Source organism: Polypterus senegalus, chromosome 9 (genome assembly GCF_016835505.1).
Source record: "Polypterus senegalus isolate Bchr_013 chromosome 9, ASM1683550v1, whole genome shotgun sequence".
Classification (NCBI taxonomy): Eukaryota; Metazoa; Chordata; class Cladistia; order Polypteriformes; family Polypteridae; genus Polypterus; species Polypterus senegalus.
In genome coordinates, this window is record NC_053162.1 from 62280199 (window position 1) to 62424377 (window position 144179).

Here is a 144179-nt window from a genome sequence, read left to right on the forward strand (position 1 = left end):
TTCAACAGAAAAAGAGGACTACATTTCGGATGAAAAAACTAAACAAACCCTGGTTTTAAGGAAATCATACTGAGATCTAAATACATAAATAAATTGCCTATTTATTTCCTAAACAATGCAAGGTAATTCACTTCAAAGAGGAGCAACAATTTTAGAGCTTTTATAATCATACTAAGTTAATCTGCATGAAAAACTTGCTAACATTATTACAGTATTACAGACTTTGTTTATTACGCCAAGTCTATCTGCTCTGACTATGCTGTTATAGACAATACTAAAGGACAGAAGTACACAAAAACTCTACATATATGATCCTTTCATGATCAATTTCCACAGCTTCCATTAAAAAGTAGATACAGCTTGTTCACAATATAGATATTTGAATAGTAACACATTGAATATGCATTAATGACTTTTAAACATGTTGATTGTTGATTGGCTTCTAGAAATTTTAAGCAATCAAAAAAGACAATTTTCTTAATAATACAAACTTTAATTGCTTCCCAGCACGTTATTGTGCTTATATGCTGCACTGCTGGCTCCTCCTTACCATCCTCTTTGACTTCGGCATCACTGGGACTGTTCTTAGATGGTTTGAAACCCTACATCTCACTGAGATCCTAGCAGGTGTCCTAGCATGAAGATATTTTTATGATGCATCAGGCAACCACAGGGTTCACTCAAGGTTCAGTGCTGGGTCCTCTCATTTCTCTGTGCAGCACCTCACTAGGCTCCATTATCCAGTTCAATGGATTCATGGTATGTTTATGATACACAGCTATACTTGTTATTCTCTCAACAGGAACACATGGTCTTAGCTAGAATAATAGCATGTACTGCTAATATCTCAACCTGGATGAAGAAACACCATGTCCAGCTTGACTGGACAAAGTTAGATCTCCTTGTTATTTTAGCCATTCCGTTTGTTCAACACCCCATATCTGTTCAGCTCTCCTCTTTATCACTAACAACAGCCAAGTCAATGCACAGCCTTGGAGTGATAATCAGCTATTCTTCATTGGCGACACTGCCACTAACTGCCTCTTGTTTTTGCAGATTTACTCTTTATAAAAAGGCAGCTTCAGTTATGCACTCTGGACGCCGCTGGTGTTAGTAGCAAATGAGAGCATAAAAACAATACTGTGTCATTTTGAACAATGCTGCATCCTCTGTCTGACACACTAACACTGACAACTTTCAGCCAATGAAATGTTTCAAAAAATGCTTCTTAGCTGCATCAATAATGCCTTTATAATGCCTCTTTGTGATGGTGACAGCTCTTCTTATCTTTAGCCAAGTGTAAAGTTTTGTTTGTTTCTGATTTTGTTTCTTTTTAGTCATTCTGGTCTGTATTTGAGACGATGTTTGCTGTTTGTAATAAAACATTTATACTCACAGATAAGGCCATCCCTAGATAGGCCGACCCTCGAATTATTAACCAAAATACCATAATGAATGCATCACCTGCAGATAAACCAATAGCAAAAAATTTTCAATGTTACAAATAACCAAATTCAATACTTATTTTACAGAAGTAAAACTACTTGTGCTACTTTATAAAAATAGATCAGACATGAATTACTGCATTACTGTGGAAGCGTATGAAAGAATACTACATTTTTTCACACAAGTATTGCCTTTTAATTTGTCTGCTGCAGGGTAAAATCATGCTTCAGCCATTTGGTGACAACTAGAGAGAGAAGTTAAGAAGTTAAGTGCAATTAAGTAAAGAGAACTGAATAAAAGTCATAGGTGTACATTTAATATTGTACTTGCTGAGGAATTAAAATTTACCAGCCTAGGATCCCAGGGAGGCAGTGATTATCGCAGCAGCACTGAGTTTAAAGTAAAAAGCACATGTAGTATGTCGGTTCATTGCTAAGCACAATTTTACAGCTAAGCAGAAAAGAATGCACTGCATGCGATACACTAATGCCGATTTTGGCACAGTTTTAAGTCCAGTTTTCAGCTGCTGACTAATTTTCTGAGTCTGCCCAAATTTCAGCCTAATTTCATGTGCAGTATGAGAGGTGTTGCGACTTCCAGTTGGCTCTTATAATTGGGCTGTCGTACAATCAGAAAAATTTCTGTAATGTCAGAAAATTCATTCAGCAGTCTTATAGTGTGTGCAGTCTCACACCCTGATTTTCTGATGTAACTATAAAATTTAATTGTGCATTGATTACAGTTTATTGTACATTTGGCACTGCCGTTGTCATGCTCAGTTGCACGTTTTTTATTTAAAAAAAATGCAAATATCATATAGCCACACACATACAATTAGATGACCAATGAAAAAAGCATCTTCAGAAACCTTTACTGGAAGAACCCAAAATAAATATGAACAACAGTAAAATACATAGACTGTACATACATCTAATTCTCTCTGCAAAACAGACAGACTGTATTATCTGTGCCTCAACCATCTGCATGTCCAATAATGCCTTTTTCTTTTCTTTGGACTTTCAGAGTGCACTACAGCAAGAGTCAGGATCACAGCTCTTTTCTTTTTTTTCACTTTTTGAATAAGTAAAACTGTTTATTGGGACCATTTACACATATTATCTGAGCACCCATGTCATAGCATGTAAATCTGACCAAATGTATTCATATAGTTCGAGCACATATACCCCTGTGAACACTGTCATCTTTGTGTGAGTAGTTGTCAGCCCACAATTTCTAAAAATCAGACAGTGTATACCTCGCATAAGAGAAAACTTTCCATTAATATATCGGTCTAGCTTTAAACCATTTATTTGTTATAGATGTATTGAAAGAGTGTAATCTGGTGTCACAGTGGCTAATGTTTATACTGTGATATTTCGGGGGCTCACATTTGACGATGGAAGATGTGAGTGGATGAAATTTACTTCACCACACACGTATTTCTAAACATATTTATAAAACACAAGAAACTGCTCAGATTTGGCTAAGTTTCTTGTCAGTTTCATGAAGGATACTACATGAATTTAGGATTCAAAAACAATTGCTGGTCAGTGAAATGTTCAGTTTCTCGTACAAAAGAAGAAAAAGTAACACAAAAGTAATACACTGCTTGAACCGCATTACATTTTGTAATATCTCACTGTATAACATAATGTGGCGCTGGTGCCGAGTGCTAGAACAGATCACCTTGTACAAAGTAATTTAGATGGATATTTAGTTGGCTGTTCCTGCCTGATTCAATTTGTCAGTGCCATTACATAGCTGTCTCTTCGAAGCGACCACTTCCAACTTCTTAAAGGATGTTGAGAGTGTGACAGTTTAGAGCTTTCTCGCACCCTTTGAACCCTCAGACCACTCGTCAGACACCAGGTAAAAGTCCAATAATCATTATTTATTATTATAAATAAGTGCACAAAGCACCACAACTCCACTATACTCAATAACAATACAATAATCCAATAAACAAATCCTCCAATCTCCCAGACGCTTAGCCACCCTGCCTCCCAACTCAGCTCAATTGTCTGGGATCTCCCACATCCTTTATAGTCCTCGACCCGGACGTGTTTCTGAGCCCTCAGTTCATGTGACTTCCGGGTCAGGTAAAAACTTCTCTTTTTCTTCAGCCTGGAACTATATAATTTCTTCCATTCCCGTGACTTGGAAATATTTCCGGGCTATATGGGAAATATAAATCCCTGGGCCTCCCTGCAGCTACTCCTGGCAGTCCCCTTGGTATCCAGCAGAGCTGTACATTATAATTCCACTGTCCATAATTCCCTGCTGGCATTCGGGGCACCTCTATGCTGGACGGAGGGCTCCATCTGGTGGCTTGGGGGTATTGGCCGGGATGAATGGCCAGCCATATCTCACAAGAGCTATACTGTCATGCAGTGCAGCACAGGTGTCAAACACTGTACTTGGTCCTCTTTGCATGTCACTGCACTGGCTTCCTCTAGCAGCATGTATTAAGCTCTTATCCTTATTGCTTGTCTACACCTATTTATATGAAAGCACTCATGAGGTGCTATGCTTTTTGTCTGTGTGGCACCAAATCCAATCTAGACTCAAACACAGTTCTAAGGTCCTCAATTCTCTGAATGAAAGGCATCTTGTGATGTCACGTCTTTGTGGAATCAAATCTCAATCCAGATTTATATCATGTGTAGCTACTAGTTGGTGGAACTAGCTGACCACCTCCATCTAAACTTCTGACTACCTCATTGTTTTTAAGAAATATTTGAAGACTCTTCTGTTCTGTGAATGTTAGCCTAATTTATAATGTCTTTTGTAATTTCTTGTAACTAAAGAAAAATTAACTAATCCTCATATGATGATCAATTTTGCAAACTTGCACTTGTTTTAAAACTGTCCCTAGGATGATGTTTACTCAGTTATGCTGACCTCTCTTTGGTATGTCACTATGGATTAAAAAGTCTGTTAAGTGAATAAATATAAATGTAAATGCTGGCCCCAATCATATGAAAAATACATTATACAAGAGGCACCATGTATGAGTACTTCTGGATTCAGGTTCAGTGTTATACAGCTTATAGTAACTTCCAGATATCTGCAGTCTATGCATACCCATCCAGTGTCAGGTGTAAATAATATGCACAAATAAAGAAAGAGATCAGAGAAACCTAACAGACGTTAGTTTCTTTTTCATTGCATTAACATGAAAAGTAAAAAGATCACAAAACATTTTAGTGCTTTTCATTAGATTTAAGATTTTTTCAGAATCACATGGATTATATTGACAAGCATAAAGCTGTACGTGAAACATAAAAGTGATCTAGCACCTCTAACTCTGTTTTCCACAACTATTTCAACCTGCTCTCAGCCTATATATGTATCCTGCAAATGTTATTTTAACATTTCTAATGTTGCATATTCTGTAAAGATACATTTTTGGTTTAGAACACCACAGTAAATATCTTTCCTGTTTTTGAACTGTTTGCTTCAGTAATGCTCTTTCCACCTACTGGTATATAGCAAGTCTTGCCTCTTAAACTTATGATGACCTTTAAAATCACTCCAAAGCTTGCCTCATTTTTCTTTGTACAACTATCAGGGAAATAATACTCAAGAGACCTCAACAACATAGTAAGCCTCTAATCAGCAGAGTTGTCGACATGAGGGAAATTTCAATTTAACAAATACAAAAGAAAAAGTTATTTTCTACTAAACAGATTTTTCATCCCTGTCTAAACTTTGCATGCTCACCAGCCTCTGAACTAAACATAAGCTATGGGAATGTGGTAATATATAGCTGCTATTGCTGTCTCCTAAATTTCTTCTCTTAAATTTGACTTCAACACTTAGTACATATGTATTTGGCCAGTGCTTTTGTGTCACTGTCTGGACTTACTTCCTCTCTCAGTACACTGCTGAGGCATCAAAAGAAAGAAGACATAACAATCCCCAGCCTATTATTAGTCCTTCATCATACAGTACCTACACTGTACACTAGCTAAATAATTAATCACCGATCATTCCCATATCACTCTTGCAGGCTTCTTGGAGAAATTTAATTAGTAACAATACAGTTAAGCCTGTAAATTAATTTACTGTATTGAATCAAAATTCAAAAAGCAGCATTTTCCTCCTTGTAGCTATCAACCACATACTTTAAAAAATGGACCATGTATAAAGAAGTAAGGCTTTGGGAGTGTTAATGTCATTTCTATTTTTCTCTTCCTTTAGTGCCAACAGGATTCTACTTACACTAATATTTAATCTCCTGAAATAAAAAGGTGCATGGAGCAAAAGTTAGCATTGCTACTGCATGGGTCCAATCTCCTAGGTTTAAATCCTGTACCTGTCTTTGTAAAGTTTACATGTTTTCCCAGTAACCGCTTGGTGTTTATCTCCTGGTGCTCTGATTTCCCTTCCACATTGCAAAGACAGGCGTGTTAATTAGTCCTTCTGAAATGCCCCCCATGGCTGGGTGCATGAGTGAGCCATGAAAAGGATTAGCGTACCACTCAGTCCCTGCCTTAAGCTTGAACCCTATTGAGAAAGGCTACAACTCCTGAAGACCCTGATTTGGAGAAAGCAGTTTTAAGAATACTTTTGTTACGATAGATAGATAGATTCTGTTATGATAGATAGATAGATAGATAGATAGATAGATAGATAGATAGATAGATAGATAGATAGATAGATAGATAGATAGATAGATAGATAGATAGATAGATAGATAGATAGATAGATAGATAGATCTATCATAACATAAGAATAGATGGATAGATAGATTGATTTGTGGGTTAAATTAATAGGCATATTTAAATTGGCCTGGTGTAAGTGAGGACTGGTATGTTTCCTGTGATGGATTAGCATTCCATTCAGAACTGGATCCTGTCTTGCTTCTGGTGACATACTGTAGGTATGCCTTCTGATGTACTGTATATATCGGAATGTAAAACATGCATACAATGCATATATTTGTAAATATAATATAAAGTATTACAAGAGGAATTAAACATAGACTTAAGCAGCAAACGTCTGTCCTATCCATCAAAGGGCTACCTGAGCTGGTGTCAGTTTTACTTTCTGCAAGACTGGTGCAACTTGTAATCACAGCTGGGAGTTTTCTATCCATTTCATTTCTATTATTTACTATTTTTTTCTCAAGCCTTGGAACATGCTACTATGAAAATCCCTAACAAAAAGTAACAAACAAATTCTGACTACAGAACGGAAGAAAACAACTTTGCGGATGAAATTAAGTGCTGGCTCAGAATCAGCTTCATGGATAGGCACTGGGGGAGAACATCAAAGGTGGGGCATGGAAAAGATAACTATGCAGTTATAAGAACATGTCAATTCAATTTTTCAAGTAGCAGGATGATTAGTTTCAGGTCTTTCTACTGTAGCTATATTCTTGAAAGAAGTAACAGGATCATTCAAACTATTAAGACACAGATATGGAGCAAATATAGTGGCACCTGATAACAGATTACATATCTGAGGGAGGACAAATGGGTAAGGACAACAGTAGCTTTGCTCATTTGGAAGTTTAGCTTATTTCTATGAAATGACCACTGAAATAATAAAAAAATGAACTCATTTTCTAAAGATATTACAAGCAGTTGTTGTAGCCAAGAACTGACTGATGCCCTGTCTAGGGCTCTTTCCTGCTTTGTGCCTAGTGCTGCCCCCTTGACCCTCAATTATATTAAGCAGGTTTGAAAACCCTATTTTGTGATGTTATGTTTCAGTCAACATTCAATACAAAAGACTCCAGCTTTTTAAATGGGGTTCCTTCCATAAGATTCAATCCCATGTAATTGGTATTCAGTTGCGAATAGTGTGCTGATTTCAAGGCACTGACATCATTGAGAAAAGCGGCAAGCTTGTCATTGTCATTCTCCTAACAATATGTTTTGCAAGGCCGTTTAACCTTTAGACCAGTGCAGATCAGTGTGTTCTGTTTTCAATTCTGGCAGAAACACACTGCTAACTTACACTACCTGCTCTGATCTGAATATCTGGATATTTCTTCATATTGTCTTAATGAAGTGTTTTGTAACATTTATTTAAATGAACAAATACATAGACTCAAGAACACATAGCAACCCTTTAATGCATAATTTTGGATTTAAAAACTTTAAATTTCATTACATATAATTTTACCACCATATATCAGCTGCCGCAGATGGTACCCATTCCACCTTAATTAAGAAAGAACACCCCAGAGGATATGGAAAAAGGTGTTGCATCCTTAACTTTAGAGTTCAATAATGCTGCAGCTCAGCATCTTTCCATAATGAGTTCCACTGATTCCTGAATTAGTGAGTAGTCATACATAAAGGTGTTAATACAAGGTAATGGTCAACTTTATTATCCAAGAATGAGAAATTCATTTGGTCAAGGGTTAAAAAAATACACAGAAAATCTAAAAGAAAATGCCAACTTACATGCAATATAAAGGGAACTTTTTTCAATTCATGTTAACCTACTTTCTACCATCAGACAACCTAATTGCAGTTTTTCACAAAAATAATTTAAAAAGAGAAAAATGTTGACACTGTTTCTGTGCCTAGAAGATAATATGAAAATATGCAAAATATGAGATATGATTGGTGGATGAGTAACTGGTATCACCTCAACACCTACCCCTGGCAAAGCTTAATTGAATTAAGGTTAAAAAAGCCATTCACAGCTCTAATATGACAGTAATTTTCAAAAAGTGCATCTAATGAAATACATCTAATGTAACCCCAGAGTGTTTGTAGTTGCAAAAGCATTGTAAAACATTACTTAATTAGATCAATTTCAAGCATCGGGGCGATTTGTTCTTCTCACAGATCAAATATTGTAACAACACTGGTATTCATTGAGGATTAATGTAATAACATACAGCCAATATGCTTGCTTAGTACAACATATATAAACCTTGAATACACTTCTCAAAATGTATGTATTTAATCTGTCATGGTATGCCCATCATTTAACAGGGTGTTTCAAAAATATAATCAGAACCCACTGAGAAGAAGACCACCAATGAGTAGGAGACAGGAATATGACTAAAGTAAAGTTATCCCAGCCACTTGACCTGCGTAAACTAGCATCTTCAGCATATACTTCCCATGTCAGCATTTCTCAGGCCAGGGAAAAGGTATGCTGGTTTCATTGTTCAAAGTCAGTTCCCACAAATAATTTTCATATATAGCACTGGAAAATGTTAAGAACCCTGCAGAAGGTTGGAATACTTCATCTGGACTTGTCAATGAAAACATGAAGGTGCTATAAAGGCATATTTACAGACTGCCTTAGATTGAGGAGATCAGGAAACCAGGAAATATGCCTGATAAATGTCCAAGGGTCAGAAAACTAAAGAGATTAAGGGGAAACCAAGCAAATTATCCCTTACTCATGGTGTGTGATCCAGGCATTTGTGATGTCATGCCACCCTTCAGTATAAAGGTTTAGATTGAACGGGGGTGTATCTGTTTAAAAGTCCCATCATTTCATCTTTAAATATTGCATGATAACAGTATTTTAGATGCATGCAAGCAAAATATTTAAGCATCATTCCAAATTAAATTTTATAGAAAAAGGCATTGATCAGTCAGTTTTACTTAACTTTATTATTCCTTTCAAGGTCTTCAGGTTACCAGAGCATATCCTACTAGAGTACACTGCTTGAAAACTGCAGAAATTAATTGCTCATTCACTACAGAGCACATAGAAACACATTTACACAACCTGGGCGGTTCACTGAAGACAAACATCATCAAAAATAGTTTAAAATGTATAAAACAAAAAGTGCAAATAAAGCAAAGAATGCATTCCAGATAAGTTGAAAATATAACAATATGGAAACAGCATTTCAGAACTGTTTGCTTACTGTGTGAGGAAAGGCTGTAGCTATCCAATATACAAGCAAGTGAATTACAAGGAGCAGACTTATGGAGAAAATAATAGGAAACGCGGGTTAAGAGTAAAAGGACTATATATATAATATATATATATATATAGTCTTCTGAAGAAGACGATGTATTTGTCACATTTTGCCAGCGCCGGAGCTAATGCATAACAGCAGTTTTTATGAAACATACAACAGAACTGAAGGCAACACTTGATCCTTTAGGTGTGTGGAAACGGACTGGTGCAGAGAAGGAGTGCAACCGCTTTAAAATGCTACTGATTAATATTGGTTATAAAAATTCGCGAATTTCGGGGGTTGGAAAGACTGCTTCTCTCCATGTGGACGTCAGTTTATGAAATTCCCCTCTCATAGGCCAGGCTGAGTGTTGATTTTGGCGTAGAAATGCTTGATGTTCAGATCCCGTCCTCCTGTCATTGGCGCCGCGTGCGCGAGGGCGCGCGCGCCGCCGCATCCGCGAGACATCCCGCGCACGCTCACCGCCCCGCGCGTGCGACTCCGGAGATGCCCAAAGCGCCTCCCGACTGTTATGCACTTTAATACAAACCAGAGGGATCTGGTAACACAAGCTGCGGGACTATCGATTGATCTCCGGGTTTAGTGCAATCCGAGGGAACTTCGCTCCCTCATTGAGTCTTTTTCTCTTGGATCGGAGACTAGGATGGTTTGGTGATGGGGGTTTTGGAGAGAAGCGCAGGAAATCTTCCCATTCTCTGGAAAGCGACTTTCCTCAGTATTACAGGGAGCAAGTTTTGCGCTGAGTTAAAGCACATCGGGAAATAAAGCTTCAGTGGGCTGAAAGGAATAAACAGAGAAGGGAGCGCAGTGGACACTAACGCACTTGTTCAATACAAGGAGTTCCCCTGGATCTTATTGCTGTTATTAATATTATTGTTATTATCACTGTTTATATGTGCGCGCGTGTTTATTATTGTCATTTGTGTCTGTCTGAGGCTGGGGAGTACACCACTGGATTTTTGGAAGCTCTAAAACTGGAGAGGAAAACAATCCATAGACTTTTTGGGGGTCTGTTTGCAATGGGGATTCAGCTATTGTAAGCAAAAGAGATCAGATGAAAATCGTTGCTTGCTATTTATTATAAAATCTTGTATTTATGAAATGGAAAATCGGGGACTATACGGCGTCCTTTATTACCTGATGCTAAATGCGCCCCTGCTACTGTACGTAAATGGTAAGTAATTGAATTATTGATTTCCTGTGCCTTTTCATTCAAATGTGTGCATTTTTGATCTGAATAATAATCTAGCGTTTTTCCCAAGATAGTGTTTTGTCCGTTTGTGCATATAATTAATTCCATCGTTGCATTGGATCTAAAGCGCACGCCAAAAAAAGAGGATTGTTGGATTATTTGCTGTTGTCAGTAACGTTTCCCTAGAATGTTATCAACAACTCTTCGTAGATTTATTGTTGAAAAGATATGAGGGCATATTATTCAACAAAACAATACCTGTTTATGTCTGCATAACTGTGCAGCGCAGTCTGAGAGATTTGGATTTCGAGAGAGCGATGTGGCGCTAATATTATAAAATAAAATGAGTTAAATTGCCAAGGTAAAGAAATAAATCAATTTATTAAATGCAGTTTCACTGGAAAATGTTTTAAATATAATGAAGTTTATGATTATTTTATACTCTTCATTGTGATTGTTTGTATAAGCTACCCTAACATATAAATCAGTCGTCCTGGCTGGTTTTTTTTTCTGTCATCATTCAGCTTAGTTAAAACTTATTAGAAACGGGACGCATTAATCTGGTCTGTGGATTAAAAAAAATTCTTCCTAACGACGTACCATTAGTCCAGTTGATCTAGTCAAATGAATAGTTTTCTTGTGAATTTTATATAACTGAATAAGCTCCTTCCATCATTATGTGAATATCACGTAGTTTAAAATGACAACACGTACCACAATTAGATCTTTCTCGTCTAAACTCGGTGCATTTTGTTTTATTATTTAAATAATGTAAAGTTTAATGAGGTTTTCTAATTTGAATGGGGCGTTACTACGGGAGACATCAAGATATAAGATAGTTGTCCTGTTCTGATATCTAGTGATTGATTTAGATGATGCATTGTAATAGTTATTAACAATATTACGCAAACGTTATCTTTATAATAACATTTGTTGGATTAATGCTGCGGTTGTGTATGTAATCGTATTATTAATAATATAAATGGTAATAATAAACAGCTCTTTGAGGGAAGCATGATCAGATTATAGAGGGAAAGCAACGACTCATCTTGTCTGTTAATCTCTCCTGTTAACCACTGCCTCACTATTCTCTCTTTTCTGTCAGCGACATTTACTGAAGTCCCCAAAGATGTGACTGTCAGAGAGGGAGATGATATTGAGATGCCTTGCGCTTTTCGGGCCAGCGGATCCACATCTTACTCCTTGGAGATACAGTGGTGGTATCTTAAGGAACCTGCAGCAAGGGAACTTGCGCATGAATTAGCAATTAGTGCCCCCGCAAACAGAGCTAAGGTAATAAATGATCTGTGGAAAGTCAATAATTAAAAAGAGCCAGCAGAAAAAGGGGATGTCATAGAGTCTCAAATAGTTTGTGTTCCATCCTTAATTAAGATCTAGAAATGAGAGATAACCATAGAATATGACCAAAAGGGAAAAAATGCAAAAACTGTTTACCAATAAGCTGGCACATACAGCATTCTGAGCAAAGCGCCAGCGAAAAATTCTGACAGATGGTAGTAAAGTGCAGTTTCTCTGAGGTGAAAAGGGACCATGTGTGACCCGTCTAGATTTATTAAAGGATTTATTTTGGAAGCTATTCTAGGTATTTATAAGCAAAATGTTTAAATGCATGCATTAAGTCAAATTCGACATTTCTGATGAATGTGCAGTTGATAAAAAGAACAAATGACGAAATATTTGTACTGGGAATATGTTGCTTGATGTCTTTTCAAAATAAAAAACAACCTGAATATTTGTGCATAGATTTCACTCCGCTTGTTTTTGTATTCCAAAAGCAAACACTAAATTTGAGACTGAATTATGCCATATACATCACTTTACTATTTATGTCTAAATAATTTAATACTCTAAAAATGTGACACAATATGGATTAGTGTGGGGGTGGGGGGCGGTGGCTTAGTAGAATGAATGTGTTAGGGTGCAAAAGCTTGCATTGCTCAGAAAGCATTTGAAAGAGAACTCCCCAATTTCATGACCATAAAACGGGAGGGGCTAAATTCCATTGGGACAAGACGATTTAAAATAAATGAGAAAGGAAGAAAGGAAATAAAATATATATTTATTGGAATACAAAGTAATACAAAATGTTGTGAGCTATTGTGTCTGTGGGTTTTTTTTAAGACTTTGTTTTCTAGCTGAAGGCTGGTCAAAGCACACGATAGCTTACAAGTGTTGTTATATCCGATTTTAGGATAGACTAATACAAATACATAGGAATGCATTGAACTCACTGCATTTTTTCTACTTCTTGCAATTTCAGGTCACTCCCAGAGACGCAACTAAAATAAGTGTAAGTATAAAATACATTTACACTAAACCGAAAATACTAAAGACTTAAAATATCTAAATGAATAATTTAGGAATTCTGAGTATGAAATTAACAAATCTGCAGTTTGGAAAAAAGTAAATATGCAATTATTGTTTATGACTTTTACGTTTTAGATCCTATGTGCATTTAATTAATTAATGTCTTATATTTATTTATCTAGATCGATATATATATATATATATATATATATATATATATATATATATATATATATATATATATATATAGATAGATAGATAGATAGATAGATAGATTCCTAAAGAACATAAATTACTGACACTAATAGCATGCTTTCTTATACAGTAAGTTAACACGCAATTCAGCTTTTAATGGTCTATTGTTTACACATTTTATACAATGCTGTTAATATAGTGCTAAGGCAGACATTAGTGGCCAGACCTGCTTACTCCACTTCGGTTTCTTCGGGGTCCGGAGTACGTCTACTCTACGCAATACTGGAGCCAATGAAAGAACCAACCCTGGACGGAATTCCGGTTCTTTCGCAGGACGCTTGCACACGCAAACACTCACTAACGTCTGGTTAACTCAGAGTCCCAGATTAACGTTCTGTAGCATACACTGCTTTGGGATGACCGAAAAAATGAACATGAGATTTAAAAATGAACTTTTTTTGATTGACTTAGATGAAAGGGTGGGAATCCGTATACAGATAGATAAGGCAGATTCAAGTCATACTTACACGAGCATACATATTGTCAGTAGTCTCCTATTTTAAAATCTCAAGAGACAAGTATTGACAAATGAAAAGTTGAATCTTTGGAGTCATATAGGGGGCACGCCTGAGGGCAAGCAAAGAATGCTGCTTTCTGAAAATACATATCTTCATATGATGTTCACAAATAATACCCTATAAATGAGTCTAGCCAGTGTATCCAGATTTACATTCCAGTGCCTGAGAAGTAACAGCGTTATTATACACATTTTAACATAAAATACACTCGCACGCAGGCAAAGGTTGTGCTATTAACAAGAAAAACGAAAAGCAATGAAGGAGAAGCTTTCGGCAAGGCTGCCGTCCTGTCATTTATGCACACTAGCTTGACTGCAATGAAACACAATAGTCATGTCCATTAAGTAAGTTTGTGCAAATGCCCCATGGGACATCTTCACAATGCCATTCAACTCCCAGTACTGCCACTCCACAAAGATAAGGGACATTTTCCTGGGGGGTAAGCTTTCCCTTATTTATTGCATTTCTTTTCACAGTACACTGCATTAGAGACAGGAGAAAAAGAATTTCAAACAATAACCATCTCCTTATTTCATTTTCAGACTGTGAGAGTGCAAGGCAATGACATCTCCCACAGGCTCCGGCTTTCCAACGTAAGAAAGCTGGACGAAGGTGTCTACGAGTGCAGGGTGTCCGACTACAATGGCGACGAGACTCAGGAACACAAAGCCCAGGCGACGTTACGAGTCACCTCCCGCTTCTCTCCTGACATGCAGGCGGCTGAAGCCGTGTCCCACATCAAGAGCAACGGTCCCCTCAGGAACAATCCCGCCGGGAGAGCCACTTCTGAGCCGGGACAAGATAAACGCCGAGTTCCGCTCCCGGCAGGCGCGGGGCCAGTCGCTATCTCCACGACAGCGGCAGGGGCAGCTGCATCTTCCTCAGCATCTCCTCGACCGGGTAACGCGGCCATCCGTCAGCAGCACGGCGCCGGTAAGTGATAGAACAACAGCGCCTCCAAGCGCCACTAGGGAGAAGGGCAGGGGAGATTTCTTACTGCGTGTCTCTGAAAATGATTAGAACAGAGAATTGAGATCTTCTTATGTGTGCGTGTGTTTGTATTTGCGTTTCCCTGCTCTAAGTATACATTAGTGTTTTTATTTTCACTTTTTAGTTATCCAGAACAACACATCAACAAACTGAGTTATGTTGTACTGCACCGATTGACAAAAATCGGTTTCTCATGAATTGCTTTCCCATCCGTGGTGGTTCTCGCTCGGTGAGCTGCCTTGATAAGTTGTCATTTAGAATTTTACACATTGGTGCTTTTTGCAATGCAGAAAACTAGGCGGCTCCGCTGGAAGGCACTGCTTTTGCCGCTGCCTTGTAAATTCTGTAATGCCGGATTTATTGACGGGATTGAGTCGATTGTTTGCCACGGTATACTGTATATTCAGTCGTCGAGGTGTCTTACTGACCGAAAAAATAGAACATATCAAACGCATTTCATTTTATGGCGAGTGCTCATGCCAAAGACATCAAACGATATTATAAACTGTAGACGGCTCCGCATTTTAATATGGTCACCTATAAATGCCTCCTGTACTTCTGTCTAGTAAAAAAAAAAAAAAAAACGCGCAGCTGTGCAGCATTTCTTTAACGTTAACCGAGGCGTAGTGTTATTTTCGATTTCGTGTTCTCTTTCTGCTTTGCTTTCTTTTTTTATGCTGGCTGCGTAACTTTTGCATTGCTTGCCTGGATGAACAAATTGCCTCCTTTTAAGTATCAGATTGCACTGAAGGACTTTACCTATTTGAAATGCACGGGGAACAGCAGAATTTGATTACTCATTGTGAAGAGTGAGATCATAGTAGTCTGTCAGAAATGTACTGTACAGTACAGTGTGTTCTGGGAGCCCCAAACTTGGACTTCTCAATGTCATCTTCAGGATACTCATTACCATTGGGTATCTGAAGCTGATTACACCAGAAACAGTGGCTTCACGTTCAGCTTTTTATAAAATATAGGGTCAAACATTCTTAGAATTTGGTTCATCAGCCATTATAGATAATGCATGGTAGCATTAAGCAGTAGCATGTTTAAAAAATCCCATCATCATTTACTAAATTTAAAATGATTATCCATCTTCTTGAACTGTGGAAAGGTTTATCATGCATAGCACATTACTAGTTAACAAAGTCTCTGGATCAATATCCATTAGCAGAAGCAATGTCGGAAAAACAAGGATTCACTTCAAAATATGTTTATGCTGGAAAATACAAATGGGAGGAGTGAGTGATTGCACTTAGGCCACATAATGATTCAGTGCGAGCTATACTTTAATGTGCTATACATGTTTGAATTCTGGTTGGATTCTCATGTAGCCTTTTCCAAGCCTTCAGTACATTTTAAGACAAGATGCAGAGTTATTTTTAAAGACTATTTGATAATTTGTTGGACTCTCAATAATTTTTCATTATATACCTTCTTCCACTTTTTCTTATTTTTATAACTGCATTCATTTCATGTTAAAAGAATCAGTCAGTCAGTCAGTCAGTCAGTCAGTCATTGTCCAACCTGCTATATCCTATTCTTTGAAAAATCCAGAGCATGATAGCACAGTGAATGACCTCACTGCAGTTTCCCAGTGTCTGAAATCCAGTTCTGTTCTAGACTGTAGTGCCCTTGGCCATAAAGTGGCATGCTTTAACACAATGTTGGTGTGAATTGCTTCTGAGGTCTCTGGCATCATCGTATAGTCCACTGATATGCTATTGGAATTATTAGCGACATTTGTACTGGCGTGACATGTGGAATTGAGCTTGAATATACTTCAGAGCAGACTGGTGCTCTGGGGTTGGCTCTGGCTCCATCCAACCCTATCATGGAAAAAGTATGGTTCTGAAAATGGGTGGTTGGATATTCAGAAAAGCAAAAAAGAATTACTAGCATTGCTAGCATATTTTTGAAGTTGATTGTGAATGGTGAATAGCTGTGTACTCCTAATATATTTGTGTAATCTGATATTTTTCAGTTTTTAGCCATTAAGTGTGGGTTAAAAAGTAAAGGCCTTGTGGCTTACATTAATTATGCTCTTTTAGAAACATTTAAAGTACTCTGTATATCATATTGGTTTATTTAAGATGTTTTATTATTACCAAAGTAGTAAATCAAGCATCTTTATATATTTTAAAGTAATTGGTATTGTAAATTCTTTTAGCACTTTGAGCTGCATTTAGTGTATGAAATGTTTTGTATTAACACAATTATTATTATTATTATTTTGACTACTAAGTGCTTTTGGAAATATTCTGTATGGCTGCAATCTGTAATTTATTGTAAAACCTTTTGATTTTAAAATAGTGCCATTTCCAAATGGTCCTCTATAAATAAACATCTGTGCCTAGATCTCAGTGTGATTGAAGCATTCATTCTGAAGTAGCAAGCCTCAGCCCGGTAAAACTGTACCAGGCTCTTGGCAGATGCTGAAATTCCATTAAATTCTTTTTGAGGCAGTCATTTTGGAAAATACAGTATCTACACAATTGCATCTAGTCTTGGGGGAGTTAAAATGTACCTCCACCCCGAAGCAATTGGCGTTATTTACTTTGCCTCACTATCTCTGTATTCTGAATTAACAAATATTCCTTACCTTGCAGTCTTTTGTGTAAGTGAAGCTGTGTCCATTTTTTGAAAATGAATAAAGATACCATTCCCTTTGGAGTGTGTGGCCTATAGTTGCTCTATTAAAAAGTATGAGTTGCAGCTCCAAAACCTATGGTTGAGGTAGAGTTTAGAACTTGAAATTGAATAGAAGGAGAGACAAAAGTGTTCATATACTACACTGAAGATGGGAGTATCAGACTGATGTCATTTTTGGATGTGTTAATAGAAATCCACAACCTCTAATCTAATACAATTTAAAAGAAAAGTTGACATCCCATTTTAATATTATTTTTTGGCCCCGTTTATTTTTAATTTTCCAGATTTATATGCAGTTCCATGAATTAGTGCCACATGTAGTGTGTCCCTAAAGTAAATTAGGCTTCTCTACACAACTACTGTGGGTAATTAGAGGTTAAGCTTTGCTAGACAGGCCTAGAAGCCAGCCCATAGGATTTGGAAACCAACAAATTTTGTGAAATTATTATCACTAACAGTGGTTACATTTAATTTGATTTTTTTTTATTGCTTGTTTTCTTGCCTACAGCACCATGTAATGCATATTTAAAAATGATGGTTATGAGGCTATACAGAACACCATCGCTTTGATCTTCATAATTTTAGTATCAAGATAAACAACTGTTAGAACATTCCTTGTATGCTACAACTTTCAAAGAAATCACATTTCTAAATACTCTTCACTTGTATTTCATTCAGCACAGTTCATCTTCTAATTACTTTTAATTGAAGTCATTATTTGTTAACCTGGCAGATAATGTTTTATCTTTGTGTTACTGTATTAAACTTGATTTCTTTAATTGCCTTTTCTACATCTGAAGCAGTGTCTACTTGCCTGTTGCTATTTTTAATTCATAATTATACAAGGATATTTTATGTACTGCAGATATCCAGTGACTGTTTGTGTGGAGCTTGCACGCTGCCCCTCTACAATCTGGTGTTACCCCTCCTCTCATCAACATGTGGTTTGGGTTTGTCATTAATTCCAAACTGGCCTAATACTGTAAGGGTGTGGGAGAGGAGTAAGAGACAATTTGCATCTCTGAGTGTGTGTGTGTGTGTGTGTGTCAGTTCATGCTGAGATGAAAAGGTTTCCTTGTCCTGGGTTGGCTCCAGCTTTGTGCCTGATGCTCCTTGTGACCCAAATAATTATTTGAAAAAAAGGATAGATGAATGGATGGAAATATAATGCCACCTAGCAAATTATGTTTGATTGATTATAATAACAGTACATAATATGACAATTTTTTTTATTAAAGAAATTTGATTGTATAGAATGTGTAAAAGCCTCTAGTTATATATTATCAGTAACTCTAAACAAACAAATTGGGAAGGATTTGCTTTTTTGATGAACATACTTCATTCTATATAGGATGATGAGGAATCTGTGCTGCTGTTTATAATACTCAGTTTACAGGCATTTGTACTGCTTTAGTATTTCATTGTGGCACATTGGGAAACCCTGCTAATTGCTTAGGGAAAGTTTCGCTATTTTAGAAAGCTATATTTAAATGACGCCATTGGATGCTTTATTGGATGCTTTTTGTGAATCAGCTCATTAATGTCATCGGAAGTAGTAACCAACATGGTGGTATTTTCCTCACTTTTTCTTAGCTTACATACATGAATAAATCATCAAACTTTAAGAAAGGTCCCATTTATCAATATATTGTCAACACATATTTTGGAAAATATTCAGCTGTAAAATTAGGCAAGTTAATGCAAATTAGATATACCTTTTAAAATGCTGATATGTCTGCTAGCATTTACAGAGAATCCAGTTTGACTAATATTTGATATTTTGTATCAATAGCTCACATAATTGGCATAGCTTGAGTTGAGCCAAATACATTGATTATTGCATTAGCTATTAATTTATGTCTGATAAAGTATAGTATGTGCAGAGTTTAATTCAGTCAAGGAAGAAAAATGTTGAAATTGTGAAGTACCAGTGACATGAATGACATGTGGGACAGCACAGTGAAATTGTTGACTCACTGGATAGCGGTGTAAATCACGGCTCAGCAAGACAAATGTCACATCTGAAAAATGTTGATATATGAAAAGTGTCAATGCTTTTTTTCTATGGACTGTGCAGGTGCAGATGCTTGTTACTTTTTACTTTAGTTGCAGTTTTTTGAAATGTGTGAAATCAACTCGGGGTGCATTCTGATTTAGCACAGAATTAGAAATTCAATCCGATGCTGCAGCGACCCATTTTGTTAGCGATCTGTTCACCTAGTATGAAAGCAGAAAAATGCTTTTAGCATATATTATGTACAGTACATATGAAAAAAATACTAGACAAAGATGAGAAAGCTAAGTGAAGCTTTCCTGTTATATCTTTTTAAGTTTGTTTAATGTTATATTTTTAACACTCAATCTCTTAGCTGTATTTAGCATTTTATAGCTATTTTGTTATTTATGTCAATAGGAATATTTTTTCCATTGTGTTGTTCTTCAGTATTTGAACAATTTAAGAAAGAATTGTTTCTTATGTAGTATCATCACTATGATATAGAAAAGCTTAACTATTACACAAAATATAATTTAATTATTTTTTTGAAATACTTCATACTGTATCATATTCAAGCAAATTGAATTCCGTTATACTATTCACTATTAGACTCATACTTTAAAACCCCTTTGGAGGTTTGCCTTTACATAGTTGATTAGAAACATTTTTGTTTTTTCCATTTATTGTTCTATCAATGTCAAGAATTAGAATGTATTCAGTATATAGTAAGACAGAAAAAACCTTGCCGGTTCCACTAAGGCAACTGTTCACCATGTATTATTTAAGGAACAATGTCCACCCAGCTGTGTAAAATAATGCCCTGATTTTGATGAGGGGGGCTGCTGACAAATAAATCAAGACAACAATGGCACTGGTGATTTATCAATGTCACCTAATGCTTTACACTGAATTACAGGTTTGTACAAATAGTTGAGGTATACAGATTGCTTGTTGTAATAGATGGTGATATTACTAAAGCAAACAAGTTTAACAAGTTATTTTTCACATTGGAATATATGTTAAAAAAAAACTTTTAACAGTTTAGTTTTAAATTATTTAAAGAATTATGTGTCATTACAGTGGTGTGAAAAACTATTTGCCCCCTTCCTGATTTCTTATTCTTTTGCATGTTTGTCACACAAAATGTTTCTGATCATCAAACACATTTAACCATTAGTCAAATATAACACAAGTAAACACAAAATGCAGTTTTTAAATGATGTTTTTTATTATTTAGGGAGAAAAAATCCAAACCTACATGGCCCTGTGTGAAAAGTAATTGCCCCTTGTTAAAAATAACCTAACTGTGGTGTATCACACCCGAGTTCAATTTCCGTAGCCACCCCCAGGCCTGATTACTGCCACACCTGTTTCAATCAAGAAATCACTTAAATAGGAGCTGCCTGACACAGAGATGTAGACCAAAAGCACCTCAAAAGCTAGACATCATGCCAAGATCCAAAGAAATTCAGGAACAAATGAGAACAGAAGTAATTGAGATCTATCAGTCTGGTAAAGGTTATAAAGCCATTTCTAAAGCTTTGGTACTCCAGCGAACCACAGTGAGAGCCATTATCTACAAATGGCAAAAACATGGAACAGTGGTGAATCTTCCCAGGAGTGGCTGGCCGACCAAAATTACCCCAAGAGCGCAGAGACGACTCATCCGAGAGGTCACAAAAAACCCCAGGACAATGTCTAAAGAACTGCAGGCCTCACTTGCCTCAATTAAGGTCAGTGTTCACGACTCCACCATAAGAAAGAGACTGGGCAAAAACAGCCTGCATGGCAGATTTCCAAGACGCAAACCACTGTTAAGCAAAAAGAACATTAGGGCTCGTCTCAATTTTGCTAAGAAACATCTCAATGATTGCCAAGACTTTTGGGAAAATATCTTGTGGACTAATGAGACAAAATTTGAACTTTTTGGAAGGCAAATGTCCCGTTACATCTGGCGTAAAAGGAACACAGCATTTCAGAAAAAGAACATCATACCAACAGTAAAATATGGTGGTGGTAGTGTGATGGTCTGGGGTTGTTTTGCTGCTTCAGGACCTGGAAGACTTGCTGTGATAGATGGAACCATGAATTCTACTGTCTACCAAAAAATCCTGAAGGAGAATGTCCGGCCATCTGTTCGTCAACTCAAGCTGAAGCGATCTTGGGTGCTGCAGCAGGACAATGACCCAAAACACACCAGCAAATCCACCTTTGAATGGCTGAAGAAAAACAAAATGAAGACTTTGGAGTGGCCTAGTCAAAGTCCTGACCTGAATCCAATTGAGATGCTATGGCATGACCTTAAAAAGGCGGTTCATGCTAGAAAACCCTCAAATAAAGCTGAATTACAACAATTCTGCAAAGATGAGTGGGCAAAAATTTCCTCCAGAGCGCTGTAAAAGACTCATTGCAAGTTATCGCAAACGCTTGATTGCAGTTATTGCTGCTAAGGGTGGCCCAACCAGTTATTAGGTTCAGGGGGCAATTACTTTTTCACACAGGGCCACACAGGGTTTGGATTTTTTTTTCTCCCTAAATAATAAAAACAATCATTTAAAAACTGCATTTTGTGTTTACTTGTGTTATATTTGACTAATGGTTAAATGTGTTTGATGATCAGAAACATTTTGTGTGACAAACATGCAAAAGAATAAGAAATCAGGAAGGGGGCAAATGGTTTTTCACACCACTGTATATTGATAAGCAGGTTAGAAAATGGATGGATTAGTGTAGATTTCATTATATACACACAGTGTTGTATATTGTACATAGTGTACATACAGTATATAAATGCAATTATTTAAGGAAAAGGCTAAAGGTAATTCCCACAATAAAGAAAAAAGAGAAAGTTAGAGGCACTACATTTTATCTGTGTAGCCCTCATCAGTTGTGTGGCTGAAAATGAGAAATCAGGTGACATAAATAAGATGGAAAGGTGGTGGCAAAGTTGGTGTGAATGAAAAGAATGAATACAAAGAGTAGGTGCAGAAAGCAGCCATTAGAGATAGTGAATCAGGAGATATTATTGTCAATCATTTAATCCTGGAGAAACGTGTGAACCAAGTCTGAGAATGATCTTAACTTCTGTTTTTCCTTAAACCTTGTGTTTGAAAGTCCGTTAAAGTATACAAAGAGAAGATTAGTGTTGCTGGGATCAAGTTTTGTGAAATGTTCTACATGAAGCCTTGTAAGATATTTGATCTTAACAGCTCAAATGTGCTCTCTTGTAATGATCTGCAGGCCTTCTCCTTGTTTCACTTTAATGGATTCTTTCTGAAAGAAATGTAGTAAATAAGATTTTTAGATTGGTTATAGATCTGTGATCAGGCATTATGAAAGTTAGATGTGAATCAAAGATTCATGTCTGAGGTAATTTCAACGTATGTGGAAGCAAGAATAATGGTCAGGAGAGCAGATGGAGATAGTTAAAAGGTCTGAGTGAAGTTTGGCTTCAACAGGGATTCATTCTAAGACATTTTCATAATTTTCATAATTGTCATGAAGGTAGTGACCAGAGAAGTATGTGAAGTACTACCATGGTAGCTCTAGTATGCTGATAATCTTTTTTTTTTTTTCGAAAACCTCAAGCAGACATGAAGGAGAAGATTTTAAAATTGAAAGCTAGTTTGGAAGTGAAAGGCCTGAAGATAAATGCAGGAAAGACCAAGGTGATGGTTGCAGGCGAAGGCATAGGAGTTGTCAAGAGTTGGGTGCATGGCTGCATGGCTGCATGGCATGGGTGGTAAAGGTGTTGGTTGAAACTTAGTTCAGTGCACCATATGTGGAAAGTGCATGCATAAAATATGTGATGGTGTAAAAGATAGTCTACAGGTGGCATGGGTGATATTTAATAGTAAAAAGTTGGTGAGGGGTGTAGAGTGCTGACATAAATTTTGAGGTCAGCGATAGAGCTGTTTTTGGAGAGAGTAGGGAGGTTCTGCTGCTTAGATGGCATGTAGAGCGCAGCCATTCTGAGAGGTTGGTGGACGAAATTCCATGTGCGTTCCCTCATTTTGACTTTTAACGAATCCTGTCTGGCATTTAAATATAAAATAATAAAATTTTTTGTACGAATTAGCATGCTCCATGGGAGAAAGTCATGGCTAATGAAAGTGAAACACAAAGCAAATTGGGAATGACAGAGATGAGAATGATCAGATGGATGTGTGGAATGTCAAGGAGTAAGAAGAAGAAGACGCATGCAGAGTTAGGGAAATGACTTGGCATGAGGCAGTAGAAGCTTGGTTTGGGCATATGGAGTGAAAGGTGGAAATGATTGGGTGAACTGGTGCACTAAGATGGAAATGGATAAGGCTAATAGGGAGGACAAAAAGTCATGGTTGAAGGTGGTGTAACATAATGCCAAAATAATGGTTTTAACCTCAAAGGATCCCAGAGGAGAAACACGTTTTAGTAGCGGAAAACATTTTAGGGAGAAACCAGATAGCTTGACTAAACCCAGAGAAATTTCTCTTAAACAAGTAATGGTAATGAAAAGATGGATGGAATATAATTGTATTGTCTGTGATATTTTTGAAGGTGATAAAGCGTCTCCTGTTGCAATAGAAAATGACCAGTACAAAATGTGCGTTTGCTTTGTCTAAGTAAATCAGAAGTAAAGGTCAATATGGACTTCTGTTTAGAAAATAGGGACATTTTGTTTTCTTACATTTGGCACATATACATAATTTGAGTCAATGGGAGAACAGATTATCACATTCCAAACCCACTTGCATAAATAGAAAACCTATATTATATACTGAATATGGATTTAAATGTTACATTCTCAATTAAACATTTAAAGTGTCAATTAACATATTAAATTGATTGTGATGATTTAGCAGGTATATTTAACTAAAATCTAAAAATTTTATATAAATATGCTAAATGTTATTTTTATTTGTGTGATTCAGTGCCTGACATGACCTGGAATTGGTGAGTACATAAGTGGAGATATTTATAGGCAAAGAACTTTCTATACATTGGCATGTTTGCAGCTACAGTGCAAATGGGGTAATGATGCTTCTTATTTTTGATGTTTGAGTGGCTCTACTTATGCCTGCATTTTGTCAGGATACTGCATTAGGAAAGGAAGATGTGTCCGATTTCTTCCAGTCACGCTTGAAGTAACTGATCTTTGTTCTACAGAAGAACTTTCCTTTGGACTAGATTTCCTGCTGTGTTACTAAACTTCTGTTTTAAAGCCATCACAATTTGATGGATGTTTTTACCAGACTATTTTTTTAAATTTTATGATTTATTAAGAGGGCAGAGTTTATAATGGTTAATAAATCCAATTAGAACAGTAAAATTTTGATATTAAAAGCTTGTATTTCAAATATTTCTACATATCATGTTTAAATGCAAAACACTTTTGCTTTTCTTCTGTGATCAGCAGGTAGAAAGATTCGTTTTCTGCACCATTAATAATGATTAGGTAAAGGAAAACATGGAGTTTATTGTTTGGAGATCACATTCTAAACAACTGCAATCTTTTAACTCTGTGGTGGTCATGGTTCATTGGTCTCTCAGTAGTAAATGTTTTCAAAGCATTTTAAAGGTGCAGTGCACACATGTGAATTTTATTATATACTGAATGGTTAAGATTTATGAAGAAAGGATGACAAAGTGACAAAAGCATATTTTCAGTTATAGATCTACAATGGTAATAAGCTGTCAATGATGCTGTATACTGTATCCTCTTTATAGATTATGTATTTGGTGTTAGGTACTTATAAAGTTATTAAAAAGCTTCTCAGTTACGATGGTCTGTCTCATTTCTTATACTTTTGTAGACTCTATTAATATAGCACATATTATTTAAGTGGAGAATTTAATATTATTTATCTTGACTTTTGGAAAGTATTTCATAAGGTGCCACATAAGAGGTTGGGCATCAAACTAAAAAAAGTGGGAGTTCAGGGTGTTTGTATTGATGGGTGCAGAATTGGCCCAGACACAGGAAGCAGAGGGTTGGCTGATGTTAAGAGTGGTGTTCCACAGGGGTCAGTGCTAGGGCTACTGCTATTTTTAATATATAGAAATGATTTGCATAGAAATTTAAGTAACAAGCTCATTAAGTCTGCAGATGGTACCAAGCAAGGTGGATTGGCATATAATCTAAAATCCATTGAATAACTACAGTAGGACTTGGACATCATACAGGCTTGGACAGATTTGTGACAGATGAAATGTAATGTAAGTAAAGGTAAAGTATTACACATTAGGTAATAAAATGTTAGAATTAAATACACAAATGGGTCTGAAAATCAAGAGTACACCTTATGAAAAGGATTTTTTGGTTTGTAGTGGACTCTGCATTATCAACTTCCAGTCAGCATTCAGAAGTCATTAAGGCTATCAGAATGTTAAGTTATGTAGCACAATGTGTAGAGTACAAATCCAAGGAGTTTTTGCTCAAGCTTTATAACGTACTGGTGAGACCTCATCTGGAGTACTGTGTGCAGTTTTGGTCTTCGGGCTACAAAATGGACATAGCAGCACTAGAAAATGTCCAGAGAACAGTGACTGGGATGCAGGGCTACAGGGGATAAATTATGAGGAAAGATTAAAAGCCTTTTTAGTTTAAACAAAAGATTAAGAGGAGATATGACTGAAGTAATTAACATTATGAATGGATTTAGTACAGTGGATTGAGACTGATACTTTAAAAGGAGTTCAACTAGAACAAAGGGACACAGTTGGAAACTTGTTAAAGGTAAATTTCACACAAATATTAGGAAGTTTTTCTTTACACGGAGAACCATAGGCATACGTAATCAGTTACCAAGTAGTGTGGTTAGGCACTAGGACTTTAGGGACTTGCAAAATTTGACATGATGCTTTTTTAGAAGAATTAAGAGGATAAGAATGGTGAGCTTCGTTGGGCTGAATGGCCTTTGCTTATGTAGATTGTTCTAATGTTTTAATATTACATAAATAAATACTGTTGTATTTTTTGCCTTTGATTCTTATTACCATATCAGTTGTAAAGAGCAAATTTGTGCAGAACAATAGAAAGAATGCAATTTTTTCCCAACAATATTGGCTCAAGCCTCAGCATTAATTATTTTTAAATTATTATTATTAAATATATTATTATTATTATTATTAATGCCTATACCAGGCCTAGACCATGATATAGGGCAGTTTTATGTGGTGTGTATATGTGCATATATTTTAGGGGATTGTGTTTGTGTTAAGGAATTTCCTCACTATGTAAAATGATTTTAAAAATAGCAGCTTTCAGTACTTTTATGTATGTGTATTGGTTTATATGTAAAGTAGTATATATGGGATGACAGCAGTGGTGGATACAACAATCGGTACAATGACCACCTTGTCCATTCTCCACAAGCGACATATTTCTTCTTTCAATTCTGTGCACTTATGCATTTTATTTGTGTATGTATTTTGTAAGTTGTGTGTCATGGATATATGTAGTTTTAATTTGTATGTCTGTCTTGTCTATTATGGTGGATAGTTTTGTCTGACAGTATAGTTCTGTCACAGTATAGTTTGCGTGTAGAATTTTCTGGTACTGTGGTGTAGGTGTACTTAAAATATGGTTTTCATGTGTCTTTGAGTTTGCGTTGTCATGTCAGTTATTGATGTATAATGTTTGTCTTCTGATTGTAGCTGTGCATGTATTATTATTATTATTATTATTATTATTATTATTATTATTATTATTATTATTTTTATCTTTTAAATGCATCTAGAAAGGAGAAGCCTTACAAAACCATTACATACCAAAGTTGATTTCTCCTTCTACATTTTTGGGAGGTTTTCTGGTTAAACTATAAATAAAAAGATCATGAAGAAAATTATACAAGCTGATGCAAATAATACACTACAGTTATTATTAAGTTACAATCTATTCCTTGTCACTACATGGTCAGTTCACTGCTTTTAGCAGAAGGTACATCTTATTCATCTGATACCTTCTTTATTAATTATATACCCTTGATTCTTTGACAAGCACTACAGTATTTTCTTGCTTTTAACTTCCATCCTAGAATGTGATGATGGATGGAGTAAATGCATCAAACTACAGCTTGGCTTAGCTATTTTATAACTTCTTTTAGCCTTTAATTTCTCTTTTCATTTGTGGCCTCTTAGCTCCATATTTGGCTTTTCTATTTTTGTTTCATCCTTGTTTCACTAATATATCTGTTTTATTGTTAGCCATCAATAACTTCTTGACCTTCAGCCGACTTTAATGATTATATTCAGATAAACTCACAAGAATCTCTTGCACCATTTCCTATCATGCTCTTTTGATTTGTAGTTGAGCTGCTTTAAGTAGTAGCTCTCCCAGAAAATGTGGCCACATACTTTGGTATATATAATGGTTTTGTAAAGCGTTTCCTTTCTACACAATCACATTCCCTTCTCACAAGCCAAGTCATATTTCGCAGTTCATCCATGTTTTCACTGTAAGCTATATGAAATCATAAAACCATTGTTTGTTCATCAACCACTCAAAAATGTCTGAGCCAATCTTCAAAAAACTTTGGCCAACTTAAGATATAAGCGTATGAATAGAGCAGTTGTAAAGGAGAAGGCAACCCAAAAACTAGTACTGATACATGGACTACAACTGCCATAAAGCAGCAGTAGTGTGCTGGGGCTGATAGTAGGACACCTTTACCAGCACACACAAAGTTTTGTGTAGGCTAAAGTAGAATCTTGTCTAAGAACACAAGTTCAGTGTTTTCTTCACAATAATAACAACTGTTAGATAAAAATGTAACTGCCTTGCTGGATTACAGCTTTTGTCTATAGGTATATTTTCTTATTTCACTTACCACCACCAATAATTTTGTGATGTTCAATTATACATAACCAACAACTGTTTGGGCCGCCAGTCAAGGACAGTGGCAGTTTGTTGGTTAAATTTGCGGATATAAATTTTATGGCATTGTGCACATGTCACAATAACTCTGAAATGAATTAATGGCACTACATTTTTATCAAAGCAAAACCTTTCATTTTTGAAAAAGACAACACTATTGTACAACTGTATATCATTATTACCTGAGATAGAGATAGGCCACAATGAAACAGAGTGAAACATGATTTTTTTAGTGCATGCCAAGTCACTGCTCAGAATATGGTAGAAAGAAAACTGCTGATGTTTGCAACTTTTACTGTTTTATGATTAGGAAGTTGCAATTGTAGGCTTTGATAACAAAACACCATTATGATTTGTAGCAATTTTAAATTAATGTTGAAAGAATCAACTTTGCATCATCTTTATAACATTATTAAATACCACCACTGGTACTATCTCCTGTAAGAATACAGACTCTTGAAGCAATGTCTCTGAATATCAGTTTCCCAGGCCCCTTTTATTGTAGATGCTTTCTGAGGTCTGAATCCAGTTATTCAACAAGCCATCAACATTATTAATGTAGGATTAAATATATATTTGTTAAACCACACTGAACCAAGGAAGAAAAGTAGTAACATTCATGGTTCACACCCAGCAAGGAGTTACCACAATTATGAATTCCAATCATAAGCAAAAAGTACAAATTCTTGACTTACGAGAGCAGGGAAATGGATAAAGTGGTAGTGTGGATAGGACACTTGCATTTCAGCTTCCCTTCATCTAATGTCAAGCATAAATTCCAGATGTTTCATCTTATCTTTCCCACCTCTTCATTTCCTGTGGTTTAGCTGTGAATCTTGTCATCTGTCATAGAGCTTGCGTCATTGCATACACTTTTAACATATTTATTTTCCATGTTAGGCCATGAATCATCACATTATCTAGACAGTTTCCTAATTTTGATGAAGGGTTCAGCACTTAACAGAAGCTAAGTGAAATCCAAACATATGTATTCATATAGCCTGTATGTGGGTGGAAAAGTCCGTTTTCTACCTTGTTTGTCATTAATGGCATCTGCCAGAATTACTGAGTCAATTTAACATTTTGCAGCATAAAATTTTCAAGCCCACTGAAATTTAGATTTAGAATTTAGAAATTTAAGGGGGTCTGTAGCCTATCCTGGGGTATCAAGCAATCATATGTACACACACTTAAGAACTGTTAATTAGCTTATCCTGCCTATTTTTAGGATGTTGAAGGACATCTGGAATACCTGCAGGGTAATCCACACAGATTCTAGGAGAATATGAAAACAATACACCTACAATGGTTTAAACTTGGCACAGGATTTGCACTCAGGACTCTGGATCTATTTACTGGTTAGCAACCAATCCACCATTCTGTCCTGAATAATACCATACTTTTGACCACTAAATACAGATAATAATGAGCACAATTTACCAAATGAACTCAAGTGTCACCTGAAAATTCACCAAATGAACTCAAGTGCTATGTGAAAATTTACGTTTTTTTGTCCAAAGGATCATCTGTTTTCTATGTATTATACGATATATCCTCTGAAACCAGGAGATTGGACCAAGATTCTGTTTCTCCCATGGGGTTTGGCTTATGTGTACATTTTGGTGCATGGAATTGTGTATACAAAATGTACCTTCTGGAGAATGCACCATCTTTTCCATTTTAGTATTCATCTTTACATTTCCTAGCCTGTCCCTTCTTTGTCTAACTTGCCATCCCTATTAGCACCTGACACTTCAGTTTTTACTATCTTTTATAGCTTATTAAAGGAATTCAGGTCCTTAAGCCTTTTACATTTTTGATAAATGTGGAGCTTAGCTCAGTGTTAATATTAATGAAGTATACTGTTAGGATCCATTTATGTTAATCAGTTTGGGACTGCTTTGTTTTCCAATGTGTTTAAATACTTTTGGGTCTTCATTTGTACACATTATAAAATTCATTATTTGTAAAGTTGTAATTGCATTTTACTTTTTAAGTTATTACAGCATCCTAAGCCTGAGACTGAAGCATTATACTCCAAGAAAAAAAAAAAAATTTTTTTAAATTGTATTGATTTGATCTCAAAATAGTCAAGGATAAAAATTATTTTGCTGGTTATGGGAAGAAGTTTTTAAAAAGTAGTAAATGCAATATGCTAATACCTCAGAAATACAGCAAGATGTGCTCAGATTAGTTGATAATTTATACATAATCCGGGTAAACACAGGGAAGAAAAGAAAGGTCAAAGACAAGGTTAAGAAAGCTACGTATGGCGTCAACTTCATCAGAAAAAAAAAGGACAAGAAAATTGGTATAACATCAAAATCTTCAAAGAATTCAACAACCAAAAAAAAAGCTGAGTTGTTTTAATATCATTTTGTATGTTAAAACATGAGAGAGAGGGAGCGTTTATTAAACATTGCAGCCAGACAAAATAGAAAATGGGTATGGCCAAGGAATTTCAGAGGAGGAAGATGTATCATCATAAAAATAATGCAAAAATTTCACTAACTATTTCAGTGGGGTCCTAACACTTTTTAAACACCCGTACAGAATTTTTAATAGGCACGTCCCTTTCTTCCCTTCTTAATTTAGGTACATCTTTTTTACCCTTGTTATAGTGTCCTGGTGCTAAAGCAAGTGTCACAGTTTCTCTCTTACAGTATATTTTTGCTTCCTTTGAAATGTCTAATCACATAGTGAAATAGAAAATCTAGTTTTAAAAATATTTTTCTTCTGACGTTTTTTTTTTTGTTATATATTTATTATTCCTGAATGTTAGTGTGGCCACCTTTATTTCATTTCAACGTAGACTATATAATATTTTTCTTTGACCCTTGGGCTGCCATGCAATAATGCTTGTGACATTCAATACTTCAGCACTTAATCAAATAGCTGCTCAGATGTAGAGCAACTGCCATTTTTAACTTTTTTTAGGTAGGTGTCTTGCTATAAATAGAGGCTCATCTCTGTGCTACAGTATATCTGAACATAAAAAGCCTTCTGTTTCTAGAAAAAATCTGTGATAATAGTGGGAAGTGTTGAGCTCGGACTGCGGTTGTTACCCCTTAATTAAATCAGTTCTTTTTTCAGATGCTAATCTTTCACAGTCTGTGGCATTTTTATTTTACATCCAACAATACATTTTCAAGTGTTCTTTCTCTATTACAGGGTCATTGGGAGCCAGTACCTATCTCAGAAGCATTGCATGTCCTACTCATGCACACACCCACACACACTTATAAAGCGATAATTGAAGATTGTCAGTAAAGCTAACACAGTGTAGGATGTATGAGGGGTCCTTGTTTCATCTTTCAGACTGGATGCCAGAACTATGAAGAGATCTGTACAATTTATGAACAAAGTTCATAAATCGGTGAAAGTCTACATTAAACAACTTTCACTTTCATTTATTGTGGTTCATATGTGGTGGTAGACTTTTTTTTTCCAGAAAAGCTAAACACATTTGCTGCAATTAAAAAAATAAAACAATTTGTTCATATCATAATGGTAATAGAAGATGGATATATGCAAATATATTTAGATATATAACAAACAAAATTAAACATAAATATTTGCTAGGTTAATTGAGCTTTTCCTCTCCTATAGAAAAAGGCACATGACGTATTGTTAATTCTTTTGACCAACATGGATAATTTCTTTAGCTAGCTATAAACAAGTGCCTGCACCATGACTTTGCTCTTTGCTAGTCTGCACTGGTTTATCCACACGCACACACGCACACACACATTATTGAGATGCTGCTCTGAACTTTCTACTGAATTAGGAAGAGAAAAATGTAACAGCTAAAAATGTATCCTTCACAAATCCTTAATTTTGAGTTACAGTGATTTCAATAGCATAATGCATTAAAGATAGATAGATAGATAGATAGATACTTTATAAATCCCAAGGGGAAATTCACATAATCCAGCAGCAGTATACTGATACAAAGAAACAATATTAAATTAAATAGTAATAAAAATGAAAAGAATTAAAATAAAACTAATGTTCACATTTACTCCCCCGGGTGGAATTGAAGAGTCGCATAGTGTGGGGGAGGAACGATCTCTTTAGTCTGTCAGTGGAACAGTACAGTGACAAAAGTCTGTCACTGAAGCTACTCCTCTGTCTGGAGATGACACTGTTAAGTGGATGCAGTGGATTCTTCATGATTGACAGGAGTTTGCTTAATGCCCGTCGCTCTGCCACAGATGTTAAACTGTCCAACTTTAATCCTACAATGGAGCCTGCCTTCTTAACAAGTTTGTCCAGGCGTGAGGTGTCTTTCATCTTTATGCTGCCACTCCAGCACACCACCGCGTAGAAGAGGGCACACGCCACAACCGTCTGGTAGAACATCTGCAGCATCTTACTGCAGATGTTGAAGGATGCCAACCTTCTCAGAAAGTATATTCTGCTCTGAGCTTTCTTACATAGAGGCTTTATTGTAACTGTTAAGTTACAAATAATATAGTCAGTGGAATCAAAGTAGTGTACATATGGTTTGGTGTAAGCGATGCTTTGTTCTTTGCCTGGTTGGCTTTCTCCAAGATGTGGAAAGATCTTCAGTGCACTTTTCTTTATTTTCTTTGGAGCTCTTTTTGTTCTTGACTTTGGTCGCACCTTTAGGTTGTAGGCGTTACTACAGTTTTCTCTTTGAGATTATATACACACAGTGCCTCTTCTGCCGGCAAAGTTTATGTCTGTTGGGCAGTTGGTGATCAATCAGCTCCTGACTTTAGCAAGATGAATGTGCTACCCAAGCTTTTTGCTATTCCTTATCAAGGTTTGGAATAAAGGCACACTGGTCTAACTACAATACAGACAAGTCTTCCACTCTTCCAGTCCAGCACCAAGTTGTACTTTGGAGTAAAAATGATTGCTCCTACCTTTGTTACGGCCACACCCTCAGCAGCAAGTCCTTGTATATGGAGGAGAGTTATGGCCAGGTTGACCGCAGTGAGTATTTAGAGAACGCACAGATCTAATGTTGGCAATGGTTTTTAAAGGAAGGAGCAGATATTTTGTCATTGGCTTCTTGGGTGTACATGAGCCCAACGTTTTGTTTTACAAATGGTGCAAAGTGTTGTACATCAATGTTGCTCATTATTGAGTTTAGATGGTGAATTGAAGAGACATCTCTGGGTGTCACTTTGGGATTAATCACTTTTCCAGGTAAGGCCCATAGGTTGCATTCTAAAGAGGACCTGTGGAGAGAGCTTGCACTGAGATTAGCAGTGGCTAGCAGTTGCTTTTGAAGAAAAGAACTTGTGTACCAAAGCATAGCAAAACAGGTAATGTCAGTCTGTCCTACAGTTGACATATTTTGGAAATGGAAGGAAACCCCAGTATGTGTGCATTGAAAAAACATGCAGATCCTACATACAGAGTCACCTGGCAGTGAATAACACCCTTAGCTTTGAAGCTAAGAGGCAGCAATGCTAACCACTGTGTTACTATGCCAATTATTGTCATTTTCCAGGTCATTTTTATTCATTATCAGTATAACAAGTAACAAAAAACCCAGTCTACTTATTTTGAAGCCAACTTTCCTTTTCAGTTGTTCTCTGAAATATTTTAAGTATGTTTTCCAAACTTAAGAGTGGTGGCTCTGAGGCTAGGGATTTGCACTGGCAATTGGAAGGTTGCCGGTTCGAATCCCATAAACGCCAAAAGTGACTCTACTTCATTGGGCCCTTGAGCGAGGCCCTTAACCTGCAATTGCTCCATCCCGGGTATGATGTTAATCTGCATCCAGCCCTGCATGTAGGGCCTCCAACCTACAGGGAAAGCCTGGGGGTTGGTGGCAGAATTGGCACTCCAGCCACCGTAAAAAACTCACATTGGTTCCATCCCATCTGAACTAGTGTGGTGCTGAGGTGTTGCCCATTGCATGGCTTCACTCAGGTTCTAATCTGGGATACTGAGTTGGTTTGTCGTGTGTTGGGTGTGACATTGTGCTGTATCAGCGTGTGCTCCTAACTTCTCTCTCTCTCTCTCCCAATCATAAGAAGCTGTCATTTTCTAGGAGGCTGGCCAGCTATAAATACTGGTGAGCCTGTAGTTTCTCCAGTTTAATTTTTTGTTTCTAAAATAAGTCTTCATATTTTTAAATGCTTGATCATACAGTATGATGATTGCTTTACAGTACAGTAAGTGACTCCTGCTTGAACCAGATATTCCAGCAAGCCTGTTTTCAACTTTTCTGCTTTGTTTTTTAGTATTATTATGTTTTTCTTCTAGGTTCTTTGTGCCATTTTACATTTACAAGTTTTATTGCCTTGTGTCTGATGAGTAGGGTCATCCTACATTCTAGTCACATGACTCTGTGCCCTTGTCAAAACTCGGATTCATTATTCAACTACTGAGAGTTCTTTTCATCTGACAAAATATAAAAGCCAAGCAGCCAAAAAAAATTGCTGCAATATATAACAGTCTGTTCCTTGAATACATTATAAGATTTTAGTGGCAGATGACGTTATTTTATAAGCTATTTTATATTTCTTCTAAACGTGAAAGTGCGTGTTATATTTTTCCAAATGCCTTCTTGGATTTTGTATACTGTTTTTTAAAAAAGACCAGTGACTGGAAACATTTTCCTTTATTGTTGTTAAATGAAGTTTGGACTAAATTTATAGTAATTGTAGTATTTTGTGAGTCAGATTATAATCATGCTGTATTTATTCTTTAACAATGCATAAATCACTACAAGTGTTTTCAAATCTTAAAGTTCCATGCAGTTAGATATAATTTAGCAATCATTTTTTTCCTGATGTATTTATTTGCCAAGTACTTTTTTTATAATAATTACATTTTACAATAATGACTTGCTATACCTGCCAATAATGTGAATTATTTTTTTAGCATTTTATTTAGATATGCCATTAATATATTACATATTACATTGTATAAAAAATCTTCTGTGTACAAAAGAATTGTATAAATACGCCCTCTTTTCTATGTTACTTTCATGACAAAATTACCTTTCTTAAAATATAATATAATCCACCTCCACATACAGTATCAAGCAGGTGCCCTCTATTTCATTTGTTATGTAGACATATGTTGTTCTATTTTAAGTTATTCATAAGTAAACCTCATTAAAACAAGAAACAATAATGTGTTTTAAGTCTATGTTTGTTCTTTTTTAATTTGCTGTTTGAGTGAATAATAATAATTTCTTAAGTCATTACATCTTGCCTGAAGAAGGGGCCTGAGCTGCCTTGAAAGCTTGCATATTGTAATCTTTTTAGCCAATAAAAGGTGTAATTTTGCTTGATCTCTTATTAAGTCATCCACAAACACAGACAGGATGTGATAGTTTTTAGTTAAAATATTTATTTAAAGGGTCTTTTCAACCTATTAATGAGATAAACTGTTTCACAGAATGAAAGGGTTGACATTACAGTTGTCCTCCATCTTAATACTTAACATATAGTCTATAATGTATTTTCTGAATGGATGCTGATTGTTCGCAGCTGCCTCATGCTGCACTATTTAATGTAAAATTTAAACATTTCCAACTACTACAATACAGACATTTTTAGAGTGCTTTGAATATATGAACTCACACTAGTACATAATGTGGCTTTGTGATTATTGTACCAGTATGTCAGATTACTAATATTAAAACTTAAAATTTCTATACAGTACATCCCAAGCCCAGCCCGATGTATTTTTGTACTTTATGTCAAATTGTCCCAAAACCATATTGCTGGATTTTGAAAGCAGTATCATCAGTCATTATAATGAAAAATATAATATACCATGCACTTAATGCAATTTAAGAGATGACTTAATGCAATTTAAGAGATGATAACATGTGGTGTAAAATTCAAACTACATGGAAGATCAGAAATTCCCGTAAAAGCCATACAGATATGGGTAGAATATGTAAACTTCAATTTGACTTTGACTGTGTCAGGATTCAGTTCTACTTTCTGGAAATTGTGAGTCAGTGGAAGTAACCACGGCATCAGTACATCGTCCCCAAAGTGATACATCTGTCATATGTAATTAATTTTAGTAATATTAATAAATTGAAGTAATATGACAGTTTACATGAAGTACAGATCTATGTGATTAAACCCTGTGGTCTATTGCTTTTTGTGGTGTAGTGATTAAGGCATTGGACTTCAAACCCTGAGGCTGTAGTTCAAATCCTGCTATTGACACTGTGTGACCATAAGCAAGTCACTTAACAACAACAACAACATTTATTTATATAGCACATTTTCATACAAAAAGTAGCTCAAAGTGCTTTACATAATGAAGAATAGAAAAATAAAAGACACAGTAAGAAAATAAAATAAGTAAACATTAATTAACATAGAATAAGAAGGTCCAATGGCCAGGGTGGACAGAAAAAACAAAAAAAAAACTCCAGACGGCTGGAGAAAAAAATAAAATCTGTAGAGATTCCAGACCATTAGACTGCCCAGTCCCCTCTGGGCATTCTACCTAACATAAATGAAACAGTCCTCTTTGGATTTAGGGTTCTCACGGAATGACTTGATGATGATGGACACGTAGACTTCTGGCTTTTAATCCATCCATCATTGTTGGAGCATCATGATGCTTTGAGTAGATAGTGGTGGTGCAGGCAACAGAAACAGAAGAGAAAGTAGGGGTCAGTACGGAACCTGCCTAGGCTCCAATTGGTTAAGCAAATGAAAAGAAACCAATTGTATCACAAATGTTGTACGTCAACTTGGATAAAGGCATCAGCCAAATAAGTAAATGTAAACATGAAATACTGCCCAGTTACACATAGTGGACAAGAAACATTATTCAGGTTTACAACATCTATAAATCTATACCAGGCAACAATATCATGAACTCTATACACAGAGGTCTATAAGAATTCTTGTTCACATCCTACTAAGATATCTCACTTAACACATAACAGTGCCTTTTTTGCATCACCGTTGATGAATGATTCATTTGCTGCTGAATTGCATTAAGTGATGGTGTATACATGTGCCTATCAGCTTATTCCTAGCCTTCCCAGACTCCCCTCTCAGGTTGTATTCTCCTCCTTAAAATTACCAAGGACGCTTCTCTCTTCCCAGAACTATTTTTTTAGCTTTGTTTTGGATTTTCACTCTTTTGGATTGTTTTTTATAGACTTTCAAGAAACGTAGGCTAAAGTAATACGACAATATCATGTACATGCAACTTTGTCATATGGGGATAATTGGCGATGAGAGATATTCATACAAAATATTCAATAAAAAGCTTTAAAAAAGTTGCAGCAGCTAGTTTACAGTAAAGATTGGATTATCTTATCTTATCTTTGTTCTGTCACAAATTATGAAAAGAATTGTCAATGATGCCAAGAGTATATTTTTAAAAGAAGAGAAAACAGTTAAAAAAGTATTTCAATTAATAGTGAATATCCACTGGATATGTAGTACCTTACAAGAAATATGACTTTGACCTGAAACTTGACTAATAATGAGCAAAATGTTTTGCTCAAAATTGAGCTTCCAGTGAAACCAGTCGCAACCAGTGAAATTCTCACTATTACCATGCATATTTTCATCTTCTTCTCCATGTACAAAAGCATGGCACAATTTATTCTGCTGTACAGTGTGGAAAGGAGGACGCAGCTAGAAAGCACATACTTGCAAGCACCATGGAGGTGCGTCTTCTTTGCTAATAATGCATTCAGCAGGTGTGTGGCCACCAGTGAATCGTTGGAAGGATCCTGGCTTGGATCAGCTTATGGAGCAGGCTAAAGATAGTGCAGATGTTGTTACCTCTGAGATCAGCATTGTGAGGCAGAATCGGCTGCATGAATGTGCAGGTAAACAGTTCATGAGTCCAATAAGGAAGGAGCTGTGAATGCTTAGGCAGGTGTCAGCAGCATTAGACAGCATCCAAGGAAGGGGACAATGGTCTTGTCCTTTGAATATCTCTTAGGGACTAGCATTCCTTGCTTTATAGTGCAAATAACTTTAACACCTAATTTCTTGGTTTGTGCATTTCACAATTGCAAAATTGCATACAAAACCAATTTCAAGTGCAACTTCACAAAAACTGTACATGAAAAGAAACTAAAACTAAACTTTTTTGCTCATCCTTAATTATGACCATTTGTTCCATTATCTTATCCAGAACCAATTTAGTAGTACAAACCCACCTACAGTAATTTGTTTGTTTTTCCATTTTTATGTGGAAGTGTAAGTGTAATTCTGAATAAGAATATTGCAATTAATGTGTAGTCTACTGTATCCATTACTTTAAATTTGATCTAAATCTATTAAGTGCAATCGTATATGAAAAAATATGACTCGGTTTTTACTAAGTGGAAGCAATTTGGTATTTCGTAGGAATAGTCACTGTATTGTTGAATCTTGGTTATTCTTATGATAACCTGGTATATTTAAAGCTAAATTATCATGCTAATGAAATGATAATCTTTACTTTTTTTGGGTTTTTTTTGTGGCAAGTTAGTTTTTGCAAGCCAGCCATTATGACTTTGTCTATAAGTTTTGTTTGTTGTCCTGTTGAAAGATGAATTTTTCCTCTAATCATTTGTCACTTGTATGCTGCAGCAGATTGACAGTTCTTCAGTACATTCATTTTATCTTCTGTCCTTTAAAGTCTTTCACACTTTGATGCAGAGAATCGCTGACATAAAATGACAATAATGATGGCACCTTACTTCACAAAACGGACACAGTTGTGTTTATTTAACATTGATCTCAGCAAACTAGACTCATCTTCCACTTTATCTCACTGTCTCACACATGTCTATCTGGAAGAATAGCTTTAATTTTCCTAATAATGTTCCTACTGTGCACAGTTTTCTCCATGTATCCTGTGCAAGATCATAGTTCCTTCAGTGATGCCATGATCATGTTGGTGTCATGTTTTGTAATCAGTAATGGTATTTCCAATTTGCTTTGCATTTTTCTTTGTCTTCATTTTGAATACTTTTTTATCATCTGTGTGAACCAGCAGTGGAACATTCCAGAGAGAGCTGTATTTAACGTCATTAAAATGTGTTAAGTTCTACAAACAGGAGGAGTCTGTTAGCTAAATGACTAATTTGTCTCAATGATGGACCACAGCTTTCTACAGATGTACAAATAATGTCACTTTTTAAATACTACCATATTCCTGTTATCAGTGTATTTATGTTGACTAGTGACAGAACATTCCAGATACATTAACATTCAATATTACAATACAGATAACTGTGACCTGGTCTTTGGGAAACAATCCTTCCTGGTGTATACTAAAAAGAAATTTTTTGGGTTCAATAAGCACCAGCATATTTTTTGTTTGTCTCTATCTTCCCACAAGCTTGTTTACATATGCTACAGTCTGGCTAATTAACCCAGAAGCAGGGCCTTCTTAGAACCATCTCATAATTATCAGTTTCCTTATTCTAACTGCGCTTATGACTACATTATGATAGCACCCATATGACTATTCAGTTTGGATGAGTATTTTTTTTTATCATGCTATTGTTATATGTTCTGTCTTATACATGTTGTATGTTTATTGATTTACATGCTTATGGTTAATTTGCAACAGTTACATATTTAATTAACTAAGTGTATTTCACTGGAAAGGGGTGCATGGCGCTCCCAATACATCTATGCAAAAGGAGGAAGGTCCAAGTCTTTAGAGTCCTAGTGCATCCTGTCTTGCTATATTGGTTGCGAGACATGGATTTTATCTAGTAACATGAGATGAAGACTGGACTTCTTTGGTATTGTGTCTCTTCGGAGAATCATTGGGTACCAATGGTTTGCCTTTGTGTTGAATAAGTGGTTGCTCACGGAGTCCTGAATGAGGCACATTACCTGCATTGTGAGGGAGCGTGAATTACAGCACTATGGCCATGTGGTGCGATTCCCCAAGGGTGATCTGAGGGGATGCCTACGTAACACCTGGCTACGACAGATAGAGGTTTCATTTCCAGAGGGTGGGACTGAACCGCGTGTCTGCCTGGGGGATTGCCAACCAGGATCCCGAGCCGTTTCGTTGTGTGGTGGGTGCGGCAATGTTCCCCAACCTATCCTGACCATGTGTATTTGATATTGTTTTGGTTAGTAATTTTTTATGCTCTCTTTGTCCCATGTGTAACATTGTTGCTGCATGTTTCTGCACCAGTGGAAATAGTAACTGATGCTAAATGGAATTGAATCAAAATAGTATTCAATCTATGTTTATAGTAGAAGCTTGTTTTACTGGTCCACACAGTGTGAAAGATTCTTTGGTTGAATTACTGGAAAACATTAATTTTCTGGTAACACTTTAGGTACTACAAGAATACATCTATTACTTATGTACTCTGATGTAACAAGACTATAATAAAGGCTTCTTTTGATCTTCATAACACTTATAAAGCATCAGTAGATCGGTTATTTATCTCTGCGCTGTGTGGCATATTGACATGATGGGAAAATTACTCGTTAATATGAAAGATTCACAAGTCTTATATTAAATATGTACTATTACAAGAAATGTGTCTCAGGAAAGCCACCTCAGATAACTCCAAAGTGAAGTTATTTTAGTAAGTCACATTACAGGGATGAATGAACATTTTACTGATGCTTTGTAAGTTTTATGAAGACCTAAATAAGTGTTTGTTAAGGTCTTGTAACATAAGAGTAAATAAGTAATAGATACTACCTAATACTACTAGACAGTACCTAAACTAAAGTGTTACCTGTTTTCTTTTTACTAAGACAGTATGTGCTTCTTTTAATTTATGTTCATGTTGATTGATCTGCTCCATAGTTTCAAAACCTTTTAATAAGTTCCCTTCATGATATGCCTGCGTGTGATGTCATTTGTATTATATTCTCTCAAGCACTCCTATCCCTGCAAAGTACAGTATGTTCAAGACATAATGTTATCACCACCAAACACTACAATAAAGGAATTGTTAACAGTGAAATATCTGACTTACATCACACATATCACTAAGCATTGAGAATGAGAAGGTCCATTCTGACCTCATCAGACTACACAGCCTTTTTACCATGCTGTATGTGTGATGTGTTCTCATTTGCTTCTCTGCAAGAACTGCAAGGCACAACATATGGGTTTTGTTCAACAGAGGCTCTCATCTTACAGCTTTGTTATTCAACTCATGCTTGTGCAGTAATTCTGAAATAGTTCTCTAGCTGGCATATGGTCACTTTTTTAAGTGACTTCAAAGTGACCTTCAACAGGCTGATAAGCCAGTGTCTTGAAGGTACCAAAACAATTTCTCTGTCCAGAAGCTCAATTACAGTGTTCTTCTAAATGTCCACACCCGTGTTCATAATTTGTTTTTTGAATGTTGCTTCAAATCCTCATCTTACAGCAGAATAAATTATTTTCAGCAACTTTTTATATTTAAATTAGTTGCAGTGCTTGGACTGTACATTTGAGGGTTGCTGAGGAATTTAGTAGCACCTCAGCTAATTTCAAAATACATGAAGCATCAATGTGTAAATAAAACTTATATACTGTAATTAAGTCTATACTTCATCATGTTGAAAGTTTAGACAATTTTTATATACTGATGAAAGAAACCTCTACTTTAATCCACTGTAAAATTCAATTTTAGTTGAAAGAATTATGAAAAATTTCAAAGGTATGGCAATTGTTTCCAAATTATCACATCTGAAAACATTTCCTTAGGCCTGGAAAAAAACTGATATGTAGGCATTGGCTGAAACTGTGAAGCACAAATACTATAGAAAACAAAATGTGTAATTTAAGAGTTTCAACGCAAAATTCTATATAACCATTTTAATCAAACTAAGAACACATAAGTTTTTATTGCGATTAAATCTACTGACAACGTAAGTAAAATAAGTTTCATAAGCTTTTCACATACAAATCTAAAAACTGTCTTTTTCAGAAAACTTTATTTAAGTGTCGTCAAAATGCAACATATGTATTATCTATCTAAATAAATATCTATTTTTTAAATAATCGTTTAAAAAAATGAAACTGAAATTAAGCAACTAAAATAAAAATGAACATAAAATAACTAACAAGGATGAACTTCAAACAAAAACATGGGATAAAAATAAACGAAAAAGACAGCAGGAGCAAAATTACCTTCAGAAACACAAAACAAAGAGCATAGACAGCTTCAATGCGTTCTATAAAAAGATCAGGGAAAAAGATTATCTATAGGACATACTACATCATTCTTTACAAAAATCACCTTATATATTGAGACGTGGCTGCAAAAAACATACAACTCAGTATGTTCAAATTCCCACCTTCCTCCATTGGTTTAGCTACTTCTTAATTGCTAATGCTTTCAAAAATAAGTAATTTTAAGGTCATCATAAGTCTGGCACAGTCAATTCAATAAATGTGCACTATCAAATGCATGCATTTAACAGTATAAGTGACAAAATATCAGCATACAGTGTATGCATTTCAGTAGAGTGTATGTACTATTAAGAATGTGAAGTCTTAAATGGCATAACTTATAACAACTGATAACTTATGGGGATTGTGTGAGTATGACTTATTAATAATGTAATTCTCTAACCTGCTTAATCCAGATCAGGGTTGCGGGGATGTTGTCTGTCCCAGCCAACAGGAACAAACTCTGGACAGGGTGCCAGTCCATCGCAGGACTAATTAATAATGATTATCCATTCATCCATCCATCCATCATCCAACCCGACATATCCTAACTACAGGGTCACGGGGGTCTGCCAGAGCCAATCCCAGCCAACACAGGGCGCAAGGCAGGGCGCCAGCCCACCGCAGGGAATAATGATTAGCAATAAATAAATAACTTGTGAAAAGGTGAAATACAATATGAAAATGGTAACGCTAAACTTTCTCAATTACTTTCACAATCGGGCCATTGATACTGTTATGTTTTCTTGAAAATGTATTTTAGGTTCTATAGGCTACACCATTTAACTAGTTATATTAACTCATTCCTGTACACAGACTCATCTTAATGTGTCATCATCAGTCTTGACTATTCTTACAGAATCCATAGGTGACATGCAGTTGATCATTTTAAATTGTAACAGTGTACATAAAGGCAGTAATTTTAGGTATGTACTGTAAATTTTAAATTAAAGCCAAAGTGATAGTATGCAGAATATTGGAAAAAGTAATGTTAGTAGCTAATAAGGACAATTGTATTTAATTTAAAAATTAGCAGGTTCAGTGGCATAGGCAATGAGTGAAATCAGCCATAGGGAAGGCAGTTTTTGGTCAGTTCAGGAGTTAATTTATGATTACAACGATGTTTTCAAATTTTGTAGATATAAAATAAGAAACAATCTACTGTAACTAGGTGTGCAACACTTCTTGCATGTCTGTCCAAAGGATTTTGCAGCAGCACTCGTAAACCTACCATTTAAGCAGCAAACATTTATTTTTCTGGTGTTTTCTGCTCATATTGACTCAAAGTAGAAAGCAAAGACTGTCTGGTTTTAAGATTTATTTGCAGGAACATCAGCATTTTTATGTTCATTTTTGTGTTTAAGACCAATTGCATTTTATAGCATCTTTCCTGCATGCAGTGCCATAAACCACAAAAGAAAAACCTTAGTGTTTTTTATTTTCCCCATCATACTAAAAGAGTGTCACATTGCTTGATCACATGCATTAGGAAAAGTTTAAGAATTACTTGCCTATGTTTGTTGTAACAGGGATCTAGCTGAGATTTAAATGCAATCATCATGCATTTAGTGATTTAACAAGGCTTATGTTATCAATCTGGAGTTGCCATTCGGCTGAAGCTAAGTTAAAAATACCGCTTATGACATACAGCATGGTATAGGTTGAAATAACTGAACATATGTAGTTATTATATGACAAATTATAAAGACTACTGTGTAAAATTTTTGGATTATATCATCTGCAAAAACAGGGCCTCCACATGCAATTTCCTATTTTTGATCTGGGTGTTTTAATGTATTTCTTCCATAGAGGTAATAAATATCAATGAAATTAAGTGGTTTCCTTGCTTGATTCCTTTATCCATAGGGAAAGGGCTAGAAACTACTCAATTGAGAATCACTGTTCTTTGTGCTCCCTTGTATAAGGTCTTTACTTTAGCTTGAGTTTCATAATAGTGTTGTAACAGTAGCTGGAAAGGACACAGAGGGTAATTAATGTGGGTAAGACTAACATTTTACTAGTAGCCAAGGGAAAGCAGGAAGTAGAGGAGATTAAGTATACATATAGTGTGGGGACAGGGAGCTGGAGTAGGTGACAATGTGGAAATATGTTGGTAATATAAAACTGGTACTGTATATATGAATGTAAGAATATTAAAACTAAATAAGGATTTCAGGGTAGACTAGGAAATCTCAAACAGGGCCAGGTAAGCAAATATAATTTTTATAGTATGAATCAGATGTTGTTAGAAAAGAGGGATGTCTCTGCAAAGCTAAAAAGCTGCTATATTGGAGAAGATCAAAACACTTTCAATTACAGATGTGTAGAAAATGATCATTTCTTCAGGTGATGTTTTTGACTGTCTCAGACAGCTGACTTTTTTGATTGTATCAGATGTGTTTACCACCAGGATAAAGTGCTGTTCATGGTACTGTTGTTGACATGAACTTCACATACTTCATTACTTCCACAATTTGGCCATTAATATTTTTAGTTTTTTTGAGATTTTATAGGCAAAACCATTTGCCAGTTCTATTACCTCATTCCTGCACTCATTCCAGACTCATCTTAATGGTGTCCTCATCAGTCTTGACTATTCTTACAGAATCAGTAGGTGACATGTAGCTGATCATTTTGGACTTTAACAGTGTGCAAAAAAATTAGGTACATAATGTATTTGTAGACATATACATAATAGTATAATTTACAAAGCTGAAAAGTTGTTATATAAGTCTACAGGCCAGTATTCATGTGTGCTATGGAAAGCTGCCTGATTATAGATAGGATTAAGCACAGGATTACAGCCAAGAAAATGTGCTACCTAAGGAAAATGATTCTGAAGACAAGGAGAGACAGATGAGTGAATGAAAGGGTCAGAGCAGAGGTGGAAGAAGTGTCATTGGTGAAGACTGTCAAGGAGCGTTAGATGAATTGGCTTGAACATGTTATGACAATGCAAAAAGACAAGTTAAAAAAGCAGATGATGGTGGAAAGGCCAGAAGGACATGAGGGACAATGAAGACCCAGGATCACCTACTGGAACAACATGATGGGATTGAAAAGAAAAGATAATAAGACTGCTGTACAGATAAGAAGGATGACTTTTGATAGGATGATTTGATGGACATGGGTCAAGTCTCGCATCTGCACAATGCTGCAAGGCTAAAGAGTTGGAGAAAGATGAACGTTTCTGTGAGTCAAAAAAGAAAAAAATTGCTACTTTACAAAATGAAGCAACTAAACAATTTACTGTGCCAAATCTGTGTAGCATCTGAAGTTTTACTATGGATTAAAACTGAATAGAAGTCTTATTTTGTCATCTAAGTTTCTCTTTCTGTGACTTTCAATGCACAGGGAGGGGCCTCCTCAGGCAACACTTTTGTTGGTTACAATTATATGCCCATAATAAAACTATGTATGCTTTCAAATTTTGCATAACAAACTGGTAGACGTCATCAGCTGTATGAATTATTGTGGAATTCTGATTTAATGAATTCATGAAAATAAGCAATGATGGAATGCGTTGTGTTTTATGTATACTTTTATCTATATGCTTTACAGTATATATAACAACAACATTTATTTATATAGCACATTTTCATACAAACTGTAGCTCAAAGTGCTTTACATAATGAAGAATAGAAAAATAAGACACAGTAAGAAAAGAAAATAAGTCAACATTAATTAACATAGAATAAGAGTAAGGTCCAATGGCCAGGGTGGACAGAAAAAACAAAAAAAAAACTCCAGACGGCTGGAGAAAAAAATAAAATCTGTAGGGATTCCAGACCATTAGACTGCCAGTCCCCTATATACTGTATATATATATAGTATATAAAAAACTGCTCAAAAAAATTAAAGGAACACTTTGAAAACACATCAGATCTCAATGGGAAAAAGAAATCCTCCTGGATATCTATACTGATATAGACTGGGTAATGTGTTAGGAATGAAAGGATGCCACATCGTTTGATGGAAATGAAAATGATCAACCTACAGAGCCCTGAATTCAAAGACGCCCCAAAAATCAGAGTGAAAAAATTATGTGGCAGGCTAGTCCATTTTGCCAAAATCTAATTGCAGCAACTCAAAATTGTACGCAGCACTTTGTATGGCCCCTGTGTTCTTGTATACATGCCTGATAACATCGGTGCATGCTTCTAATGAGATGACAGATGGTGTTGTGGGGGATCTCCTCCCAGATCTGGACCAGGGCATCACTGAGCTCCTGGACAGTCTGAGGTGCAACCTGGTGGCATTGGGTGGACCAAAACATAATGTCCCAGAGGTGTTCTATTGGATTTAGGTCAGGAAAGTGTGGTGGCCAGTCAATGGTATCAATTCCTTCATCCTCCAGGAACTGCCTGCATACTCTCACCACATGAGGCCAGGAATTGTTGTGCACCATGAGCCACTGTACCAGCATAGGGTCTGACAATGGGTCCAAGGATTTCATCCTGATACCTAATGGCAGCCAAGGTGCCTTTGTCAAGCCTGTAGCGGTCTGTGTGACCCTCCATGGATATGCCTCCCCAGACAATCATTAACCCACCACCAAACTGCTCATGCTGAATGATGTTACAGGCAGCATAATGTTCTCCATGGCTTCTCCAGACCCTTTCACTTCTGTCACGTGCTCAGGGTGTACCTGCTCTCATCTGTAAAAAGCACAGGGCACCAGTGGTGCATCTGCCAATGCTGGTATTCTATGGCGAATGCCAATCGAGCTGCATGCTGCTGGGCAGTGAGCTCAGGGCCCATTAGAGGACATGGGGCCCTTGGGTCACCCTCATGAAGTCTTTCTGGTTGTTTGGTCAGAGACATTCACACCAGTGGCCTGCTGGAGGTCATTTTGTAGGGCTCTGGCATTGCTCATCCTGTTCCTCCTTGCCTAAAGGAGCAGATACTGGTCCTGCTGATGGGTTATGGACCTTCTATGGCCCTCTCCAGCTCTCCTAGAGTAACTGCTTGTCTCCTAGAATCTCCTCCATGCCCTTGAGACTGTGCAGGGAGACACCGCAAACCTTCTGGCAATGACATGTATTGATGTGCCATCCTGGAGAAGTTGGACTACCTGTGCAACCTCTGTAGGGTCCAGGTATCGCCTCATGCTACCAGTAGTGACACTGACTGTAGCCAAATGCAAAACTAGTGAAGAAACAGTCAGAAAAGATGAGGAGGGAAAAATGTCAGTGGCCTCCACCTGTTAAACCATTCCTGTTTTGGGGGTCATCTCATTGTTGCCCCTCTAGTGCATCTGTTGTTAATTTCATTAACACCACAGCAGCTGAAACTGATTAACAACCCCCTCTGCTACTTAACTGACCAGATTAATATCCCATAAGTTTCATTGACTTTATGCTATACTCTGATTAAAAAGTGTTCCTTTAATTCTTTTGAGCAGTATATATATACTCTCCTTAGGTACAAAAATCCAAGTGAATGCTTCATTGGAGATTAGTTATTTTACCCAAAATGTTTGCATTATTGTCTGCAGTTTTCATCACCAACAATATGCTTTCTATACATGCAGAAGCTTATACAATAATGCTAGAATTTGAGTTTTGTCTCTTTTTCATTTTGCTAATTTGACACTGCTATACTTTACATAATATTCTTTATTTGTGCGTTGTCTGTTTGCAAATGATTTGGTCAGCTGATTAGAATCCTTTTTTCTTAGATATTTACACATATCTAGAGCAATGAAAGCACATGCATATTCAGGTGACATCACAATAGATTATGAATCTTTTTTATTTAAGAAATCAATCTCATCAGTGCATCATTGCTACTTAAGAATTGATTATTTCTTTATAGATTATAATTTTTTGCTTACAATTAAATCTTGCAAGTATGGCGCTGTTGTTATTTACTGTACGACCATGCCCCTCTGGTCTTGGAGCTAAAATCATTATGCCCCACATACTCATCTCGCAGATGGCATCTTAACCCACTTCTATTAGCAGACAACAACTGTACAGAATTTATACCAAAACAAATTAGTTTCTTTCTAGAGACAAATACATCCTCAGAGGTCTCTGCAGGAATACTCTGGGAAACTCTAAAGGCCTTCTTAAAAGGACAGATTATTTCATATATTTCCCACAGAAATAAGTTAGAAACCAAGAAGGTATCAAAGCTAACCAGTGAAATTAGTAGAATAGATCAAGAACATGCCAGGTGTCCAAGTGAAGCTCTTCATAGGAAAAGACAGGCTCTACATTCAGAGCTCAACCTCTTAACAACCAAAGAAACTGAACAACTCATTTTTAAATCAAGACATCATTACTATGAACATGGTGAGAAAGCTAATAAGCTCTTAGCTCAACAAATCCACAAGCAAGACGTTCGCAATACAATCCCAGCAATCACCAACACGAACGGAGATAAAATCATTGACCATAAAAATATAATGCACACATTTAGAGACTACTATAAATCCTTATATTCTACTGAGTTTAAAGAAGGCAACACACAATCTAATGCATTTCTGGATGTATTACAAATACCACAAATAGATACTCTTAGTGCAGAGGAATTGGATAAACCTCTGGCACTATCAGAATTATTAGATGCTATAAAGTCACTTCAGAGTGGGAAAGCAGCAGACCCTGATGGCTACTCTGTCGAATTTTATAAGAAATTCTTCACTCAGCTAGCTCCCCTCTTATTAGCATCATTTACAGAAGCTAGAGACAATCAAATTCTACCTCAAACTTTTCACTAAACATTAATCACCATCTTTCTTAAACAAAATAAGGACTTATTAAAATGTGCATCATACAGACCAATTTCACTTCTGAATAATGATGTTAAGATACTTAAGATAGTCCTAGCTAGAAGGATGGAGAAAATGCTGTGTTCAGTAATATCTCAAGATCAAACTGGATTTATTAAAGGCCGACACTAAGCTTCCAATCTTCGAGGCCTGTAATATATTCACCTGCAAAGTCAAACACCCCAGAGATATTAAAATCATTGGATGCAGAAAAAGCATTTTATATGATTGAATTGAACTACCTTTTCACTACATTAGAGAAATTTGGGTTTGGTCCAAACATTTATGCATGGGTCAAACTACTGTATGCCAATCCAAAAGCTTCAGTTTGTATTAGCAACACTTGTTAAGACTACTTTAAACTAGAAAGTGGTACCAGACAAAGATGACCCCTGTTACCACTACTTTTTGCAATCGCCATTGAACCACTGGCAGTTCACTGTCAAAATGATTATCAGGTAAAGGGGATTATCAGAGAAAGACTTGAACAGAAAATGTCTCTATATGCAGATGATATGATACTGTATATATCAGACTCACAAAATACTGTGCCTGCAGTCTAACAGCACTTACAGAATTTCAAAAGATTCTGGTCTCAGAATTAATTTGAATAAAAGTGTACTCTTTCCAGTGAATTCTCAAGCATACAATATTAGATTGGACACCTTCCCTTTTATCATTGCAGATCAGTTTAAATACCGAGGGGTAAATATCACAAAACACATAAAGCTCTTTATCAACAAACTTTCGCCATATGTATGGAAAAAATTAAGCAAGACTTGCGTACATGGTCAACCCTTCATCTCACTCTAGCTGGAAGAATTAACATTGTTAAGATGAATATCCTTCTCTTTTTATTTCAAAACATTCCAATATACATCAATAAATCATTTTTTAAGCAATTAGATTCAACCATAACCTCATTTATTTGGAACTTAAAACATCCACATATCCAAAGAGTGACCCTACAAAGACCTAAGGCAGAAGGTGGCATGGCTCTACCTAACTTTCAGTTTTATTACTGGGCAGCAAACATACAAGCTATAAAACCTGGACACAAATAGATGAACATACACAGGCCTGGTCCGCAATAGAAATAAAATCCTGCAGTACTTCTTTATATATTCCCTGCTTTGTACCCCTATAAATGCAAGTTATTGCCAATATACTAATAACCCAATTGTGCTTCACTCACTTAGAATATGGAACCAATGTAGAAGCATTTTAAGATGGAGAATCTTTTATCTGTGGCACCTCTGCATGAGAACCACCTTTTTCAACCCTCGCAAACATATGCAGTTTTTAATATCTGGAAAACATTTGGGATTAAATTACTTAGAGATCTTTATATAGACAACATCTTTGCATCCTATGAACAATTACATTCCAAATTTAACTTTCCAGCAACACACTTTCATTACCTTCAAATTAGAAAGTTTGTTAAACAGAACCTGCCCGGTTTTCCTCATCTCCTGCCTTCCTCTATGCTGGAATAAATATTGCTCAGTTTTGAGGACTCAGACAGCATTTCTGCAATATATAAAATTATTTTATAGTCCCTCCCTTTCAAAGATCCAAGAGGACAATGGGAAAAGCATCTCTCACTCATCATATCAGAAAAGGAGTGGAAGGTAGCAATGCAGAGAATTCCCTCAAGCTCCATATGCGCAAAGCATACAATTATTTAACTCAAAATTATATATCAAGCGCATCTGTCTCACTTAAAATTGTCCAAAATGTTTCCGGGGCAAGATCCAACCTGCAAACGCTGCAATCAACCTCCAGCCTCACTGGGTCACATGTTTTGGGCCTGCACCAAATTAACATCATTCTGGACAAAAAATTGTGATGAAAGTGCCTTTCAGACAGCCTTGGTGTCACAATCCCTCCTAACCCATTAACTGCTGTGTTTGCTGTTCTTCCAGATGGGCTTAAAGTGGTGAAGGACAAACAAGCTGTGATTGCCTTTACTACACTATTGGCATGCATAGACTTATTTTGCTAAACTGGAAGAATCCTAACTCTCCTCTTTTAAGTCAGTGGGTAACTGATGCTTTATATTATTTGAAATTGGAAAAAAATCTAATTCTCACTTAGAGGATCTGTGCAGAACTTTTTCAAAACCTAGCAGGTTCTAATCAATAATAATTTAGAATAAGCTCTTAAAGCACTGAGGAATCAGATTCTCGTCCCATTTCCTTTTCTTCTCCATTTATCTTTATCCACTTATTAAACTCATCAATTTATTTATTTTTACTAGTTTTAAGTTTTACTCTGTTGGTCATGCTGTCTTTCTTAAGGGTGGGGGTTGATTTGTTTTCAGTCCTATTTTTTGTAAAAATGTATCTATTTGTATGGAATGATTAAAATAAAATCAATAAAATAACAAAAAGACAATCTCTTTATTAAGCTGATTAAATAAATCAAATTTGATAAAAAGATTGTTTAACAAAGGTGCTAGATGGTGATCTTATGGTTTCTAACAGGATTGCATGTAGTCAGTTAATTTTCTTTCCATTTTTCCTGTTAAAGATCACATCCAGTGCAAAACATTGATGCTGCATAAATAAATTCTTTCTTTCTTTCTTTCTTTCTTTCTTTCTTTCTTTCTTTCTTTCTTCCTTAATCTTATATGGGAGTTAGTGGGTAGAGAACATAAGTGAATATAGTGGTGAATACAAATTCAAGCGTTACTAAGAATTATGAATCAATAGTATTACTATGAAAAGGCAATAGATGAAAGAAGTTAAGTATCAGAATGAATGGGTTCAAACAGTTCATGAAATGTCTATATTACATTTGTATGTTATGTGAATGCATTGAAATATGTATATATATGTATGGATCATATACTGTATTATATTTATATAACGGCTGGATTTTTTGAGGCCTTTATTCACCAAGGTGCTATTAAGCATCATTTTGGATTTTGGTCCACCCTGACTTAACATCATCACACAGTCCTTGCATATTATGAAGCCACATAATCATGTTGTGAACCTCCTGTTAAATGTCATCCCATAGGTGCTTTATTTAGATTTAGGAAATGGACAGGTCATTGAAGTACTATGATATCATTATTTTGTTTGTGGTACTAGCTTGAGATGCTTTGTGACATGGTGCATTATACTGCTGGTAGTATCCATTGGAGAGATAATAAACTGGCCATACAGAGAGGCTCATGGTCAGCAAAAATATTTAGTTGTTCTTTGGCATCCAAATGATGCTAAATCAGTATCAGGAGAGCTTATGTGTGCAGAGAAAACATTATCCCCACCATTTCTGTATAACCAGCCTGAACCAATCGATGCATCTAAGAAACAAGTATAGACAAACACAATTTGCTTACACTAATAACACACAAGCAAGTATAATCTATCATGTCTTTATTAAGCACACCCATAAAACATTTGAAGAGTACTGTGGAACAAGTAAATGAACCCTTGGATTTCATAATTGGTTGAGTCTTCTTTGGTCGCAGTAACCTCTTGCGAGCGCTGCTGGTAGCTGTGGATGACACCTGTACAACATTCAAGAAGAATTCTGGACCATTCTTTATTTCAGAACTGCTTCAGCTCAGCCATATTCTTTTGATGTCTGTGGTGAACGGGTTACTTGAGGTTATTACAGTGGCAGATTTTAATTTTTTAAGCCATTCTGTAATAGATTTACTTTGATGGTTACGGTCATTGTCCTGATGCATTACCCAACTTATACTGAGGTACAGCTGGCAGATAGCCATCCTGACATTATTCTGTAGGACACCTTGGTAAACCTGGGAATTAATTTTCCCCTCAATAATGGTAAGCTGTCCAGCCCCAAGTCAGCAAATTTAGATTTTGTTGATTATATTAGCCTAGGGGTTTGCATATTTTTTCCAAACTACACCCATATATTAAGTATGTACAAGAATAACGCAATAATTTGTATGTTATTTTTTAAAACAAATTGTGTTTGTTCATTATTGTAACTTTTATGAAGATATTTTCAGAAAACTTCATACTTACATATGTCCAAAAGATTCACAAACATCTTGCTACTGTATGTACTGGACTTTGAATGCAGAGATTCATGGCACTGCTGAAAGCAGTTTTATGTCAGTATTTATAGCCTTTCTGTTAACCTTTCTTAAATGATTCTGGCCATTCTTCTTTGTCCTCTCTCATGAGCAAGGTGTTCTCGCTAACAGAGGTGCTGCTTGTGGGATAATTTTTCTCTTATTACAACTTTCAAGCCTGTAGGACCTGAAAATCTTATGATGGGAGCTGTTTCAGAGGTGCTAGAACCACCATGTCTGGCACAAACAATCATACCAAGGTCAACATTACTTAGATCATACATCTTTCCCTTTCCGATATTTTATTGAACAGCAGTAAACATCTTGTCCTTATCTGCAGTATATTGATTAGTTGTCTAGCGGAGTGGGGTATTTGCAATAATGATTAGTTATACCTCATACAACCTAATAAAAAGAAGTGTATGTTTATAAATAAAAAGCATGGGATCAGTCAGGGTGGGTCAGGGCTGTCAGATGTCCTGAAAAACACCTCCAGGGCAGAGAGAACCATTCTATCATACGTACAGCTGTAGTAGGTTCTATCTTGGTGTCATCACAAGCTTAAATGTGTGTGCGAGAGAGAGTGGGAGTTGTGGCCTGGCTCTAAACTTATAGGTGTGCCTTGCTGGAAGGAAGATCGCCTGGCTAGTACTTAGGCCATGTGAAAGTATTAAGCCAGAGATTAAAAACAACAGCTTGCAAGAACATCTAGTTGGTTAATGGCACAATCTCTAAAATGGGAAAACATGCAGTAAGACTATATGACTATCCCTTTAGCATTGCAAGTGGCATAGGTGTAGCCTTTGACACCTGACCGGTTAAATACAATTAAATTGTAGGTAGCACAGGTTAACTAGATTGTACAAAACTTGACCCTTAAATGAATTCATAGACTTGACCACCAGTGACACTGTCAGAAGCACTAAAGACAATTAATGACTAGATGTTGTCAGGAACAGAGTTTGGGTCAAGGTCTCTACTGATAGGTGAAGCAAAGTAACAAAAGTAAGCAAGAAATAGACGAGAGAAGCACATGTTATGGTACTTGGTAGTGGTAGATGGGAAAGTGCAATCCTACAACCCCAAGACAGGAATAAATTTGAGACCAAGGGAAGGCCCTGGTGAAGAACAGAATTAGGTTTCTGCTCCATTTGTTTTGTATATTGCATTTTCTCTATGTTTATAACAATGTGTGCTTACTTTTGGAATTTATCGACTTATGGTGGACTGCAATGAGGGCCATTCTTATGTATTATATACAAGGAACGTGATGTGTATTAAGTAGTTTAGTAATACAAGCTCCGTATTAATCATAATAAGTTGTAGTTAATGTATCAGGGCCATATTTTTTTTCAAGAAAATGTCTAAAATGATTTTCATGAAGTAGTGCTTGATATTTTTCAAAATACGTGTTATTGTAATTTAACATTTATTGTTATTTCTTGAATTTCGTGGAGGATTTTTTGACAAGAGCTGGCAAGTTTTGTTTTGCTTACATACTGAAACATGATAGGAACAATCGTTAGGTGGCAATCCAGTGACCTTGAAGGCTCATACAAGCTTAAGTAGGCTCAGTGTTTCAGCGCAGGTACTGATTTTACTGTCACTAATGTATTCACTTCAAAAACTGACAGTTGCATAGTCATATTAAATAAAAGCAAGTCAACTATCTTTAGTTTCAGTTTTAATTTGTGCTAATTTGAAATGTTTGCAATGTCTTTAATTTACAAAATAAACCTTGATGGACTGAATAGTCCCTTCCTGTTTGTACAATTTCTTCCAGAAACAAGGCAAATGAATAAAACTAATATTCATAAAAACACTTAAAGCAGTTCCCTGTCACATTGCACAATGTCATTTTGTTGAGTGGCAGAAACAATTAATATTAAATAGAAAATGCCACAGGCAAGTCTCAGAAAAGCGTACTTTTTAACACACTGCCAGGTGTTTAAAATTGGCCGTAACATTTTAATATTTCATTAATTGTTACTCTATGAATACTGGAATAATACCATTAATGCCCCATAATAGGAAGTATAATTAAAAATGAATGTGCTGAAATATGGTTTAAAAAGTAATAAGGTTAAAACAGTGCTTACATTTTTATTATACTTCTAAAATTCATTTCAAACGTTTTCAAATAAAATCTAGCAAAAGCATTGACCTCCAAGCAAAGGTTTAAAACCAGACCAACACAAGTTTGATCCTTTTTATAAATGGTGTTGCAAGCCCCAATCTCTGATAGATGTTGTAGCTTGAAACAATAAATGGAACCCCATCAGTGTGTGACAAGGGTCTTAAGGGAGAGCCTGTGTGCTAAGAATGTTGGTCAAAGAGATAAGCTACCACATGGGGTTTATAAATCTACATTTTCAGAAAGCCAAATAAAACATTAAATAGAATGGGAAATCTTTTTTTTTTTCTATCCTGGGAATATTACACATGCTACAAAATTTCAAATGATATCTGCTTTCTATAAAGAAAATGCATCATTATCATTTTTAAGAGGCTATGAAATGTAGGTCACATGTTATCATTTCCCAGTGAAGAATGGAACACTACCAATTAAACATTTTAAATGCATACAATATTAACTAAGATTTTTTGATGCAGAATTTACTTGCAAAAATCAATAGTGATATGTGCCTCTATTCCCATTATGCCTCAATCAAAGAATTAATTTGCCTTATTTAAAAAAGGGCATGCTGTGCTATGCCGTGATGTGACAATGGAAGGAAATCTTTGCTTTTGAGCATGATTGTAACACAATCAGGTAAAATGTTACATTTACTTGCACAGTTTTACTGCACAAAGCAAATCTAACCTTAAATTTAAGTTTTCTCTTTTATTTTTTCTAATCTGCTTAATAACAGATTGTGTTTCATCAGGTGAAGTGTACATCACTGTACACTAATCTAAAGTAGAGCAATAAAAAGAAAGAGAGTCAAAGTCACTGCAATATTTCAATTGCATATGGAGCATCATATATGTCTAATCTAAACTCACAAGTGTGGCAACAGATTATTACCATTGATCTGTCACTATACCACTTTTAAAAGCTGTGAATGTCAGTTCTCGGGGGAAAAAAAACTGTTAATGCATAAGTGTAGTAAGCGTCACTGTCATGGGCAGCAGATAGTGGCAGCACGGCAGTTTTTTTTTTCTTCCCCATTATTTATGTTTTCATTTTGCAACTTCTGTTCTGCCAAATTATTCACTTAAAGTGTATTAGCAAAATGCTGCATGCTAATGGAATGCAAACACAGAGCCAATTATAAGAGCTTTAGAATATTTATTTGTAGTCTTTATTTTTGGCCGTGACACATTTATTGCTGCCTTTTCCTGTCCACGTCATGGGTGCTTACATTTAAAATTAATCAAGCAGCGTAATATTAGCCCAAGCCTGGAAAATAATTGCCAGAAAAATGTTGTTAACCAGATACCTACATCATCATTTTCACACCTAGGACTTGCTCTGTACAAGTGCCAAGTGTCCCAAAAAAATTCAAATTAAAAATATTTATTACAGAACAGATTAAAAAATCAATTGCTATGGTTAGGTAAAAAGCCTTAGTGTCCTCTTATTTATCATAATGGCATCAAACACACCTTTATAGAAATTGCAGCCACTTTTACTAATATAATTGGAAAAGTAAAAGTGTTTTTGTTTCTTAATTAAAAAAAAAATATTAAAATTAAGTGAATAGGTTATAGACAAGAAGATTTGTAAAGTATGGTAAGGTAAAAAGTGTTTGACATAAGCTTAGTTTTATTGGTGCCTTTTGTAGAGAGAAAATGATTGTATAAATTGGACAACTGCCAGTAGAGAAGTGTTACTATAGCATCTTGGGATTTCTTAAAGCAGTATGCATGAGTTGATAGAATAAGGGAAATATCCTTAAATAAAATGCCATTTCTCATTTCACTCAATTGATTGGCTGATTTGAAACTCTTGCAGGGGATGTGAGAGTCAAATTTGGTCTACGAAGAGATGGATAGATGCAGCCATACTCATAGATGAAGTACAAGATATATGTACATTTCTAATCCATACTCCACACTGTGCACTTTAAATAGCAGGAAGAAAACAAAATGATGACTATTTCTGGTAGTAGAGGCCCATTTTGTGGAAAGAAGACTTTGGTTTCACTTTTGCTCCTAGTAACTATGGCTATGTCCTCATGAGGGTGGCATAGTGGTTATGCTGACTGCACAGGAGAACAGCAGTTTAAAGTATGATGAAATCAAAATATGGACAATGCATGTAATAATTAGTCAAGGTCGTAAACTTGGAATGGAGGAATTAAATAAACAAAGGCCGGGAAGTGAGACAAAATCATGAGAATTGTAGCAAAAGAGTTAATAACCAGAATATTCCATGCAACCAAAGCCAAAATGCTTGACATAAATCAAAGTCAAAGAAGAGAACTGCCACTGTTTCCAGGGCTTCATCCAGCACTCATGGCACTTCTGGCGCTAATGGCCCTAATCTGAATTAAGCATATTTGACAATGTTCATACACATGAAAGGTTACTAGAAAATACCAGAAACTGTAATAAAATAAAAATAAAATGAAAGTGATGCCCTTGAAATAACAAGTACAATTTCATATATAAACCAATAAAATAATGACAGCGATGTGAAATATGGATAAAAAGTGCTTCTTTTCATTTCCTGTTAATGAAAATCTGTCATTCCATTAGGAAAAAGGAGTCACCATCTCCTGTTCCTTAGAGTTTCACAAGTGAATCAGAGCAGGATGATAATACAACAGTTTGTATGTAGTCAAAAAAAATATGAAGTGACGCAGAAGTTTCCTGGCAGTAATAAACGCACACTGTAAACAGCAAAATGTTTTGGCAGTTTTACAACGCTGTAAAAATGCTTTCAGGCAGGTGAATGCAATTACAAGATGACTGACGGATGAATACCATGCATATGTGCCCAATGTTCAATAGACACATTACCACTTAACTCAGAATTTATTACTACATTTATCCAGTTCTGTAAAAATAAAAATGATAGGTGACAGGTGATTCTTTGTGTAGTCCATTCAGTAAAAATCCATACCTTCCTATAAACTAAATTCACACAATTGATAATAAAAAACATCAAATTCAAGGCCTAACCTTTTATATAGTTATGGTCTCTGTGTTTGTCAGGACCGCCTGTGAGTAACGTGGTTAACAATTCAATATTGTCGTGTGCAATGCAGTGTGTAGGCTGCAATGGTTGGTGCTGTTGCTGCCCAAATCCAGCATTCTGGGTTCAAATACTTTATCTTGACTCTGAGTTTAAATGCATTCATGCATGCATCTTCCTTCCACATCCACAAAGAGGTACAATGTAGGCTATTTAGCAGTTCCAAATTAGTCAAGTCAGAGTAAACTCTGGGATGTGCTGGATGCAAACTTATGCCTGATGCTGTCAAGATATAAGATAACTTGAGAAAGTTATGTTTTATTGGTATATAGCCTAATAAAAAAAGTATTGAATTCATTAGCTGTCAAAAAATTTTAAAAACACAGACAGACATAATCTCAAAAATGGTATTTTTGGATTCGGGAAAGTCTAAAACGTGAAGATTCATCAAAAAATTTCCACAGCATTGTCAGTCTAGAGTCAAGTTCAGGTTTATTATCATTGTAAACACTAGGGATAGATGTCAGCCCGTTAACCCCAACAGACAGATGCTCTGGACACCGAGTAAAAGTACCAAGAGGTATTTTTATTACTTTTCTTCCTAGTAACTTAAGCCTTAAGCACCACAGCCACAATAGCACAGGTAAATAATTTAAACAATACAGAATTCTCTCTCTCTAAGTCTCCTACACACCTCCCAGCAAGCTTTGTCCACTTCCACCGACTCTGGCTCACTTGCTGGGTTCACAGCAGTCCTTTAAATAGTCCTTGATCCGGAAGTGCTTCCATCCTTCCGATCAATTGACTTGTTGACCTTCCAGGTTTGATAGAGAACATGAATTTTCTTCAACCCAGAAGTACTTCAGGGGTTTCCATCCTCATGACTTGGGAGTACTTCCGGGCTATGGATAAGATAAGAGTTCCACAGTCCTCCTGCAGCGTCTCCTGGTGGCACCCACGGTACCCATCAAGGTTGTGAAGCCAAACTCCAAATCCCAGGGTGTCCTGTGGGAATCCGGGGCACGGCTATGCTGCAAGCAAATCGCCATCTAGCGTCCTGGGGGAAGCAGTGTTCCAAAGTAGCTGCCTTCCCCCATTCTTCTACTCTTTGGGTGTCCCAGCCGGGTTGAGTTGCCAGCCATCCATCACAGCATATAGTATAATGAAATAGTTACTTCTGTGCCTCCTAAGAAAAGTAACAGCGATACAAAAACAACAAAAAGGACACACATTAAAAAAGCAATTTAAAACTACATAGCATACGTACAGTACAGACAGGCGTTTGGATTAATGACCCAGTGACAGAATGGAAGAGAGGCCGGAGGAAAGAGAGAGCGGGACAGAAGTTATGCTTTAAATGATGGTAAAGTGAGAAAGCTACTGTAACTAACAGGTTGTTTTGCATTAGTATAGCATATTGGCATTTTGTATTTTCCCTTTGTTTTTTCCTCCTTTGAGTTCTGGGTTTGAATAAATTGCCGTGTTCAATTGTTTTTGGTTATTCAGGACTGAAGGAGAAAGCTGTTTATTTTTGTTTCAGTCCTTTACACTTTCTTTGTATAAAGTATGTATATGAACGCACAGACACACACAGACACACACACACACATAACCCAATGGAGAAGTCTGTAAGCTGCCAAACTCATATTATGAAATTTAATAGCTTGGATGCTGCATGCGTGCATCATAAAGATAAAAAGAATAAGAAAGCACTGCCCGGTCTTGCTATGCTATGACAGTGTTCAAATAAGAAAGCCTTTCCTAAATTATCCTGTCGTGTGTTGTTACTGACACTTTGTCACAAAGGAAGTATCCTTACTCAAGGGTGATTTTTCTTTACTGCTACATTTTCAAATTTATATAAATATATGATTGTATACTATAAAGTGCATTCAACAATTTTGTCAGCAGTAGCATTATACATATTAGATTAAGTTCTGATTTTTGAATTTTAAGTGAAATTTATGTGTAGAGTAAAAATTATGTTCTAGAAATAAAGATTTTTTTCTTTTCAGGGACATGTCATTGGAAAGAATGTTATAGAGTAGTGACATGTAATACCTTGGAGCTGCTGGAATTCAATCTACAATGTCAAAAACTTAAAACAATCCCTGACCCGGCCACTGGCCTAACCTCAGCTGCCGCCAATAATGCACTTGTTCTTGGACTGTAAGTCATAAACACACACACACACACACACCATAAATATCAAACACACACACACACACACACACACACATTCACACAGACATTACATTGTATTGTTAAGATTTCATCTTTAGATAGATAGATAGATAGATAGATAGATAGATAGATAGATAGATAGATAGATAGATAGATAGATAGATAGATAGATACTTTATTAATCCCAAGGGGAAATTCATCATCTTTATCATGTCTTTTTGTATATTTCTCTTTGTTTTTCTTATTTTCCCTATTCCCTTCCTCATAGTTGGCGTTCTGTTACTATGTGTTTTTATTTATCCCTTTCCCTTACCTTTCCTGTGTCAAAAAAGACTTTCATCTAGGATGATTAAATTTGCAGTTACCTGAGAGCCCTATGTAAGACTTCGGCCTGTCACAACAAATTGCAGTGGCATGAATTTAATTTTGCAGCACTCTTCTTTGGCTGTCTCTTGTGCTTCCCTGTCTATTCTATTTTGTAACCTTTTGAACTTTTGGCTTTTGACTCATGATTTATATATCGGTAATTAGGATTTTGAATTTTGGATTTGAGGAATTTTGCTTTGTTAAATAACAGCTTTCCTTATTTTGTTTTAGTATTGAAAACTAGGATTGAATTATTTACATAATTTATTTAATAAATCAATTAAATTGAATTAAGAACTGTTTCAGGCTAAGATTTTAGGTGCTTTTTAACATCCGGTATATTATTTTTGTGTTTTGTTTTCCTGTTTTAAACATTAGTCACGGCTAATATAATTCTGTTTCATTTCATAAGTGAGTAGACAATTTGGTTTTTGAAGGTATTTAAGAAATGCTAGAAGTAAGCTAATCATATCTATATTAGCTAGATCCTCTTTTATGTACTTTTGCATTGTTGCATTAGTGATATTTATATGTTTGCAGAGTTCATTTTGCAACGCTTATATTTACATTATGGACAGCAAAGTGGTTGAGTGGTTAGCACCGCTGCTTCGTAGCTCCAGATTCCAAGATCTGAATCCTAACCCAGTCAGTGTGAAGTTTGGATATTCCCCCTGTGCTTGTATTAATTTATATCTGGCTTCTTCAGTTTTTCTTCCACATCCAAAAGAAGAGTATGTTCAGTTAACTGGTCACTCTAAATTGTTGCTACTATAAGAACTTTGGATGTTCAAGTTACTGAATCCTGAAATTGACTAACTGATCTCTGTGGAGTAGTGATCCATGAACCAAGAAAGCCTAAGGCATTCAGTGGTAATAAAGAATGAATTTATTGTAAACCAATAAATACAAAAGAGTAATTCACGAGTGGTAGGGTCACAACACTGTACAATAAACGAAAATAACAAATCTGCAGCCTCTCTGGAACCCTGTATAGTGGCTGGTCTCCTTTCCCACACAACACACTTATAAACAATCATCTTACTTCTGTCTTCATTCACAGGTACTAAACTGGCCTTTCCTTCTCCCTGTCCGTCAGGCAGGCCCTTGCTTGTGCTCTACACCTAACTCTAATCAAGCCAGGCCTACAGTGGGTTCAGAAAGTATTCAGACCCTTTCATTTCTCATATTTTGGTATGTTGCAACCTTAAGTCCCTAAGCCACTCCTATTTGCCTTTGCTTTCTGCTTAAAGTCACTGTACTACTGAAGGATGAACCTTTGGCCCAGTCTGAGGATATCTTTGTAATTTGCACAGTTCAGGTTTCCCTCAAACCTGTCTAATCTCCAAGCCCCTGTCACTGAAAAACAACTCCACATCCTGGTGCTTCCACAACCATGCTTCACTGTTAAAATGATATCGCACATGAGATGAGCAGTGCTTGGTTTCCTCCAAACAGGATGCTAATCTTGGTTTTATCATACCAGGGAATCTTGTTTCTTAATGTCTAAGAGTCCTTTAGGTGCATTTTTTCAGTGTGGTGCCTTTTATCAATTTGTCTTTTACTTTGGAGTGGCATTTCTTTGGCCAATCTGCCTTAAAGCCCAGATTGTTGGAGTGTTGCAGTGATGATCGCCCTTTCTTAAATTTCTCCCATCTCTACACAGATGTAGGTTTTCTTGGTTCAGGTTCTTGATTATCTCTCTCACTATGGCCTTTCTCCCAAAAGTAGCCAAGTGGCCAGCTCTAGGAAGAATTCCAAACATTTTCCATTTACAGTAAGAATTATGGAGGTCACTGTGCTCTTGGAAACCTTCAATGCTGCAGGAATGTTTTGTATTCTTCCCCAGATCTTTGCCTCAACACAATTCTATCTCTAAGCTCTGTAAGACATTCTTTAAATACTAGATATTAAGCCCGTTACAATAGCGGGCGCTAGAACACTAATGCATAAACATTAGTAGGAACAGTTTATATTAAATGGCAAGGGACCTTGTATGTGGCTGTAATATGCGTCACTGTATTGTGTGCCTTTAATTTTCTCTTTCAGTATTACTGGTTTGTATTTCCATAAAATGCCTGTAATTTTGTCTGACAGTAATACAGGGGAACCTCGGTTCACAACCATAATTTGTTCCAAAACTCTGGTTGTAACATGATTTGGGCGTGAACCGAAGCAATTTCCCCCATAGGATTGTAAATTGTAAATACAATTAATCCGTTCCAGACCATATGATCTGTATGTAAATATATACTTTTTTTAAGTTTTTAAGCACAAATATAGTTAATTATACCATTGAATGCACAGCGTAATAGTAAACTAAATGTAAAAAAATCGAATAACACTAAGAAAACCTTGAACAACAGAGAAAACTAATACTGTAAGAGTTTGCGCTACAGCCTTACGACCCGCTCGCTAAAAACACTTTTTTATTAATGAGCCTGCGTGTTTGTGTGTGTCTGTCTCTCGCGTGCCTCTGTGTGTGTGTGTCTGTCTCTCGTGCACCTGTGTGTGTCTGTCTGTCTGTCTGTCTCTCGCGCTCCTGTGTGTGTGTGTCTGTCTCTCGTGCACCTGTGTGTGTGTGTGTGTGTGTGTCTCTCGCGAACGCACCTGTGTGTGTCTCTCTCTCTGCACACACAGGAAATGCACAGGAAGAGACTGAACACTTGCTGCATGGCCCTGCGCATGCGCACTTCACCAGAAGACACACACACACGGACACCTGGAGGCACACAGGGGTTTTATTAAAGAGGATCATGGCTTGGTTTTTGCTGTAATACACACTGTCAGCTGTGGGTCCTCAATTGAATTGATCGCAGGTGGATACCAAACTAGTTGTAGAAACAGCTCCATGATGATCAATAGAATGAGATGCGCCTGAACCAAATTTCAAGTGTCATAGCAAAGAGTATGAATACTTGTATCAATGTAATATTTTTTGTTTGTTTGTTTTGTTTTATTTTTAATAAATTTACAAAATAAAATGAATACTACTTTGGTTTTGTCATTCTAGAGTACGGAGTGTTGTTTGCTTTGAAGAAAAATGATTTTAAATGATTTTAGTACAAACCTGCAACCAGGAATGGATCATCCATCAGGGCATACAGCCCTGCAAGGGGCCTTTTTCACCAATTCCTCCCATCAACACCCCATGAAATGGGCAAGTTTCAGCATGCGAAAATGACCAAGGTGGTCCACTAAATGAAACAATCAAGTGTCTGTGTGCCAAAATTAACAAGTGGGAATGCCATGCTGCATCAGCACTCTGTTAAGGAGCTATGTCACCCAAAGTCCTGTGGGGGTCCTAATCCGAGCTTGGCTGCAACATAGCAAAATGTAAAAATCTCAAGAAGTCTGAATACCTTCTGAATCCACTGTATGTTCTGTAGCCTCTTATAAGTCTGGTTTCAGTAGTACCTTGAGTATCAGTTTTGGTCACATCCAAAACTATTTGGGTCATAGTCCAGAGTGTCCTGACAATCTATGGCCCATTGATTATAAAAAGGCCAATGAAAACTGCAGAGAAACTTAGCCACAGGCACCTGTCAACAGCTGTACACAATTGTCAGGATCTCTTTTATCTCACACTTTACACTGTTCTTCCATTAGTTTTTTCTCTCTTTTTTGAAATCCGTGCCTGGTCAGGTTATTGTAGGTTTCCCTCTAGGAATGCCCTCTCTTTCATGACAGTTCAGGCTCTGACTACGTGCACCTCTCTTTGATCATGAGATAGGTGAAGCAGGTTTCAGTAAATGTTTCTCCAATATTAGCTTCCTTGCACTGGCTGCCTGTCAGTTTTCGAATTGATTTTAAAATCTTGTTGCTAGTTTTTTAATCTTTACATGGGCTTACTCCTGCCTATTTATATGAATTGTGTGCTTTACACCAGCCATCTAGAGTGCTTAGATCTTCTGGTCAGTTGTCTCTTGTTGTCCCTCGTACCACGTGTAAAACTAAGGGGGACAGGGCTTTTGCTGCTGCTGCTCCTCGCCTGTGGAACTGTTTACCTCATTACATAAGGGAGTCATCTACAAGTGAACTGTTCAAAACAAGATTAAAAACTCTTTCTCTATTCACTTGCTTTCCATGACCTTCAGTAATACTGATGGTTTCCTCATTGTAATTATTTAATCTTAATTCTATTTATTATTTATTTTATTTATGTTTATTTATTTTATTTCTATTTATGTTATTTATGTTAATTGTATGTTTTTTTTTCTTCTTTTATTGTAAAGCACTTTGGCCACAGCATTCCTATGTTGTTTTAAATGTGCTAAATAAATAAATTGACACTGACAAATGAATGAATATTTATTTTCACTAATATTCTTAGTTACTTTCATACTCAGCTGTCTTAATGTGGTCTTTCCTTAGAGTCTAATTATTTTTCACATAAAGAGAAGTCTTTATGGGTTTTTTTTGTGTGATGTATGACACATTTCACTACTAAGTATTGTGGTCTAGACATCCTTCAGAGTAACACTTTAAGAAACATTGTTTTGTGTATCAGACATTAAAATAATTTATAACACACAAACCATTCATTTGGTAAAGTCACTTTTTGTGAAGCTGAAGCTTCTCCCAACAACATTTGATGCAAGGCAGGAACTCCCCTTGCACAAAACACAGGTCATGTTCACTCATCTAATAATTCATTTACTTAACCTGATTCATCTCAATTTTTGGTCTTCTAGTGAGCCAGTGCATCTACCTGTAGCCATGTGGAAAAAGGTATGAACCAGCCCTGATCAAGATACCAGGCAAATTTAGAACTGCCCGTTCACCTAAAAGCTCATATTTGGGATATGGGTTAAAATGGGAAGGCCAGGAGAAACTTCACAAAGACATTAGAAGAACACATCAGTAGAACACATAAAGATACAGTAAAAGGGCCTGGAGCTCCCTGGCACTGTGGAGGATCAGCAATAACCACTGCACCACTACATTAAAAAATCACCTGTTTGTCTAATCAATTTTTCAAATTTTTTATAGAATATAAAAAGATTTGAATTTTATTGTCATACATCCCAAGTGCATGGGGGTTGATGCTGTTCTTAACTGGTTTTCAAATTGGCCGGAGACACCTGATAGATGAACTCAAGCCAGGATTGACAAGACACCAGCTGTTTTCACTTGGGCTCATTATATTTCATATTAGAAATATGCACTTGACTGTACAGTTTGTATGCTATATTTTCATGTATTAATCAGAGATTTTTCCATTTTAGTACACACTCACTCTTTATTTTAGACAAATAGGCTGTGACATTTAATGCATTTAGCGTGGTACGCCTCCTGCTACAGGAGTGCAACCTCTAATGCTCAGTGGACTTGCTAAGACAGCACTGCCTCTGTGTTTTTAACTTGTTTTTTTTTTTTCTCTCAAACTTGTTTTTTTTTCTCAAATATAATTTTAGAGATACTGCTGGGGCATAACGACATAGACACCTTTATGTTAATACCTCCAGTTTGCAGCAAAGGCAGAACATTTTAGAAAAAACTGTCTAAAGACATTGGGATATCCCATGTCAGCATAAGTTACAATATAAATGATATAGAAAACATTAGACAATATTTCATAATGGCATGCTTAATAATAAAACTCAAGTTAGAAATATATATTCAAAATACATACTCATACAATTTGTTGGTAAGTTCAGCTTGTTTGGTCAAAGATTAGTTTTCTATATTTCTGAGAGATTTTATGCTTAGGTTGGATGAAGGCCATCATAGTGATGCCGTCATTTTTACACCAGATATAAATATGTATGATGGATTGATGCAGTAAGTGGATTATTCTCACCTGAATCAAGAATGTGTGTGATGTGGTTACCATATCAAAAATGTAATCAGATTTAGTTTTTTGAAAGAGCATAAAGGAAAATGTGTTTTAACTGTCATCCTGGACATCTTCGGGTTTCATTTGCATCTTACACAAACAAACATTCTTGCCAACTATATATATTTATTCAATTTTATGTTTACAGTATGAAAGCTTAATTGGTACTATAATTGAATATGAGTGCATACATTTATATGCACTGATATGGACTACCATCCTGACTGGGTGTGGTTCATGTCTTGTGCTTGGAGCTACCAGGACAGGCTTCAGCTCCTTTCAATGAAGTATTTTTTTTTAAATGGATGGCTGAATTGTGTGATAAGACATTCTAATGTGTTCATTTATTTAACAATTGTAATCACTCTTTTTCCTGTGCTTTATTATGGTGTCCGAATGAACATGTGTGATAGTCATATTGGTGAGGGGAGGAGTACAATAAGTACCGGGCGCCAGCTGGAAGTAAGCAGGGATATAAAGGTAAAGCAATCAGTGCTTAAAGGAGATTGGAAAAGGTAGAGATCAAAAATAAGAATAAGAATGTAAAACGAGATTAATTGTGAGATGTTTGGTTTTGGTGAGAGGCATTCTGTAGTGACAGGATAGGCAGCGTCAGCTCTGTTGAGTTACAAAAGGGAGCAGGACCAAAGGCTGGTGTGAAAGTTCTGGAGTGGGGCTACAGTCCAATCTGCTGATGAGAGTTTCTGTATGCAAATAAGAGTGGAGAGCGGCCATGTGAACCAGAAGTAGATAGAAGGATCAGGCGCGTGTGGTGATCGATTGAGGTGGCAGCTCCAGGAACTCCGGTGACTAGCTGAGGTGGCAGTTTAGGTGTGGGGATTACTGACAGAGGTGACAGACTGGGATACAGTAAGCTAAGCAATGGAGATTCTTTAGGATGTCCTAACAAAGGAAGAAAAGAATACCTCATGTTGGATTTTTGATGGAATTTTAAATGTATTTATTTATTGGAAATTTATTTACCAATTACTCTTAAACACTGTTTTGGTTTTAATGGTATGGTTTGTTTTTAAGAATTATTTATGAAATGCACTGTTGCACTTTAACAATTTAATTCCTTGTTTTTAATAAAAGTTTGTTGCACTTCTGAACTGAAAGTCTTGCCTACCTTGGTGTCCTGGTCCATCTCAGTCATGACTACTAATGTTATGGAACAGAGGGTAGTGCCCATGGCTGTGGGCACCGGGTTATAATAGAATAATAAATCTGGAAATTATGCAATTAGAACAGTCATTCTTTTAAAGAACAAATTGGTTGAGTAAGCAAACATATTAAAAATGAGGAGGACTGTGAAAAAATAGTTCTGATTCTTAAAATATTTTAAGTACTTATTTTCTGAGTATGGAAGGGTAGGATGGATCAAACTATTTCCTGCTCATCTGTTTTTCTGCTTTGTGCAAACCCTTGCAAGAATTTACTGAAGCACCACTGTTTTGATGTGATAAGAAAGCATTTCCATAGTCAGATATGATTTGGCTGTGAATTGTGACAGGCATTTGTGAAAGTGGAGATGTAAATGGCATTCAACTGGGAAATTGCAGGTTTTGGTTAAAAAAGGAGGTGTGCCAAGAATATCATATCTACAAAATAAATCACCATAACGTAACATAAATAACTGGTACTGTAGGCCTAAAATGCAGCAAAAGATTAAGCAGAATCAGTCTGGTTAAGAATAATTCTTACTAATATTTTCAATTTTTGTTTTTGCTGTTAGTATATTTACGAAATCATAGCAGCTATATTAGGCTATCTCTTCTTTGTATATTTCATCTTGATTTTATTGAAAACATTTCATGGTCATTGCCATTGCAAAACACCTAACATAATGGTACCAACAAGGAAAGCATGCTATAAATATCAACAGCGGGAACATTAGCATTTTAATTAGAATTTTGCTTTGCCGGATAATTTGCTGCCATTGGACATTTATGTAGAAGTAAATATGTAATTCAGTTGCACATATTGGGAAGACTGATATAAAAGCACAAAACAAATATTTACTTTAAAACCTATAAAACCAGCATTCTGTAAATCATGAGGAGAGAATGATTAAATGAACAAACTCTAGAAGATTACAGTAGCAGAATTAATGTCATTTTTGGGACAGCAGTCAGAACAACTGAAAACTCTGAAAAGGAACTATTGATGGTTGAAGTTTTTATAGTTTAATGTCTGTCTATACCATAAAGTCACCATTCTGTATATCCTCTTCTATCTTTTTGTTTTGCATTTAGCTGTGACTATATATGAAGGATCTGCAGGTGTTGTATGGGGTTTTCTTCACATCACCTATTGTAAAGACACATATGTGTTAGATTAATTATTGGGTAAGTGGCTAAGGCATTGGACCTTATGCCTCAAAGCTGTCAGTTCAGTTCCTGCCTCTAATTCATTGTGTGGCTCTAAATTTCAACAAGAAAATATATGTAAACATTCCTATCATCCTGTTCTTATAAATTTCCATATTAGTCAAAATGTAATAATAATAATAAAACATAACACCATTTACAGTTGTGCTTAAAAGTTTGTGAACCCTTTAGAATTGTCTATATTTCTGCATAAATATGACCTAAAACATCATCAGATTTTCACTCAAGTTCTAAAAGTAGATAAAGAGAAACTAGTTAAGCAAATGAGACAAAAATATTATACTTAGTCATTTATTTATTGAGGAAAATGATTGAATATTACATATTTGTGAGTGGCAAAAGTATATGAACCTCTAGGATTAGCAGTTAGTTTGAAGGTGAAATTAGAGTCGGGTGTTTTCAATCAATGGGATGACAATCAGGTGTGGGTGGGCACCCTGTGTTATTTAAAGAACAGGGATCTATCAAAGTCTGCTCTTCACAACACATGTTTGTGGAAGTGTGTCATGGCATGAACAAAGGAGATTTCTGAGGACCTCAGAAAAAGAGTTGTTGATGCTCATCAGGCTGGAAAAGGTTACAAACCCATCTCTAAAGAGTTTGGACTCCACCAATCCACAGTAAGACAGATTGTGTACAAATGGGGGAAATTCAAGACCATTGTTACCCTCCCCAGGAGTGGTCGACCAACAAAGATCACTCCAAGAGCAAGGCGTGTAATAGTTGGCAAGGTCACAAAGGACCCCAGGGTAACTTCTAAGCAACTGAAGGCCTCTCTCACATTGGATAATGTTCATGTTCATGAGTCCACCATCAGGAGAACACTGAACAACAATGGTGTGCATGGCAGGGTTGCAAGGAGAAAGCCACTGCTTTCCAAAATAAACATTGCTCCTCGTCTGCAGTTTGCTAAAGATCACATGGACAAACCAGAAGGTTATTGGAAGAATGTTTTGTGGACGGATGAGACCAAAATAGAACTTTTTGGTTTAAATGAAAAGCGTTATGTTTGGAGAAAGGAAAACACTGCATTCCAGCATAAGAACCTTATCCCATCTGTGAAACATGATGGTGGTAGTATCATGATTTGGGCCTGTTTTCTGCATCTGGGCCAGGATGGCTTGCCTTCATTGATGGAACAATGAATTCTGAATTATAACAGAGAATTCTAAAGGAAAATGTCAGGACATCTGACCATGAACTGAATCTCAAGAGAGGGTGGGTCATGCAGCAGGACAACGACCCTAAGCACACAAGTCGTTCTACGAAAGAATGGTTAAAGAAGAATAAAGTTAATGTTTTGGAATGGCCAAATCAAAGTCCCGACCTTAAACAAGCAGTTAATGTGAGGAAACCCACCAACATCCCAGAGTTGAAGCTGTTCTGTATGGAGCAATAGGCTAAAATTCCTCCAAGCCGGTGTGCAGGAGTGATCAAAAGTTACAGGAAACGTTTAGTTGCAATTATTGCTGCAAAGGGGGGCCACACCAGATACTGAAAGCAAAGGTTCACATACTTTTGCCACTCACAAATATTTAATATTCAATCATTTTCCTTTGTAAATAAATGACTAAGTATAATATTTTTGTCTCATTTGTTTAACTGGTTTCTCTTTATCTACTTTTAGGACTTGAGTGAAAATCTGATGATGTTTTAGGTCATATTTATGCAGAAATATAGAAAACTCGAAAGGGTTCACAAACTTTCAAGCACAACTGTAGTACATTGGTTAATTATGGCAACATACAGAATTGTTCAAAAAAAGCCATCCCAGTTTTAATGTAATGCAGGCAGTGTGGCATACTGATATTTTGGATTCAAATCCTGCTACTGACACTGTGTAACCACCAGCAAGTTACTTCACCTGCTTGTTCTTCAGTTGAAAAAAAAAGAAATGAAACAAATCATATCTCAAAAGATGTAAGTCACCTTGGATAAAGGTGTCAGGTAAATACTAACAGTGATAGTGTCCATGTTATTAAAGAATGCAATGTGACCATTTTAAAGGCTGTGCTGAAAATGGTCTGCACTAGCAGTGATACAAAGTTTTATGTGCTATAACACATTCATGAAAACTGTCCTCAAGCCATCTGTTGTGAAGGCATATAAGGACAACTCTCCATATGATCCTTTGCAAAAAATGGGTTTCTTAATTTCAATGCATTGCAAACAGAACCAGTAGTATGCCACTTTTTTACCAATTGCTAAATTTTGCTTAGCAACAGGAGCACTTGCAAAGTGATAGTGTTCCAAGAATCCCTGATGTATCAGCCTAAAGGAGCCTGGTTAAGCATACATTTCCACATTCAATATATGTTTTTCCAATAAATAAGGCAAGTCTTCAGTCCAGCAAGCACACAGATACTGTAACCAAGTTAACAAAATGAAAAGCCAGTGGGGATTCCCAGAACTTTCACATGACTAAGTTTGCGGCTGCTAAAGCTCGGAGTTAGTTTTTCATGCATCACCCTGTATTTGGAGAAATTTATTGGGAATTTCAAGCCTGATTTTATTTTTTTAAACAATCAATATTTGATAGTTTAGTATTGCCCTACTACCAATATATAAACTTATACATGTTTTAAGTGGGGCAGCACGGTGACATAGTGGATAGCGCTGCTGCCTCGCAGTTAGGGGACCCAGGTTCATTTCCCGGGTCCTCCCTGCGTGGAGTTTGCATGTTCTTCCTGTGTCTGCATGGGTTTCCTCCGGGTGCTCCGGTTTCCTCCCACAGTTCAAAGACATGCAGGTTAGGTGCATTGGCAATTCTAAATTGTCCCTAGTGTGTGCTTGGGGTGTGTGTGTGTGTGCGTGCCCTGTGGTGATTTGGGATTGGCTCCAGCAGACCCCCGTGACCCTGTAGTTAGGATATAGCGGGTTGGATAATGGATGGATGGATGGATGTTTTAAGTGGTGCAGTGCTCAGCTCTGCTGCCTTAAGGTTCAAGGGACATGATTCAGATCCCAGCTTGGTAACTACATGTGTGAAGTTTGCATAATATTCCCATTTGCTCACTGTTTTCACTAGATATTCTCATTACTTTCCACTGTCCTACATCCTAAAGACACGTTATGTTATTTGGTGGTAATTAAATGGCCTGTATTGAGTGATTAAACATGAAGAGGTATCCTGTTGCAGTTTAGTTCCTGCCTTGTATCTGTTGTTGCAGTGGTACCCTCCAACTTTCCATAACCCTTTAATGGAATAAATAGGTTGAGAGAATGATAGGATCAATAGATATTCATTTAAATAATATGTATATCATTTATTCAAGCCTGTTCACGCAAAATGTGTAGAAACATGAGTGAGGAGAACCTCGGATAAGCTGATTTGTTCTTTGGATTAAAGGATAATTTACAGAGTACAGTGAAATTCTTCCTTGCATGTCCAACCCACATGCAACATGTTGTCACTTTCAGTATCATGAAAAACAAGAAATGTTATAATAATACATAACTGTAGGATAAGTTAGCCATTTTTCAAGTCAAAGTTATTTCTTCACAATCATGGCATATATTAATTTGCACATAAAATTGTGTGAAAAAAAGTGATATAGTTTTTAAAAATTTTCAAATATGCTTATCCTGCTCTTGAACTTTAAAACAGAGGTGAAGAATCCCGGGATCCAACCTGCAATAAAGTATGTCTACTTTGTAACAGTAAAGGTTTCAATTCAAGAAAGTGTACCTTTTGTGTATCTGTGACATGCCTGTGAAAACAAAATTAAGCTGTAACTAATACAATTATATAGATTTTTGGTATTTTTTCCTGGTAAGGATGCATTTCCTGTTAGCTTATCTGCTCACTGCAGGCATTGTGGGTAGAGTTTAGACATTTACCCTAGGTGCACCTCTAATTCTGGCACACATCTCAAAAAAACACATCAAAAAAATGAGTGTGTTATTTCCCAATAATTATTGCATTCATTAGCAAAAATATTGCCTGCTGGACATGTATGTTTTAGCAGTTTAGTGACAGCTAATGAGAGACTGAGCATGTGTTTAGTGTGTAATCAAATTACAGAATTAATCAGCCATTATAAGAATATATTTAGTTTTAATTAGGTTAAGTAAAAAATGTTATAACAAAGGGTGAATGGTAGCACAGAGCTGTCATTCCTGCCTCACCACATGATGGTCTGCATGAAGTTTGCACATTCTCACTGTGAATCTATGGATTGACTGGTACCAGTGTGTTTAATTGCAGATGATTTACTGTTTTAACAGGACATTTGTTAGTATTACATGTAAATTACCAAAAAGTCTAGTCATTCATGTGTTGTGAAGTAAACTACATCCATCCCCTTTTTTCCTGGATATGTAGCTTGTTATGTATGGAAGCACAAAGACTGCTAGTGATTGTGTGCAGTTTTTTTTTCGCATATGAGTATCAACATTTAGTAATGTCAATAAAAGCATATCATGATGATTTTTCAAGGTATATCTTGGAGGAAACTGTGCTCATGGGGTTAAAGGGTTGTCATGTAGTGAGGTGAAGCACACAGCTTTTCTCATTTTAAAATAATTGAATCTCACAAAAATGTTTTGCTTCTATTCCTTTCATAAACTGATGTGGATAATCTGTTTTGTGATATATGTGCAATTTCAAGAACAATACTCAATAACACTCTTGGTTTGAAAATGAATGTATTCTGTCACTTTTAAGGCTTTTGTTTAAATGTTGGAAAATGTAGGAAAATTAAAGGATATGTATTTCTCAAGTTGAAGTTATTTCTTCAAAAATATGGTATATATGCATTTGCTTTGCAAAATTATATTCCAAAGTCTAGAGATTTCTATAAATTTGAAAAATATCTTGCAAACACTGATTCAAAAAATAGAGGCAATGGGGCATGAAGCACCACCAGAAAATAAAAGCCTAAAAACGTACCAAATACATCTTCTTTGAGTTTCAATAAAGGAAAATATGCCTTCTGTGCTTCCAACACATATTTGTGATAACAAAAGGGATCTGGAAATAACCATTTTGTTGAATATTCCTGGTCCTAGTGTGAGTTCTCAAATAAATAAGGAAATAAATCAAAACAAAACCAACCAAGTGTCGCAAACAGTTTACTGTAAAACCACTCCCCACCTGGAGTGAAAGGTTATTGCGGAAGAAGACAAATGCTGAGGTAACATGCACAGCTAATCTTCGTTTAAAATGGCCGAATCTGCAAATAACGGTAATTTTGTTCAAAACTAACATATATAAGCTATTGTGCAATATGTGTCTAATCACAAGACACAAAGCAATACTCGATGACTGTTTTGGCTTGAAAAATGGGTGTATTCGTTAAGTTTTTAGGCTTTTATTTTCCGGAGGTGCTTCGTGCCCTATTGCCTCCATTATATAGTGCCAGTGCAGGAAAGATAGCTTAAAACTTTATAGAAAACATCTAACTTTAGAACATTATTTTGCATGGCAAATGAAAGTCTTGTTAACATATACCATGATTGTGAAGAAATAATTTTGACTTAAAAAATGCGGAAATTATCTGTTAAATATTATGAATATGTATGATACATATGACACATTCCTGCTTTTTATGGTGCTGGAGAGAGGTAACATGTTGTATCTTGGTTGGATGTGCAGGTAAGAATTTCCCTGTAGTCTGTACATGTGCCAATATTAGTACCACTTCCACTGTAAATGGAAACAAGACATTCTGGTTATTGTGTCACCAAATGGTTTTTCTTTTATTTTTTTCAGGTTTATGTACGTAATTAGAAAATAAATCATTGTCAGATATAATGTATGTTGTTAACATTACCTTCGATATGGCCAAAACATAGTGCTTAAAAGCAGACATATAATTGTCTTATTAAAATTGTGGTTAAAACTAAATATAGCAAAGATAGCATAGTGTCACATCTCAGTACTTTGACCTTTGTTTAATTACCAACTGAGTTTGTTCTCCGTTTCTCCATTAATGCAAAGATGTGGTTTTATGCTAATTGGCCAATCTAGATTGACTCTGCTGCACATTAGCGTGTTTTTGGCATTATGGCAAGGGCTGTTGCTGATGGGCATTGGCGGCCTCACCTTATTATTCCAATCAAGAAATATTTGAATAGATAACAGAGCACAGATAAATTGAGTTGCTAGGGTATTCCTGCCTTAAATCATAACTGAAGGTAAACAATACAAATGCCATCCATTTGAGAGGTAATTTTAATTTTAAAAATAAAAAGAATGCTGATGTCTTTTCCTTAAAAGTTGTAATTGTTTATATTTAGCATGTTAAACTGTCCCAGACAGCAGTGAAATTTGTCAAGACTAACCTTCTACAGTATAAATATGCTTAATACAAATAGCTAGGGAAGTGGTTTCTGTTAGAAATGCAAATGATTATATGTTTTGTGTGTACAACAGAGCCCCTATCACAGAGAAGAGTAGGATTTTAAAACGAGAGTGAGAAAAGAGTGTATAGAAATTTTAAATGTAGTCAAAGATCCATCATGTATAGCATATCATCTTGGCGGAGAAGCAGGTGCTTCTTGCCATCATCCTCATCAAAACAGCATTTGGACACAATTTCCAGAAAAACAGGTCAGTATTTCCTTTTAATTGCCTGGCTGTAAAGGTAAGGTATAAACTAGTTCAGTTTGGAGAGCATAAAAAGTGCCACCCTTGGGAAATGAAAACTAGTTTTAGGTGGTACCTTGATCTCCTTTCAAACAGATTATAACATTGCCTTTGGGAAAACTTTCTAAATTGTGAATTTTGGAGGATGCAAAAACAGCATTTTAGCAGAGGAGTAGACTGGTTAGGATTTGTAGGCATTTATAACAGAGTAGAAATGATTTTAGAAACAATCCGTTTCAATACGGAGGAGAGTAGTAAACTGATGGCTTCCCTTACTTTTAATTGTATACAGTAGTTAGTCCAAAAAAGAAGACTTAGGAGTTTGCTGCATCTGTAAATATGGTCTTTTTTTATTTCCCTCTGTGTATAATTTTTACTTTCTCTATGTCTGGTATACTATAATGGGCCTGAAATACTGACAAGTATTTGACATACTGTACGTTGACATTTTATGCTTTCCTGAGCATCATCAGACCATTTCTGGAGTGATATTCACATACAGTGGTTTCAGAAAGTATTCAGACTCTTTCACTTTCTGCACACTTTATTGTGTTGATTTCATTTTAAATGGATAAATTTGCCACTTGCAACAATCAAGCTACACTCAATAACTCAAAGTTTAAACATTTTTTCAGAAAGGTTTACAAATTTATTAAAAATCAAAAGCTAAAATCTCTCCTTCATATACTGTAAGTATTCAGATCCTTAATTCTGTATTTTGTAAAAGCCCCTTTGGCAGCAATTACAGCTTTAATTCTTCTTGAGTAAGTCTGTACAACCTTTGCACATTTGGATGTGAGGAGTTTATCTTATTCTTTCTGGGAGATCCTCTCAAGTCCTATTAAATTGAATGGGAAGCATCTGAAACTTACCATCTTCAGGGGCCTCATGTACAATGCCGTGCATAGAATTCACACTATAACATGACGTAAGCACAAAAGCCAAAATGTACTTAAGCACAGAAAATTCCAGATGCAGGAATCTGTGCGTACTCCAACTTCCGCATTCTTCCACTCCATAAATTCCGATCAGCGTGAAAACTAACGCACGTGCACGAGCCTTCTGTTCCGCCCCGTCTCCTCCCAGAATTACGCCTCTTTGAATATGCAAATCAATATAAATCGACCTTAAGCACAGCGTTCTGTGAAAGGGCAATGGCAAAAACAAGGGGGAAAATATAAGAATTTCAGTGAATACCAAGTGGAGGCAAAGAAAAACATACTATTTTTTGGTTTATACAGACTAGCTGTGCAATCTCGAAATATCCACTTTAATCACGTAGTTTATTTTGTCATTAAAGTAGAACATACACTTCATCTTAAAATCATTTAATTTACTAGTTTCTCAAATCCCATCGTAACTAAAGTGCCACGTTAAATGCTTTGTTTTGTATTTGATCTTCTATGTGCTCTATGAATCACTACGTGCTTCCGTTCTTTCTCTTTCTCCGACAGGACACAGAATCCATTACATTCATGATATTACAGCTCTCTGAATAATTAAAATACTGAGATGTACTGTATACGTGATATCATTTTCATGATGATTGCAATGAAAGCATGTTATTAAGAACACAAGGGCGCAGTGATTGTTCATGTCTCATACAAGATGCTGCTGTGCCATGCACGACCTTCGATGAAATAATTTATTGTAACAGTACTGTCTTTTTCAAACGTACTAACCTTAAATTCTTGTCCTTACTTTTCTTTTCCCAAATGCCCAATTGAAACACAATCAGCTCTGTAACAGACATTAAGCCATCTGTAAGCTTACAATGACAATTCTTCAAAACTTTTCAGGAACATTGAAATATCTTCATAGTACATGTTTAATTATTCTATCTGTCTATCCTTCCAGTGTCGCGCCAACCTCAGTAAATATACAGCACAAGGCAGGAACAATACGTGAACATGCAAGCGCTGTGGCACCGTGTCTTCACATGTTTAATTATTAATAATACAGATTATTTAAATGAAGTTAAATTTTATCTGTATAATATAATCAACATATTTTGCTGCATTTCATCTTACAAATGATATCGTTATCATATGTAAATACGCACTTAATAAAGTGGCACGGGTTGTGTAATATTATAACTGTATTGCAAGTTTACAGTGGGGTAATTGTACTTATAAGTACAAACAGTTCTACAAGGAGCAATTGATTGAGTGCGTTTATAGTTCTTGGGATGAAACTGTTTCTGAACCACGAGGTCTGTACAGGAAAGGCTTTGAAATGTTTTTGCCGTGTTTGAGGCAGCGTAGGCTTGATGCTGTATACCGATAATTCCCTTTCCGATCAGCTGCTTCTGTGATTCCCCACTTAGATGCAGTCATATAAATACTCTGAGTGGTGCAGTGAGAGTAATATGGAAAAAGATGATCCATTCTGGCAACCCTTAAAGGGAGCAGCTCAAAGAAGAAAAAGAAGGTGCAGTGAGAGTAACAACGCTAAAGCAGTTATGGTATTTGAAATAGTATGGCTATTCCTTGGACCATTATATTGTTACAAGTTAATTACAATCAGATGCATTACACTAATAAACAATATGCGGTTAGTTTCAGTGTATTTATAAAGCCGCGTCAGGAAAATAAAGAGTAACCACACAGGAACGGTAGCACTGCTTTGATGCTGGGTGCCGCCAGTCTGCAAAACCGAGCGGAGAACTTGCGTATGACAGGGTATGAGGTACTGTGAAAAAGTGCGTGGCTTTACGCCAGGTGTAGGTTTTATACATCGCGATTTGAATGTGGAAAAGTTCTTATGCAACATTTCTGTGCATACGCACCATTCATACATGAGGCCCTAGGTCTTTTCCAAAACCACTCCAGTGTTTTCTTGGTTGTATGCTTTGGATCATTGTCATGATGAAAAGTGAACCATTGCTTTAATCTGAGGACATATGTACTCTGAAGCAGGTTTTCTTTAAGCACTTCTCTGTATTTGGCTGCATTCATCCTTCTCTTAATTCTGACCCTTCCCCCTGTCCCTGCTGCTGAGACGTACCCCAATAACATGATGCTACCACCACTATCATTCATCATAGTGATGATTTTAGGCAGGTGATGAGTAGTGCATGGTCTTGGCCAGACATAGTGCTTGGAGTTCAGTCCAAAGAGTTACATTTTTGTGTAATGATGCTAGAGAATATTTTACCTCATGTTCTCAAAATCTTTTCAATTACATCATATGCTTTTAGCCACTGTACCATAAATACCTGATTGATGGAGTGATGCTTACATGGTTCTCCTTTGAGAAGGTTCTGTCATCTCAGCAGAGGACTTAGGAAGTTCTCTTATAGTGACTGTTGGGTTCTTAGTCACCTTCCTGACCAAGACCCTTCTTGCCTGCCATTATGAACAATGCTGTATACCCTCTCTTGGACACACTAACACTGAGGACTTTCAGTGAATGAATGTACTTATTTATATACCTATTTATGTATGTATTTATTTAAAGAGCTTCTGTAAAAACCCAAATTTTCCCCTGGGGACAAATAAAGGTCTATCTATCTATCTATCTATCTATCTATCTATCTATCTATCTATCTATCTATCTATCTATCTATCTATCTATCTATCTATCTATCTATCTATCTATCTATCTATCTATCTATCTATCTATCTATCTACAGAAAGTTTCTTGGACTAAATGGCTTGCTTTTTGCCTTGACATGCAGTGTGAATTGTAGGGCCTCATATACACAGATGTGTGCCTTTCTAAATTGACCAGTCAAAACTGTTTGCAACAAGTGAAGCTCTAGACAAATCTCAAGAATAATTCCAAGCAAACAGGATGTACCTGACTACAGTTTGAGTGACACAGCAAAGATTCATAATACTTATATAAATGAGAAATTTCAGAGTTTCATTTTAATAAATTTGCAATTGTCAAATTTATAAAATTAAAATTAAATCTACAAGATAAAATGTTCAGAAGGTGAAGGGACCTGAATGCTTTCTGAATCCACTGTATTGTATGTGTTCATGTATAACTTATTCATGTATCCACTGATTGCACAAATTTAATTTAAAACAATTTTTGTATTTCAAGCTGTTTCTAATTTGCTATTATTTACCTAGAAGAAAAAATTGCTGTTTTTGGCACTGTAAATGATTGGGAATAAGAATGTCTGCAATATTCTCTACATTTTTTTAGTCTTAATCATTTTTAAACAATGAAAGAAATCTTGAAATCACTGGCAAGTGGACCTGGCGTGTTACCAACACCCAATATTCAGTCCCCTGCACATAACAGCCATTTATGCTGTGTTTACTTCTGCCAAGTGAGCACTAATCCTGGTTTTGTTGTTTATACATTTGGGCCATGGAGCATAGATGTGCTTCTGCAGAATGTAATCAAATTACGGCAAATGTTGTGTGTCCCTTGAGCCAGATATTTTGATAAGTATCTTTGATTTTAATGTAACCAGTTGTCTCTGTGGGCCTTTGATGTTTGCATCATTGTTTAGCTTCCTTCCTAATCCAGTAACTTTAGGAATTCATTTTTTGCACTGTATACTTGTACATTTCTTTCAGAAAACCTGGCTACTGTATCTTACTTATTTTAAAGGAAACACGTGTTTCAAAAAGACTCAACTGGGGTTTGCAAAATTAAGAAAGGCTAAACACTCTCACTTAAAAGCTTTTTTCTAAATTGGCTAATTAAAATAGCAATAATGATAATATTGAAATATGTATAACTTCAACTGAAACATAATATAGCATTCTTAAACCTGCTTAGTTCCATTCGTGACCCGGATATCAGGTAGACTAATTATTAAAAGTACAGTGTCTGCCACTCAGTGTTTGTGTGAAGTCTCCATATTTTCTCAATGTCTTTGTGTTTGTATTTTTTCCAGAGCCTCTGATTTTCCTTCCATATTCTAAGGTTATATATGTTAGGTTGATTTCTGACTCTGAATTATCATGATGTGACTGAATGTGCTCTGAAAGTGGACCGAATTACCTAAGAGTTAGCTCTTACCTTCTGCTCGATGCTCCCAGGATAGGTTTCAGTGCACAAAACCTTAAACCCTGATTAAGCGAATGGATAAATTAATAGATCACGTTACTGTAACTAAATTATTATACCACTTCTGTAGAATGACTCATTTTATTGGTTATTTTTAGACTGCATATAATTTCCTACACATACATAAAATTTTGTTATTTTATTTATTTAAGTTTAAACTGATTGATAAAGAAGCACTAAGGAATGAGATAATAAAAATGATAATACAAAAGCAAGGGCACATTCTGTATTTAGAATTAAGGGGAAATAATTAATATAAGCCCTCATTGACCTGTCTGTTTCTGTAACAATATACATTTAAAACAAGAAAATGTTACACTTTTGAGGAAAATAATATCCATTTGATGCTGCATATATAATTTGGCTTGTGTCATTTTAACAGGCTTTAAGTTTACAACAATGTGAATTACTACGTAACAGCACTCAGTCTGTAATGTTCCTCAGTTTGTTCATTTTATCACATAAGCTCTTTCATGGTGAGCTCTTAAAAGACACTACACACCATTTTAAAGATTTTCATGTTTGCTAGTGGCTGGCATGGTGGTGCAGTGATCAGCACTTCTGCCTCACAGCTCAAGAAGTCTGTTCTGAATGCCAAGCTCGATCCTTGTTTTTGTCAGTTTAGGACATTCTATCCATGTTGGCACTGATTTATGTCCAGGAACTCCCGTTCTCCTCCAAAGTCTCCAAAAATGAGCAAGTGAGGTAGACTAATCCCACAGCAATGTGCCCTCTAATGATCTGTCTGTGTTTGGTGTTCTTTTGTGTGTGTGTGTGTTAGGATAAGCTCTGGCTGTCATGACCCAGATTTAGAGAAAGTGGATATAGAAAATGGATGAATGGATGGGTGGACATTTCCTGGCAGTAATTATTTAGTGGAAATCAATTTGTTGAATTTAAATCTATAACTCTGAGGTTTTGAACACAATATATTATTGTATTTCATTCCATCTCATTAACATTCTCCTTCACATTAATTATTTCATCACTCTGTTATCCCTCCGTCAATCTATTTTTTCAGAGAGCAGGGAGCTTAAAACAGCCATACTGGCACAATGTAGGAACCAACCTTGATTGGGTTCCCAATCCTTTACATGGCACAATAATACATATACTGTACCTACATTCATTCATAACAGTCTCAAGGTGCTTATTAACCTAATGCACATTTTTGGGAGCTCAGAGGAAAGTGGTATACTCAAATTCCTATGTAATACACTGGGACAAGACAATAAACACATCACAATTCCAGATCCCCAAATCAGTGAGGGAGCAGAGCTAACTCCTGTATCATCATGCCACCTCCAGTGCTCGTGTATCATTAATGTCTAAAGATTTTGCAGATTTTCAGTAGAATGTTCAGTTTTTGTTGCTTTGATTGTAACTCTTTCAGCCCTGAATTTTCTGTTTTTATGGGAAAAATAATTTTGTGACATGTTTTACCTTTGGGGTGTCTAGGAAGTTCAAAAATTAAAAAAACAAACAAAAAAAAATCACTATTATTATTCAATAGCTGCCAAATACTTGAAAATTGAAAGTGGTGCGCACAATCCAGAAGGGTCCATTCACTTCCGTGTTTTGCAGACTGTATACCAGTCTCTCCAGTTTGCGCTAATAGTAGCACGCAACAACAGCTGCAAACGTACCTGTGCTTTACAAAAATGGCTGCATATATATGTACTAGTAAAAGGATGTCAGGACCAAAAGGGTTAGAGATTTTGGAACAAATAACTGGCAGTGTATTGAATTATTTACAAACAAATTATTGAAGCTCAAGTGACCTTGATGATGTTGCCTTCCTTTATGTTATAGTTCCCACTATTTTGGAAAGATGTTGAAAAGGTTCTTAAAATGCTTAGTAGTGATGAGAGAGAACCCTGCTGAAATTATTTGTCTTGATTTCTGCAGAATCACACTTCATCTAACTTCTCCAACAAGCATTGAAGTCAATGGAGAAAGAGGAACTGAACTAGGTTTGAATCAATTATAATGGTGCAGTGGTCTTTTAAGTGTCCCTGAGGGATAGGGAAAAGTCTGTCAACTATGCTGGACTGATTGTTGCTAAAAATGTGATCTCAGTTGTGAGACAGCACATCTCAATAGCTGAAATGGCATTTTTTTTGTTTTGTTTTTCTTATGTGCTTGCCGCCCAATAATGGCCACATCAGTAACTCTGTGATGTCACACTGGCCTCGCAAAGCATCATGGGGCATTTGGAAAAAAATGTTCACCTAAGCTAGCCACATAGCAAATTTCCAGGGAAATATTTGGTGAACAAGATCACCGGTGAACACACCATATTTGTTGTGAAAAACACTTTGATGAATTTCGACAATCAACACAAATGCTTAGAACTGTAGAGCCTTAGCTTCAGAGACCAGGATTTGTAGACTGGTCAAATTCTGCATGTTTGTACTTGGCTTCACAAGTTTTCTAACCACATGCAATGGACATACTGTGCATATTTGTTTGATTAGCAGTTGTAAATTCGCCTTGTCCTTAAGTACTATATGTCATTGATCTGTAACCAATAGATCTAGATGGACTAAGATTATGTTCTCAGCCTAATATCCCAGAATATTTGCAATGTTTTTAGCACTGTGTCATTATCTTACTTACAGTTTTTAACTTCTTCAGAAATATTCAATTTGACACTATACATTTTTAATTATTGGTTGATTTTTACCTGTTAGTGTAGGTTGCTGTTTTTTCTAGTTTTCTTTATTGTGAATTGAACATTATTATATATAGCACAATATAGTGTAAATAATTATATTGAGGGCTCACAATAAGGGGTCTCACACACACACACACACACATATATATATATATATATATATATATATATATATATATATATATATATATATATATATATATATATATATATATATATACCAATTAAACAAGTTACATACTCTGCTTTGAGCCCACATATTATCCACGAGTGCGGACAGCTTTCAAAGCTTTATAAATGCTCACTTTTAACATATGATCTATACATCCCAGCCCCCTGCTGCTTTTCCCCTGTGTTGCCAAGGAAGAGATTTGGTGATTAGTTGAGCATCTGGCTTTCAGTGCTTTGTGATTTACTCCATTGAAAATCATAGCTTCACATTCAACAGCAATTCTGTAGAATCCAGATAAGCATCTGTGTTTTTAAAGTAAATATTCAGATTTTTATTCAAATAATTTAAAAAAAGTAACATGCTTAATTAAAAAATTTGCTTATACAAATCAAATATCCCCTAAGAGAAATATCGTAATGTGAATATATAATACACTAAAGATTTACCAGAACTCACCCTGGTGAGAATATAAAAAAAATATAAAACACAATTCAAAATGATGTCATGTATCACTTATGTCTACATTTACAGGGCTTATTGCCCCAGGAGTTCCTTTCTAAATATATTGGTGTCACCATGGTAGGCACTCAAATAACCAGGGCAGAAACTCACACCTTAGACAGTTCATTATGAAACAACAAAGATATTTATTTTTCCCAAAGGAATTTTTTTGTTCTTAAAAAAATCAGTATTAGGATTTCCAGTCTCAAAAGAGTTTAATAAAAGCAATCTCACTGGACTCTTTTAAAGTCTTTTAACTGGAAATCCTCTTTATGTAGGACTGTGGTAGCTTTGAAGCATAGTTGGAAGCTGATTTGACAGCTGGGGCTAGTGCAGAATTTCCCTTTCTCTCACTGGTTGGGCGTAAAATAACTTATGGCTGATTTTGGAAAGGCAGTTTCAAAGTTAAGCGACCGGAAGTGACAGGGCGGATCTTTGGCCACATCAATTTCACTGTATGGTTGTTATGTGGCTTTTCTCAGTAATGGTGGGGAATGTTGACTTCAAGTGGGAATACTGCAGAGCAACACCTGCTGGATATGCTTTATTTAGAATAGAATAAGTGCCAGAAGTATCTAATTTGGCTGAATCAATTTCTGTGACTGTAATGGTTGAGAAGCAATCAGAAGGTAATGGATATTGTTGGGAGTCTTATTTTAAGATGATGGCACATTATGCAGCTTCTATTCATGCAGTATGTCAGATTTGCTGAGCGCATTTGCTGATCTTGTTACTTGGTCGTGTCAGCTTACTCGACTGAAAATTGCTGGCCATGTCACATTTACTGATCATGTGCCAATCTTCCATCACAGTTGTGCTTGCACCTTTTTCTGACAGCCAATTACAACCTGTTTAATAGAACATGTGCTCTATAATGTGTTAACAAGTACAGAGAGTTCAGGCGCAATCTCTGCCCTTTTATTTTTTCTTTTCGGTTGTGGTATTTTACATGAGACATCAGATAGACAAGCTTCTCTTCTGTTTGTGAAGTCCAATGTTCGCCTGCTTTATATTCTTCATTGCTGCGTTATATGCACTATGCTTCCAGATGAGTATTAATTATTTGTCAGCTCTCATGCACACAAGCCCATCCCTATGACTAAAGACAAAATCAAATTTATATCTTGCGTTAAGCTGCTATGATTTGAGTTAAACTGTTAAGCCCAAAAACTCTCATGACAGTGTTCTGTTGATAGCTAGCGAATAAACTAACATATGCTGCAAAAAATCATTAATATTTCTATGTGCTTTGCCACTCTGTGCTAACTTATTAATATTCATGACTGGGGCGGAGCCTTCAACCAAAACATACAGTGGCATGTAAACAAAAAGCGGTAAAGCCAGTTTTAGAACAAACTGAAACTGAAACATTAGTTGAAACAAGTGATAATGAGATAATGTGACCTGCTCATCAGATATTGGCGTAGAAAGTGAAATAGATGCATCCAGGACTATATGATCGAACTCCTGTGATATGCCTGGTGACTTAAGTCACAGAATGCTGCAGTGGGCTACAATATCTACATGGCAAAAGGTAAAATGATTGAGATCAAGTGGGAGCACAAGAAATTTGCGAGTCCCCCAAGCACTGTTCATAATGTAGCAACTGTCAATGTTTGTGTCTTAGAAATGTGGATGTCACTAAGTCTTGTGCTGTTGTAGCCTATAATAACCTAAAGGGCAGATTGTGTGGATAGGACGCTGACATTCTACCCTCTTGTACACAAGTAACAAATAAAATATCTATAGAAAAATAAGAGAAACACACTTCTGCTACTCCAGTTGCAATGTCAGGCTGTGTGTTGGTGAGTGTTTTGAAACTTATGACATGAAAGACGTGTACTAAATCTGCATCAGTACAGCTGTGGATACTAGACATACCTTTCCTACTGTATTTATGTTGACATTTTAGTATTTACATGTTTCCTTTATATATAATAACATTATTTCTTGTTGAAAAACAATTATCACTTTTTGTTCACTTATTCAGGAATATACAGAAAAGCCAAGCAAAATGGCACCTTTTATTGGCTAACTAAATTTATTTTTAGTTAGCCAATAAAAGGTGTCATTTTGCTTGGCTCTCTACATTCATAATGGCTAACACGGTACAACATCCTAGTACTTCAGGAATATACATAACACTAAGGAGGCTGCTGGTGACATTGCTTGCTTAAAACAAACATTCTGTTATTTTATGAATGGCCTTTCAATAGTGAACACCATCACAAGGCACTGTATAGGTAAAATTATTTACATAGCTTGTTTTCCCAGCTTTTAACAATTAACAATTAATTAATTGAAGATTCAGTTACCATAAATTCCAGAAAATCTCTACGAAGCACTTAAGAAAGTGAAGTGTGAACAGAGATGTGGCAAATATAATTCAATGAGAGAAAGTATGAACTCTCAAAAGTAAGAATCAAAAAGAGTTGGTACTATTATACAAAGAGGGGTCTGGACCTAGAAATACTTTGGTGTCTGTGTGGACACATCACAACCCACAGCTGGAGTTTTTAAAGGCTGGAGCCTGATGAATAACATTTAGGTTTGGTTAATGTACTGTGTCGGCGGCATGGTGGCACACTGGTAGCGCTGCTGCCTCGCAGTTAAGAGACCCGGGTTTGCTTCCCGGGTCCTCCCTGCGTGGAGTTTGCATGTTCTCCCCGTGTCTGCGTGGGTTTCCTCCGGGCGCTCCGGTTTCCTCCCACAGTCCAAAGACATGCAGGCTAGGTGGATTGGCGATTCTAAATTGGCCCTAGTGTGTGGATGTGTTTGTGTGTGTCCTGCGGTGGGTTGGCACCCTGCCCGGGATTGGTTCGTGCCCTGTGTTGGCTGGGATTGGCTCCAGCAGACCCCCGTGACACTGTGTTCGGATTCAGCGGGTTGGAAAATGGATGGATAGATGGATAATGTACTGTGTATAAAATAAATAAATGGAGGCTAAACATTGGCAATATAATGCACTAGTGAGGCCACATCTGGAATATTGTGTGTAGTTTTGCACTTCTTATGGAGAAGTGAGGTTGCAGTACCTGAACAATGGACATTTTACAAAAGAGCTATTGGATTTAATTCCAGAACTATAGGCCATGAGCTAAGAGAAATAGCAGAAAATGTATATATTTTCATGTTAAGGAAGCAGGACCTTGTGTAAGCTTGCTAGATACAAATTTCTTCTTAAAAATTACTCAGTTAGAACAAATAATCAAATATGAAATGTGGGTAAGGGTAAATTTTATACCAATATGTGAAAAAAAAAAATTTCACACCGACAATTGCAGGCATGTGGAAAATTGGTGAAGATGAATTCACCACCTCTCAGAACTTCAGGTCTCCACTTAACCATATTTTGAAAAATATTAGGTGACTAGGAAACAACAAGACTATGGGGGGGTTGAATGCTTGGTTCTCTTCCAAACTGTTTTTGTGTTCTTAATATTTTCAATAGCTCATCTATATATTAAACTTCAATATTACTATGTAATTGGATAGCACATTTAGATTCCTGGTTAAGCCATTGTCTATGTGGATTCTGTATTTTCTCTGTTTTCATGTGAATTTTCTAAAGGGATACTGTACTTCTATATTCCAGAGACATGCAGGTTGTGGCATTTATAAACTCTATTGACATGAGTGTGTTTGATTATCTGGGTGTGCCCAGTAATGGACAGGAATTTCATTTCAAGGTAAATGCATGTAATGTGGCTACGATACTTCCCATTGTCCCTGCAATTAAATAAATATGTAAGAAAAAAAATGAAAGGTTGTGTCTTAGTTATCTTATAGAGTATAAGACATCTTCTTTGAAATGTAATTTTGTGAACAAAAACATGACTGTGATGGTATGCTCTGTGAAAAAAAAAACTACATAAAAACAAAAATGTGTTTATGCTACTTATATTCTTGAAGATGTTTTCTGGCTTACCTGTGATGTCTGCAGGTTTAGAAATTAGATTGGATGGATGAATGGACTGTGTAGGTACTTCATATTAATTGAGCAAAGTTGTCTAAGGTGCCAGCTTAGATAGGCAGGTACTATCTGAACATTGGCAGGGGGCCGAGTCAGCACTCTTTAAATTCCCTGGGAGGAGTTATGAAGTGGCTGATGTTGCAGGGATATGTAGAATTACTTTATATATTTTTTTGTGTTGCTTTCCCTTTAAGATGGGATTAGCTCATATCAGCCATTGCTTTGGTCTCATATCAAGATATCTGGGGTATTTCTAGCAGCTGATCATATTTTATATTTGGTGCCTCTCCTAGATATTGTGTCTGCGAAAGCCACTAACACATTTCACCATGTTTGAAATCACTTCCCAGTATTGCTGGTCTGTGGCTGGTGTTCTGTTTCCAGTGAACTTGCCTATTTAATGCTGCACTTAATTTTTTTTAGAAGATTATACTTAAAAAATGAAGAGATGAGAACTGTCATACATTCAGACTAAAAGCATTGCAAACAAGGACACTTAAGTAAAATTCCTGCTCCTTAAGAGACATATTTTGGTTCATCCTCACGTAGTGCTCAAGGCAACAGGAGGAGCGTAGTGAGACTGGTTCATCTATACTGATTAGTTCCCTTTTGCTTTCGAAAGGTGCTTCAGAAAAGGATTTAGAACAAATGTTTCTCTTCGTCATGTAATTTTATAAATTACACACATGAAAACTTGACGTGCTTTAGAGTATTGACTTACAGAATAGCAGCACTGTGCATGCTCCTTACAGAATTTCAAAGATACCAATAGCTCAAGGTGTTTTCTGAGAACCCATAATGCAGATTCCTGTAGTTTTGTGTCTTTTTATTTGAAAGGATTGTATCTACGCTTCTATTTTCTTTGGGTTTAGAAACTCACACATGAGAATTCATGTTGCATTTCTTATTGATGATTAATCATCAGAAACAAACCCTTGGAAAACAAAACAACAGTGATTCTTAGTAAATTAAAAAAAAAGAAAGTTTGGCCAACTAACAATTCAAAGTTCAATTAAGGACAGAGTTTCTTCTATGCTTATGAATCAAAAACAAACAAAGAGACAAGGCCTCATTGGAAAACCTGCTGCCCCTGTGGACCTCCCTAAAGGATAGAGCCTTGTCTTTATTTCCGATTACATTATTAATTTGTAGAACTTTTGGCTTTGGGTTAAATGTGTGAGCAAACAAGAAGAGGTAATCTTTTCTTTTCTAACCTATGCTGGGGGTATTGGTCGGGATGAACAGCCAGCCATCTCCCACAATGCTTTAGTATAAATTTGCAGTTTTATGAATTAATAATACAAATGGCAACTTGGAGTGTTGTTATAGTTTTCAGGTTATTCTACAACATTACTTTTCCAACCCACTCATCTAGTTTAGAGTTTCAGAGAGCCAGTGGCTGTTCTGGAGGCATTGGGCTTAAAGTGGGAAGCTACCCTGAACAAAATGCAAGTCCATTGAAGGACACGCTGACACTGTAATTAATATACACATACAGGATAATTTTACTACATAATGTTATCCCCAGGGTTATTAAAATGAGCCCTTGATGAGCTTTAGTATACAGTATATTACCATCATTCTACCTCTTAATCCTTTAGATGGGGTTTTATGCTGTAATAATTTGTGATATATCCATCCATTAATTTTCCATTCCATGGTCTCAAGGAGCGGGATCTTACTCTAGTAGCATTTTTTCATAAGCCGAGAACAAACCCAGGATCAGACATCAGCTCATCACAGCCTATACACCATAACACAAACACACTTATTAACAAGTATAAACAAGTAATACGCTTTAACAATCAGCACTAAACTGTTTCTAAAATTTCTTTTATTTATCTCAGATGGTCACAAGAATGATAAAAGTGTGCATTTTGTAAATTTTTAATGTTTGCCAGAGTTTTTCTGTAGGAGCAAACAATAAAATGGATCCAGATTCAGTGTTGTTTTGTTTTCTATCATGTTTTTTAGTCTACAATGACAAAACACCTGATGGTATGAAATATTGTACTATTTACACCAAATCAAAATAACTAAAATGTCAATTATGAAATAAATAATTACAGGATAAACTACAGTGATGTATGCAAATGAGTTATTAGATTATGAAAAACTTCATAATTAGATACCAGTCCATTAACTATTATGAAATGAAATGTCTTTAATTTTGGTTCAATAATGTACTTGCCTTATCCTTAATAGTTGTAGGTTTTATTTCAAACGGCCTTGTTTTTAAAAACTTTCTATTTAACTTTTTCAAGTGGCTCTTTTAAAGCCAGCACTGTTTACTTCTGAAGTCTACTTTTCATGATGGTTTTGTCATTTGCCAATCAAGACAAGTAAAAACAGACTGAGGCTCTTCTTATTGGTTAATCCTTTGTCTGTTGTTTGCTTTTTCTACCAAGGAGTTTTAAGACTACTTGTCTTCCAACTGACAAAGATGTGATGCTGCTTAGGAGTTCTAATTGTTTTCAGACAAAATAGAAAGAGCTCATTTAACACAGGATGCTATACAGAGACCAACTGACAATATATTGCAAATGCACAGACAGACAAGCGCTCTTCAAAAAGTTAATGAAGAAGTCCTTAGTAGTTTGAGACCTGTAGATGATTAACCCAAATAAAACGATTCAGCACATTGGTCTTCATTGACACCTGACAAAATAACACAGACGTTAAAATGGCTATTCAGAAATCTGTTGTTTCGTAAATCCCATTGTTAAATGAAAATGGTCTTTAAAAATAAGGTCAATTGTAAAATAAAAGCTATAATAATTAAATGTAAGTTAACTAAATTGTAAAGTCAAATCAAAATGATGAATTTGTATTTCATAATAATTAGATGGTTTTAATTTAATTATGTGTTTTTCTATCAATTTAAGGACTCATTTGTATATATCACTGTGCTTTTTGATATGATTATTTCATAATTCCCTTTTTATTAATTCATTTTGGCACAAAATGGTATTGTATTTGAGCCTTTATTTCAAATAATGTGTGTAGCATTCATTCAATTCATTTCAGTTAATCATTCAATTACTATTAATGTTCAAATGATCAATTAAATAAATTTGTCAACTTGTAATAACAAGACCACAGGAAAAAATTTTGGAGTGTCAACTGGATCACCCTGTTTACTTATTTGATAAAAGAATGAAATAATAAACACATGATGGTGCAAAAATAGAACAGAAATCAATAAAGCCATTGGCTACTATAATGTTTCCTTATTAGGTTTGTCAGGCTTGTTGTTGAACTTCCTTCCCGTAGGTGAGTCGTCTTTCAAGTGAGCCACGTCTTCCACCTTTCAGGGGTGTCCTCTGTTTATAGCTCCTGGACTGGAAGGGGTGGAGTTAGTTGCTCTCACTAGGTGACGCCTCTGGGCTGTGAGTGGAAAAGGAGACACGGTAATTAGCAATTATGCCTCCTATTGTCCCTGGGTGGTAGTGGTTACCTTTTAGGACCAGGGAAGGTGCCCCTGACAAAAATGCGTGAAAGTATATTAGAACACTGAGAAAAATATTAGTCTATTGACACCTACCACTTTTCACATCTGAAAGGCACATTTTTAAGTATGTGACTAGGGTTGTATTTGGAGTCCATGGACCCCTGGGATTAAGAACACATCAGGCTCCCCTAATTCCAACACCTGTCTCCAGTAAGAATCAGCCAACAGACACATCGAATAAATACTGTATGTATTATTCAACCCAATGTCAATGTTTATTTGACATTAAAGGACATCAAACCTAATCTAATACATACAGATACAGATGTTATACTAGCTGAATAGACGGCACACACTACATAATTTGCAGAACAAAGAGCTGTGATGGGATTAGTGTGCTTTGCAATATAAGAAGAACTGGCAATTGAGGATATGCACAATAAACCAAGCATGCTTTGCATTTAATATTATAATACAAATACAGTCAAACCATGTGATAACATGGACCATAATACAGGTCAAATTCTGTTACATCAAAGTGCCAGGAACCTAAAAAAATGTTGTAATGAAAATTTTGTAGTAATGAGATTCTATTTTTGTCGCTATAATGCTTGATTTAACTTGCGTCCAGGCATTGGCAATCATTTCAATAGCTTATTTAACGTTAGTTTTCAACTCCTCCTGTCTACAAGTTATGCTGACGAGAATTGTACTGTGAGCCTGCAGTTGCCCCAGCAACGGATAAACAGTCTTCCACAAACACGGTGACCGCACTTCGGGACAATCTTAAGCATGTTGTCCCATTGGGGGATGTCCCAAAAGAGCTTAGAAGCCTCACAACTGGGACTGCTTTTTCTTGATTGAGTGGCGCACTAATAGGAATGTTTCTTGAACAAGCATCTGCCATTTCTATAGGAGGGTAACAATGAGATATTTTCCAATGGATGTTTTAAAAATGTTGATGAGCAATAAGTAAAATGTATCAGTGAAAACCATAGAAAACAAACATAGCAAAAAAACAGTTCGAGGAAAGTTTGAAGAGAAAAATTTACAATGTTTGTGTTCAGGGGTCATTGTGCACAACTGAGCTGTGACCACAGAACTAACTGCTCTGTGGATGATTCATTCAGGCATTTCAAGGTCTTTTGAGCACTTCTTTGTAATGAAAGTATCTGCTGAATGTATTTCGTAGTAACAAGATTTCTATAGACTCTGTCATATGGGGAAACTGTCAGGACTGTAATAGTTGTTGTAATGAAAATTTTGTTGTAACGATATTTGTTGTAATGGAATTTCACCCGTAATATGAACTGGGAAAAAAGCCTTCCTTCTCCACAAGCAATCACCAAATCACAGTTGCTAGTTCACTCCAAGACTGTCCTCACTAAAGCTGAACAAACAGTGGCCATTAGTATTATCTCAGTTTAATATCTTAACTTAGCCAACCAATACATTCATGGAACAATCACTAGGTCTTAAAACAGTAGAAAAGTCAACCATGGAAGGGGACCCAAAATATTTTTCACTGCACCTGTGTTCAGCTTCCAAGACTCAAGAGGGCCCCCTGAACCTTGGGCCCTTATTGAGCTGACCGTTCTTCGAATTTCTTCACTTTCAGCACTACCTCAATTAGATTAACCTCACCAGACAATTCAAATGTGGGACAGTGCACATCACGGAAAACACGGCAGCAAACAGAAATTTGCAGAGACACATGCTGTATTATCTCCAGTGCACTCTATCCATTTCCTGAACCTGCTTTGTCCATTAAGGAGTCATGGTGTCCCAGAGCCTTCCTCCACTAAATCTAATATTCTCTTTTCATAGTATTTTAGTACACTAAATACTTTATATGCAAAACCTAAAAGGTTAAAACAAAACTTAGGACAAATGTTTTGACAACCAAGAGTGTCTAAATTCAGACTACTGGAAATGTGATAATTGCAATCTTACATAGAAATGAACCCAAAAAATGTTAAAGCCTGTTAGCATTCATGAACAGTGTATATTTATATTGTGATCATAAAATAGAATTCCAGGAAGCAAAACAGTTAATTTGGTTTTAAATGAACTGTAATTATTTTATACATTGGATGATCTTTGCTGATTGCCATTCCACATTCAGCAAAATGATAATCTTGAAATATGAGAGTTTGTTATAATTTTTCTCGAATGTAGTCCAGCAATATCATGCTTCCTGTATACCTGTTTTATAGCCATATATTAAAACTATAAGTAAATTGGCATTAGTTAGGCAATGCCATTTACACATTTGACAGTATATAGCTCACAAAGTGATGATAAATGCCAAATTTATCTTTCACCTCTTGCTAGAATGTTCTTGCAATAAAACAAAATCAGATTGAAAATCTCTGTGTGCTTGAGTAGAACAAGACCCGTCTGTGCTCCATTTTATTTTTTTTGCTGAATTTTTAGAAACTCAGAAGAAATTCCCTTGGAAGCTGATAATGCATTTTAGCACACTCATTACTATCTGAAAACGGATCAATGCAATCACGAAACAACAATTCTATCCTTAAGTCAAATTGGTTATAGCGTGTAAGAGCTCAAGATCTGCCATTATCATTATCTGCTACCTGATGACTGTTTACTTGTTTGTGCAAAAGTTGATCATAGTACTATTAATCATTAGGTAACCGCTATGAACAATACGGTTCACAATACAGAGTGAAAAACTCTGCATCCTTAATTAGTTATTTATTTGTAACATGAGAAAGCATTGTAAAGGGGTTCAAATACTATTCAATCTCAAGTTGTAATGGAGTTACATTTTATGCATCCCTGAAGGTGCTCTTTCGATTTCTGATATAATGTCTCTGTGTGTGCACGTGTCAGCTAGTGCATCCATGTGTGTTTATGCATTTGTGAATTGCATAACTTGTGAAAACAATGACAACTACTAAATTAGGTATTACTAAGCTAACTAAAAAGATTACAATATGCAAGCTTTTGAGGCAACTTAGGCCCCTTCTTCAGGCAAGATGTAATGACGAAGAGGAATGAGTTGCCTTGAAAGCTTGCATATTGTAACCTTTTCAGTTAGCCAATAAAAGGTGTCATTTTGCTTGAATTCTCACTACATTCATAATGGCTAACACGATACAACATCCTAGTACTGTTATTACTATACTAAAGTGCAATAAAGCCTATTATTTTTGAGCAAATTAACTTTTAACTTTTAACCTATTAAAGAAAGAGTTCCTTTGTTTCTACAGAAAGTGTCCTAAAATTAATTTTACATAAACCTTTTTCAGATAAATGTTCTAAAAATCATCTACAAATCCCTGTGGTCATTTTACATTTACTATGGAGAAAGGTTTATGCTGTTACTCTTAAATGTGTCTCTTATGTAAGGGGGAAACATTGACACCATTTACTAAAATGCAGCATAATAATCTGCTGATCTCAAAGCTTGAGAAAAAAAGTGCATTTTATACAAAATATGTAAAATGACTGCCAGGGTTCACACTGTTCTTTTGTTATGCAAAGGAACTACTAAAAAATGTTTTCTGACGCCTGCTTACTCTTTATAGAAATGCTTTGGAACGTGACCATGGAAATTATACATAGCCATGGCATGGCGTACATGATCACACACACACTTTAACATTTAAATGCACAAATCACAATCTAGGAACACAGAGAAAAACTGTAAAGTCTTACTTTACCTTAATTGCTGGAAGCAGATAGGAAAGGAGCTTCACATTTCAGTTCCTTAAGTCTTATGACTAGAGTCGACACACTGGCCTAATACAGGAATCCAGTTATAGGTTGGTTCATAAAAAATCCCTTTCTAGGAATAATTATCAGTTTCTTTTACTTTTTATATACTCTCTGAGTTGCCAAAGTCTTGAAAATACAAAACAAAAGATGTTATAGGGAAGATGTGATGAAAATTTCCACATTCTGTTTCTTAGGAGATTTTGTCTGATTCATTTGGGTAGAAAATGTCTATTTTAAAATGAAAATTAACTGGCAGATATAACAGCATTCAAGAAACAGACCAGAATTTAATCTTTAGGTGTAAATTAAGAATGACTCATATTTACCCCAAAACATGAAGTGATATACAGTAAGTGACTGATCTTCCTTAGTAGAATTTAATTTACAAGGATCTATACTCAGTGTGTGTTTGTAGTATGTGTTATCTATTACTATTGTGACTAGTAAGAGGTGCTCAGCATGCTATGAGATGCAATTGTTTAGCCCAAGGCATTTGGAATCATTTATTCACTAAAAAATACAAGGATCTGCAAATTCTCTCATCCTACATCCCACTATGCTGTTCTTTTCATTGCCACAGGGATGCCTGGAGTAGGCAGAGTTCCTGTCTTCTTCAAAAACACACTGCCATCCATATTTCACTTTTTATATTCTCCAACAATGGTGTAAGTGGAACAGGAGGTCCTAATAGTGCCCTTTGAGACCTTCCTGGGCCATGCTGGACTCTTCACATTTGCAGCTTCCCTTTCCAGGCACAACTTGATACTGTTTTGTTACAATGAGAAATAGACTAGTCTAAGGCACCTGGAATTCTCAAGCCCCTTTCTAGTGGTCTTCCCAGAAACACCCAGAACAATATGTGCCAGGAGACTGATTGCATTGTGACACTGTACAGAATCCCTAAAAGGGAATAACCAAGTTATATAAACTGCAAAGATGGTGGTTTTACAAAAGGGAAATTTCACATGTTACAACATTTCAAATACTTTTTTTTTGTTTAGTTGCCAACAGTTTTCCTTTTGGAGATGAAAATTGTACAAAAGTCTGTAAAGTAAGAATCCATACACGTAAATGACATTCTAAAAATGTTCACAGTGTTTATTTTAGAAAGTAATGAAATAATTTTTCATGTTATTCTTTTTTTTGTTTTGTTCACAGGTTCTGGAACCACTTTGCGCACCACAGACCCTTTCCTGTACATTTCCCTTTTAATCTTGCATAGCCTTTTCTCCATGGTAGTGAATCACTGATAGCCTCTGGACAAGAAAACAACAATCCTCAATTTTTTTTTCCACTTATATACCGTCTACAAAGGGATATAAAAGATTCTGGAACACCATTCTGTAGGATAAACTAAGCAAGGAAAAATAAGTAAACTTACAAACTGTGATTTACTGAAGGCCTACTGCCTTGAAGCCGGATATAAAGGAACTAGAAGCATGATGAAAACAGAATTTGTGTGAAACCAAGCTTCACGACTGTGGGAAACCTAGTGTTGCACAAAGCCAACATTCACAAAACGATGCATCTCCTTTCCAAATACTAAAGTGTCAAGCCCTGCTGTGTGCATGGCATCTATTATTTAAATTATTGTAAGTAAAACTATTTTCCTTTGTAATTTTTTTCTGCTTTATTTTTTGCACGAACTGTTGAGCAGTTAGCCATTCTTTTACATGTCAAACAAAATGAAGTACGGGAGAAAGAGAAGAATATTTATGTAGATTGTGTGTTCTAGGATTAATCTTTTCAGGCATTTTATGTTATATATAAAATATGACCTTCTAATATATTTTGATTAAATAAGGCACACCTTATCATAGTTACTATCCACCATCAATAATGTTTATTTTTATTAAAGATGGTAAACAAGGTATGACATTCATTTATAAACAGTATTGGTATATTGCCAACACCAATTGAAATAAAGGATTTTGAAATAAGTTGGATGGTCTTCTGTCTGATATTTATAAGGAAAACAATTCTAATACCCACAAGTTCATTATGGAGCAAACATTTTAGAAGATGATGGCAAAGTGGGTCTGCTTACATGGTGAAGAGAAAACTGTTTGTGCATAAGCAACAAATTGGTGAATTGTTGGATGACAAGACCACATTTTGCTATAACAGATTTTAAAAGGAAAAGGTAAGTTTCATAGTAATTACTAGATCAGATGTTATTGCATCATTTTCATAATCTCAGTAAGCAGCTTTACTAATTGTTTACAGAAATAATTCCTCAATATATTTACTTTTAAGTGATACCTTGCTTTTGTAATTCGCTTTTCACTGCCAGACATTTCCTCCTTTGGTTGACTATATCTAAATATTGCTGACTTTATATACATCATATGAGGGACTATCAAAAAGTTTCTGCCCTTTATTTTAACTCTGTTTATTAAAAATTTCAAAAATTAATTACATCACTTTTCTACATAGTCACCATCCGTTGCGCTGCAATTTTCCCAGCATTGTACCAACTTTTTAATGCCCAATTACTACTCCTCCTGCCTTCACCGCTTCCAACAAAAATATAAAAGTGCAGAAATGTTTTGAACGTCTCTTGTATAATTTGTACAACAGCAACAACAATTTATTTTTTCTATAGCCCAAAATCACACAAGGAATTCCTCGATGGGCCTAATTAGGCCCTGGTTTTTGACAGCCTTGACTATTTAAGTGGACAAGAAAAAACTCCCAACAAAATGAACCTTGTAGGAAAAAAATGAAAGAAATCTTGGGAAAGGCAATTCAGATGAAAACCCCCATCCAGGTAGGTTGGGTGTACAATGGGTATCAAAAATTTGGTAAATACAATACACAAAACAGAACATAAATAATCCTCTTCACAGAGCTAGATGGCCAATCTATCATTTCCACCTCAGAAATACAATATATTAGTGCAAACTACAAGGCAAAATAAAAGAATGTATTATACCAGTCACTAAAATCACAATAAAGAAGATGATGTGAAAATCAAATGTGGATCTCAGAACCATTCAAGACTGACAATTTAAACTGAATAACTTTTTGTGTTGTATGGCAAATTACAGAAAAACATGTAGAATATTTAAATTCAGCATACATACCTTTAATATTTTTTAACAAACCATTTAATTGCTTTTTATTTCATTATCACTGTTCACTTTGACTTGCACTTTACTGTTCACTGTTTTTTGAGACTGACTCATTAAACCATTTATCACTGTGAGTGAGATACCCAAACTGTTATAATATGTTTTGTGCAATTCTGGAGTATTTGTATTATTTTACCAAAATGCTCTTTTTTAAACCAGTCCTGAAAATTGACAAGAGGTTTCTTTAACTTACCATTACCATATTAACCATGATTGGGGTCAAATCATGAATAAACTCACCAAATCTAAAACAACCAAGGAAAAACCTATAGGAATCAGAATTGGAATTGAACTGTAATTTCAGAAAGCTGAATATAATTCAAGGAAATTCTGTCCAGTACCATGTTTTTGTTTTTTTCTTACCACATGTCTGAGATTACATGTAGTGATACATATTTCCAATAGTGAATATAATGAAATGTTAGAAGTACCTTTCACATGCTATTTGATGCATGAAGAACTAAATTGGATAAAAATCTGAATTTGAGGTTGATGATCAAGAAAAGAGGAGTGATCAGTATAATAGTAGAAACAAGACACAGGTAGAAATCTGCACCAATGTATTGTTTCTACTTGTAAAGAATTACTCGATTATGTTGTTTATAGTCTTTCTGCTATGTTGTAATACATGATGCCTTTAACCTTAAAATGCAGTTTGTAGTGATACATTCATTGATACATTAATGTTCATTCATTAATATATTTCAGATCATGTTTGCATTACATCTTCAACTCTCTGGCCTAAGTTTCTTGTTAGCAGCACTGAAAATGAATTCTACAGCTGCAGGTGAGGCAGGGATAGGTAAATTGTGGCATACAAGTTGGGCCAAGTAAGGAAATGTATTGTGGCTTAAAATCAAGCTTAAGTTCAGGTGTAACAGTTGTGGTTGAAATAAGGGTCTTCAGTTCCCTCAGGAAATATTAGGGCACCAACCCGCTAGTCCCTGTTTAATGTAGTCCAGCAAATGAAACAAAAAGGGCTGCTGTACATACCTCTACAACTAATAGTTATCAAAACAAATAAGCCAATCCTTTCTGGCAGATGTTCTTTAGGGTTTTCGAAGCTCCATTTTTTTGGCTCCAGCAGTGGTGGGCTTTAACAGCAGAATTGCTCTCATTGGGGGTCTTCTCACTGCTGAGGGAAAAGAAGAGGAGGAGGTTAGCACAAGTACCCCCTCTCAGCCAGGAGTGGTATTACCAGTTTTAGACAAGCCTTGAGGGTGATCTATTGACACACATGCGTGAGAATGTACTTGTTATTATGCTTGGCTGGAAACAAGCCCTAAATCTACTGGTATGAGTGCCTGTTACTGGTCCTGTTCCATTTACTATTTGGAAGAAGTAAGAAAAAGCAGTTGTGCCAGAGGTTTTTGATAACAGCTTTTGTCTTGCTAAGGCAGTAGAAGGCATATATCTCCTGTTACAAAAATGACCAAAAGACATCAAGAAGGTTTGGGGCAGCCAACCGTATAATATGCCCTGGCTGCAAAAGGGCAAATAGTTATGAAATGTTCACAAGTCAGAGTCAAAAACAGAACTGATTTGAGTTTGAAAGCATGGAGACTTTAAAGGCCAGGTCAGAAAGTGATGTAATCGGGCCCAGAACTAGAAGTGATGTCACTGGGACCAGAAGTGACCTCATCCATAGCGCCAGACCCAGAAGTGACGTCTTCTGGGCCGGAAGTAACATCATCGATAGAGTCAGTGCCGGAAGTGATGTCATCAATGGCACCGGTACCGGAAGTGACATCATCAATGGCTCTGGAACCTAGTGGGATTTCCTGTGGATGGTCTGCAGATGATTGAGAGAGAAAGTCAGTGCAGCTTGCCACCTCCTGGTCTGGTGTTGTACTACTATTTTTCAGGCCCTTTAGCTGCCTCCCTATTGCATGTGTGTGACAGTCCTGAACAGAAGGCAGCTAGGTGCCTGTAATGTTCTATGATGCCTTTACCACCTTCTTCGACATGGTTTTACTTTATTCAACCAGCATGTCCTATACTATGATGTTCTATAGCTGGTGAAGATGGATTTTGCGGTGCACTTTTTGAAGTCATTGAGAACAAATCGAGAAGTAATGAACTTTTCTCAAGTGAAATCCTGAACCTTGACTCAATTCAGAATGACCATATGGAATTTTGAATAATGTTAGTATGGAGAATAACTTGGCAGATTGGAAGATGAAAATAAAATACCAAACAACTACAAATGAGTTGAGAATTGATCCTGCATAATATATAATCATAATACATGAATTATGATTGAATATATTTGTTTTATTTGACTTTCTTTTATTTGATAACCTAATGTTTGAGTTACAATGTTTAGCAAATTACAACTATGTCTCTTGGGCCATGGGCCATGTTCCGTGCCTCTATTGTTGAGGCGGCTGACCGGAGCTGTGGCCGCAAGGTGGTCGGTGCCTGTCGTGGCGGCAATCCCCAACCCGTTGGTGGACACCGCGTGAGGGATGCCGTCAAGCTGAAGAAGGAGTCCTATAGGACTTTTTTCCTGTGGGTCTCTGGAGGCAGCTGATAGGTACCGGCAGGCCAAGCGGAGCAGCCGCTTCGGGTGTTGCTGAGGCAAAACTTCGGGCATGGGAGGAGTTTGGAGAGGCCATGGAGAACGACTTTCAGACGGCTTCGAGGAGATTCTGGTCCACCGTCCGGCGTCTCAGGAGGGGGAAGCAGTGCAGTGTCAACACCGTATATAGTGGGGATGGTGCGCTGCTGACCTCGACTCGGGACGTTGTGGGTCGGTGGGAGGAGTACTTCGAAGACCTCCTCAATCCCACTAACATGCCTTCCAATGAGGAAGCAGAGCCTGGGGACTCTGAGGTGGGCTCTCCCATCTCTGGGACTGAAGTCACCGAGGTGGTCAAAAAACTCCTTGGTGGCAGGGCCCCCGGGGTGGATGAGATACGCCCGGAGTTCCATAAGGCTTTGGATGTTGTAGGACTGTCTTGGTTGACACGTCTCTGCAACATCGCATGGACATCGGGGACAGTGCCTCTGGATTGGCAGACGGGGTGGTGGTCCCCTCTTTAAAAGGGGACGGAGGGTGTGTTCCAACTATAGAGGGATCACACTCCTCAGCCTCCCTGGAAAAGTCTATTCGGGGGTTCTGGAGAGGAGGGTCCATCGGATAGTTGAACCTCGGATTCAGGAGGAACAGTGTGGTTTTCGTCCTGGTCGCGGAACAGTGGACCAGCTCTTCACCCTTAGCAGAGTCCTGGAGGGTGCATGGGAGTTTGCCCGACCGGTCTACATGTGTTTTGTGGACTTGGAAAGGCATTCGACCGTGTCCCTCGGGAATCCTGTGGGGGTGCTCGGGAGTATGGGGTACGGACCCCTGATAAGAGCTGTTGGTCTCTGTACAACCGGTGTCAGAGCTTGGTCCGCATTGCCGGCAGTAAGTCGAGCCCGTTTCCAGTGAGAGTTGGACTCCGCCAGGGCTGCCCTTTGTCACCGATTCTGTTCATAACTTTTATGGACAGAATTTCTAGGCGCAGCCAGGGTGTTGAAGGGGTCGGTTTGGTGGACTCAGGATTGGGTCACTGCTTTTGCAGATGATGTTGTCCTGTTTGCTTCATCAGGCCGTGATATTCAGCTCTCTATGGATCGGTTCGCAGCTGAGTGTGAAGCGGCTGGGATGAGAATCAGCACCTCCAAATCCGAGCATGGTCCTCAGCGGAAAAGGGTGGAGTGCCCTCTCAGGGTTGGGGAGAGATCCTGCCCCAAGTGGAGGAGTTCAAGTATCTCGGGGTCTTGTTCACGAGTGAGGGAAGAATGGAGCGTGAGATCGACAGGCGGATCGGTGCGGCATCCGCAGTGATGCGGGCTCTGCATCGGTCTGTCGTGGTGAAAAAGGAGCTGAGCCGTAAGGCAAAGCTCTCAATTTACCAGTCGATCTACGTTCCTACCCTCACCTATGGTCATGAGCTATGGGTAGTGACTGAAAGAACGAGATCGCGAATACAAGCGGCTGAAATGAGTTTCCTCCGCAGGGTGTCTGGGCTTTCCCTTAAAGATAGGGTTAGAAGCTCAGTCATCTGGGAGGGGCTAAGAGTAGAGCCGCTGCTCCTCCGAAATCGAGAGGAGTCAGATGAGGTGGCTCGGGCATCTGATCAGGATGCCTCCTGGACGCCTCCCTGGTGAGGTGTTCCGGGCACGTCCAACCGGAGGAGGCCCCGGGGAAGACCCAGGACACGCTGGAGGGACTATGTCTCCGGCTGGCCTGGGAGCATTGGGATTCTCGGAAGAGCTGGAAGAAGTGGCCGGGGAGAGGGAAGTCTCTGCTTAAGCTGCTGCCCCCGCGACCCGACCTCGGATAAGCGGATGAGGATGGATGGATGGATGAACTATGTCTCTTTAAAATTGGAATTTAATGGAATTTCAATTCTATTTCTGTCACCAATTAAATTCCAGTTTTCCTTAGAGGTGGATGAAATTGTTTGTTATATTGAGACAAGTCCTCATCAGAAGTCATGCACTATTTTAAAAATGTAAACAGTGTATTCATTTTGAACTATGAAAATAATCAGTGCAATGAAAATCATGCTACATTTGATTTAGCATTGATTTCTCGTTGCCATGTTGCAGCAACGAGAAGTCTAAAGAGATGTTAAAGAGTATGTAACATGGACTTTTATTTTAAAATCGCTATATTTGAGGACTAGGAATTGTTTTTTACAAGATTATATTTGGGGTATCAACACTGGTCTTGTTATAATAAACTGATAAGAGATAAAGAATCAACATTGCCTTTAATATTATTTATTTCAGTTAAATTAGGAAGAGTTTTATGGCCTGCCATTTGACAAGGTCTCCTTCTCACCTAATAAGCACAGGGTATGCTCACTCTCCACTTCCCATATAGAAACTTGATTAAATGTATTTTGCTGCAAGCAGTCACACACCCTGATCTACTCTTGGTTGATGCAGAGTCTATTGCACTCATCCTCTGCTCATGTCCTCCATATGTGGTGTATGTGGGCTCTGCTGTACAGACCACGACATTCTCACCCATTGCATTGTCAAGATTCCAAAGGGCTAGAAACATTTTTTGATCTTTCTCTTTCCCAGCAAACTATGATTTCAGAATTGTTCTGTTGACTGACCTCACCCATTATACAGCACATTTTTAAAGTTCTCAATCAGTGTACACTTTATCACCCGCCTTCCTCTGCCAAGGCATACTGTATGTGATTTCTAAATCTATAATGCTTGCACAGGCTTATTATGCTCCAGAACTGTAATTATTTTTTTCCTGAAACACATTAAACTTTCATGTTTAGTTGAACTTTTAGTTAAAGTTTTTTAATTAAATTAGCTTAGGGTGTGTAGCATGGATTTAAAAATAAAAGTAAGTGTAGATTGTTTTTTAGGCATGTTCAACATTAAATATCCAGATTTATTTCAAAATCATCTTCTTTCTCTGTCGTTTCTGACATTTAAGCTTTAATATCAATGCAGAATTATTGGTATTGGATTCAACTATTCATTACTATTACAGTAATATAGGTGTAAATATACGTGCAAGGTAATTATCATTTTAATTTATAAGTTAGCTATTCTGGAACCCATTACTTTATCACATGCTGTCTAAACAGTGTTGTTATTGGTTTTACGACATATTAATGTATAATACCATTTTAGCCACTTCACTTTTGCCATAAAATGGACCAAGACAGTACAAATGAGTACATCCATCCATTCATATACCCATTCAAGAATGGTCTTAATCCAAAACTGAAAATATTTTAATTTAAATATATACTAATATTTATTTATCCTAATAGCCATTGATTTTCAACACCTGCTTCATACAGTAAAGCCTCAAATGGAGGTGTAATTTATTCCACCATTATTGATGTTAAGAGAGGAATCTACCTGAAATTTGTAATTTTAAAATGTCACCTTTTTTTAGCCACACTTTATAATAAGAGCTTTAAGGGCTCAGACTTGTGCATTGATTACTTACTACTAATTTAACACAAACAAAACATTGGTTAAGCTCTTATTAGACTGTTACATAGCGGTACGTTACTAATGGATTCAATATAGGTAGTCCTGATTCAAAAGGGCTTTGGTGATTTAAGACTTAGCAAGATCGAACAGAGTATGTTTTAAAATTATTTTACTTGGCAGTACCTCACTAACAGCTAGGTAGTTTCATTGTGAGCTTTTATTTTGCAGTCTTGGTGAAGCTTTAAAAAAGTGGCAATTTTAAAGAGTGCATAATGCTGCTGCCTCACAATTGCAGGGCTTAAATCCCAGCCTTATGACTTTTTACTGTGGAGTTTGCATGTTCTTAAGTGGGTTTCCCCTGCTACTCCAGTCTTCCACTCACAATCCAAGGAAGTATGTGTTATATAACTAACTCTATATTGGCCCAGTATATCTAAGCAGGAGTACTTGTGCAAGTGAGACTATTAATGGCCTGATAGTCATTCATGGATTGGCTTCTGTTTTGAACCTGATGCTGCTTGGACATACTTTTGTTTACAGTGAAAATACAAGTTCAAATTCAAGTTCACTGGGGCATGTACAGAGTTAAAATTCTTACTTGATATTCCTACATACTGTATATGCCTGACGAATTAAGCAGAGAATGTTCTGTAACTGGATGGATGAATTACATATAATAGTTATAGACAGCATAATATTTACTGTATAATTGCAATTAGTGCCTGAAGTATAAATACTTAAGTGCCAGTACTCTTGAGTGCTGTAATACACTAACAGTTGCTGAACGCGAGTGGGATTCCCCACAGCGCCTGATAAACTATATTGTGTGTATATATATATATATATATATATACAGTGGTGTGGAAAACTATTTGCCCCCTTCCTGATTTCTTATTCTTTTGCATGTTTGTCACACAAAATGTTTCTGATCATCAAACACATTTAACCATTAGTCAAATATAACACAAGTAAACACAAAATGCAGCTTTTAAATGATGGTTTTTATTATGTAGGGAGAAAAAAAAATCCAAACCTACATGGCCCTGTGTGAAAAAGTAATTGCCCCCTGAACCAAATAACTGGTTGGGCCACCCTTAGCAGCAATAACTGCAATCAAGCGTTTGCGATAACTTGCAATGAGTCTTTTACAGCGCTCTGGAGGAATTTTGGCCCACTCATCTTTGCAGAATTGTTGTAATTCAGCTTTATTTGAGGGTTTTCTAGCATGAACCGCCTTTTTAAGGTCATGCCATAGCATCTCAATTGGATTCAGGTCAGGACTTTGACTAGGCCACTCCAAAGTCTTCATTTTGTTTTTCTTCAGCCATTCAGAGGTGGATTTGCTGGTGTGTTTTGGGTCATTGTCCTGTTGCAGCACCGAAGATCGCTTCAGCTTGAGTTGACGAACAGATGGCGGACATTCTCCTTCAGAATTTTTGGTAGACAGTAGAATTCATGGTTCCATCTATCACAGCAAGCCTTCCAGGTCCTGAAGCAGCAAAACAACCCCAGACCATCACACTACCACCACCATATTTTACTATTGGTATGATGTTCTTTTCTGAAATGCTGTGTTCCTTTTACGCCAGATGTAACGGGACATTTGCCTTCCAAAAGTTCAACTTTTGTCTCATCAGTCCACAAGGTATTTTCCCAAAAGTCTTGGCAATCATTGAGATGTTTCTTAGCAAAATTGAGACGAGCCCTAATGTTCTTTTTGCTTAACAGTGGTTTGCGTCTTGGAAATCTGCCATGCAGGCCGTTTTTGCCCAGTCTCTTTCTTATAGTGGAGTCATGAACACTGACCTTAATTGAGGCAAGTGAGGCCTGCAGTTCTTTAGACGTTGTCCTGGGGTCTTTGTGACCTCTCGGATGAGTCGTCTCTGCGCTCTTGGGGTAATTTTGGTCGGCCGGCCACTCCTGGGAAGGTTCACCACTGTTCCATGTTTTTGCCATTTGTGGATAATGGCTCTCACTGTGGTTCGTTGGAGTCCCAAAGCTTTAGAAATGGCTTTATAACCTTTACCAGACTGATAGATCTCAGTTACTTCTGTTCTCATTTGTTCCTGAATTTCTTTGGATCTTGGCATGATGTCTAGCTTTTGAGGTGCTTTTGGTCTACTTCTCTGTGTCAGGCAGCTCCTATTTAAGTGATTTCTTGATTGAAACAGGTGTGGCAGTAATCAGGCCTGGGGTGGCTAAGGAAATTGAACTCAGGTGTGATACACCACAGTTAGGTTATTTTTAACAAGGGGCAATTACTTTTTCACACAGGGCCATGTAGGTTTAGATTTTTTCTCCTAAATAATAAAACCATCATTTAAAAACTGCATTTTGTGTTTACTTGTGTTATATTTGACTAATGGTTAAATGTGTTTGATGATCAGAAACATTTTGTGTGACAAACATGCAAAAGAATAAGAAATCAGGAAGGGGGCAAATAGTTTTTCACACCACTATATATATATATATACTGTATGTGTGTGTGTGTATGCATGTGTGTGTGTGTGATGGATAGATAGTTAGATATGAAGGCTGCCAAAATTAGTAATTATCAGATTAATGTACTTTACATGCCTATCATGTGTCCCATTTGCACTGCATAAGAATATTCTCTCTCAGTTTCCTCCAAGTCTTGGCAATCATGCTGATCTTGAATTCTAGCTTATTTCCTCTGATGTCTGTTTATAATTTTTAAAATTTCTTTTTGAACATGTGTAGGGGAGAGACCCTGCTTTTCATATATATATTGCTACCTGTAGGTTTGTGATAACTGAACATGAGTGCTGTAATAATTATATTTATATACATTTCTCATACATAACATATATATTTTTAAATATATACAAATATATATATATATATATACAGTATATATATATATATATATATATATATATATATACACACAGTGTATAATATATATATATATATATATATATATATATATATATATTATAAGCTGCCATTCAGGAAAAAAATATTGGTTCATAAATATTGTCACACATGATTGTCACTTTCCCAGCTCCTCCAAGGTAAGCATTACCAAGCATAGACCAGGTGGCACAATTACTGACCACTTTATCTCCTTTTTCACCCACAGCCAAGAGAATCCGCCCAGTGAGCAAACCTAATTAAATGCAATAATAGCTGAAGACTTAACTTGATTTTTTCCCTATTTTTGCACTCTCGCACACTTGTTTGTTTGTTTGTTTTTTTTCTTATATAAAAGAAGCAAACAGCTCAGTTGGCACCCTAACATTTCGCCTGATGTCAAGGTAATATATAACTTGGTTCAGATATATATATATATATATATATATATATATATATATATATATATATATATTTCTTTATATATAATACGCTCCCGTGGCTGTTTGTTTGTCTGTCCGGGATTTTAAATCACCTGTAGCACGCAAACCGTTTGACCTATTGACCAGAAATTTGGTACACATACTACGTGACGTCTAATATTCACTTTCAGGGCAATGATTAATCTCCAAGGTTATTCTTCTTTTTATTTTTATTTTATTGTAGAATCAACTCTCAGCAATGGCCAGACAGGCAGCCGTGCAGCACATGTGTATGGGAGCCGTTCTCATCCATACCACCTTTGCCATCACTTCCCCTATCTCTTCATATCTTAAATCACAGAGGCAGATTGGACTTAAGTGTGGGCTTAAGTGAAAAATTAAGGAAAACGGAAGTAATTGCAACACAAACACTGACTTAATCAGTTTTAACGTGAAAAGATGCCAACGAAAGAAGTGGGCCACTAGAGTGGAGAAAAGAAGTGCTGCTCAGGAAGCTGTAAGCGCATCAACCTCTGAGCAAATGAATGCTAAACAGCGACAGAGAAAGAGCATGAAAACTATGAATAATTAAGTCAAGTGTATTTACTGCACGTTATCTTGCAGTCTGCCATTACTGGTATATATATATAAAATGGGCACTGACATGGAGGATTGTTGCCATCTGTTGCCTGGATGGGGATAAATATCCCTCTGTGACAGTCCTTCCCTATCGACTTCTTTTATCCCAGCAAGGGAAGGTACTGGAATCATGTCTTGCTGGGATGTCCATCCATCTCTTTGGGCAGCCTTAGACATCATTCCCTCTCTTTCTGTATTCTCAGGGCCTCCCATCCGGGTAACAGATCTTCCCAACTTCCTGCTGGGATTCCAATGCATCCCATATGTCTCCTACAATGTATGACATATATATGCAGTGTATACTTTTTTACCTTTTATCTTTCCTACAATATATGTCAATCTACATTACAATTAATTTTGTTTGGCTGCACAGCAGACACAGTGTCTCAGAGAAATTCTTAATTTTGTAATTGTTTGGAGTCATCACAATCTGCCTCAGAGCAATTCTTAATTGGGTAATTGTTTGGAGTTTGCACAACATCCTTCACTTTGTGTTGCATTTCTCCATATGGTCTGACATTCTCTCACATCCCATAATGAAGTATGACAAGTGAACTTACCTCTGCTTAGTTAGCACATTGTCCAGACTTTACTGAAACAGTGAAGAAAGGCAGTTTCTGTCGTAGGCAGAACAACATGCCAGGAAATTACCTCTTTAAAGCTTGCAAAGAATTGTTTCAATTCAAGTCAGCACAAGAAATGGGGATATGAAATCCGTGGAGGCAAAATGGGTCTTCCAGGATACCTTATTTATAATTTTCACTTGCTTGTGGAAGAATTGCACTTCCAGAATTGTTTTAAAAGTGACTAATGTGGGCTACACTGAAAGCAAAAAAATAAAGAGAGGTCATTCTCAAGAAAAAATATCTCTTGTTTAATTTATTGCTAGGTATGCAATCATAGAATGAAAATTATAACTTTTAGATGCACCACTACAAAAGGTGGAAATGATAATATCCAATATATCAAGTATAAAATTAATAAGTGACACAAACATGAAAGTTTTTAATGCACATAATAAGAAAGTTCATAAATGTAACAGAGATTCATCATACTGTGCTTAGATTGTTTAGAACTATCTGTAACACTCTTTTCCTACCTGGGTGTTAAGTCTGACAAATCCTGTTAAAAATAAGTCATTTAGCCATTATTTTAGAGTAGTACATTTCATTCTATCAATAGGATGACTCCAACCAGCTTGCCGATAGCAACATGCCATTAAGCAAGCATCCCTAGGGGCTGCCAGGCTCTGCGTCCAATTAAGTTACAATCAAAGCCAGCAGGAGTGGAAACAAAGGTAGCATAGGGTGCCACAACGGGTCATGGATAAAAGGGAACTTTAACAAAAGTGTCTCAGCATAGCTTTTTTATTGACTAATAGGAAGGAAATAAAGAAGTGTATATATTTGAGTTGTCTGTCTACCCTGATAAAGGAGCTTGTCATTGTAACACATTTATGCACAGCGTGCATCCCTTTCTGTCATCAGACACTGCATTCTGTTTTTCAACCAAACATATTATTAAAACATGAGTATAGCTTACAATGAGGCAGTGTATCTCACAGAAAATCACACTTCTTTTTTTATAAAGTTGAAAATGTTGAGCCTTTAGTCCTTAGCATTATTCTAGATACAAAGGAAGAAACATTTTAACAAGAAAATGTATAATAAACCAATGGTAAAAAGAAATCTGAATTTCTGAAATGAGAACGCTATATCTTTGGCATGTGCACTTTAACAAAAAGTTTTCAGTTTGTTTCAGATTCTTTGTCTAGTGACAAAGCTTGTTCAGTAAAGCATTGCAACTTGCCAAACACATAAAACATTGTTGGGTGCATTTTTACCCAAGGAGTAAAGTCATGCTTGATCGGGTCACCACTGAAAAGTCCTTAAAGGTCTAAAATGCTTTATTTAACAACAATTTAGCCAAAGATGCATATGTTAGAGATGTTGTGAGCATACAACTTGATACATGATATTTGGATTACACAATATGAGTAACGCAAAAATTTTTTCATGGATGTTTGATATTATTTGCTGTTGTTCAAATCTGGCCACCATTGAAGACCATTGTATCAGGAATTTTGTGATCTGCATAAAAACGTGATTAAAAGTTTTTCTGTCACAATTTTATGAATTATGTTTTCTTGATTTTTTGGTAATTACAAATTGTTCTTTGTTGTAAGAAAAATATATAAAGGAGTCATGGTACATGAAAATTCCAAATGTATTGTTAAACGATTTTATTTAACTTGACTCCTCTGTCTGTTTGTTTGTCTGGGTCAAATCTTGCAACTGATTTTAAACTCACTTCAAATTTTGCATGCGTGTTGTCACACACGTGCGAGTAGGAGGCAGCTAAAGGGCCTGAGTAAGTGTAATGAAACATCTGACCGGGGGGTGGTGGAGTGCGCTGACTGTCTTTCTCAGTTCCCTACAGACCTTTCCCGGGAAATCCTGCAAGGTTCCGGCACCTCAGAAGACGTCACTTCCGAAGCCGGCTCCTTTGCTGACATCGCTTCCAAAGCCGGCCCCTTTACTGACGTCACTTCCAAAGCCAGCCCCTTTGCTGATGTCACTTCCGAAGCCGGCCCCTTTGCTGACATCGCTTCTGAAGCCGGCCCCTTTGCTGACATCACTTCTGGTTCCGGCCATTTTGATGACATCAGTTCCTCTCCAGGGGCCTCATGTATAAACGGTGCGTACGCACAGAAATGTTGCGTAAAAACTTTTCCATGTTCAAATCGCAATGTATAAAACCTACACTTGGCGTAAAGCCACGCATTTTTCCACGGTACCTCATGCCTTGTCGTACGCAAGTTCTCCGCTCGGTTTTGCAAACTGGCGGCACCCAGCGTCAAAGCAATGGTACTGTTCTTGTGTGATTACTCCTTATTTTCATGACGCGGCTTTATAAATACACAGAAACTAACCGCATATTGTTTATTAGTGTAATGCATCTGATTGTAATTAACTCGTAACAATATAATGGTCCAGGGAACAGCCATAGTATTCCAAATACCATAACTGCTTTAGCGTTGTTACTCTCACTTCTTCTTCTTCTTCTTTCAGCTCCTCCCGTTAGGGGTTAACACTGGTGATTTTATTGTGTAAAAAGACTTTTAGTTGCTGAGTATACTCCAGTTTTTAAAGATAAGCTTTTCAAATATGCTCATTCCTATGCAGGGTCAGCAGGAGTCCAGAGACTATTTCATCATCAGAAGTGGCTTCATGGTAGACCAAGTCAGGGTCACTAATTGCATAATCCAGAAAGCAGACAAAAACCGTTCGCTTGAAATCTTCACCTATGCGAAAATGTACAAACTCAACAACTCAAGACAGTGCCTGTAGATTGGTTTGCGCCCGGAATTTTGCTACTGTGAGACTGCAGTTCTAACCACTATACCACCATGCCATCTATCAGTCAGCCTTAGTCCCATTAACAATATGTACCAATACCAGGAATTCTATAAAATGAACATGATAACAGTACAGTGAAAACTATAAAATAAAAATAGGAAAAATAAACACAAATAAAAGCAAATAATGCAGTATGACAGCATGTATACCTGATAAATTAAGCATTTAGTATAAATAGCAAGTATCTTTACAAATGAAACAGAATTTCATTATAAAGCTACCACAAAGGGTGCAACAAGTTAAAAATACAGGGAAAATTCTTAAGTTCTGGGTAAAACATGAAACTTGACAGCTAGTAGTCCAAGACATTGTCCAACATGGTGGTGTTGTTAGTTTCACAGTTAATAGGAGGCAATCTTGAAACTCACAGATGGTGGGACAGCAACCAGAAAAACCAAAGAGAACAGGTGGATGTTCAGTTTGGATTTGAAAGTCTAGACAGATGGAGCCAGAAGAAAGATCCAGAGAGAAAGAGCCACAAAGCTGAATTTGCCAAGAACTACATGCTACTGACATGAATGTATGCATTTTCTGTGGAGGTCTCATGCGGTTTGAGTTTTGGGGGGGGTGGGGGATGGGATTTTGGCTGGTTAACATGGCAAGTGATTCCAAAATCTTAAAAAAAGTAACTCTCAGTTTTAACTTTTTCTGAAGCTTTTAAATGACAACTAAAACAGCAATTCTCTATGAATTCCAGTTCTGATAACAAAATATAATGTATGTACTTGATTATGTTTAAACAATACAATGGAAATGTTACTTACAAAAGTCATTTAACAGAATCAAATAAAACAGAAGAAGCAAAGAAAAAGAGCACAATACAGGCACTCACAATATTCTATGCCACTACAATTCACATAAAGTAAATGAGATGTGGTCAAAAAAAAAAAACAACTGTACACTGTGCAGCAAAAATGGCATTGGTATGGGCTGCAGAACACTGGTACACAAGTTTGTAATTATTTATTGAACAAGATCCATCCATCCTTCCATTTAGTAATTGCATCTAATTCATTGTTCTGCAGCGTAATTCAGAAAGGTCAAGTGCAAGGCATGAAGTTAATCGAGAAAGAGCACAAATTCATTGAATGCCATGCTCATGTACACACCCCCAAAATAGCAAGTTTGAATTGCAAATTGAGATTTGGAAGACAAAGCCCTAAGTGGCCAGAGAAAAATGGATGCAGACACGGGAGGAAAGGTATAAACAATATACAGACAGTGACCATATGCTGGATGCGATTTCAGGATGGTGGATCTGAGATGCAACAGTTCTATCCATTTCTTTCAGTATATAATGTTTATACATGCCCACTTTGAAAAACATCTTCAATATGATCCACAAGCATTTATAGACACTGCTCTTCAGTGTCTGATTTGTCACATGTCCATTAAATTGATGTTCAGTACACCATTCTATAAATGTGTACCAAGATTACAGCTATATTTGCAGTGCCATAAATGTCATCTTTGTTATATTAATGAATTTTAATCTTACATGGCATGTCTCACTATGGTTAGCTTGTTTACTATGGGCAATACAGGCCTCGCTCAATGTCATTTATAATGTAAAGCTCTTCCTGTTTTTTAAAAGCAGGCATAAACCACATCAGTCTATCCATCCATCCATCCTATTGAATCTGAACACAGGGGTCTGCTGGAGCCAATCCCAGCCAACACAGGGCACAGGACCCAATCCCAGGCAGGGTGCCAACCCACCACAGGACACACACACCCACACTAGGGACAACTTAGAATCACCAATCCACCTAAACTGCATGTCTTTGGGAGGAAACCCATGCAGACACGGGGAGAACATGCAAACTCCACGCAGGGAGGACCCGGGAAGCGAACCCGGCTCTCCTAACTGTGAGACAGCAGCGCTACCACTGCGCCACCGTGCTGCCCACATCAGTCTACTATACCCTATTTATCAAATGTTTTCAATCTTTACTTTTAATGTTATTTATTTATTTTCATGTATGTGCTCATCATTTTGATTTCAACCTGTACTACATCTTTGAGTTTTGAAGATCAAGCTATATACAGTAGATTTAGAAAGTATTCAGAACCCTTCACATTCTGCACACTTTATTGCATTGTAGATTTGATTTTAAATGGGCATATTTGCAATTTTTGCCCATCACTTAATAACTGATTATGACAAAGTGAAAACATATTTTCAGGAAGGTTTGCAAATTTTTTGACAATCAACAGCTGAAAACTCTAACTTATTCAGACTCTTTTTATCCAGTTTGGATCCATGGTGCATCCAGTTTGCTTTAATTATCTTGAGGTGTGTCTAGAACTTGATTGGAGTACACGTACGGCAAATTGAATTGATTGGACAAGGTTTAGAAAAGCGCACACCTGTGTATATAGGGTCCCACAATTCTCACAGCATGTAAGGACAAAAACAAAGCCATGAAGTCCAAAAATGTCCATGTAGACCACTGTGTCCAAAGTGTGATGAGGCAGAGATAAGAGGACAGCTATAAAACCGTATCTAAAACTTTGAATGTTCCCAAGGGCCACAGTGGCCTCAAGAATTGTGAAACAGAAGAAGTTTGGAACCGCCTAGAGTTAGCTGTATGGCCACATTGAGTAATCAGGCAAGAAGGGCCTTGGTCACGGAGGTGAACCCAATGGTCACGCTAACAGAGCTTCTGAAGTCCTTTGCTGATATGAGAGAACCTGTCAGAAGGATGACCATCTCTGCAGCAGTCCATCATTCAGGTGTTCATGGTAGAGCTTATGAAACAGCATTTAAAATATTATGAAAGTATCAGGAAAAAGACTATCGGGTCTGAGAAGACATAAATTGAGCTCTTTAGGCAGAACTCCAAGCATTATATCAAGTGAAGCCAAGTCACTGCTTGTTACCTGCCTAATTCCATCCCTACGGTGAAGCATGATGGTGGCAGCATCATGCTACAGAGGTGCTTTTCAGCGGCAGAGACATTGTGAATTTCCCCTTGAGATTAATAAAGTATCTATCTATCTATCTATCTATCTATCTATCTATCTATCTATCTATCTATCTATCTATCTATCTTAAAATTGTCAGAATGGAGATGAGGATAAATGCAGCCAAATAAAGAAAACTTGCTCTAGATTACATCCGACCTCAAACTTGGATGACTTTCACCATGACAATGATTCAAAGCATACAGCCAAGACAATGGTAGAGTGGTTTTGGAACAAGTCTCTGACTGTCTTTGAGTGGCCTAATCAAAGCCCAGAGTTAAACCCCGCAGAACATCTGTGGAGAGATGTGAAGATGGCACTTTACAGATGCTTTAAGTCCAGTCTAATTGAGCTTGAGAAGATCTACCTGGAAAAACAAGACATGCTGTCTAAATCACTGGGTGCAAAGCTTGTAGAAACTTACCCAAGAAGACTTGAAGCTGTAATTGCTGCCAAGGGGGTTTCTACAAAGTACTGAAATAAGGGTCTGAATACTTATATGAGTGAGATTTTTCAGTTTTTGATTTTTAATAAATTTGTTAAAGAAACCATTGTGAAAACATTTTTTTTGTCATTATGGATTATTGAGTTTAGATTGATGGGGAAAAATGGCAAATTTATCCATTTAAAATTAAAACTACAAAGTGTGCAGAAAGTGAATGGGTCTGATTACTTTCTTTTTCCTCTGTATAAAGTATTTTAAGATATTATTTTTTATTCTTACATCAAAGAAGAATGGCTGTGTTATGCTCAATGCAGTCACAGTAAGTTGTAGCCCCTGGTGACCGTGAGTTAGATCAGCAGGTTTACAAAATGGATGGATGTGTTTGAAAACAGTTGGGTGGACCATTCATGAGGAACACCATTTACAGTCGCTTATAAGGAAAACAAGCACTTTATGATTCAGCGAACCTTTCTGTAGTCACCCTTCTGTGGATAACATGTCTTTTGAAAGTAAAGTGTGAAGTGAGGTGGGGTATAACTAAAATGGCACCCACCTGTGTTGATGACATAAAGCTTGGCATTCAGCTCATTTACCTACATTGACTTGATTTTATCAGTTTAACATAAATGCCTAGAACTGTTTTGTGCAAGGAAAAGAACCGTAAAAATATAACGATATAGGAATTGATTTTTTTTTTTTTTTACCTGTTTCTTGGTTTATTTTGAAGGAAACTTTCTGAATCGTGACAGCTTAGCTATATGAAGAGAATTTCCGCTAATATACTTAAATTTGTTCATATTCAATTTCTGCAAGCACTCTTCTGATTGTATCTAATTTAATTAGTTTTTGGAAATGATCACAGTAGCAGAATAAATAAGACACCATCTGCAATAAGTATACAAATCTACTTCAAAGAGATGAACAGTTTATTTTGTAAATTTGATTACTTTACTTTGCAAATATTTTAAGAATAGTAGATTAGGCCTGATTGGCCGTTTGAATGGATTTCACCTTTGTTAGTTAAAATCATCGCCTCTTAGCACAGTGATGAAAATGGAAGGTGTCTGAAAGTCAATTCCCTTTGCGCATTACTGTCAGAAGCAAGCCTCTCTAATCAGTAATGCTTTTACCCAATGAACTGTGTTTCATTTTTTTATTTACAGTTAAAGTGGCACAAATTAGGGGAAAAATGCTCTTTCACTGCCCAGCTAACCAAATAAACATATCCACCAATGGCATTCGTCTGATTAGCTTGATGTGCTCTCTTGCACATGGGTCACAAAATCACTTTTCTGTTCACCTCTTTGGGTTAAAGCTTAGACTGTTTTAGTTTAAAACTTAAATGTGCATGTTCATAATTCACAATGTGTTTGTTATTTGAAATTGAGCTATTTAATGGCATGTTAATAATTCAATGGTAATGCAAACCTATTAGCACAATTACACAATGCTAATTTACTCTAGAAACTATTAAAGTGATTTTTTAACTTGACTTATTCTCATGGTAGGATTGTTTAAAGGAAATAAAATAACTAATATTTTTATCTTGTATTTCTGCACTTTATTACATAGAACCCAAATCCTACAATATCACAGGAGACATCCCTGAGTTCTGTTTTCTTGTATAGTATGATGGCTTCACTATGAATCACACCATATATGAATATGGTTCGACTTAAATTGATTTTTACACTAATTACACGTTCTTATAGCATAGGGCACTGCCATATTGTATGAACTTACAAATAAAGCAAGTGTGAAAAGAACACACATAGGAGGATAAATTATTGGGTAACCTGTTTAATATACAGATGCTGAAAGTGTGACAGGTGTGTAATGCCCATTGCAGTTGACATTTGGATGAGATGGCAATCAAAGGCAGAAGTGACTGATTGGATGTATAAATTGGGAAAAACTGGTGTATATCATCAGTTAGGAGGTTTCTGAACTCCGAGAAAACCAGACAAGCATTCCATCCCTCCAGCATTAAGCCGTACAAACCCATCCTGTGTTTCCTTTATTCAAGTAAACACATCAGTATGGTCACATTAATGGCAATAAATACCACATTAACATAATATTCACAATCCAGTTTAGGGCTATAATGCCCACACATGGCACACACCCACACTCACACTCATGCAGGGCCAATTTGGATCTGACAATTGAATTAATATGAACATCTTTGGGGATGTGGGAGGAAAAAAATTAAGAGCACCCAAGGGGAAAGTTAAATGCCAAACACAAAATAAATAAAACACAATGCTGGATGCAAATACACCATGCAATTTATACAAAGAAATTTAAATAATAATATTTATTCATACATTATTTATTTATTCATATATATAGTAATGAAAACAGAAGCAAAGATGAAGTGTTGGGGCCCCGAATGGTGTACATAAATTGTTGTACACAAAAATCAAGGTATTTGCGAAAAAAACAGGTCTTTATAGACGGGAGTCTCCGACCAGACTGGGGAGAGGTAGCGGTGATTCCAGTTATGAAGGCAAAAGAGCGGGTTCAGGCTCCTGAACTGCCTATGATTCTCTGAAGCTGCAGTGGGAAGGAGAGGAGGGACTTTAGGTGGCTTTTGGTTATTTTTAATCTGTACTGAACACTATTGAGGCCTCATCTGGAGTACTGGGTGTAGTTTTGACCTCCATATTTCAAAAACACATAACAGCACTAGAAAATGTATAGAGATGCACAAGTCCTTTCAAGGACTGTGAGGTACGCGGAAAATTTGACGGAGTTGAACAATTTTAGATTAGTCTGAGCAAATTACATTTTTTTAATATATGTATTTAAAATTATGAAGGGAATTTGTATGGTTGATTCCAGCTGTTACTTGTTAAGGGCAGATTTTGCACAAATGTTAGAATGATTTTCTTCATGCAGAGAGCCACAGATACATGGAATAAGTTACCAAGTACTTTGGTAAAAAGAATCACTTCAGAGACCTTCCAAACTTGATGTCATTTTGGAGAAAGTAAGTGAATAAGACTGATGTATTTTGTAATGTACAATGAACAATGTAATTTTTACTTGCATGTGCAAGCACTGAAATTTTTACTTGCATGTCCAAGTTGCCCGCCTCCAGCACCATAATAAGCAACTCAGTTTAAGATGCGGAAAACAAAAAATGGCTTACCTTATGTTCAGTTATACTCCCAATTCCTGAATGCTTTCAGAAAACACCCAGAGGAAAATTTCTATAGTTGGCAAGCTTAATGGCCTTTTCCATGTGCACTAGTATCATAAGAGTATCAGGAATGCGTACCCATGATGAATTTTAACACAAAAGCTGAATTGTAAGATATTTAAAAACAATTACAATCTTGGTGCAAATTATTCAGTTTACCCAAGGGGAACTTGCTGAGTCAGTAGATGATGCTGCAGCCACCTTGGTCCTGTAGGAGACTAAATTCAGTTTCCAGCTGATGTAGGGGTGATGGTACGTGTATGAAGTAATGGCAGCCGATGGAGATAACACACCATTTAGGACTGGCTCATAATGCTGCCAGGATTGGCCCCATCACAATATGACAAGTTTGGGAAATTAATGAATAAATTACTTAAATAAACTTGGAACTATTGTTTATCAAATTTAGAAGAGATATTTAAAAAATGGTACTAAAATGTGGTCCAGTTTCACTGCTTGCACAAAGCTTCCTTTTAATCAGGACATATACAAAACTCACTTTCTCAGAAAGGCAAACAGCTTAATTAAACAACTTAGCCTTCCTGTTGAGCTTGTATGTGTATATGTAAATATACAGTGGTGTGAAAAACTATTTGCCCCCTTCCTGATTTCTTATTCTTTTGCATGTTTGTCACACAAAATGTTTCTGATCATCAAACACATTTAACCATTAGTCAAATATAACACAAGTAAACACAAAATGCAGTTTTTAAATGATGGTTTTATTATTTAGGGAGAAAAAATCCAAACCTACATGGCCCTGTGTGAAAAAGTAATTGCCCCTTGTTAAAAAATAACCTAACTGTGGTGTATCACACCTGAGTTCAATTTTTGTAGCCACCCCCAGGCCTGATTACTGCCACACCTGTTTCAATCAAGAAATCACTTAAATAGGAGCTGCCTGGCACAGAGAAGTAGACCAAAAGCACCTCAAAAGCTAGACATCATGCCAAGATCCAAAGAAATTCAGGAACAAATGAGAACAGAAGTAATTGAGATCTATCAGTCTGGTAAAGGTTATAAAGCCATTTCTAAAGCTTTGGTACTCCAGCGAACCACAGTGAGAGCCATTATCCACAAATGGCAAAAACATGGAACAGTGGTGAACCTTCCCTGGAGTGGCCGGACGACCAAAATTACCCCAAGAGCGCAGAGACGACTCATCCGAGAGGTCACAAAAGACCCCAGGACAACGTCTAAAGAACTGCAGGCCTCACTTGCCTCAATTAAGGTCAGTGTTCACGACTCCACCATAAGAAAGAGACTGGGCAAAACGGCCTGCATGGCAGATTTCCAAGACACAAACCACTGTTAAGCAAAAGAACATTAGGGCTCGTCTCAGTTTTGCTAAGAAACATCTCAATGATTGCCAAGACTTTTGGGAAAATACCTTGTGGACTGATGAGACAAAAGTTGAACATTTTGGAAGGCAAATGTCCCGTTACATCTGGCGTAAAAGGAACACAGCATTTCAGAAAAAGAACATCATACGAACAGTAAAATATGGTGGTGGTAGTGTGATGGTCTGGGGTTGTTTTGCTGCTTCAGGACCTGGAAGGCTTGCTGTGATAGATGGAACTATGAATTCTACTGTCTACCAAAAATCCTGAAGGAGAATGTCCGGCCATCTGTTCGTCAACTCAAGCTGAAGCGATCTTGGGTGATGCAACAGGACAATGACCCAAAACACACTAGCAAATCCACCTCTGAATGGCTGAAGAAAAACAAAATGAAGACTTTGGAGTGGCCTAGTCAAAGTCCTGACCTGAATCCAATTGAGATGCTATGGCATGACCTTAAAAGGCGGTTCATGCTAGAAAACCCTCAAATAAAGCTGAATTACAACAATTCTGCAAAGATGAGTGGGCCAAAATTCCTCCAGAGCGCTGTAAAAGACTCATTGCAAGTTATCGCAAACGCTTGATTGAAGTTATTGCTGCTAAGGGTGGCCCAACCAGTTATTAGGTTCAGGGGGCAATTACTTTTTCACACAGGACCATGTAGGTTTGGATTTTTTTTCTCCTAAATAATAAAACCATCATTTAAAAACTGCATTTTGTGTTTACTTGTGTTATATTTGACTAATGGTTAAATGTGTTTGATGATCAGAAACATTTTGTGTGACAAACATGCAAAAGAATAAGAAATCAGGAAGGGGGCAAATAGTTTTTCACACCACTGTATATAGTGAAAGATGCCCAGACACAGACTGACACGGAGGCAGCCAGATGTCCAAAAGCACACACGTTTATTTACACAACACTACATAGCACAAACACAACACACAAATTAGCCTAAACACAACTCAGTCCTTTTCTCCTCAGTCTATCTCCGCCTCCACTCCACTCCTCACGAGCTCCGTCCTCTTCCACCAGACTCCGGCTTCCCGAATGGAGTGAAGCGGCCCCTTTTATGGCACACCCAGATGTGCTCCCTGGTGTGCTCCTTGGTGTGGCAGAAGTGCTACCCTTGCACCCGGAAGCACTACTGGTGTATCTGGTTCCTGTTCCGGCAGCACTTCCTGGTGTGGCGGAAGTGCTGCAATCCATGGCTCAGGAACCATCCAGGCACCCCCTGGTGGTGGCCACGGACCCCAACAGGGATGAGCTTCCTAGCTCTGTATCTGTGGCCCTGATGGAATCCAGGGAGGCTTCCATCTTGTATCCAGGGGAATATATTGCCCCACTCCCAGTTCTTTCGGGTTCCAGGCATCCCGGTGGGGCAAGATCTTGGCCATCTGCCACTATATATATATATATATATATATATATATATATATATATATATATATATATACAGTATATATATATATATATATATTGTCGCAGTAGGGGGCAGTAGTGCTCCCTTGAACCCTCAGGTACCACGCCAAACACCTGGTAAAATTGCCACAATGATTATATTTATTATAACAATGTGCACTAAGCACCCTGCACTCCACACTATTCATAAACCACAATACAATAATCAATCAATAATCCTCCACTCCCAGACGCGTTGCCCTCCTACCACCCAGCTCAGCTCACTGTCTGGGAGTTCCCAGAGTCCTTTTATTCCCCCTGACCCGGCAGTCTTTCTGCCCAACAGTTCCACAAGTCCTTATCCCTTCCGGGTCAGGGTAAACAGTACTTTTCTTCACCCCGGAAGCCCGTCGCTCTTCCTGTGACGAACTTCCGGGACATGGTGCCCAAATGAGTCCATTGGTCTCCCGACAGCGACTCCCAGTGGCCCCCAAGGTATCCAGCAGGGCTGTGTATAAAAACTACATAGTCCATGAGGCCCTGCTGGAATTCGGGGCCTGTATATGCTCTCAGGAGAGCTCCTCCTAGCGCCAGGGGTGAGGGCGGAGTAAAATGCCGGCAATCCACCACATATATATATATATATATATATATATATAGATATATATATATAGATATATATAGATATATATATATATATCTATACTAATAAAAGGCAAAGCCCTCACTCACTCACTCACTCACTCACTCACTCACTCACTCACTCACTAATTCTCCAAGTTCACGTGTGGGTAGAAGGCTAAAATTTGGCAGGCTCATTCCTTACAGCTTACTTACAAAAGTTGGGCGGGTTTCATTTCGAAATTCTACGCCTAATGGTCATAAATGGAAGGTATTTTTCTCCATTAACTGTAATGGGGTTGAGCTGAAAAGACGTGGGGGGGGGCGAAGTTTCGTGTGACATCATCAGGCCTCCCACGTAATCACGTGAACTGACTGTCAACGCAGTGCGTAGAAAACCAGGAAGACCTCCAAAAGCGCTTAAGAAAACATGCATTATATAATTGAGAAGGCAGCGAAACAATAAGAAGCGAGCGAGTGACATATACTACCATATTCATGAGTGCTGCTACCTCGGAAAGAAAGCAAGGTGTAAACCTAAACTTTAAATTAAGTTCATAGACAGGCTACCGCTGGCGTTTCACATGCCCACGGGAATGCGGGATACAAGTTTAATAAGAGGACGCAGGATATAAACGAGAGTTTTGATCACTTTGTAACTAAGTTAAAATTGTTGGTGAAGGGTGTGCTTATGCAAATTCCGAGACTGTGTTTATGGGGGATTGACAGTTAAGGCGGGTGGGGGAGTCACGTCTTCATCACCCCTCCCATTTACCTCATTTCGCTCTGAGCTGAGCTCAGGCTAACGCCGTCTTTCGAAGCAACTTCGTCACACTGCCACCAAATAGTCACAGAAAAATCCACAAGTTAATACACACGCTGTCTCTAGAGTTTCTCCACACTGAATCCTCCAGGCACTACTTACAAAAGGTTACATTGACAATCGTGTTACGTTATTTTTAAAATCTTTCCTTTTCTTAGCACAAGCACAGCTGAGAAGCTTCGATGCATGTGCTCCATAACGCGTTAAAAATAATGCATTTAATCACACTTTGCATTGCAAGCAAAGGGGAGCTTTTGTCAATGCATGATTTCCTGGTACACCGATTATATTGATCAGCGCATCCCGATTCATTTTACCCTCGCACCACCTTAGTTTGAGAAGAAGTATGAAAAATATGAGGTTAACACAGAAAAACAGATCACCAATTCAAGCTTTATGAATAATCGATTCGCCATCAATAATTGTTTTGGTAAAGCCATACTCAGTGTAATCCTCCTTCCATTTTATAATTTTTCCGCCACTAGCCATGATTAAATGAACGGTAAAAGAGTAAGAGCAAAGCGAGGGTGACTTATTTAGGCAGGCATATACATGACAGCAACACTCATGACAATGTCAATCATGTTACGTTATTATTAAAATGTTTCCTTTTCTTTTTCATTACTTCTTTAACACACTACTTCTCCGAATGACCTCCAAAGAGCGCTGAGACTTTTGATATCGTGAATGTGTCTGCAAAAACTGGGGTCTCCTGCCCAGCAAAAGTTGAGCAGCCAGCGCGCGTGCATAGCTGTGCCGGCCTTTCAGGCGCTGACTGCGCTTCTGCCTTAAGTCAAAGTGAGCACTTTTAATTTTTTTCCTCCTCCCCCTGAGCTATAGCCCAGACAAGTGCAAACACAGGACCCCTTTTCTACACCGTGGCAAACTAATATTAAGGCGATTTGCACTTTCTTTTGCACGTATACGATTATGAGGTTGTCAGCTCGGATTATGAAGACACGCACACGAGTGGAGGACTGATAGTGCCATCACAACCGATTAATGGCGGGGACGTCTCACCAGTCTACACAAGACCCACGCGACTGTCCCAAAAGGCAATCATAACGTCAGCGAACACATCTCTCTATACTATATAAAAGAAAAAGGCAACTTTCCTTTCTTTACACCTTTTTTCCTTTTATCCCAAACCAAAGCCTTTCTCTCTTAACACTGCAGAGGACACAAAACTAATTTTCTTTAAATGCCGGTAATGCACATTACCAGAGGCACAAATTTGAACGTTCACATAGAAAATGTAATTTCTATACCACAGCCGTTGTGTAGCGCCTTTCAAAAGGGATCTACTACCGAGAGATGATCCATATACATTTTAGCTGCTGTTAGTTCTACTTACCTGTTGTGTTACACAGTCTTTAAAATGTAGTTTACCCGCAACCACTCCAGTAGTGCTCAATGTACCTGTACTTCTTAAAACGTTAATGTTTTACTGTTTAATAACTTATAGACTATATTTTATTATTTTTCCCTTGCACTCAGTGACCAAAGCTATACACACACATATAGACACATACAAACATACACACAAGTATATGTATGTGTATATATATGTATGTATGTATGTGTATATATATATATACACACACACACACCCCTATCTACATTATATATATATATATTGTCACACACGTGCGCATGGGAGGCAGCTAAAGGGCTTGAGTGAAGGCACTTCGGAGGCATGCCGGGTGTGGCAGAGTGCACTGACTCTTTTCTCCCTTGCCTGTAGACCATCCCCGGGGGATTTCACCTGGCTCTCCTGACATCACTTCCGGGACTGAGCCAATGGAAGTCGGCCACACCAGCTCCAGTCCCTCTGATGTCACGTCCGGCTATGAACCAATGGTGGAAGACCACGTGCCAGATCCATATGACCTCACTTCCTGTCTCCCCCTTTAAAACCTGTCCCTTTTCCTTTGTTTCCTCAGTCTTGTACTGGACTCCGTTGAATGCACTTCAGTGCTGATTGTTTTGATAAAACGACCTTTTGCAGCCAGGATACTACATTATACGGGTGGCTGCCCCAACTCTTTATCTGTCCATGTCTCGTTCTTGTGACAATATATATACACACACACACACACGCACACACACACACTCACACACATACATACATACATACATACATACATACACACATATATATATAATTTGTGTGTGAATATGTATGTATGTGTGTGTGTATATGATGTAGATAGGTATGTATAAATATATATATATATGTGTATATGTAGATATGTATATAGATATGTAGATATGAAGATATGTATGTATATATATATATAGTTATCTATGTATGTATGTATGTATGTGTGTGTATATATATATATATATATATATATATATATATATATATATATATATGTAGACTCAAACCCATTATGACAGCAGCAATCCAAGCTGTGAGAAACACTAAAAGGAGGCGTGTCAGGCGTCGTGGTACATTTTCTGATGCAGCTAGACGAAAAAACTTTGTGACGCTGCCGCCAAATACACAAAACAATTACTTTGACAATCATGTTACATTATTTTTAAAATGTTTCCTTTTCTTTTTCATATCTTCTTTAACACACGACATCACTGTGAAGCGCGGGTATTTTGCTATATATATATATATATATCACAGCGAGACACTCATAGCAGTGACAAAACAATTACATTGACAATCATGTTACGTTATTTTCAAAATGTTTCCTTTTCTTTCTCTTTCCTTCTTTAACACACTACTTCTCGCTGCCAAGCACGGGTATTTTGCTATATATATATATATATATATATATATATATATATATATATATATATATATATATATATATATAGAGATATATATATACTGTATAGATAGATATATATATATATATATATATAGATATGAGAACAACACTCATATCAATGACAAAACAATTACATTAACAACCATGTTACGTTATTTTTAAAATTTTTCCTTTTCTTTTTTGTACCTTCTTTAACACACTACTTCTCAGCTGCGAAGCGCGGGTATTCTGCTAGTACAGTATATATATATATATATATATATATTGTGGAGCCGACCCGGACACCGACAGGCGGACATATTGTTTTGAAACCACCACACGTTTATTTTACAAATATTTACAATAATACGGTCACTCAGACCCAGTTCAAAGTGCACAAACCCCAATAAAATCCTGGCCACTCAATGCCTTTCTTCGGGCCGCCTCCACTCTGCTCTCTGCCTTGTCCTGCCTCCTCCCGACTCCAGCCCTGAATGAATGGAGTCATTCTTTTATCCAGTTCCTGGATGAGCCCCAGGTGTTCCCGGCATTCCTCCCTTGGCCACGCCCCAGCGTGGCGGAAGTGCCGACTGTCCTCCCGGCAGCTCTCCGGGTGCCGTCCTGTCATTCCCCCAGCACTTCCTGGTGTGGTGGAAGTGCTGGGGTAACAGGTCCCCAAGGCATTGGGGCGCCTCCTGGCGGTGACTACAGGCCCCTACAGGGTGGAGCTTCCATGCCCTGTACCCGTGGCCCCAAGAGCAACCAGGAAGGCGGCCCCCACGTGATCCAGGGTGGGCTATGACCCTCTTCCGGTCCCTCATGGCGTCCCGGCCGGGTCGTTGCCCCTGGCATCCCTGACAATATATATATATATATATATATATACAGTATATATATATATATATATATATATATATAATATATATTGTGGAAGTTGATACGGACACAGACAGGCAGACACGTTCATGTCACCCACAAACACGTTTTATTTACAATATTTACACCAATTGGTCACTCAGACCCAGTCCAATTAGTGCACACAAACCCCAAAGTCACAGTCCTGGCCACAATGCCTTTCTTCGGGCCGCCTCCACAGCTCTCCTGAGCTTCGTCCTCCCGACTCCAGCCTCGAATGAATGGAGACGGCCCCTTTTATATGGTTCCCGGATGAGCACCAGGTGTTCCCGGCATTCCTCCTCTGGCCACGCCCCAGCGTGGCGGAAGTGCCGGCTGTCCTCCCGGCTGCTCTCCGGGTGCCGTCATAAAGCTTCCCCCCAGCACTTCCTGGTGTGGCGGAAGTGCTGGGGTAACAGGTCCCCAAGGCATTGGGGCGCCTCCTGGCGGTGACCACAGGCCCCTACAGGGTGGAGCTTCCATACCCTGTACCCGTGGCCCCCAGAGCAACCCGGAAGGCAACCCCCACGTGATCAAGGGTGGGTGCAGACCCACATCCGGTCCTTCATGTCGTCCCGGCCGGGTCATGGCCCCTGGCATCCCTGACAATATACACACACACAAAAACCGTAACCACTGAACATGTTACAAATCTGAACAAATTACAACTGACCATTTTACAAAGATTTTTCAGTCTTGCAGTTTTACTCTATGCAAAATCCCCAAGATAAGACCATATCTAACAGCAAATGCAACACTACTCCTGATCCAGGCTTTGGTCTTGGAACATCTGGACAAATGAAACTCTCCACTAACCAGAGTACTTCCATTTGTCACCAAAATGCTGCAGATGATTACAAATGCAGTTGTCTCACATTCCACCAGCCAAGATGGGTACATGTCACTCTAATTTTCACATAAATACACTAGCTCCCTGTAGCATTGCATATTATGTTCAAATGCTGGCCTACAGAGTAGTCAGTTGGTCAGCACCTATAAATATGGAGACGGTTCTGAGGTCCTATGCTCTTGCCTGACCACTCAAGTCTGGTGATGAAAGGTAAAAGGTGCTAAACATATGGTTTAGTTTCACTACTTGCACACAGTTGAAAGGCCACTCGTGATGCCACCTCTGCATGGTATGAAATCTCAATCCATATTCATTTTATGTGTAGCTCCGAGCTGGAGGAATGAGTTGCTTACCTCCAATCAAACCTCTGACTTAAAGTGTTTAAAAAGCATTTGTAGACTATCTTGTTTGGTGAATTTTTGTGTAACTGATGGTGTTGTAACCTAGGAATTGTAACTAGCTTGTATTTTCTAACCATGTTTTGTAACACTTGCTCCCAAACAGTCCTCCTGTCTGATGTTCACTCAATTATGTTAGATAAAAGCGTCCACAAAACCAATAAATGTAGATGTCAATATGTTGTTTATTTATTATATTTTACTTAATTTATTTATTTTCCTAATGCATTTTAATCAACTATTCTGAGAAGAAATGCAAGTACTAATTTCATTTCGCTATATACAAATGACAATAATCTTTATTTTTAATTTTCTTCCTTTTTGGTCATTCTGGTGTGTGTTCAGACCATAATGTGTGCATATATACCGTACATTTATGTATTTATTTTATTAAAACGAGCCTCTCTAAAAAGCCAACTATTCCCCTGGTAACAAAAAATGTTTGTTCTATCTATCTATCTATCTATCTATCTATCTATCTATCTATCTATCTATCTATCTATCTATCTATCTATCTATCTATCTATCTATCTATCTATCTATCTATCTATTAAGAAACATGAAGTCTGGAGGATAGAACAATGAGTATTTACTAATTGAATTTTTTTTTGTTAATATAAAAAGAGTGCTCCATTCACTTAGTTCTCAAAGCCAGCTCAATGCCATAGATCAATATTGGAGCCTTATGAGCTGTAACAATAAAGTTGCTCCTGTGTAGACTCACTTCCATGGATGTGTCATATCCTGAACATTCTTCATAAACAGCTTTATACCTTGATTTTTGTATATAGAATGTTGTTTTCACTTTGACATATTTTTTGAGTTGATCACTGGTAGATGTAAATAAATTCCAATTTCACACTGTAACATCATTTGAAAAAAAGAGGATAAACTGGGCGAACACCATTATAGTCGATGAAACACCTACAGTCTCCACTTGTGATAAGTGCTCACTTGGTGTGTCACTCAAGGCTCATGCCGGTGACCTTAAGTGACAGCTGGTTGAGATGCATGTTATTAGCAAACTAGGGAGAAGACAATACACTTGTGACTGGGGATGAAAGAAACAAACAGAGAGCTGCAGATGGAAAATCAGTTAATTTGAGAAAGCGAGGGTGTGCATGCCAGAAAGATTTAAATTCCTATCTTCTTAAGACGACAAATCAGTTTGCTGCTCTAAGGCATGAAGGCGCCGGCTATGCGACTCTGAGTCATGCAGCATTTCAGAGACTGCAGAAAAGCAAGACAAAATGAGATGACTGCAAAGGAAAAGCTAGAATTATTAGAAATTAGCAATTGCTTAGTTTGCACCAGAGACTCAACACCATACTTACTTGGGCTTAGGGTATACCATATCAAAATTCTCTCAGACCAATTTCTGTAAAGATCAGGTAAGGACACAGTGTTTAGTGGCCAAGTACTTGTAGGTTTAAACAACACTGTAATAAGCGCTATTTATGTACTTTATGGGGAATCTGAAGACACAGTAGGGAAAAAAGCTAAGGTGTTGAACATACTTGGAGCTTTTATATAGGTTACTGGCAACTCCATACTCAAATGCAGTCAGATACATGCATGTAATTCTTGAAATGTAACTACTCCAAAAATGGACAAACAAACATTTTTGGAAAGGGGGAGCACTATTTCATTTAGTTTGTTCAAGATGCTATCCCAGCCTTCAGTACTATATTGGAAGAAATACACTAACCAAGTAACCACAACAACATCCAGCACTTTCTGCATTTGAGGTTATTAAAATGTATTATCAGAACCTTCCTGAGGTAGTTTAAAATTAATTTCCCATGGCCTCATCGAACTGATCTTAAATCTGGTGTCACAATAATGAGACATAAACAGATAAAGGTTTGGGGCAGCCACCCGTATAATATGGTATCCCGGCTGCGTCGTTTTTATCAAATAATCCGCACTGAAGTGCATACAACTGAACAAGAACAAGAAGTCCAGAACAAGACTGAAAGAAAAGGGAAAAAGGGCAGGCTTTTAAAGGGGGAGACAGGAAGTGAGGTCATAAGGATCGGGCCCACGTTCTTCATTCATTGGATTGAGCCTGGACGTGACATCCAGGGGCCAGAGCCGGTCTAGTTACATTGGCTTGGTCCCGGAAGTGACGTCAAGTTAGCCAGGTGGAATCTCCCAGGAATGGTTTACAGAAAAGGGAGAAAAAGAGTCAGTGCACTCTGCCACATCCCGGCATGCCTCAGAACTGCCTTTACTCAAGCCCTTTAGCTGCCTCCCATGCGCACGTGTGTGACACTGGGCCTGTATTGCATTGTTCTTTCTATGGTAACCTTCAGTCATATTTGAAAACCACTTGATAACATTGCCTGGAAGAACTTCTTTTTGAAGTGGACATCCTCATATGCTGCTGGTGTCCACCAACTGTTTCTAGGCACTGAACTTATTTTAGTCACAACTCCTTGCTGCTGTCTCCACTTTCAAGGTCATAAACTGTGCCTATTCAGACCATAAGTCACATAAAGAAAATGTGGAAGATATGAACATTTGCAACCATTTGGATCTCTGAATTAATAAGAGTTGAAATAATCATGTGAAAGGTCACCATCTGCATTTTATCTGAATTCCCAAAATTAACTGCTTTAGATGAAGTGATATGACGCATTTATGAGTGTTCTGGTGTTCGAACATGAGGATTTCCATGAATAATCAATGACTAATTAAGTTATCTAGTAAACAATTCACCACTCTGATCTATCCAATAATGTGAATGTTAAAGTCTTCCAGTCTTTGGTGCAGCTTCTCTTCAACAATTTCTAAGTAAGGGAATAGATGTTGGGCACATACATTATACTGTATACAAAGGACCTTGAAAAGTTGCCTATCTATAACTCAAACCAATGTGCCTTCTGCATAGAATCCGCCTGCTTCTCCCTGGGGTAACATAAGAAACTGGACATGGAACAAAAGACCTCATGCATTCTTACAGTGATATTTACTGATCTGAGGGAGTCTGTGTTGTAAGTCATGTTGCCGTGTAGGGTATTTTAAAAATGTAACTTATTTATAGATTTGAGAGATTTAAAGATTTACCCACTGGCTTTTAGGTAGTGCATCGCACATACAGTAAGTGCATGAAGTTGCTGCAGTAATTATTGTAGAAGCAGTGCAGTAATTCTTGTGGGATACAAAGCAGACAGCAGTGAGTGTGTAAAGGTGAAGGTGTAGAGTAAATGCTTAGGAGGAAAGAAAACAAGAGAAGGAAAAGATAACAAGAAAGAGCAATTGCTCATATGAAAATTAGTTTTGACGAGAGGTATGCTTTGTTGGGATAACAAGAGATGCAGCATTGGCTCTGTTGTGGTTCAAAAGGGGAGCAGGACTGATGGATGGTACAGCGGCTCCAGAGTGTGGCTATGTTCAATGAGTAAATGAGTGGAGTGGGGTGGCAGGAACAATTAGAAGAAAAGAGGATGTAGATTATAGCAGTGTCCATATATAGGGCAAGAAGCCATGTGAGCTGTGAGGCACCAATTGAGGTGGCAGTTCAGGAGTTGCAGGGCACTGGCCGAGGACATTGTTCAGGTATGTGGTGTACAGACCGAGATGGCAGATCAGGATGGCAGACTAAGTAACAGGGCTTCTTTATGATGTGCTGATGAAGAGAATCATGAATGCCTCCTGAATAATTTCTTTGAATTTATTCACTTATTTAATCAGGATACTTATTTATGAAGTACACTCAAGGACACTGTTTTCATGGGCATGATTTTAGGAGGAATTATTCATTGACTGATTTAATTTATGCTCTTTTGCACTTTGACACTTTAATTTGTTGTTATTTTAATACATTCATGTTACACTTTAGATCTGAAAGTCATGTCTGTCTCTTCACTTGCCCTGGTCCTTTTTTGTCATGATTACTAGATGTCCCAACAGAGAGCAGTGACCATGTGTATTAATGGCTTTGAAGTAAGATTATGACTGTGTATGCTGGGTATTTGAGGACACAGTACAAGAGTATGGTGGTTTTTGATATCTTTATGTGTAGGATCATGATCTAGACTTTCTTTTACAATTATTCAGCCTTTCCCTTGGTTTTGGGTGGAGTGGTGGCTCTGAGGCTAGGGGTCTGCACTGGTAATTGGAAGGTTGCCAGTTCAAATCCCATAAATGGCAAAAGTGATGACTCTACTTCGTTGGGTCCTTGACCAAGGCCCTTAACCTCCAATTGCTCTGTCCTGGGTATGACGTTAATCTGAATCCATCCCTGCATGTAGGTCCTTCAACTTACAGGGGAAAAACCTCGGGGTTGGTGGCAGAATTGGCACTCCAGCCACCATAGAAAACCTTAGATTCCATCTGAACTAGTGTGGTGCTGAGGTGTCACCTGCTGGCCTTATTGATTGTTTGATTTAGAAATGTATTTTCAGACATTATTTTTTAAATGAGCAGTACTGCTGCCTCACAAAAAATAGACTGGTGGGCTAATGGAGTGGACATTGCATATTCTCCCTGTGCCTGTGTGTGTTTCCCCTAGAAAGCCTGCAGGTTGAGTAAACTGGCATTGCTAAATTGACCCTAGTGAATGTGTGTATTCACTCTGTGGTAAGCTGGTGCCCTGCCTAGGTGTTAATGTCTAGGATATGCTCCAGCTGCCTCACAACCTTGCCTCGTGTAAATGGGTTAAGAAGGTGCATAGATGGATATTTTTGAAATATGCCTTCCTGTGATTCCATTTTTCTTTTTATAGGCACCACCATCATTTGCTCTTTGTGATGCATGGACAATCAGAGGTACGTGACACATGACATCTTTACAGTAATGCTATAAAGTAAAGGTAAATGTCATACACTTCCAAACCATTCAAGTTTGTGGAAAATCAAACAAAAACTACTTCACATTATTATTGTTCAGATATTTCTAGTTACTATTCCTTTCTGTTTTATTCTATCACTTTGATTTACATCTTGTATATTGTCTTAGGCAGTGTGAAATATTCTGATTACTGATGCACTTCCTATGCTTCTTGTTCTACAATTTTGTCTCATGCCCTGGGGGCTGTTTACATAATTCCTCGCCTCCTGGTTACCTTCTTCTTATAATACAACTGATCTTACTTTAAATGACAGTTGCCCTGTGCAGTCAGTACATGCAGAGTGAGTCCTGTGACTACGTTCTCAGTGGTAGATCATATCAGTTCAGGATAGGCATGACATTTTGCTCCCTTTCATGGTGTCATTCTAATCAACAGAATACTAATACATAAATCTTACTGAGCATCCAGTCTAAATTCTTGAATATTCAAGATATTTGTGTATAATATTGTTCTCTTTGTGCTAATCTCTTGCACAGTTTGGAGAGGTTCATAGCCAAGAGTGCTGTGGGTTAAGATTAATTAAGGAGCTAGGTGGTATTGGCAACAGTGATAACATCAATGAGATAACATTGAAAGCTAGATTTCAAGCTTGTTAATAATATGCATTAGACAAAGAGCACAGATAGGAGGCAAGTACACTAGAGTCTCACTGGGGTATGAGCTAGAACTGTTACATTATAATCTATATTTAAAAAAAAACCTTGTGAAATTTGTTGATGGCACTACTGTTTACATAATAGTAAATACCAAGGAGGCTGCAAAAACAAATGATAAAGATCTAGACAGTCTTTCAAATCCAGCGAATACTGGGAAAATAGCATTAACAAGATCTACCTACTGGTGAAAGGAATTTAATTTGAATTGGATGATTGGTGAGGTGGAGCTGACCTACATATAGAAAACTTTGAACAGAATTTAAATCTTAACATTAACACAGCATTGTCATCTTCCCAAAATCTTGAGGAGTGTTTAAAATGAGAGAATAATGAGAAGTCAAGCAAGATGACACCTTTTATTGGCTAACTAAATGGCTACGATATGCAAGATTTCGAGGCAACTCAGGCCCCTTCTTCAGGCAAGATGTAATGCCCAGAAGACACGTGACATCGCCTCAATGCAGTTTCCTAAGGACCCAATTCCACCTCAATCCACCTCAGAAGAATGTATCAATAGAGACTGACCTTCCTACAAGCCTTCATTATTTATAGCACACTAGCTGTTAAGACAACATACCACCTATTTACTTTACTCATTTGACAGTAGTTTTGTTTCTGACTAAGTAAGGCACCCTTGTAGGGTACAAATCGTTCTCAATCTTTAACAATTTGTTGATAAAACGTTTAATGCATAAGATTAAAAATTCAGACATGAGTGTCCATAGGCTTTGCACCCAAGGAACCTAGTTACCCAAACTATTCGATAACATTTACCAATCTGATGCTGATCGTTCTGATCCTAAAACAGGTCATTACGATGGCAATTGATGAGAAGAATACATAATTAATTGCAGAATTAGGGTATTTGAGAGTTCCTCTAGAGTACCTCATTCTCTTGCACCATTTGGCGCAAAAACTAATCAGCACATCATCTCATAACAGGCTTAAGTTTTGAGTTTGATATTTTTCCATCCAGCCATTTTACATCTAGACAGTACTCAAGAAACTGTGACTCACAGACACACATCCATCATCGAGATATTGATGTTTTTGGTATTAGGGGATCCTGAAACATCGAGATCAGTTGAAAACCAGAGATAGAAATTTTTGATTAATCTAAAAGCTTTCGCTCCTCCTCCACAGGCGATAAGTTATGGTGGTAGAGGGAGCAAAGCAAAACTTTGTTTAAAAAGTGAGCCATTTAAAAAGCTGTGAAGGGAGCACTGCAATAGATAATAATAATTCTTTGCATAATGAAGATTCCCTTTTTGTAAAGGAACACTGAACAGTCATCATTTTTAAGGATATACATGAGTCACTGAACTGCTGCAGAATCACATTTTCTGATGTAAATATTGCTTTGGAGAGCTGCACCAAATGATAATATATTTTTAATTGCCTGCACACTGCCACGATATGGATTGCGTATGCACCCTGTTCCATCTTTTCATATTCTTCTCCTTTTGCACTGTTGTAAGATCTTTTTTAATCCTGTTTATAAACGCTGTATTGTGTTCTCATGATCTTTTGTCCCATGTTTCTGTGGCATATTCTTTGTAAATACCGTGAACATTTTTATCAAACAGCTCCAACAGTATGTGTATCTCAGTTATTCAAAAGATTAATTAACCATGTAAATTTGACATTTAATTTAAACATGTTTTTTCATCAAGCTCAATACAAGTGAACTTAGCTGTCATATTTTAATATATAAAGGGAAATAGTGCAAACAAAGAGACTTTCATTTTCTTTTATGATTTTTATAAAATGTTAGGACAATCATTACTCGGTACCTGCTTCTAAGGCAATAAGCGTACATTATTCTTGTGAACTCATTCTAATAACAGCTCACGCTTACCAACATAGCCACATGCAACTTTTTCTATGTGTTGAAATAACTGAAGCCATGTGTTTTTTATGTGCTGGCAGAAACCCCTTGGGGCCTTGAGGTGACCAATTTTCTTGAATGTTTGTGCGTCATTCAGTGGAACCTGCTCAGCTAAGCACTTTGTATTGAGAAAAGGAGACCATAATGCCAGGCTCATACACACATGCAGCACACGCTGCAGGATAGTCTGTCTCAGCAGCTTAACAAGGTTTCATTATAACGAGCTCTGAATGAAAATTTAACAGAACAAAAAGAATCAATATTTACGCAACTATCCATGCTTTGTTTTTTATAATTATCCCCATTTCAGTAAATTATGTATATCTTTTGTTGGTTGTTTATTTATTGTTATGGTTTCAAAATTTGGGTTGTATACATTTCAGAAATAGCAAGGCAAGATGGTTTTGAATTAAACGTTTCTAGAATAAGTTTTAATTATCTACTGAAACTCATCACTGGTGCCTCATAGTCTGACAAAACAACAGAAACAACATGGAAAGTCCTGTACAGAATACAGAACAATCTCCCTCCATCCATTACAGAAGTCATTAAATCCAGTTCTGTGGCAAGTTATATCTTCTGCAGCATTAGATCACCAGGCCATCACAGAACACATTCATGAAGACACAATCCATTTAGAGCTGCCAGACAACCTTTTTGTCACGCATTGGGGAGCAGGAACACATAATGCACGGAGTCACAGAGAGAACTCAGAAGTTCCAGACATACAGTGAGTGTGCTTAGGATGAAGAGCTGTGAATCGCCATTGCTGTGTAGTTTAAACCTGTATAAAGCGTGTAAAAGAGTTGTGAAAATGGTTTAACCAAAAACAGACACTTTTGTGTTAAAAATCTGTTTTATCATGTTGTTAGTTCACCTAACACGAAAGGTACCAACTAAACTCTTAGGTTCTTTTCTAGAAAGGGAATAGGAAGAAATGTCAAAAGCAGACATACAACTGTTACTTGTAAATACCTGTCTAACTGTTTGTGTTATATTACACCCAGAATTTATGTATGTTTTTTGTTATTTTTAAATTATTATTTTTAATGTTTTTATGTCATTTCTGTTATGTTGTCTATGATTTACTAATTCTGTCCTGTAACTTTAAATGTATGGTCATACTGTGTACTTTGTGGGTGGCTCCCCAGGATCATCTGTTACTGGGTCCTCCTTCTGGCTTTAAATTCAGATGGGAATGAGAGACTAAGCAGCAAAACATTGAATCTGATTTTATGTTTTGTGTGGGTTTTGCATTTCTTGTTATTTTTCCTTCTGATTTTTGGGTTTACTATAACTGGATCACATAATAGGGCTAGTTTGCTGTGGATTGCCTTTATAGGCAACTCCTTTTTGCTCTTTTGGGCATTTTTGGTATTTTGATAAAGCCAATGTTGTCCTTTAATTGCAGTGGGATTCAGTCTATTATCACTTCTAACTTCATCGGCTAGGTCAGGGGTCCTCAATCCCAGTCCTGGAGAGCCGCAGTGGCTGCAGGTTTTTGTTCTGACCTGGTTGCTTAATTAGAAAGCAATTCTTGCCAATAAAGCACTAACAAGCTATGAAATTAAATTAACTCTGCTATGTCAGGTCATTCCCATATCCTAGATTTTCTTTCCCTTTCTATCATGCAAATGATTTGAAGGCTAGAATGGACGAGTAATTCTCAGTCCTTCACTTTTTTCTCTTCATTTTTCTTCCAAGTATTTAATTAAACCCAATAGTGCAGATAAATACAGACAGGTGTAAACGTAAATAAGCTAAATGGAGAAATGCTGCTCTCTCTTGTCATTTGCATGTTATTGATAATAAGGAGCAATTAAAATAGCTGTTTAAGACAAAATTAAGCAATAAGGGCTCAAAATCACTAAAGTGAAGCAGAAGTGTTACTTTAGCAATAAGTGCTTTTTATTAAGCAACTGGGTTGGAGCAAAAACTTGCAGCCACTGCGGCTCTTCAGGACCGTGATTGAGAACCCCTGGGCTAGATTAGTAGTCTGTCAAAATCAAAAGTTTAAAAAGCTTCAGCAGATTACCAAATATGCAGCTACATTTTTTTGGGGGGTGATGTAGACGTTTTGGTAAGTGTGTGTCAGAATGCGATACTGAAAAACTGGAAATAATCTCAGCTGATAATCCATTATACACAGAACTTAATTTCAGTGAATCATCGTGGATAGTCTTTTAAAAGACTACAGACTTTAATAAGCCATATAAATAGCTCCAGAAATACATTTCTTTCTAGTGCCACATATCATTTAGATAAGAAATATCAGAGATAATAAAAATTTTAAAAAAGTGTAGAGTTTCCATATTTATCATGCAATAATTTTAGATAAAAATGTATTATTAAACTGCTAGAAATAGCAAAAAACTCTGTTTTTTTCAAATGATCTAAATATTTTAGAAATTTTGTGTAAGTTTTAAACTATGTTGTCTCTATTTGTTTTATTTCATTTCTGCTGATTATTGGATGCAATTGAGAAGGCAAATTTCATGTTTTCTTGTGTGAACATAACTAAATAAAAACCTGGAACCTCAAAATTTATATTTTTTATTTATAAAATTTATTTGGCGTGGGGTGATTCAGCTCTTAGGGGTGAGGCCTATTCAAGGCAGGCAACAGAGTGCTGACATGGCTAGTGAGAGCTCAGAAATCCTCTTATCCTTTCTTGCTATGGTTCTGATTCCATATCATGACAGTCTATAATGTATCACATATGTTTCACCCTGGAGACCCTTATAGCAGGCTGTTTTGCAAACTGTAGCTGTCTTTAGCGATTTTTAATTCTTAAATTGCCATATACAATTTCTTGTATTAGGAATTTCTTGATTTTTGCATACCCTAACTTACTCTCAAGAGAGATTTTGGGGTTAGAGTGCAGGGTCACCTATTTGCATAGCACCCCTGGAGCAACTTCAGGTTAAGGGCCTTGTTCAAGTGCTCAACAGAGTAGCATTACTTCTGTCACTGTCGGAATTTGAGCCAGCATCCTTGAAAATACCAGCCCAGATATTTTAGTCATTCCACCTCTTTACTTTCACTCTTTTATTTATATCCATATTACACCAACAGAGGGCTTCTCAAAGGCATCCCCTTGAGACCTTATGGGATTGCTGTTAGACAAGAAATGAACAGTCTAACCTCCTGGCTCACTTGTAGCAGTCAGACAGACAAACTGGCCTTTAAGCCTTCACTCAAAAACTTAATTAATTAGTATTCAACCCAATAACAGCGAATATAAAGTGATACTCTGGAGGTAGCAGAGGTAAAGATGCTAAGATTTGCACTTGGCATGACAAGGATGGACAGGATTAGAAATGAGTACATTAGAGGGTCAGCTCAAGTTGGATGGTTGGGAGATAAAGTCAGAGAGGTGAGTTGTGCTAGTTTGGACATGTGCAGAGGAGAGATGCTGGGTATACTGGGAGAAGGATGTTAAGGATAGAGCTGCCAGGCAAGAGAAAAAGAGGAAGGCCTAAGTGAAGGTTTATGGATGTGGTGAGAGAGGACATGCAGGTGATGGGTATAACAGAGCAAGATGCAGAGGACAGAAAGATATGGAAGAAGATGAACTGCTGTGGCAACCCCTAACTGGAGTAGCCGGAAGAAGAAGAAGAAGATAAAGTGATACTCTGAAATACTTGGATGGGTTAAGTCTTCATGCGGTCCCATTAGCAACAGCAAGATGCTGATTAATATTCCAAGATTACTTCTTTTCTTTATTTGCAAGCAGAGATATAAAGAGAGCTCTGAAAAATCAACATGTCATTGCTTAAAGCAACAGTGCAGGGTTCTCCTCCCTTCTTGCCCAGATGAGCACATTCTATACATGGAACACCTCACTTAGTGGATTTCATCTCTGTTAGCAGGGTGTCCTGATATTTTGCAGTTACAAAAAAAAAAAACACTACAATAATTACAGAAAATGTCCAATTTATCTCATCACTCAATCAGAAGATCGATTTCCCACAGTTTTGAAAGCTGCGACGTCTAACTATAATATGCAAAACACTCAGAATACTGCTTTGCCATTCAGCTTTCTCGAAATGCCCTCCTGTTCAGATGAACCAAACACAGGGTAATACTTATCACCTGACATCTGTCAGCTGAAAAGGTTAAAGTATCTTCTCTAAGAAAATGTATCTTTTAATGAGCCTTGAAGATGGCTAGGCAGTAAACTGGCACCACAGTGCTAATAACAAGTTTTGCGTTGTGAATCTGCTTGAGTATGCTGATGGGAAAAGATATCTTAAAGCACTTGTATTTACCCATTTACTTACATTCCAAAACTGCTATTCTCCATTAAATGAGGGCAGACACTCGGTGCTGATACTAGTTGCATCAGGCACAAACCCAAAAGAGTGGATAGGATGTCATGCACACACCTATTACTCCCCACAAACTCGGCTAATTTAAATTTGTCAGCATCCAGAGACAAATTGTTGATAGATATTAGTGTGAACAGATCTCTTTATCTGTGAAGTAGTAGTAAACCCTGTATAGCTTTAAGTGGGTTAAAAAATGGGCTGATCGATTTTTATCTATTTGATGTAACTTTAATGCACTATGTACTAAAGAGTAAAGGTTCCACTTCTCGATGTAGGTATAGCACTGGCCAGTTTTCTAGTAAAAAAGAAATGAAACAAAATGGATCTGATAAGAAATGTTAAAAAATATTACTACATGAAAAAGCCTACTAAGAGTACACAGTGTCTCAGGCAGAGATCAAAGGAATATTACATCTTTAAGAGCCGAACAGCATTAGCCTTGGTGTTCTGGAAAATACTAAGATAAAAAAACAGCAGCTGCTGCTGTATATTGTAATCATGCAACTGTCCAAATAAAACACTCCAGGCCTTCACCCAATTAAAGATCTGCATTATACTAGAAGGGCTTGTAGTCACTTATTAAATAAAAGTGCTTTCATCCTGGTCATCTGTGTTCAAGTTCATTTAGGAGATATATGATGAGCATATGTCACCACTCAAAGGTTGTCATGCAGTAATTTAAGCTTGGTGATTGAATGTTGAGAATAATGTTTTGTAGGGTCAGTGGTTTTAGGTATTACAGAGAGGTTGAATATTTATTTGTGCCTTCCCGAAGCCAAAATATTCATATAAAAGGTTCAGAAATGTTTTATTCACAATGTTCACTATGATTATCTTTTTTTTTGTCCATACATGTTTTAAAACTGCCTTCATTTTGAATTTGATTTTCCTTTATTCAAACTATTTTGGCTGTAATATTGTGAGATAAGGTTTTGTCGATCTATAGAAAATGTACCCGTGTGTTGAATTTTGACTTCTGATCACCACTGAGCTTTCTCCTGCCTTGTTCCAAACTATTGTCAGACCTCTCCATGTAAACTGTATACCTGTAATATTGTAGTGCTGCAATCCTGCAGTGTTTATTTCTGCTCAGTGTTTTTGCACTTTACATCTCTCTTTTAGGTGGCTCACTTCCCTTAGAAGGACGGCTTGCTTTCGACACACTACAATACTCTTTTTTGGCAGGCTTGTTATTTTTGTTGGCACTCCTGCAGTTTGCTCAGAAGCTGCTCATTTTCAAGATGGAATGCCAACTTGTAATATTAGTGACTCATTGCAATGTCATGCCCAGGTTGATGCAACTTACAAGTGCTGTTACGATATTCTTCATATAGATTGTACACACAATACAACTACTACATACAGACTACTATTGCTCATGCAGACTCCTGATGCATACTGACTCAGTGTTAACTACTAATCATGGCAGCACAGAGTGGCAGCAAATGAGCAAATGTAAAACTGTGGACAAATGACAAATCATGATCCTACAAATCTATCTAGATATTGGGTTGTTAGCATTAAGCATGAGGCAGGAACCAATTCAGGATATAACATTAATCAACCACACCAGGTCTATTTAGAGCTTTGGGATGTGGGTGAAAAAACAGAGTACTTAGAAAAAACTCACACAGATAGAAGAAGAATGTACAGACTCCACAGAAGCTCTGCTTCTTCTGAAAGCAAATGAGTCCAAATTAAACAGGTAGCCTAAACAGATGCCAGGGCTCCATAGAACTTAAAGAGAAATGACTTGTACTAAAAGCAAAGTCACATATCTGGGAGAAGTCATATATGATTCAACAGGCTGTAACATACTGCAAAAAATGAACATATTATTTAAATAGTTTTCACTTTCTCAAATAGTAAAAGTGCAGAATGGTTCCACTCTAACAACACACAGAACCAGACAACTGAAAGCACCTTTATACAGAGTACTGTGCAGTTTGACAGAAACAATTGTAGATAACAGTTTCAGCAGAGCTCAGGATACTATTTATTTACTTTATTTAAGATTGTCTGTATTAAGCTCATAACTTAAGAAAGACAATAATAAATATTCACCAGCACTATCTAAGCAAGAAATTTAACAAAAAACAATTAGACATATAGCAGTCATCAAATTAATGCAAGAGACTCTAAGGTTAGGGTGCTAAACTCAACACATTTCATGGCTTGAGAGAATTGTTCTGTTACGAATCCTGTTAGCTGTAGTCTTGAAAGGCCTAAAGTGTTTAACAGACAAAGGTTGATGGGTAGGATATGATATTTAAGGCTTTTATTTTCAGTCTATAACAGTTTCGTAATATAGGACAGTATCATTTAATTTTATAATAATTTATATACTACTTAACATGAGTTGAATGCTCATTATCGCGCCTGTTCTCTTCTCTTGACTCTAGATTGTAGAAAGCAGGTCTAGAAATGGATGGATGGATAAGCGGGCAGCACATAAGTCACATTACTATTTTTTGTATAAATTATATAAATTGTAGGTAATTTGTAAGGAAAATGATTATGCAGTTTCATTACAGCATCTTCAAACCTGTTAATTTAATTTCATGGTCACGTTTACAAGGCAAAAAACAAAACACATGTTGAGTTCAGTCATGCACACCTATACTGGATATAATTTAGAGTTGCCAATTAACTTCATATACATGTGTTAGAGGATGTTGTGAGGAAAAGTGGAGCCCCCACCCCAACCCCCCAAAGAAACCTATAGATATAATGTGCAATCTGTATATGGAAAAGGACTGGACACGGGATTTGAATCCAATAGGCTGGATCATTGAAGCAGCAGTGCTAGGCACTGTACTACTATGCTGTCCCATTATCTTATTTGTTTAAAATAATTAAGGATTACTCTTATACAAAAGATTAGTCTACCAAGAGCATACAACTATTTTTGAATATACTGTAGTATGTTAATTTCTATTTTTTTTTTTTTTTATTAAATTCTTTATAAAGCCATTTCCTTAACATATAACCTTTAGCCAGCAATTGCAGATTGCTTGTGGTTCCAATACTTTAAATGAAAGCATTTAAAGATTATTTTCTTAATTATCTCATAGGAACATACAGTAGCCACCACAAACCACAGATTTTTGTGTTTGCAGTGTTTCAGTTTAACACCTCTTCATAGAAATGCCTTTAGCCGACCAGTAATTTGCTGGCATTGTAACAAACGTTGATTGTTTAGTCTTTCTTTGAAATGTAAAAATACACATGGTGTTAAAGATAATTTTTTCTGCCAATGGCAAAAGGCAATATTAAAAAAAAAAGTTTTTTTCTTATTTTGCTGTTTAAATCATTGGTCTAAAGAGCCTGAGAGCAAATATAAAACATCTTTGTAGATTTTGAGTTTGAATGGAAGAGAAAAACGAGCTTAATTACCTGAACATTTGGGATTTGGATGAATACCGCATATTCTCCTCCTCTCTGTCTTGAGGCTGGCTGAAGGCAAGCTTTGGGAATTAAATGTGGAGAAAAGCTCATGAAAAATTGTGTTGGTATTTGAGATTGTCGAGATTTCTGACATAAGAAGTAAATGCATACAGACAGATAAAAAATGGAGACGACATTAGAATAAGAAATAGCTTTCAGTACACACAAAGGTAATTAATGACATATTTCTATGTTTTGATGAGGTGAGATCATTTGAGGTAATTGCATGTAGAATAATGGAAGTTGTTATAATTAATTGAAGATGAACGACACCCTGAACTTATTGAAGCCTAAAATTCTTTAACCGGGGAAAACACTTTGCACCTCAGTTTACATTTTTCAAGTGGAGGGGGACTGGTGTCTGATCACATAACCCCAGTTTAATAAAAGTGAAGAGAGCTGAATTGTCCATCAAGATTTGGATTTGGATCCAGAAAACATTTAACATCATGTAATGGTGTGTGGATCGGCTCAGAGGAGCGCACAGTGGTGTGCAGATACTCAAGGCTTATGCATTTGTTAGCTTATAAGGCAAGTCTAATACATTCTTGTGTAATTTTTATTAAATACTTAAAATTCAGTTGCACTCTGATCATCGCCCTGTGGTGGGCTGGCACCCTGCCCGGGGTTTGTTCCTACCTTGCGCCTTGTGTTGGCTGGGATTGGCTCCAGCAGACCCCCGTGATCCTGTAGTTGGGATATAGCGGGTTGGATAATGGATGGATGGATTTCTGAATAAGGGTTCTTTTTCTTTTTTTATATACCAGAATACCATAAAGTATTCTGAACATTTCAAAATCCCTTAAGTAAATGGCTCTTGTTTCATAATTTCCTTGCCTACAAGTGTGCTGTGAGTGTTCGCTTCAAAGCAAAGTAGTCTTTTAGCTGTTATAAAGTTGCCCGCTTCACAATGATTTGTGTTTTAATGTTTTGGTATGTAGTGAGAAGTCAAGCAAAATGACAACTAAAAAGATTACAATATGCAAGCTTTTGAGGCAACTCGGGCCCCTTCTTCATGCAAGATGTTATGTTACTTCAAGAGATTACTTCAAGAGATTACCTCAAGAAATTTCTAAAAGCTCTGCTCAGGCCAACCTTTTTCACCTCACTCCTGCTTTTGTTTTCAATTCCTTACATTTAAAATATTTAATTAGCTCTTAAAATGGAGTTCCTGGTTTGCTATTATGTTTGGACTATTAAGATTCCAGGTAATGTCAGGCCTAAATAAGACAATATCGCAGGTAGGTGGCATGGAGGACCATTCCTTCACTAAGTATGATGCTAGACATTTCATGTTGGCACTGCTCCACGGACAGCACTGGAACCACCCCACACATGCACAATAGTGCTGAACTGTGTGATCATCCATGCAAAGTGCTTATTCAATGGCTCCTGAATCCCAATTTTGGCAATGCTCACCCATTTACTACTCTTTGGGGATTTTGTTTTCATTCCTTCTGGCACTTCACCCTATGAAATGCTGAAATTCTTCTTTTCTGCACACTACAGTTATTTAGGTTTCAGTTTTTTGTTTTCCCAGTTTTCATAATGCTTTCACAGATAACAGCCCTTCACAACACTAACATAAAAAGAAATATGCAAATCCTGCACACAGGAATCAATAACACACAATTAATACTATAGCTAATATTCTGCTCAAGGATTCACATTCCAGC

At 37.0% G+C, this 144179-nt stretch overlaps 1 protein-coding gene across 1 annotated transcript; it reads left to right on the forward strand.

Moving 5' to 3' along the window:
• Window positions 1-9732: 9732 nt before the first annotated feature.
• vstm2b (V-set and transmembrane domain containing 2B) lies at window positions 9733-97000 on the forward strand. The gene is made up of 5 exons (XM_039763148.1): window positions 9733-10529; window positions 11653-11840; window positions 12829-12858; window positions 14191-14581; window positions 96318-97000. Exons 1-5 carry the CDS (start codon window positions 10457-10459, stop codon window positions 96407-96409), a joined length of 774 nt encoding a protein of 257 aa, XP_039619082.1. The 5' UTR covers window positions 9733-10456; the 3' UTR covers window positions 96410-97000.
• The last annotated feature ends 47179 nt before the right edge of the window (window positions 97001-144179 follow it).

What these genes read in the sequence shown, in the direction of transcription:
- vstm2b (XM_039763148.1), top strand. Translation starts at nt 10,457, where the DNA reads ATGGAAAATCGGGGACTATACGGCGTCCTTTATTACCTGATGCTAAAT. An exon ending in CCTGCTACTGTACGTAAATG is followed by an intron (nt 10,530 to 11,652) that starts GTAAGTAATTGA and finishes CTTTTCTGTCAG; the next exon opens with CGACATTTACTGAAGTCCCC. An exon ending in GAGACGCAACTAAAATAAGT is followed by an intron (nt 12,859 to 14,190) that starts GTAAGTATAAAA and finishes TTTCATTTTCAG; the next exon opens with ACTGTGAGAGTGCAAGGCAA.